This window comes from Labrus mixtus, chromosome 7 (genome assembly GCF_963584025.1).
Source record: "Labrus mixtus chromosome 7, fLabMix1.1, whole genome shotgun sequence".
Lineage (NCBI taxonomy): Eukaryota > Metazoa > Chordata > Actinopteri > Labriformes > Labridae > Labrus > Labrus mixtus.
The window spans coordinates 14,674,988-14,785,850 of NC_083618.1; the positions used below are offsets into that span (position 1 = coordinate 14,674,988).

General features: G+C 38.8%; 3 protein-coding genes and 1 long non-coding RNA gene across 4 annotated transcripts; 2 read left to right on the forward strand and 2 right to left on the reverse strand.

Moving 5' to 3' along the window:
- The first annotated feature begins 6,667 nt into the window (after positions 1–6,667).
- LOC132978133 (protein phosphatase 1 regulatory subunit 1A-like) lies at positions 6,668–37,206 on the forward strand. Its single transcript, XM_061043197.1, has 7 exons — positions 6,668–7,067; positions 18,429–18,489; positions 27,634–27,671; positions 27,831–27,894; positions 29,692–29,874; positions 33,242–33,367; positions 34,975–37,206. The coding sequence occupies exons 1-7, from the start codon at positions 6,987–6,989 to the stop codon at positions 35,055–35,057; spliced, it is 636 nt and encodes a 211-aa protein (XP_060899180.1). The 5' UTR covers positions 6,668–6,986; the 3' UTR covers positions 35,058–37,206.
- A 1,724-nt stretch (positions 37,207–38,930) lies between these two features.
- On the reverse strand, positions 38,931–57,497 carry LOC132978132 (dual specificity calcium/calmodulin-dependent 3',5'-cyclic nucleotide phosphodiesterase 1B-like). Its single transcript, XM_061043196.1, has 15 exons — positions 56,969–57,497; positions 53,875–53,946; positions 51,921–52,034; positions 50,794–50,976; positions 50,371–50,437; positions 50,127–50,243; positions 49,684–49,824; positions 48,553–48,653; positions 46,513–46,638; positions 44,520–44,621; positions 44,191–44,311; positions 40,699–40,780; positions 40,223–40,340; positions 39,758–39,894; positions 38,931–39,414 (listed from the first exon to the last, which is right to left on the reverse strand). Exons 1-15 carry the CDS (start codon positions 57,043–57,045, stop codon positions 39,305–39,307), a joined length of 1,668 nt encoding a protein of 555 aa, XP_060899179.1. The 5' UTR covers positions 57,046–57,497; the 3' UTR covers positions 38,931–39,304.
- LOC132978134 (uncharacterized) lies at positions 47,264–48,532 on the forward strand. Its single transcript, XR_009673872.1, has 2 exons — positions 47,264–47,570; positions 47,661–48,532. It is a non-coding gene; the product is annotated as an uncharacterized LOC132978134 (long non-coding RNA).
- Positions 57,498–58,195: 698 nt separating the features above from the next.
- nckap1l (NCK associated protein 1 like) lies at positions 58,196–86,893 on the reverse strand. Its single transcript, XM_061043198.1, has 32 exons — positions 86,714–86,893; positions 84,570–84,680; positions 84,205–84,297; positions 83,464–83,520; positions 81,478–81,620; positions 80,879–80,969; positions 79,767–79,904; positions 78,738–78,786; positions 78,097–78,253; positions 77,148–77,204; positions 76,919–77,015; positions 76,521–76,630; positions 76,268–76,400; positions 75,735–75,816; positions 75,557–75,615; positions 75,306–75,451; positions 74,832–74,964; positions 74,418–74,537; positions 73,915–74,054; positions 73,034–73,165; positions 71,167–71,385; positions 70,787–70,917; positions 69,345–69,442; positions 67,803–67,896; positions 66,491–66,573; positions 65,907–65,987; positions 63,914–64,007; positions 63,699–63,815; positions 62,979–63,088; positions 62,310–62,399; positions 58,769–59,922; positions 58,196–58,676 (listed from the first exon to the last, which is right to left on the reverse strand). Exons 1-31 carry the CDS (start codon positions 86,801–86,803, stop codon positions 59,806–59,808), a joined length of 3,372 nt encoding a protein of 1,123 aa, XP_060899181.1. The 5' UTR covers positions 86,804–86,893; the 3' UTR covers positions 58,196–58,676; positions 58,769–59,805.
- Positions 86,894–110,863: the final 23,970 nt, after the last annotated feature.

Here is a 110,863-nt window from a genome sequence, read left to right on the forward strand (position 1 = left end):
TTAGTTCATGGCACTGTGCTTAATTTATTAGAATAAGAATAAAACATAAAAACACGAAACCTCTAATTCCTGGAAATGTCTACCGTGTGGATATCTGCTGGACCACATATGCAGAAAGCACATAATTACTCTGGTCGTTTTTCCAATACATTAAATCTTAACTGGCTCACTCACATATCAGATGAATGTACATTTAGTGAAGATCACAGAACAGATCTAAAGTGCGCTACACGCATGAAAGATAACAAACTTTATTTTTTTTCTTTACATAATATGACCGGATATTTAGATAATTCAATACCTCAGAGGGTTACATTCTATTTGATGTTAATGTGAAATATTTACTAATCCAGCAATGATGCGTTTATGTAAAGTGATGCACTGCCTGTCTGCAGACCAGTGGAGGCTGTTTTCTGTTCTGTGTGTGGTGGATTTACAGGCCACCTGGGGAGGCAGTGTGCAATAAGCCACAGCACTAATTAAAACAAAGCAACATGCAATTACTCTACACTTTCACGGTTTCCGCAGCCAATTACTGGGAAGGAGGGCACGTCAATCTCTCTTAGGAAGAGCCTGACCTCACATTCCTCTGAATGAGCCCAGAAGAGAAAATGCTGAAGGATCTTTTGTGCTATTGGCAGATGACCCTTTGATTGTCCTGCTTAATGGAAGAATTTGTAAGATATCTAATGAACTAGATCATAAAATAACCTTACTCTATCATCAGACATTAAGGAAACATGCTATGTTGAAGTGCTGTCTCTTCTGACAACAATGCAGCAGCCAGTATTTCCTCCTTCTTAGTTGTCATTCTGGTCCTGAATGGTCTGTTTTTGTTTTGACCAGGGAAAGGTAGGCGGTTTTAAGGCACCCTTAGCTACACGGCCATTATTTACGCCCCCCGCTTTGCCAGGTAAATGGCAAACCAACAGGTGCTGCAGCGATCAAAGCAGTTAAGAGAACCTGTTCAGATAAAACCGATTCCACTCGACCTAAAAAGCCTCAGCATTTTTCTAATTAGCTCCACAACCACAAACATGGTAAAAGTAGGACAAATATTGTAGATGCTTTGAAAAATGGAGAGAGGTTAGAACGTAGAAAGAGCTGGCTAAACACCGAAGCTTTGGTGTCTGCGACATGGCAACCTGTGTGCGCATCGACTCTAGAGAGGAGGGGGCGGCGGGAGACAGTTCTCTCGAATGTTTTGAATTTGGACTGCAGTGCCCATTTTGAACGTTAAGTGTCAGAGTTACATATTGCTCCTTTAAGTATTTCTATTTAGTTATTTTCCCCTGCCCATTATTTTTCTTACATTAACAATTTCAAACACCTCATGTCTTAAGCAGTGTCATTTTCAGCCGTACATCTTCTAGATAGCTCTGTATATATATATATATATATATATATATATATTTCTGGTTTACTGCACATAGTTCTGTTTACATCTGTTTACATCTGTTAGTCCGATCACTGTCCACTTATATCTACTCTTTTTATATTTTGTATTTTAAGTTAAGTTTGAGCTTTAAGTTGTATTTAAATTGACACTTTATATTTAGGTTAAAATGTTTCGTCTACTTGCACTTTTGTTAATTTACTGCTCTGTGTGCCTTTGAATTGCCCCCCCCGGGGACAAATAAAGTTTTTTGAATTTGAATTTGAATGAGATACTTTAAAAATCCAACTAAAAGATTAAACACAATAGAAATGACACAATATATGAGGAATATATTTACAAAATCAGTCAAATGAGAACACAAACAGGAATGGTCATTTCTTCTGAGTGGAAATATACAAAAGTGCATTATATAGGTATAGTATAGTATATTATAGTAAGACAAGTATCCTCTGTTAATGTAATTAGGTTTTGTCATTGCTTAATATGTAGGCCTACCCGGATGTATGGAGAACACCTAGATAACTTTAAATTTAGTCTCAGAGGTTTAAAAATCAATACAAACTTTAAACAGACAATGCTGTCACTTTACTAGTCTTTAATATCATAGCCTATATACATATTATATTAATACTACTACTATCTAATATGTAAAGTCAACGTTACAAAACAAAATCAAATGACAAACATCAGTCTTTTAAAAGTTGATTTATTAAAGGAACAATATGTAGCTCTGACACCTAGTGTTTTAAATTCGTATTGCAGTCCAAATGAAAAGTCTCCACCCTCCTCCCTGAGGTCGATGGGTATTGAGGTTGCCATGGGAACAGTGGTCATCGCTGCCTTTCCCTCTTCAGATCCACAATTAGTTCAGAAGCTTCAGTGTTTAACCAGCTCTGTATTGGTGTTGAAACCTGTTCAGTGATAACTCGTTATTTTGTTTCTGAAATATAACGGCCACTTCCATATTTCACCAGGTGATTTTTTTTGACTAATGCTAATTTCCCATCCTGCTGTTACTCTGTCCTCAGGGAGCAGTAATGAGACCAGTAAAACTTGGCGAAAAAAGGTGGTATTTATGAGTAATCAAGAGACAAAACAGGTAAAGGTAAGATATGACTCGGTGTGGTATGGTATGTATTAATCATTAAAAAAAACCCTCAAATATTCTAACACATTAAAAAAGACAACTGAGCACAATAGACATACAGTATTGCAGAAAGTGCCATACCTCGCCAACCTCATGTGAACACAAGAAAGTCTCACTCATCACTTCAGAGGAAGAGAAAGAACCTGTCAGCTTAAATAATCAAAGAGGAATCCCCCACCAGGGTGTCTGAGTCTGCACTTAAAACAGCACGGTCAAATGTACAGCAACAAGGGCGACACGATGATATATGAGAATCAATAAGAGGTTAACGAGAAATGTGTTGAGACAAAAAGATAAGAGAGAGAGAGAGAGAGAGAGAAGGGCGTGGGGGCTGCTGCTCACACAGCTGCATCCTCTGATCCACACAGCTGAGTTTAAGAAATACTCAACTCATCTGAATTTCATGAGTCTGCAGGAGGGATGTGAGTGCAGCAATTATAACAGACACACAGAGGCAGAGAGGACTACTGCAGACGGATGTGAGGACAGACAAAAAAATAAAGACTAATCCTCCACTCAGATATACCTGCATCCGTTTATGTCTCGCTGACCCGTCCTTGACCCCCCCAGTTCCTGTCTACTCTCATGGTCATCATCTTGGAAGGCAGCCATCTTGAACAGCATAGAGGGAGGTCTCACCCATTAGCAGCCATGGTCATGACACAGCACAATTTGTCACACACATCAGGCTTTAATGGCATCAGGGGGAGAGAAGCAGCTCTCTCCCCCTGATGAAAAAAGAAAAAGCAATGCTACAGTGAAGGGTAAACTGCAGGAGTGTGCGACATATTAAGACATGTTGACCTTTTTCATAAACACTTCTATTTTCTCAGTAAGTTGTACAAAAATACACACTAGACTTCAACATTTGAGACATTTTGAGTAGTGAAGTCAAATGGTTCCATTGTGCTTTTTCCCATTCTCTTTCACTACAGTACTTGAGTGTTGTACTTTTTTATTTGAATCCTATCTCAGTGTTAGTGAAGAGGACAATAATCAAGAAGTTACCTGTTGGAATGTAGCTCAATTGGTGATGAAGCAAGAGTGGAGATTATCTTGAGGACAACTGCTCATCAATGCCAACCAAGAGAGGGATGGAGGGAGGGAGAGGTCGAACACTTGGTACTAGCAAAGTGTCCTTGCTAATCACAACTGTACATGACGAGCAAAGCTTTTTCCACCTGGCCGCATCACCACATTTTACACGTGTCTCCAATGACTACCTTGGAACAAACTTTTGTTTGCAAATAAACACAGAATCCAATTAAAGGAGCAATATGTAAATCTGACACCTAGAGGTTCAAATTGGTACTGCAGTCAAAATTCAAAACATTGGAGAGAGCCGTCTCTCCCACTCGTCTCCTCCCGCGAGCTGATGTGCACACAGGTTGCCACGTTGCGGACACTGAAGCTTCAGTGTATAGTTGGTTGACTTTATGAAACATTGTTAACTTATCCTAACTGCATACTCATAAATGTGGAGGTTTTGATCATGCATAATATAAGGGTGTGTGTGAAAATAAACGGGCAGATAATTATAAGAGACAGAACATGACAACAGACAGATGTGACTTTGACACATGACATGTGCAGAAGCATCTCCAGCTCAGCGTGACCAGAGGAGGGAAAGGCACTGGTTAGCCCTGTTTCCACCCAAGAGGTCAGTATGGAAGTTGTGAAGGAGCATAAGTACCCGGGACTGTACTTGGATTATAAACTTGTGAGGGCCGATGACACAAAGGACGTCTTCAAGAAAGGCTTGAGCTGCCTCTACCTACTGACTTGCATGTCACCTTGGACAATTTCTACCACCTATTCCATGATGTGCTGGATAAACAAAGTACACAGTTGGTACAAAATTACTTCCACCTAATTTCCCCCAGGGACAATTTACATATTTCTGATTCAGATTCTTATTATGGCAGAGGCATAAACTGGAGGGAGAAATGTAGATGTTTTATTTTAAGGAGATAAGTGTCCAGAACCTTCCATTATGCAGAGCATTGTCACCCATTGTGAGAGACAATTAACTGGGTAAATGAATGCAGGCATGTGGGCGGTTGGGTTTGATGATGCCAAGTAGCATTTAGATTTGTTGGTGGCTTTTTATTGTCTTGCCTACAATGGTAGAATAACAAGTACAAAAACAAAAATAAGACTCAACATGATGCATGATTAGACAAACTTAGCAAGGATGTAAAACATGAAAAAAATTAAAAGTATGAAATATTTTGTAAAAATTAACAAGACCTTTTCCAATCCTATATTCATTGCTGTGCCCTTTTTTTCCCCCAAGAAACTGCTTAACCTTAGAAACAAATAGCACACTTGCTCTAGAACAATGGTTCCCAAATCTTTTCTGTCGGGCCTCCCTGCAGAAGAGATGATGTTCAAGCCCCCCCACTCCTCACCATGCACATCAACATATATCGACATACACTAAACACACTGTCAGTCACGCACTTTGCCTATATACTCCTACATATACATATATACAGCCAAACATTGGCTGCAAAAAGTGAAGAATATCATCTTCAACTGAAAAAACAAACAAGCCACATCTAAGGAGAAAGCAATAAAAAGTAATAGGCTAGTAAAACATGAAACTTCTAAATTTGTGACGTCTGGTGGTGTAGATTCATTCTCAGGCTTACATTTACCTGAAAGGCTTCTGCCTGGTGTCCCACGCCCCACTTGAGGAATCATTGCTATCACTATTGTTTTTGACTTCAGACACTGTAAATATCAGAGGTCATCAAAGACAATACATAGCCAGCTGACACAGAGCACTTCTCCACTTTAACAAAATACATCATTTGTGCAAATAGCTAAAAAAAACTTTGGAGAAAATGTGTCTTCTGTGTGAGGAGGGTTTGTGTGTTACTGCAGCAAGGCAACTTGATGGCTGAGTTAAAAAAAGAAAATTCTGATGTTGTTTTTATTTATTCATACTTAAATGTGGAGCGAAGGAGCTCTTCAGGTCGGATGATTCTGCTGGTGGTGGGGGGGGGGGGGGGGGGGGATATTCTCTTTATAAAGATTACATTAGCACTTTCCTGCCCTGTCCTGATTCTTTGAAGAGTAATGGACAAAAACTGCAGCTGGTCCGGGGTGTGTGCCATATGGTCACAGTGTCTGTGGTTCAATTCCAGCTGGGGGCCCTTTTTGTTCCCTCTCCTCTTACTATTATCTCATATTTCACGTCTGTCTGGACTGTGAACCAGCATATGAAGGAAAAACACCTAAAACAATTTACAGAACACCGTTCATACAGTCATGGTGGAACAAGAGGTGGCTGTAGTCAGTTTTAAAGCCTCTGCTGCTCAGAGTCTGGAGGAAACTGTGCTGTGCTGCATACAAGTTGTTATGTTCTCTTACAAAATGATAACAATACTTGGAATGAGATTTCTAGATAAATATTTTTCTGCTTCTAAAAATGTGCTGCAAATCTGGACAACGCATCTGTCATCGGCCTCTTGACGGGGTGTCAGGTATCAGGGCCCAGCAGATGTGTGATGTAGGGACTTTCAGTCTAAGGGACGATCAATAAATGAATCTGCTGGCCAGGCGGGAGCAAGGAAAGCTGGGTGAACAGATCTAAGATGATTATTTTCCTGCTTTGTCCTAATTTGGGCCCACAGAGTGTCATAAGGTTGCTTTTAATATTGAATCCTAATCTGGGTGTAATAGTTGTTGTCTTAATTTATATATCGGTTTATATATAACTTTATTGAGTCAGTGTGTGTGCATGACTCATTCTGTGTGAGGTTATATTTAAGCACGTGTAGGCAAGTGAATTTAAAAATGCTTTTGCAAAAAGAAGAGGCAGGATTGTGCATCTTTCCTACGCATCCAATAAATGGAGAGAGAGAGAGAGAGAGAGAGCGAGAGAGAGACAGAGAGAGAGAGAGAGAGAGAGAGAGAGAGCGCGTCTCTATCATCCTCTCTCTCCCATCTGTGCAGAAGCTGCAGCAGAACACCCCTGATCGCAGACATCCAATACAGACAGAGAGGAATGTGAAGAGGGGGTGGGACTTACGTGAAAGGGAGTCGGGCACAGCCAATGAGAGAGAAGGAGAGGTGTTCCTTGCCTAGAATGCCCTTGTCTGAGCGCTGAGAGCCAAGAGAGACAGAGAGGAGAAGGAGTAAAGCCAGAGTGGAGACACCAGCAGGTGCTGAGGAGAGAAAAAAAAGGGTTGAATAGCAAAAGGGTCCAAAAAAGAAGGATAATTAGGGAAAAGTGTGTTGAAAGATAGAGTACTCAAACAGAAGCTATAATACAACCCATTGACTTTTTCCTAAACTGGAGCACACTTATCTTCTCTCTCAGCCACCTTTTCTTGTTCGGATTCTCTTTACTAGGATCATCCCTTCTCCCTCCTCCTCCTCCTCCTCCTCCTCCTCTTCGTTTTGTCCTCCTTTTTGACAGACAGAGTCACCATGGAAACCGGGAGCCCCAGGAAGATACAGTTCACGGTCCCCCTGCTGGACACCCACCTGGACCCTGAGGCAGCTGAACAGGTGAGGAGAAGGTGGAGGAAGAGGATGTAGTTTCTGTTTTTTGGGGGACTTTTAAAGGTTTGTTATGCATCATTTGGTAAAGGCTTTAGAGCATTATTCATTTATTACAAACTTTGAGGAAATTTGAAGAAAAATAAAAACATAAAAAATGTATTTTTCATCAGAACAATCAGGTGCACACATACAGTAGCTGAGGAACTAAACTGAACTGAAAAAGCGCAGTCACCCTCCTAAGTCCAACATTTCTGAATTCCTGTCTGTGTGACACATTTTCTGTGTCTTATTACTCGCCTGCACCAAATTAGCAAGCTGTGTCTCTTCGATCAAGCGATAAAGTGATCATGATTAATTTAAGATTGATTTTTCCACCTCGGCTCTGACTGAGCAGCTACACAGAGCCTCAGCAGTGTTAAAAGGGGGGTGTTGCAGTATGAGGATATGTCTGCAGTATGAGGTTTGCTGTTGTTTTGGTTTGAGTGACTGACTGCAGGCTCTGTACAGCAGAGAGATACTGACTAAAGTTGCACAGTGTGGAAAGAAAGAAAAATCATTAGGTTATAACAGGAAACAAATGATCAATGAAGGAGTTTTGTTAAGATAGAAGACTTTAAATCCCTGATTTAAGCATTTACGTATAAATTGTAGACTTAAAAGCAAAGAACTCACTAAAGTGATAGAAAGAAACCCAGTGGGTGCAATGTATGTGTCTCTAGTGGATGAAGTGAAAAGATGTGTCCCATTTTTATAAATATCACATTAACAGGACGGGTCATTTATAACTGATGAGCCTTGAGTAAAACAGGCAAAGATTTATGAGTCTGAGTACACCTCTCTCTCTCTCTCTCTCTCTCTCTCTCTCTCTCTCTTTCTCTCTCTCTCTTTGTGGACTGCACTGTGTGTATGTGTATGTCTGTGTGCTTGTCCTTGTGAGGACATTTTATTGGATGGTTTGGGGATTCAGTATGCTCACATTAAGGTTCAGGCGGATTTAGAAAACTATTATAACTTTTTATGCTCAGATGTGAATAACCTTATGTGAATCATCTGCAGTATGAAATATAGTAGTGAACTCAAGCACAACTTTAAAAATATATTTTATTTATAATGACGACAAGGGTTAGTGTCAGTCATATGCAGATTTTAAAAAAAAAGAAGTAAAACATAGATTTAACAGGAGAATTTGCAATTTTCTGATCCAGTAGATGTCCCCCTTGAGCACCAGCATGAAACCAAAACAAACTGTTTGGCGACACCTGAGCCTCCGCTCTCCTCCAGCCGCACACCTCCAACCCCCCTTTACCCACGTCTGCACAAAAGAGTTATCAATTAGAACGCACCATAATTAAGCACCATGAAGCGCAAGCGGAGGACAAAATTGTCCTTTACTCGAGCTGCAACTGCCTGTGGCCTGCATTGTTGTGTTAGCAGGCTAATCTTAACTCATGACTTCACATTGCAAATAAATTGACACAGAATGACCGTGATCTAAACACACTTATGTAACATCCAAATAAGCAGTGAGTATGGTATTCTTCTTCTTTCTAGTCCTTGACTAAAACTTTATGTGCTTTATAAGCAAGGCTGTCCCGTCCACATGATGTAAACACGGCTCCGACAACAATACAGCTGGTGGGAATGGAGCTTTTTTTACTCACTTTTGACAGTCATGACTCAGAGAGACATTTCCATAGGATATACTTGATTTCTGCTGTATTTATGTTTAACATGTTGCACATTCTTCCTTAGTTCCGTATTCCAACCTTTTTTCTTTCGTTTTCTTCAAACTATTATTTGCCTGTTTATACTCACACAGTTTTATGAAGTCACATTTTCAACCCAGGATCTTAACATGTCACAGAAGATATGACCATTTCTCAAGTTGTGGTATTGCTATATTTACAATAAGAATACTTTCAACACTGACAATCTTGTGCATTTTGTTGTTTTATACTTTTATTCAAATAGGAGCTTACCAAAAATCTGCAGACTCCATGTAACTGTAACACTCCATAATGTGCTTCTCTGCATAACAGCTCTGCAGCTGGGGAAATGTACCTCAATCAGAGCAGCCAGTGCTGCTTTTTCACAAACAAAAAATAATTAAACTGGAACAATATTCTCCTGGCATTATGGATTAAATATTTTCCATTAACTTAATAAAGCAATATGAGTTTTCTGCAGATACAAACAAACTTCTTAACAATCCTTTGCTGCCCTCAGATGTACAACCTGTACAAATTACACTGCTGTTACTACGGTTACCATGGGTCTCCCCAAACTGCAGGACTGAAATCTTCGAAAGATCACCAATTTAATGAAAGTGCCATCAGATGGACATAAAGGCAGCATGGTGTGATTATCTGGCCGTGGAACACATTAGTTTGTTGCTGCTGAGGAGCTCATTATGTTGCCGTTTGAGCAGAGAAACATTACACGTGTAATTGGTGAAGTGATATTTAGATGCACTGGGTTTGTAAATTGGTGCCTGAGGTATTTTCAAAGTCCTTTATTGGAAGGAAAGTTTGAGGAACAATGTTGCCATGTTGCATTTTGTAAAAGTGACTGTAGTTAGTGTTGGGTTAATATCAATAGCTTGTGTTCTTTTGTCTGTGCATCCTAGCAGGCAATTGGCCTTTTTTACTTTTTCGTCTTCTTGTGCATCTAAAGCTGCAAACGTATAAAAGAAAATAGTGACGTGCCAAGGAAGCTCACATTGGCAATATGAACCTATTAGATAGAAATGACGCAACGCAAGAATGTTGATGTTTCAATAAATGCAATGTTGCTTTTATCGTCATTATACATATCCACTTTGTTTAAACATCCAAGGTTAAATTATTTTTATAATGTCCGTATTTATACATGCAACAGATACCTGTAATAAACTTAATAGCCTCCAAAAGTGTAATCTTTTAATTTTGTAACTAAAAAGTGGACTGATGGTAAGCTATCAACAGCCTGAGAGGCAACGTTATCAATGTAGAAAATAATTTATGTATATTTTTAGAGATTTTGTTGTCCATTTGTTCCATGGACACTGTGCCTGGCCCTGTGCCTGGCCCTTTACATACTCTGCTTCAAAATTCATATTAGCTTTGTCCAAGTAGAATTCAGTTTACCTTTTCTTTAAAGACTCCAGAGAGCTCTGAGCTCGCAGCATCAATAAGTACGACGCTGACGTAAGGCTGATAACCACTGAGACTTCACGCTGTTGGGATACATTTTCCATTTGTTATAAGGTCAATGTGAGTGGCCACTAAGCCTGCATGTCATGCTTTATGTGGTGGGTTTCTATGTGTGTGTGTGTTTAAGAGAATTAAAAAAGAGAGATGAAAAGACAGGAAGCTCAACTGAGAAAAGGGTTCACAAGCTAACAACTGAAATTTCCTTTTTCAAGTTTTATATTGAACAGACAGACATAAATGTCTTGTTGATTCGAAATGATAGAAAGCATGCGCTTCAATAAATAGATAACTGTTTGAGTGACTGTATGTTGAGAGGTCGACAGAGACAGACAGCAAGGACAGACAGCCCAGCAGTGAAACAGTAATGTATAATCTATAATGTGACAAAAAGCAGAACAGTCAAAGGAAATGTGCGTGAGTGTTTTTTTCTGTGTTTGCAAGCACACTTATGAATATCCCGCCTGGGGGCTTCACCCACGGTTCAGTAATCCCTGCAACCTGACACCTCCCAGCATGGTGAATCAGCCTCGGTGGAGAACTGGCCGTCAGTCAGAACAGCCTCCCTGAGGTCTGACCCTCACAACAACAACAGCACACACTCCTTCTCTTATCCACACACAGACACAATGTGTGCCACCCTCATCGTAACCTCACATTAGAGCTCGCTGTGTTCTGATGAGCACAAACCGGCTAAGGTCGAGACCTCATGATGTCAGTGGATGACGTCTAAGATAGCAATTTCCACACTTACTTTCTGCCATTATTTACTCATTCTTACTAAAAGCATGTTGTTAGTTCCAAATAACAAATGAATATTGTGGTCGAAAGGTTTTTGGGACAAAATGTAAATTTGCTGACCTGCATGATTTTCTTAGATGAGAAGGTTGATAACACGTAAATGTCTGTCTGAAAATGTGGCCCTGGAGCTAGCAGAAAGTTAGCCTAGCTCAGTTTAGCACAGTTTAGTTGAATAACTATCCTGGCTATTTCCACAGGTAAAAATAGACATTTGCTGGAAAATAGTCAAAGAAGTAATCATGCTTGGCAGATAAATAACATTTACTTACCTCGCTGAGTAGGTTATGTTTTTAATGTTGTTAGTGTTTTTGTAGGTTTTTGAAAAACTGTTGATGCCTGATTTTAAAGCAAATTGGTGTAAAGGTTTGGCCCTGGAAAATATGCATCAAATCAAGATCGAACTCACCAACAAGAATAACATTGGCCATTTGAATCCCTAAAGCTTTGTAATCACATGTCATAGTAGCTGTACTTACATACGGGTACATAAATGCATATTATAGTGGAATAACCTATAGAAATGTAGTGGTGCTTACTTCTTTAGTTTAGGTATGCATTAAACAAACAAGACATAAGGTTTACATTTGTTTACTTTAGAGACTCTGGTTGGCAGATTTTGTAACCTTTAATCAGATAAATAGGCTTACTTCATTTTGAACAGACAGATTTGGCTTTTAGTGGTGGTGGTGAGTAAGAATATGTCTAAAAATGTCAAATGAATGTATAGTTCTTGTTGTCTTTGTGCTGAGCTAAGCTAACTGGCTGCTAGCTAAATTTTAAGGGACAGATATGGGGGTGACATCATCTGAATGAATAATAATTCAGAAATAACAATAATGAATAACAGAAATGGTTTACCTCAAAGTTAAACTTTCTCTTAATTGCTGACAGAACTGAACAGAAACTTTAAATCTTGTCCAAGAGCAACACAAGAGTAGGTTCAGTTTCTATAGATAAAGATATCTATAGATACTTAACTCAGCCTTTATCATTCAGATAAGCTGCATTTGTGTGAGACGGTTTCATTCAAAACCATTTTTTTCTTGTTGAGATAATGCATTTTGAGGTGATGTTGTTTTATAACAGATGTTTCAGTTCTGACTGTCCTCTCTGATACTTTCTTTTCTGGCATGTGGGACCATCTTTGTCCTTCACAGCAGAACAAAACAATTACTCTGAAGGCCATCCCCAGGAAAACTTTGAGTGCAGCAGATTATCCTCATTATCACACCATGCATATCTCACACATAAAAGCTATCCAGACCAATTAAACTAAAAATGCATGGTTAAATTGAGATGTAGTCATTCAGGCTTTGCTCTGTTCAATCATCACTAAGCAACCGTAGCTATGCAATTCTTTGACTTCACTTTTTTTTTCCTTATTCTGTTTATCATTTCAATTGGTATATCAAATATTCAGAAGCAAGAAATTCAAGGACAGTGATAAAAAAAGATTTGTTTTCCTATCTTCAGCTGCAAACATTAGCATGTCAATAACAGATTTTGCTTTCAGGGCCAAGGAGCATTAGCTATCTAGCAAATATTAGCGCTATTTACATGTAGCATTATTTTTCCTGGAAGTCGGGCTTGGATGTTATCGGAGTCTTGGGTATGGATGGCAGATTTTTGCTGCTCTTTTGTGTGTTTCTAAAAGTTGAAACAAAAGCAAAGTCAGTTGGTTAAACCCAAGGTCGGTCAATAATTGTATCCTCATCCTAGAAGCATATATTCTAACTTAGACAATGAAAACACATGGGAACATACATTAAAGCTTTGAAGCTTTGTTCCGGGCCCTTTCACATGAGTGAGGGCCCTGTGTACCCCTTCAGTCAGATGCCCCCGTAGATAGCTAGCTGCAACTAATAAAGCTTCTCAGCAACAGTACTGTAGAAGTCCATAGTTATTGGCAAGAAATAAGAAGCCTACTTTTGTTTACTTCTGTCTGAGATCAATGACCCATTGACTCCAAAAGGACTAGCAGTAGTAGAAAATCTGAGTCGATTTTAATTAAAAACTACAAGAAACTGTGCAAGAATAAAGGAACATGGCAGAGGGAGCTTTCATTTTACAATTCCTCTAACATTTGGCCTTGTTTTGCACAAGTACATGCACTTCTAGTATAGGTGTGTGCCATAACAGGACCTAGCAGATAAGATTGAGTTCCAAGACTGATGCTTTTTAAACCATTATAATGTATTTCAATGTTTCAACCCTAATTGCTCCTGAGTTTTTATTTTAGCATTAACTTTGCTATAGACCTGTCTTATTTGTAGTGAAATCAAAACATTTGTGGAAGTCTTACATCGATTACTCAACAGCAGGGTGTAACTACAGCAGCTAACCTCTGTGGCCCCAGTGCAATGATTGTTTGACATTCATTGAGAAGGAAAATTAAGGGCTGCTGCAAAGACATGTACAAAGGAGTGAAAGAAAATGAGAAGAAGGCAGAGGACTGACAAAGTCAGATAAAAGAAAGCATTGATAATGATTTGGGTTTTTCATTGTCCTGTGAACACAGTATTTCCCTCTACTCAAAGCCAAATGAGATATGAGAGACTGAGAGGATTTATAATGGCTGAGCACTGATTTTGGACTGAACAATACCAAGATCATATTTCAAATGACAGAGGAAAGGATGAGGAATCACACATATCCCTACCAGTGCATTGTTCTGGATCTCTGCAAGTTCAATAACAAGGTGTTTGGAAAGCCTTCTTTAACCTTTATTTCTGCAGCAATTTACTGGGTGTGAATGTCCTTTTCTGATTCAGGGCCCTGACTAGTGCAAACACGTTGTTTTTTTTGTGAAGGTCAAATGACATCTTAGACAGCATGTGATGAAAACAACTGATTTCTCAAAGACAAATAGGAAAAGGTTTCACCTCATTAGCTATCAAAGAAAAGTCTACCCAAGGTCACATTTGTAGCAAGCTTAGCCAACTCTATGTTAGTCATTTTAACTGAAAAATGATCCAATAATGACACAGTTTTAACTTTTTTGGATTCAAGCTTTTAACAAACACAACTTCTACCCGTCATGAATTAATAGTCAGACTGAAAGATAACAGAAAATCTGGATATGAAATGTGTTACAGAAGCAAATGGAACAGAGCTTGGCTTGGATGTAATATCCATCTTTGTCTCAGTTTTTTCATGAAGATAAAAAGCTAAACCTTAAGGCCAACTAAGTTACTATTAATATTTTTCTACATACTTTTAAAATGACACTTCACAAATAAATAACACTTAAATCTATTTTGTTTTCAGGCCACTGTTATTTAGGAGTTTTGATACATTCTTTGAGTGTTTACGAGGACATTGTTGATCTTAATATGCTTCCTTCAGTGAATAAGGATAAAGAATAAAATCAAAATGATTCTACATTAACTTCCTTTTTACTATTAATATGGGCTGTAATTAGAAGGTTATTGAGAGAAAATGTTGAATTAATGTACTAGAAGATGCATATTGTAAAAATGTGGAAATGATATATGCTGAATAAGGAATTATCAGATACTTTATAATGACCTGTTATTGGCAAATATGTGTAGCCTCATGTGAAAAATTGCAACATTTCCACAATTATTATCTTTATGAGCACTCTGAGCTTGTGGTACACTGTCCTATGTCTTGGGTTTAAATAAGGTCTGGGATTTGATGTTATCAATATGTATGGAGACTGTGGAACCCCTAACATTACAAAGTGAACCCAATGTCAAAGAGCACAAGGGTTAAATATTAAACAGAACTAAGTCTGATGTCTCTTGGCCTGACCTATTTCCAGCCAAGGGTATTTCACCCACTCCCCCCACACAACATGAATATCAGGCATGCATGGCTTTCCCTGCCCACCCATCACTTTGGAAGGCCGGTATTGTCCGTTGTTGTGAGAAGTGACAGAAGTGCATTTTAAATGGACCGAGAGCTGAAATGCAGACGTGGTGGTGTGAGGGGTGAGCCTGTCTGGTAAGCGGTTGGTATTTGTGTGAGCGAAGGATCTGGGAGTTTGCTTCGCTGCCGACTGAGGAGAATAACAATGACTCTGGGCATAATCAGTTCTGCCCAGCCACGGTTCGTTTTGGGCTTTAATGTGGACTGAGAGCTGGATTTTTTGAAATAGCAATAATACACAAACACACACAAACAGCTAAAGATTACTGGATGCACATGATAACTAAATAAAATGTGATCCCGATGCAGGATTTTTATAGAGCTGAGCCTCAAAGTGCCTTAGATAAAATACAGAATAAATACAGAACCTGACGGTGACAAAAGTGCAGCGGAAAAGAAATCAATTTAGTACCTTAAACTGGCTTACAGTTTGATGTGATTTATGAACCTCTGTGGAAGAAAATGACTGGAAAAGCATAAATATCTGTAGTCTAAGGTTTTGGTTATGATACACCTGCATAGGAGGATTTACTCAGGATGTCAGTCTGTAACAGACTTACAAAGTTGCACAAAACCTTTTGGATTATCAGTTGATTTGGCCCGGGATAAGAAAGTGTCCTCTTTATTTTTTTTTATTTTAAACCCTCGATTTACAGCTACAAAGAGTGGGTCGATTTTTTAAATGAAGTCTGACCTTGGCCACTAAAGATTTTAGCAAGGTGTTTATGTTGAAAACTATTCTTTAAGATTTTTTTAGTTTTCATTTTTATAGTTAATTTGTTAAAAGTACTGATTGCATGGTTCGAATTTGGATGTTGCATTCAGGGACTGTTTCTTCAACTCAGACACCACATCACTCAGCAATGTGCCTCAAGGTCACCTTGAGTGATTATGTGTGTTTGGATTCTGTTTCCCTTATCAGATTTAAATTAATCCATGAAAGAAGTTTGACTTTAGCTGAACAGAAAATGAGCATTAAACTCAAAGCAGGCAGATAAGAAGAAGATGGCGGGAGTTTTTTTTAACCTGATGATCTTGGGTTTTTGCCCTGGGGTTGTGAAAAGTGGATCAGCTGTAAGTAGGAGAGTTGTTCTTTTAAGCACAAGGTGTTTAAGGGAGACTATTGTACAATATACTGTAATCAGTGTCAAAAGATGCAGACACATATGGAGCAGTTATATCTGAATGTGTCCATAAAATGTTTTGAGAACAAATAATTGGATCTCTATGGAAACACTGCAACTTGGCCTGTTTGTGGTTATACATGAATGAATTATGTTGAATGGAACAAGACATTAGCCTTTAGTCATTAGCCAAAGTAAAAAATGTGAATTAGTCTGAAACCTCTCGGGCAACCTCTGATTTTCAAGGGGCATTATCAAATGCAAAAGGCCAATATTTCTGTGGACTCTATACACCAATCTGCTTATATTCTACCAATACAGGTTCCCTTCCAACACTTGTTGCAGTCTTAAAAAACTCTGATTGGAAGAAAAGTGTTTTTTATTCAGTGTTGTTTCCCTGTATCTTTAACAGGTTTATACACTAGACAGCAAAGAAAAAAAGAGCTAAATCACAGTCTTGTCATACAGTGCCACAGGGAGGTAATAGTGAATTGCTGAAATGCATCTCAGAATATGAGTTCAGCAGTTTTCTAAGAAGAGAGTTAAGCAGTAAAACATTTCTGCCTGCTCGCTAAAGAAAAGAAAAGTCCTTCAGTTCCTCTTCTCATTCACACAGCCTTTATCTTCTACATGGTTCTGATCTGAAAGGTAATGGAAATGAAGCCTCTTCAAACCTGAATTCTTAATGAGACTGTGCGCCTGAGAACTACGGCCTGCTCACTTCTCATTACTGCACATTATTCCGCTGCTACATCTGTATATCCTATCATCGTGTGTCATGTAAAGCTAATCAATTCAGGTCTTACATCTTGTAGAGCTCCGGGAATAAAATGTAGTAACATGTTCTGAGTAGGAAGGAAGCAGCAGAGAGAGCAACAAGCTGGAGTGAGAAAGTCTGGAGTTATGTTTTGTGCTTCTAACTATTGAGTGGTATAAAAGGATTTCATTGATTGTTTAGTTCAGCACCGCAAAGTCTCAAAGTCAAACTTGCAGCCTGAAATTGAAATCTGAGGGCAGCAATTCAAATTTCGCTTCTCCTTTATCTTCATTTTTAAACTTGAACTTTACATACACCTGCAAAAAAAGAGTGAACCTGAGAAAAGCTGAAAAAAACTAGGGGGCATGATCTTCCATCTTTGATGTTTAGTTTCTCAAGAGGCTTCTTCCACTTATTCAAAATGCCAAGTGATGGTGCACCAGGCCAAGGTGATGGCTGATCGGAGTTGACTACACTACACAAGTGCTTGAGCAGCATTTAAAAAGGATGCATGGACGACCGGAGCTCACATGACTTTGAGTTTAGTCAGCAACTCTATCAGCAGTGTGTGTGAGGATAGGTTAAAGAAACATTTACAAGCTTTTTTACAGCGTTTGTGCAGAGTCGTGTTGGACTCAGCCAGTCCTTTCTCCAGTACTTTTACAGTGCATAGAAATATGTCTTGCTATGGAAGACTAGATTATGGTTGTATGGATTGGACTGAAGTCCAGCAATAAAAGCAGTTAAAAGAGAGTCCTATGGGGTGCTGTTTTTTCTTGTTCAGTAGTGCACGTGACCTACAGAGGCTACAGTCCTCAATGCATGAACTGAATCTCATATTTACTCCATCAGGCTAGATGGCAAACTTGACAACCTGCTTAAACAACTCTCCATCCATATATTATCTATACCGCTTTTCCTATTCAGGGTTGCGGGGGGCTGTAGCCAATCCAAGCTGCCATTGGGCGACAGGCGGGGTACACCCTGGACAGTTCACCATGTCCATCACAGGCCTATCCTTATATCCAGCTTTAAAAAAAGAAGCTCATGCATTTTAACTGTAGTCTTTTATATCTACTTGCAGCTTTTTGACAGCTATACTACTGCATAGGTTTATGACTGCTCAGATCAGTGAAATGTGTACACTCCTTATGTGTTATCCCAGAATGGTCCATAGCAGCTTCTCACTCCACTAGTCATGAGCCAAGAAGCGAGTCTGCAGTGGCAGGCTGCCCAGCTGATCTCATTGCAGTGTGAGACCCAGCTTCTCTGTGAACAAGCTCGGATATCTTCAAAGTGTTAGACAAACTAACCCCAAAAATGCATCACACACTGGCAGCTTCATCAGCAGAAGAGGAGGCACAGTCAGTACTGAGGGAGCAGAGCCAGACCCTCCTCAGAAGGACCACTAATAAGAAAATGCAAATAACAGACAGTGCTCAGCACTCTGACTATAGTTGGGGAAATATAACACATTATATATCAAAGCCTGAGTGCCTTAAAATCCTTTTGGCTTTATAGAGGGCTCATCTTTTCATACCAGATAACCGAAGGATGATGTTTTGTTTTTTTCTTACTTTTGATGGAAGGTGTTCTTGTTTTTCAGATCAGAAGACGTAGACCCACACCGGCAACTCTGGTTGCATCCAGTGATCAATCATCACCTGGTAAGGCACCTAAAGGCAACAACCCACACTCACACACACATATATACAGACTATATTTGATCACTTATGAGGGGACTGTATATTGATATACTACATCATCTTGAGGCTCAGCTTAAGTTCATAGACAATTGAGAAGGTGAAAGGGGGGGGGGGGGGGGGGGGGGGGGGGGGGGGGGGGGGGGGACCTGGAATAGTCCCCTGTCAATCACATGACATATAGAGACAACAACCAGTCACAATTAGACAATTTAGAGTCACAACCTAAGCTGAGGAGTGTGTCTTTGGACTGTGGGAGGAGTAAACCAAGCTTAATTGCGAGGGTGATAACATGGAAACTGCACACAGAAGGGCCCCGTCAGACCAGGAAGTCCAACAGTGAACCTTACATCACAAAACCAGTGCCCAGCCAACATGAAATCACAATTCACTGCTAGAAAAAGAAAAGATAAAGAGCATAAAGCATAGAATAAGACCTAAAGACGTATTACACAGCGACATATGGCGAAGAAATCTTCAACAAGTCAATAATATAATAAAGTAAAATGATCCATAAACCATTAAAGTTACCTGTATAACCTCAGCTTACATAACCTGCTAAACCAGGGGCTGTTTTTTTTAACCAGAAATGCAGCAACACAGGCGACAGAGATGGCTTCTTAGTTTGATTGCTGTGATGTAGAAGCTCAGCAGTATCATGCACCGAATGACTCTTCCTGCTGCAGTATTGCATGAAAAACACGAGTGTGTATTTGTGTGTGTCCTCTCATGGGATCTTGATGATCACACACAACAGCGATCCTCTAGAGTTGATCTTTTTCGATGAGTCATCCAGTGGCTTCCTGCTTCCCGTTTGTGTGTTTTTGTGCGCGTGTGTGTTTGGATGTAATGTTACCCACTGCCGAATTAAAAGATGATCAGCAGGGAATGTAGGGCGGAAAGACTAATACTCTGCAGGTGAGAAACAGAGGGTGGTGTTCAGTGTTTACTATGACTAAATAAGAGCTGATGCGTCAGTGAGGAAACCAGCAGAGACTGACACTGTTACATTGTTTAAATGACAGCGTTTTATCACTCAGAGCTGATGTAATTAGGGGGTTTTATCTTGAAAACAACAGTGGTCTAATTGTGCCTGATTAAAAGTTGGAGTATTTGCCTGTGATCTGTGTAAGTGTGTGTTTTTGTGTGTGTGTGTGTGTGTGTGTGTGTGTGTGTGTGTGTGTGTGTGTGTGTGTGTGTGTGTGTGTGTGCATTTGTCTCAGTAATTGGATGCTGAGTGTGTGGAGTGTCTTAAAGTCATCCTTGATCTGTGAATGACCGTGCAGAGAGAACCTTCCAGAATCCTCCTGCTCAGCAGATCAGAGACGAGCGGAGAGAAGAGAGAAAAGGGAAACTTCAGAGGCCATGAAGTGGAGGCTGTTGTTCACTAGGGACTGAGAATGTAAAAAGAACAAACAGGAGGAAACTAAGATAAGGCATAAAGCATTAGTTGGAGAGAGGATACATTTGATTTATCAGATATGACAATTCATTCTTAAAATAAGTACTCTTATCAAATATCCAATACTCTGAGTTAAGGTATCCTTTGGAAACCAATTATCTTTTTTGTCTTATTTTGAGATCTTATTTTTAAGATTGGCATTTTATTTGGTTACTCAGTGTTATCTTTATTTTGAGCTACCCCATTGACTCTCAGAGCCCTACATTCAAGCACAACAGAGTCTGCAATTTTCTGCCAGACCCCGACCTATCGCCTGCAACCAACACAAAGCTCCCTTGATGAATCTAGTTGTTGTGTCATGCATACATATTTTAACGATGAGACATACTTACAATACTACATTATACACAGTGGTTATTGTGGCTCTGCATGTACATGGGCTCAACAGAAGAAGATAATTGAAATGAGCCTGACCTTGACCAGAGTCTCAACAAGAAAGCAGACTGCTAATTTCAGCATCTTTACTTTCTCCTGCTGGATACTATCATTGTTTTTGTTTTTTATATCTGGGAGTATGTTAACAGGTTCTGTATGTTTACAGCCATGATGGTGACACAAATTCATTGCTGCCAATGTTTATTAAAGTGTCTGTTGGTCCAGACTAAAATATTTCAACAACTATTCTATGGATTGCCTTGAAATTTGTTTCCTGACTTGACCTCCCGGTCATCCTCAAGGTTGACATCCATTTATGTTTAGTTTTTTTTAGTGAAAATATCTTAACCACAATCGGTTGAATAGCCATGAACATGTGCCAAGAGATCCAGGTTCCCCTTCAGGATAAATTACATGCAAACATAGAGAGAACCTCAGCTTGTGAACCTGGTGAACTTCCACACTGTTAGCCTGGTAGCATGCTGACATTTGGCCTGATGAACAGCTGTGCCCATGTGTAGGCTACCAGAGAAAATGGCACTGTTGTAGACTGTCTGAGCCTTTTTATTTCAGCTACTCTTGTGTCTCATAATTTATGTTTGTTTGTTTTAGTTTATGACTTAATTGGCAATTTATCTTTTGAAAATATGTGATTAGTGCTGATTAAACTATTTTCTCCTTTTGGGTTTATCAAATGCAATCTACTCCATTGCTTTTTTAGCTGTCTCGTCCTCACTGAGGTGCTGACTATGTTTTGGGAAATTGATCTTTTTTTATAAGTGAAGAACTGTTTGGCTGTCTGAAAATTTAAATTTGATGGATTTGTCTTTTATTACACATTGGGCTGAATCCAACTGTTTGTGTGTCATCAAAATACAAAATAATTAGAGAGACAACCAGAGATGGGAGACATGAAAAGATACAGTTTGACAGAGAGATTGACAGATTGGCATTGACGGAGACAGACGTCAAATCAGACACAGTCAGAGACAGTTAGATGTGTGTGTAAGAGAGTGAAGCTGTGCCAGAGAGGAAGAGGAGGAGGAGAGGGACAGATATGATGATGAGGGAGAGGAGCGGTGCTGGTGCAGTAATGGTGTGCCCCACATCAGACAGAACCCTGCATTATTTAATGCTCTGCAGATTGCTCTGCCCTGTGCACTGTGAACCCCAATAGCACATCAGAGGAGCAGCCGCATGCATGCAGCCGACAGAGAAGCGGAGCGGGATGAATAATGAGGAAGAGGAGCTGCAGAGTGAGAATCGTTTCAATCTTCCCCCTGAAGAGGAGGGTGGCTTTTTGGGAAGATTCATGTCTCTATTGTTTCCTGGGGGGAGAGACAAAGAGACAACTGGAGAGATAAACTCAAAAACGAATATGTAGATTTAATACTGCACATGAAACTTGAAGAATGTCAGCTGTCCAAGTATTTGAGGTTTCCTGAGCAGCTGCTAACATTTGGTTGCTGAAAATTTAAACAGCAGTTCTCTGTAATAGGTCCTCTATGAGTGGAAATATCCTCCTGCCCACGTATAACAATCACGTAATGTAGAGCCTTTTAAGTGGGATACTTCATCTCTACAAGCAAACGTGGCAGCAGCTGCTCTGTGGGATGGAGTGTGCTGCCACCTGAAACACTTTGGCAGATATATGAATCCCTTAGCATATGAAGAGATATACAATATTGACTGGAATTTTTTAATCAAGACCTTGTTGAAAACACAAGAGCGGACACTAAAAAGGACTTTAAAGGCTCTGTGTTATGACTACAACTACACACTGTACACTAATCTTTCCATTTAAATTCAGGTTGAAGGTTATAATAAAAGCAACAGGATGATCTTTTAGTATTTCCTTAATAAACACAGATAGATTATGTAAATGATTATTTGACACTGAAATTACACTAAACTTAATCAAAGTTAGTCATGCTGTAACTGGAAATAAGGGGAAAGAGAGAGAAAGAGAGATTAAGCAGACTGAAACTAAGGTCATCTTCATCACATGGTCATCATCAGGACACTTCATGTATAACATTTGAACTATTGGAAGTGATCTGTTTATAGAATGTGATTTTTGCTTCCTTACCTTAAAGAAATAGTTCCCAATATAAGGAAATCTCTACTAACTAAATGTATTGATGAGACTAACACAAGAAGATTGATACTGTACAAATGTAATTTCAGTAAAATGTCTTTTTGGTAAAATGTCTTTTTGGTACTATATTTATGAAGCTCAAGCTAGCAGCTGCAAACACAGAGAGAATCCGCCTGATTCATGATAAAAGAAACAGATCATACATCTCACTAATTAACATGCTACTAATACCTTTGAAAAAAGCAAAGCTAGATGTGTCTGCCTATGTCGTCTTTCTGTTCAGATTAGATAAACAAAGTCTATAAGAAAAGTGAATAATCGCCCCAGATCTTTGAACTATTATTCAATATTTTAAGAGGTTTGTTCATGCTTGTGTGTGGTGGTTAAAATGTTCTTTTTACTTTCAGATTTCTAGTTTATAGTGAATAATGATAAAACTGCTTCTCTATTCCTGTGTCACCTTTCCCTTTCATCAATTTAAAGATTCAAAGTTGTGTTCATTGTTTAGCCAAAAGTGTCTCAGCCCTGCTCACACTTCATTAAAGGTGCACTATTTAGATTTGGTAGAGAAATTTGAAAGTTGGAGAAGTGAAACAGTTCTATGCTATATTTCCTGAACTGTATACACAAACTTTATTCAAAGAAAAAATTGATCCCTGGAACACTGTTTGGAGCTAAAAAGCTACCAATGAGAGTTACTGTTTCACTGCTGCGGGCCCCCCTCCATAACTTCTTGCGTAGCATTTTATCTTCGAACAGTGATCCAGGGAGCAGATTTTCCTCAGAGGACAGTTTATGTAGAGTTATCAACATATACCACAGAATCTGTACATTTCTCCAACTTTCACATTTCTCTACCAAAACTCCATAGTGAACCATAAAGAAACCTTACAGCTTCTGGCTTACTTTTGTTTCAAACTGCCCTCAAGAAACTACATACTCTGCTCTTCACTTAGCATGATTTATTTTTGAATGTTGATAGTTAAATAATTGAAAAAAAAGAAGAGATTAAAGATTAGAGCATGAATTTAAAGGTGGAGTACCGTGCAGCATTCAGTCACTATCTCACAAGATGTCGTCAGAATATTTCACTCCTTTCTATTAAGACAATTTAAATCCTTTTTCTTTGATTCAACTTTTTCAAAATCAAAATTGATCTTGAAAAAGTGTGTCCTGTTGGTTCCATGTTATCTTATTGCTAATCGCTATTTTAGAAAGTTCTAGGTTATAATTCAGCTGTGTCAAAAAATGTTTTGTGTGGGTTTAATTTTGAATACCTACAGTTTAAAATGCAATATTTACCATTCCAGGATTACATCCAATTCACCATTTCCTCTTTAACCCCTCCCTGCCATTGTCATCATTTGCCTATTAGCCTCAACCCAGGTTACAGAGCAAGAAAAGGCTTGTAGATATGAAGAGGTAGTTTATTAAAGGAAAAATACTGAAGTTGCAAACTGTTTTTTTTCCATGTACATTATCTACGATGAACATGATCACCATTGCTAGTTTTTAGGAGGTAATGTTGTGTTTGAATAAAGTAAGTGGTTGCGTTATTTAAACTCAATAGGAGGGAGTAGAGGAGGAAGAACAATGTTTTCTTTGATGTTAAAATAAGGGAGTCATTTTGTTACAAGTGCACAAATATAGAAAGAGACCACCACCACTTTCGCTGCTCTTCAGTAAACAAATGTAAACAGAGCAAAGATAACACAGCCCTTATAAACCTGCTGTGTGTTAACATATTCCCCTTTGTAATTTAACACACAGTCTAATATACTTCTAGATTTGCTTTCTTTTCTTCATCTGACGCTGCACAGAAACTGGAATTCACATGGACTGGAGCAGGCAGCAGCTAAATCAGAGCGGCTCGGCTAAATAAAGTGGAGGCAGAAGACTGGTCCCTGTTTTATTCTGGCTCTGTGTCAGACTGACAGTCAGCAGGGAGTTACAGTGATAGACTCATCAGTGCCAGAGCGGATTTTTATTATTGGCCTTTTCTCTCATTCTGCAGCACAGATGGGCTCCAGACAGAGAAAACAATCTGAATATAGCAGCTGCAGAGAATCAGATTGAGGTTTCTTGACACACATTGCATTTCAACCGTGTCGACTTCTATTACAACTACAACTATTACCTTTACTACGACTACTATTACAACTATTCAAATCAAAGCATAGGGGCTCACTGTAGTAATATTTTACATCTAAATGCTATATTTCTTCTTCCATTAAACATTTCAATTTAAGCCTCAAATTCTCGATACTATTAAGTAATTTTCTTGTAATAACAGTATTTTCATTGACTCTTATCTGATGTCAATGCAGATCATGAAATACGATGCCAATCCTGCAATAAAAACGACACACATGAAAGGGAAGGAGATACAATTTGATAGTATAGTATAGTATAGTATAGTATAGTATACATTACGATACAATATGATTAAAAAAAGATGCAAAAGCAGAATATTTTACCATAAACCACAAGATACCAAACCATCCAATTCCATACCATATGGTAAGACGGTATGAGAAGGTAGAAAATGACACAATCAAAGTCCCTTAGTACTTTATATTTGATTTTTATAATTTATTTTGAAAGTCTGAATAGAGCTACACATTTTGTTCAGTGTTGTGATTGTTCCAAATCTTCAGCCCTTTAAATTCACAGATCACATTCTGATTGATGGTTTAATAATTTTCTTCCAGACATAGTTTGACAGCTGTCTGTCAAATAGCAGTCTATAAATCATAAGCTCTCCTTCTGACTTGAGGAACATCCCAAGGCTGGCCCATTTCCTGTCATTGATTTCAAACATAATCTATAATGGCTGTATGATTCTTCTCAAACTTCTGCAAGAGGCTAAAAATAAGATGCACTTTGAAACATTTCCCTAAGCATACACACGCAGGGATGTTTCAGACTTGAAATTCAATTTAAGGTTTTTTTGTGTGCCATTGAGAACGTGTTTGAATGCAAAGAGAGAGAGAGAGAGAGAGAGAGAGAGAGAGAGAGAGAGAGAGAGATGAATAGAGAAACATCAGTGGCATTTTGAACAGCCTAGTGAATACTTTTAAGTAGGAATAACATATGCATACACTCAATCACATACATACACACACACACAACAGCACACACAGACACACACAGGCACAGTGCCTCCTAATGCCTAGGGATGCACAGGTTGCCAGGCAACAAGGTGGTGTCCTAGAAAAAAGTTCCACACTGAAATGCAGAGTTGGAAGCTGGTTTAACACACTCACCATTGTTCCATGTTTCTCTGCACTCCAATAGTGATTTTTTTTTTCTATTTCTGTCCTTTCATGTAATGACCACAGAGTTGAGTTACACATATTGACAACAGATGATGAAGAAACATGACCTGAGTGTAGTATCATAGTGGAGTTTCCTTCTTCTCCTGAGCAAATATGATCCCTACAGCTATTTATGTGCACATTGCACCTGTTTTTACTGGTGCACACACTAAATACCCCTACTGTGTCCTGACTTGTAATCTGGATGACTAACAATCCCATCTTTAAATATAGCCTCCATCTATATTTTTATATTGCCCTAGTTATCATAATCTCTTTCAAAAAATGTATTTATAAAATTGCAGGTGCAGGACTGTATTTTTTTAAATAAGTGTCCTTGATTCTTTAGCACAAGAAATATCTTTCCACCTCAGCTAGCTTTGGCTGTTTGAAAGAAAATAGTCTGTGTGGAAATGAAAAGGGAAGGAACACAAACTCAACCCATCAGCACTCATCTAGCATTGATTTAGCTTAAATTGCTGTCTGTAAAAACAACATATGCATGCAACTACAGCCAAAAATCAGCTTATAGACCTTGTCTTTTCACTCCCACTCCATACCGCTTCTCAAGTTTCTTGTCTGACTCTTATTGTGACTGTAAAAATGCAGAATCTGTAGGAAGAGGGATTTTGGGAATCAAAGCATCCTGGTCTCCATTTCTGAGCATACTTGCGTTTCCTCTGGCTTTGATTGTATTCAGAGAAACAGTTTGTGTAGTAGTGGCAAAAAAAGCCAGAGACCTCTGGCCTTGAAGCCATTCTGGGTCTCATCAGCGTTCAAGGCCATCCTGGCTTTGCAAGTTGCTAGTTGGACTGTAGACAAATGCAATGCGTGAGATAAAAAGTCTTAGCTGGATGTCCCCTATCGCTAACCTCTGGCTACACCAGAATCCCTGAAAAGTTGGCAGACACTTGGAGGAGCATGTATTCCTCAGAAGATAGCTGATTGGTTCTACATACGATTCAAACAGTATGTTAGCTCTACTTCCTTTAGTTGTGGTCAGGCAGTTCTGATCGCCTTCAATCATGACTTATTTACTTACATCTTGTATTATCTGTCATTTTTCATTATCAGGTTAATGTATCCAGATACAGAACACACATTTAACCCCAGGAGTAAATGGGGTCTTAGTGACACATAGCTGATATTAAAGACAGCTAAACAAACAGTCTTGAAATCATGTGAAAGCTGATTCAAATCTTCTTTTAAACAACGAGAAGAGAATTACCTTAATGAAGTTGCATCTATTGCAAGATTGCTGTGTTAGACTGAATTAGTTGAAGCTTGTTGTACCTTTTCACTTTGCAACTAAGTGTATATCAACTCCGTACTAAATGTCAGCATGCAACACACTCACTTTTGGATAAACAGTGTTTTACCATTTCCCATCAGCAGCTGCAGGAATCTACCTCCTCACAGACCCCAATGAGGAGAGTGGATAAGCATTCCCTTATTCAGCAAAAAAATATCCAGAGAAAATGTTTTTTAATTTGAAAATGAGAGTGGAGAATAAATCACAGAATATTTCACCCACAGCAATTGAAAAAGAAAACAGGCTTGGCTGGTAGTGAGTCAGATAAGCATCTGGCTGGAGGTCACCTTACATCCTCTCTGCTGTGTACTGTGAGGAGACACAGCAGCTCTTCAGTTCAGGACACTGAGACAGTAACAGATTAACTGTACTGTAGTGAACAGTACCAACACTGCACAATGTGTTTTACCAAAGAATTCATTATTTCCTATGTTGTCCCCTTTCTTCAGTTTTGCTTTTTTCCCCTTATTTTAATTATTTTACTGCTGTTCTTAACTGTAGTTAAGAAGTTCCATTCATGATTATTTGCTTTTGTTTGTTGCAGAAATTGATGAAGATCGTCTCCCAACCCAGTTGTACAAGGTATATAACTCATTGTGTATGATCAATCATGTTATTGAGATATGATAGCATGAATAGAACTAAGTGAATTATAGATTCCTTTTTTTAAATTACCGTAATCTCTTCTGAAGCATCTGAGTGCCCTTTGCCCAGCTCATCTGCAGTTTTGATGTTTCACAGGCAGCGTTATTGAACTCACCCCGGCAGCGGAGAAAAGGGCAGAAGGGAACACCTACGATGAAAGGTAGAGTGTGTTATTATTATAGTGGCTTGTTATCAGTCTCTGTGTGATGTTGACATTTGGTATAGCGAAAAGAAACGATTGTAAATGATATTGCTGCAGAGTAAGAAAGAAAATGTTGTAGAAACGAAAGAAAAGTACAGTGCATGAGAAAAATACATGAAAAGAAACAGATAAACTAATCACAGGAAATTACAAAGAAGATATGACACCAAAAACTGTGACATCAGAAGTAGCCTGCGTCATTTGGCTAACTCAAGCGAGTTTATCAAGTAACCCAAATTTTAGTCAACTTTTCTGAGGATTGAGAATTAGCTACTTATCTAAACACATTTCTATACAACACTATTATGTTGTCATGATTGTGTTTTTTTTTTAAAGTTGAACCGTTGTAGAGAAAGAAGGTGTTATGAGATGATATAGTTTTAAAAGTTCCAGTCAAACCTCAGATAGTGAAAATCAATATCAAAACCATTTTGGGAATTTGTAATTAAAATAATTTGATGTATTAAAGCGAGAACAATTACAGTGTTCTGTTAAAATCACCAATCTGATGTATATTTTTCATCTACTCAAAGAAGTTTAAGTAAACAATTCAGTCAGACTCTTTACATAGAGCAATATTTATACACCAAATGTGTTTCAGTAGAACTTAATCGGACCACATTTTCCATCTTCCCAAATGTTAAAAAACATTTGAATAGAGAGTTCAATTGGACTTTAAAACACACCTTGAGTGAGCATCCAGAAAATGCACCTGCATTTATCATACCATATGGCATGTAACCCTGTTTAGAGTTAAACCTTAAAAAAGGTCAACCTACCCTCTAATGGGACACTATGCCAAATGTCAGGAAAATTCAACTAAAATAGTTACAGTAAGCTATGGAAGTGTTTTTTTTTTGGGGGGGGGGGGTATATTTTAACATAGAGGTAATTATAGCAGCCCCTGGCACAGCAAGGTTCCATTATCTTTGGTTTTCGTACCATAATTTCCCATTTTTTTGTTTGTAATTGGGTCTTTGTGAGATCAGGGCACTTGTGGTCCTGCTCCATTTAAATGCAGACTGAAAAAAAACAAAAAAACACAGAACCTGAAAAGTGTTCAATGGATATTTCTGTTTTTGTCACAGCAATGTGAAGCGAAGCAAACTTGGTGCACACATTTCCAATTAAATACAAACACTGAAGGTAATTGTAGGTGTGTTTATGCGGAGAAAACAGAATAAATTACAATAAACTCACCGAAGCAAGGGAACAATAATAAGGAGATAAGTGAAACTTGCTGCTCGAGGATGTTTATTCTTCAATTAGTTTCACTGTTAAAGAGCTCTTAGTGTGATGAGTCACTTGGTAGCATAAACCCATGAAGTTAATCTGCAAGCTTTAGTTTCCCACTGCAAAGAGATTAAGAGTAATAAAACCATGAAGGAGGATTTGAGAGGAGATTAAACATCTCCCAGCTCGGATGCATCCTTACCTGCCTCCCCACACAACTGCTGGCTGTTAATTACATTTTGAGAATTTATTGAAAATGTTTGACCTACAATATTCTGTAGTGCTGGATCCCAACCATTCCTTCCATCTCTTTTTTTCTGTGTACTCTTTATGCCCTGTTTTTTTTCTACCATTTGCTAAATGTAATTCCTGGTATTTCCCCGGTGATTTCTTCCTTCTTCCATTCCACTCTTTCCTCCAATCCATGCCTCTCCCCTCTTATCTTCCCTCTTCTCCTCCTGTTAACTGTAAACCTTTCTCCATCGTTTATTTTCGTTCTCTCTGATCTCCGTCTCCTCCCAGAGCTGCAGTTCATGGTGGAGCACCACCTGTACCGGCAGCAGCAAGGCGCTGGGGACGAGTGCTCCTCAGAGAGCTGCCTGTCAGACCGGCCCAGCCCTGACTCTTTTCCCCCTGGGGAGGAGCTCCCACACGACGACGAGGCCACAGTGGAGGCCTTTGAGAAACTGCGCTGCCAAATGGAGGGTATGCAGCTGTCTAATCAGCAACATAAAACGTCCTTGAAAACCTGAGTATTTAAACTCTTGGATGAGATCCTTATAAGGAGTTGGATGAAGTAACAATGTTTATGTATGTGGATAAGTGAGAGAGAATTTGGCTTCCCAGTCCTGAGTAGTAACACATCTGTAGCTGCATCTCCGCAGTAACTTGGGGATCAGGGACTTAGAGGCAATCAGTGCATTTCCCTCACATGGACCAGGGTCTAAATAAAGTCCTCGTGACTTTATTCACCCCACCAAAATGATCGTTCTCTGGGGGCAAGAACTATCAAACTATAGTAGTATACTTATTTGCCTAATCTTTTTTTTTTTTTTTTTTTTAAAGATTTATTTTTGGGCTTTTAATGGAGAGACAGGACAGTGGATAGAGCCGGAAATCAGGGAGAGAGAGCGTCGAATGACATGTGGGAAAGGAGCCACAGGCTGGATTTGAACTTGGGCCGGCCGCTTGGAGGACTATAGCCTCCATACATGGGGCGCGCGCACTAACCACTGCGCCACCAGTGCCCCTTATTTGCCTAATCTTAATGGGTTTTTTAGACCTCCATGGGAACTTAGATGACATTGTGATGGGGGAGTCCTTTTTGGCTCTTTTAAAGGGCTCCTGGAACTTGAAGTCATGTGTACACTTTTGGCAGAAATGGCTCTCAAATGATAAAGTGAAGAAGCTGCAGTGTCTCTAGAACAGCGGGGTCACAAGCTGAATCTGAGCGCTCGTTGGATAATGAATCAGGACAGCGAAATAGAGTCCGTGCTATATTCATTTTATGTTAATTGATGAAGAAGTTGATACGCTGATTCAAACTGTAACCAGTGATCCAAACTGTTGGATTGACCCAACTCAAGTAAAGAACAATTATGTCAAAATATCTGATTACCTTCCATTACTGCAATTTCAGACATTGCACACTGGAGTTGTTTTAAAGACTATGAATGACTGTGCCAACAAAGGGGTGTCTGTCAGACATAATGGGTGGAAAGAAGATGGTGGGAAGACACTAAATGAAAGGAAGGACACGTCAAGAGATAAGGAGGTCTCTGCTTTAACAGGGTGCTGCAGTGAAGAGATGAAGAATATAGAGCTTATTAACATGAGGGAAGGGAGTAGAATTGGAAGGAAAGGGGGATGAAAAGTAAAGCATAAAATTATGTAGGCAGCATAATACTTGCTGGAAGGGATGTATGTAAATGTATGAGAGGGTTCTGAAGGAGAGGATTCAACAGAGGTGTAATATAGACACGGGGGGAAAGTGGGAATATGGAAAGAAACCCTTTAAAGAATAGGTTGGCATTTTGTGTAAATACTCTTTACCATTTTCTTGCAGAAAGTTTGATACAACTGTTGTGTAACTAAATACTGTGTATAGTTTATTTTTCCACATCATTATTTCCAGTGCTTTAAGTGGATTAAAACTAGTACTCCCCTTATACACCTCTTGTGAGTGTGTCACAAAAACAAAGAACTTCTGCATCTCTGTATCACCGAATCACAATGCTCAATGTCCAGTTTTTGCAAGGAATAGTTGTTTAGCCATGTCAGCACCAAATGATGGTAACAGATTATACACCCGTTCCACTCACTTGACATCCCAAGTTCCTGCTGTGTTTGAGCAGCTGTGAGCTGACTTTGCTACGTGTCTAGCACCCTAGAATTGCGTCTTTGCAAATGAACCATTTCATTCACGTTCAGTCACGTTCAGCTGCTGTACCATCAACAGATGTTGGTGCTGCATCTGACTCATCGCTGCTGCCGGAGGCGCTAACGTAAAGCTTGCGGCTATAGACCATTGTTTTCTGGCGGTCTGGTAATGGACTGTCTGAGAGCTGTGTCATAATCTAACTCTGCTCTGGTTCGTGTCGTCTTTTTGCCCTTTTGGAGCCACGCAATATTGCCATTGTGTACGTTTTACTCCCCTTTCCCTATTTTATCCGACAATGCAGTGACTGATGAGTTCACATGTATCGGTATATAATGTTACACTCATGGATTAAATAAACTAGTGAGCGTTACGTGATTAGAACTGCAATGACGCGCGCCTTTTTGTTCTCATGGCCCATGTGTGATTTATTTTAGTTGCTATTATGAATAGCCAAGACAAGCTGTAATATGCAGAGAACAGGAAAGAGTATTGGCACCTGGAGAAGTCCCAGTACCGGAAAAAGTCCTGGTACACCAAGGGGTAAGATTTAGAAGTGGCAGTATGCGTACTAGAGCGGACCAACCCACTACTAACATCTAGGGATTTTTTCCGGCACTGATTTTATCTAGTTATAAATAAGTTCTGGCAGATATACAGTACTTTGTTACAATGAGATTCAGCAGCTTAGCTCAGCTAACCAGCCAGATATTAGAGTGATATCGACCTTTTCATCTAACACTCTGCAAAAAAGTTATTCCCCAAATAAAGACACTTAGTGCAATTGAATCACATTGGCAGGCAGTGTGTCTGTCCAGTGCCAAAAACGGAGGGTCAGCTCCTGCTGAGGCCAGATAATTTACTTTAATGGCTGCTGAGTAGATTAGAGTACAGCTCACACTGTACACACACACATTCAGTGATTGTCCAGAACTAATGCATCACAAGGGCTGCTTTTGAGAAGTGCCAAATTTGTTAATTTTTTATTTAACTTAAATTCACCAGGGCACACAGAGATGTTTTTTAAAGCCTTAAATTAAAACATGGCCTATTGAAATTAGAAAACAGCATATTTTTATGGATTTCTCACATATTAAAAAGGAACAGCAAATTCACCTCTCAGTCTAGATGAAAGGAGCACAATGCATCCTGGGAAAACAAATCAATGATCATTAACACCAGCCCATTGAGAGCAGGTTAACTTCACCAGATCAGCCTTTTAAATCCACACAGTATGACTAAATAACACCGGCTGAAAATGTCAGGTGGAATGGATTTGCTTTGGTGGGATGACACGTTATTCAGCCCCTCAAGGATTTGTTTTTAGCTTCTCTTGTGATTGTTGAGGCCTCAAATGCTGTTTTTGCAGCTGCCTCTTTTAGCATTGTAAGTTACAATTTATTAAGGCTTTATGTGTAACATCCATAGTACTAGAGGACACACTTATAAAACCTCCCACCTGGTGGGCTGAACACTACAGAAATGTTGCCTGACTCAGTTGCCACCTAAAGACATTTTATTTTTTAAATAAAAGACAATTATTTTTCAATTTGATACACTAAATGAAAAGGAATGAGATCGATTAAGCTCAATTAAATTAATATTACCAATATATTAAAGATACTGCCAACCTCTGTGTCTGCTTTGATATATGTCATTTTCCAAACCCTCATCTCATCTCTTTGTTTCCTGCAGAGTTCTCCAGAGAGAGCCTAGAAGCTGCAGGTGGGCTCGAGTGCCCCCTCTCCAACGAGAAAGCAGGATGTTCCAGTGCTGCCAGTGTAGCAGATCCCTCAACGCAACAAAACAATGCACAAGCAGGTACAAGAGAGTCAAAAGAGCCTCAGTTTTAAACAGGAATGCTCTCCTCTCAGGGGACTCCTCACCATCTGCTCACTGTGCAGAGTTTATTTAGATATGATGAACAGTTCAGCAGGCATGGCTTGGTTTCATGTAATCATGGCTTGTCAACAAACATCTCTGAAGGGGCCTTGATCCACACTTCACACAGTAATGCCTAAGAGCTAGCGCCTGTGCAAGAGCGAAAACAATTGAATACGGGTTGAACTGAGAGTGTGCACATTTGAATTCTTTGTTTCTTATTTGTTTCTTTCTTTCTTTCTGTTACAGGCATTTGAAGATTGATTATTTTAAAACAAACAAACAAAACAAATTACTGTTTATTACTTTCTGGAGTGAATTTAAGATGTTGTATGTAACACACATTATGTCTCATTTAACTTCAGATAGTCCAGATAGTGGACTGTAAGTTAATTTAGTTGGATTTAGCGATTCAGTTTTGAAACCTTGAGTTTTGATTTTGGCCTGGGTTTTTTTTGGATCCGACACTCTTTGCTATAGTTTCTGAGAACTGGATGTAGTCTCTGCTTTCAAAAGTGAAGCCAATATAGAAGTGCAGTTAACCTGCATTATCTGTTATAACCAGCTGGGGGAGATCCCTGCAGTTGCAATTTTGAGTTTGATTGTATCAAACAAGAGAACTTCTAAGTCTCTTTATGACCTCAGTTAACAATTTTCTAATGACCTAATGGTTGCAATCACCAGTGTTAAGTCTTGTTATTACAGTCAGATATAGAGTAGTGCATATGCTTTTAGGTCGGGCTACTTGTGATTAGCAAGCTCTGTAGCAGGTTGGTCAATCAAGATAGGGATGTTACAATTGGTATCCAATATGGAATTTGAATAAATGGTCATTTTTGGATCCAAAAACCTAAGATTGAAACAATGGGTGTCGTAACTTGTCACAACATCCTCTTTGCGCACTGTCAAATCAAACTTTTTGCAACATATGGACTTGCCCCCTGCTGGCCTTCAGAAAGAGTGCAAGTTAAAGGCAAATGGCAAAGCCCATTGCTTTTATTCAAGGTAGTCGGGCTGGATACAAAGTCAATGGAAATACATAATGGGCGGCAGTAGCTCAGTCTGTAGGGACTTGGGTGGGAATTGGAGGGTCGCCGGTTCAAGTCCCGGCACGGACCAAGTCCGGAAATTGGCCTGGTAGCTGGAGAGGTGCCAGTCCACTTCCTGAGCACTGCCGAGGTGCCCTTGAGCAAGGCACCTAACCCCCCCACCAGCTCAGAAATGCCCACTGTGGGCAGCCCCCTCACTCTGAGACCTCTCCATTAGTGCATGTCCATAGGATCCTGTTTGTGCATGTGTATGTATTTCAGCCTATGTTTGTGTAGCATGTTCACTAGACAGAGTGTAAAATGAATTTCCCCTCGCGGGATCAATAAAGCATAAATTATGATTGTTATTAATAATTTGGGTTATTTTAAGAGTCAACAAGTATTAATTTGGAGATTTATTCTATTCTTACTGTTCAGCTACAAGAGTCCATTAAGAAACCCAGAAGTCGGCCCCTTCTCTCTCTCACAGTCTTTTTTTTCTCTGTCTATATCTTACAGACACAAAAGCAGCAGCAGCATCCACTGCGAGTCAGCCGGCAGAGGAGAAGGCAAAGAAAAGCAGTCAGGAGAAGGATAAATAGAGCAGTCTTCTGTTCAACTCAATGCTGCTCAGTCTGCTCAGCCAGCCCAACACAATGACAGAAGATTGTGTCTGCAGATCTACTTTTTACAGACATCAGGGCATCTACGTTCCTCTACAGTCAGGCCTTAGTTTCCACCAGAGAACAAAGGTTTCTACTTTTATTTTATTAAAAAACTGTGTAAATTATAAGTATTCCATAATGCTATACTTGTTTTCTATCTCTTCCCCCTGCAATTAACAAAATCTAGCTTACTATTTGTACGAACTGAACTGGGAGTTACTAGATAGATAGATAGATAGATAGATAGATAGATAGATACTTTATTGATCCCGAGGGAAATTCAAAATTTAATTGAATTTAATTGAATTCAAAATTCAATTAGGAAGGAGCGTCTGTCTCGTTCACACAATCATTGTCATAAACAGACATGCATAGCATCACCAAAATTTGCAAAAACATTGGATGTCTAATCTTTTTTTTTTTCATGAACTATGTGCCATGACTTCTACAACTCGCAATACAAATGTTTTCCCCTCATAAATAATGGGATAAAAAAACATCACTTATTGATTCAGATATTTTTCTCCGAATGAGTTTGATGCTGAGAGTGAAACATAGACTACAACATCTGGGAGAATTTAAATATTTACTAAGACATTACTGATATCTACTATAAGACATTGTTTTTTTTATTCAGTTGAAATTAAATTGCATGTTTTTTTGGTGCAGCGTTAGAGCCCTGATACATATCTGCTTTGAAGTGAAATTCACTTGGCACTTACTGCCCATGGGAAAAATTCTAAAAGACAGAAATGTACACTCTAACATTTACTACATTTCATGATGGTGCCCCCTATTAGCAGAAATACCAGGATGTAAAGATGTAGCCTACACTAATGGAGACCTTCTCTCCAACCAGTTAAAAACCAAACCAAATAGTTTTTTCTTTTTTTGAACCAAATCAACATAAAGTGCCACCATCCTGGTTGTATCAGGTGAAACGTTTTAGAATTAGAATTAGAATCAGTTTTGTGGGTCAAGACATCAACAACCAATCTGCATTTGGTTCAATTTGTATTTACTGAGGTTCTCGTGTGTTAAGCTTTGAGTGACATACAACGCACTCTAGTAGTTTTAGGGCCATTGTATTTTAAACCAGCTATGATTTATATCTGATTTGCAAAACATAATACTAATAATTTCATGATGGTAAATTGTTGCTGTCTAAATTCCCTTGAATCAATCTGTAAAAATGATGGCTTAGAAAAATCAGAAATGGACTGTTAGTCTGAACAGAACCTGAGACTGACAGTCAAACAGCAGCCTGCTACACAACACATGTCAACCTTCTTTTTTCACTTGCATCTTTTTCGTCTTCATTCTTATCTCACTCACAAAAAAAGAACAAATGCCTTGTCGTGCACCTTAGCTTGTCCAATGAGCTACCTACCTAACGAACATTCAAAGGGAAAACGTTCACTGCTAACTTCAGTTTGTAGGTTAGCTAGCTTAGGACATGAGACATGTAAACATACCTTCAGATTTTTTTGGGCTCTAGATACAATGTGGTCCTTATTCTTTAACATCCGGTCCATTCATAACATGCAGGCTGAAATCTTCATTTGTTAACTGCTGTCAATCAAACACAGACATAGACCCGCCCCCAGCTGCAGAATAGAAACATTTAAATTTCTACAATTTCCAAAGACACACACACTCAAGCCCATTTGATAAGAAAAAATATGAATGATAATTGTTTGAAGTTTAAATGAGCTGATTTCATGTTTTGACTGAAAATATTGATAAATTAATTTGGATTTTGTAATAAGAGTAAAAAGAAATGATTCGGATACTAGGATAATAATTCCTCCGATAATCTGCCAATGATATCATGATTTCTTACAGTAGTACAATCATATACCAGATAACTGTGTTATATTTGAAGCAGGGTTCAGTAGGGTTTAATCTGCAGATATGTTTTTTTTGTTGTAAACAATACATTTAATTGGGAAAAGCCCCCACGGTGAATAAATTGCACCCTCATATTTGACACTTGAATGGTTTTTGGGAAGCTCATTTCCTGTTATGAACAAAACTTCATGCATGGCACAGAATGTAATATCATTTCAGTCTTAACTTAAGGTCTTCACTGGTCGCTAACTGCAATGGCATCTCTAGTTTGTATGCAAAGGATATAATATAAAGGCTTCACCACACACTGACATGTTGCTTATTCTGTCTGTTAATTGTATCAATGAAGCAGCTTATTTTGTAGATTATGTGACAATCTTTCCATAACCTGTGACAGGTCGGAGAAAAGTAAAACAAGCAAATGTTTTACTTTTCTTGTTTTAAGCAGATTAAGCTGTTTACATTTGTTCCCCCTGAGCTGCCAACAACAACCCTTATGTCCACAATGAACAAAGAAAGATGGTAAAACATTCCTGTGTACGTTCTTTTTCTTCTTCTGCAGTGTATTTATGGACCATGTAACATTTGTTCTGTTTTGACGGGTAATATTGTTCTTTAAATGTATTACACCTTTGGAGTTTTGTTCCAATTTTACTTGAATTGATTGATGATTACGTCTGTAATCTAAATTTGTTTGATACAATAAAACATTTAAATTGGTGATTGCTGTTTTTCTTTGTTAATCATACACAGTCTTTGAATTTTCAACTAATTTTAGAGATCAAGAGCGTCCAATGTGTAAACAAAGATCTGCATTCCCATTAAAATGTGACGAGAAAGGGCATTTATGGGTTAGAGTCTCCCAAAACTTCAATGTAAACTTATTATATCTGGCATCATTGCACCACTGGTCATGTGTTTAGTAGAGACTGAATTTGACTTTATTCTAAAAATAGACTCTCTGCCAATAAATAATTCAATGTCAGAGCTGCGAGCATAAAAACACATACATTTTTCATACCGAGGACTAGTTTCCACAAATGTATTTTTATAATGCTGCAGCATATTATTCTAAATGTAATATCCACTCAGCCACATGCAGCTGTAGTTTACAGTAAGACGTGCCTGGAGAGATGGATCTATGTGAAATGGAAGAATTTCTGCTGTGAAAGCAAGTTGCAGTCATGTCCCAAGTTGAATCTGTAGAATCTCTTTAGAGTAAAACCTTAAATTTGATTTCTAAATCTGTAGGGAGAGACTCTTTGATCATAACTTTTACATTCGCTTGAGGATGGAATCACATCCAGCCTACCAAACAGTAAGTATTGCTTTTGTACTGCAAAATCTCATACATGTTGTGTTCATGTGTGAAATGAGAAGATTGTGTGTTTGTGTGTTGGTTGGGGTGAAGGTGTGTGCACTGCATACTTCACTTAGATCCACGCAATAACAACAGAATTTAAAGCATGTTTTTAATCCGTTCTTCTGTTCACTGATTTACAGCCACCATGTCGACAAGAATATGAAGATTGCTGTACATGAGGAAGATGCCCTTTTAAACTGCTAAACTGACAAATGTTAGAATAATAAAAACTGGGTTTGAAGCCGAACCCTCAGGGCAACCCCAGAGCCAATTCTCTCCCTTTGCTCTACAGCTCCCCCTGCTGGAGAAGCAGAAACCATGAGGGTACAAGTAATGACAGTGTTTTGAGAGGCACTTGATCTTTAACATTTACAAAAGCATCAAAAGAAGAGTGAGTGGCATTGTGGGAGGTATGAGAAGAATATTTTAGGGTATATTTTGAATTAGACCAATGTGAAGGACTGAAGTATCCTGCAGTATGGTTGCAACTTATTCTTTCCATTATCGATTAACACTGTTATTTAAAACATGATTTAATGATCTCATGTAATGTCTTAATCTGTTAAAATAAAGAAAATAGGCACATTATTCCATCATTATATTGACATATTTCATTTTTTATTTCATATTACAATTGTTTGTGTGTACAGCTCAAACTTTTAAAGGTAAAATGTTCCCTACAAGTGCTTAAGTGGCAAATTAAATTAATAACAACATGCCTTATGCTGTATACCATGGCCAGCATGTACACTTTGCATTGAGATTATGGTACTATACTATATTGAAAATAAGACATGAGGACATTTTAGTTCATATTGTGCATCTTACCATGGGAAGATGATGTTAACCATAAACCACTCTCCCTCCTCTTTCATCACTTCTGACTCAGTCATTCAGGGTAAAGAAGGCAATGTGGTTTTGTTGCAAACAGTGACCTTGTATATATTCTATGAAAAAGCACTTCTCATACTTAAAGTCCAGTTTTCTGTTTTGTATCTGTAGCGAAGTCCTGTGGTGATTTATCTGACAGCTCCTCTTGTCTGGATCTCTGCTCTTTTGTCACACTTTGCTCTGAAAATCCTTGAGGATACACAGAGAGAGAGAGAGAGAGAGAGAAAGAGAGAGAGAGAGAGAGAGAGAGAGAGAGAGAGAGAGATTGGAAACTGTGTTTAAATTTAGTTAAACTAAAAAGAAAGAAAAAACAATCTGTGCCTGTTAATGTCTTCATGAGAACACATAATAAACATGAATTAAGTGAACAAATCAAATCAGTGAGACCAGGCATATTTAGGGAGTTGTCTTTGCAAAATGGAACATCTACAAAGAGGATATTTTAAAAGAGGTAAAGTAAGTACATTGATATGACAATGCATATAGTACAGTAAATAACATGAGTAGAAACCTAAATGTATGTAGTGCCTACCATTAGAGCCGCTTTCTTTCCATTTGAGCTTGTTGTCTTCAGTGTGTCTCGTCCAGGTGGAGCGGAAACTGACCAGCTCAGCGGTGAGATGAGCAAGACTCCACTGCAGACCTCGGGAGCTCTCCTTCCACAGATTACTGATGAGACATAACAGAACGGTCATAAAAATAATGTTTTCCATAGTTTAACTCTTATTCAACAATTTTCCTTCTGTCTTCCTCCTTTCTTGCAAATGTCTTTCGGTCGATACATCACTTTATAAAATGTCTCTCTAATAAATAGCTAGACACGTTTGGAAGTGATCCATACTTGCTGTCTTGATGACAGATTAAAAAATTGATAACCTTTGTGTCTTATCTGTACAAAACATACAGACGGCAGCATGTGAGCTAAGCTTGGTTTAGCTAAATGTGTAGCACAGACAGAATACTATTTTAACAGTTAGAGTTCCTGTTCTAAAGTTACCTGTGTCTGTTGCAGGGATCAGGTGGACCTGGGTTCTCCTCCACCAAAGGAATCACAATCTTTTCAGCCATGTCAGTCAACAAAGAGAATGTGGGATACAGAATAAAATCAATGAAGCCTGAAAAGAAAAAAACTTTCATTTAAGTGTCATCAAATATGGGACAACTTTCAGCTGCAATGTTGTTAGACTCAAATGTTAAATGTAGTTCAGAGATTCAAAAAATAAGGTGTAAGATGATGTTTATTGAAGTTCTTAGAGGTAACACAAACAGAAAAAAAACTTGCTGTGATGGAGAATTAGTTGTTGGTGTACATACAAACTTATTTAAGAACTTAGTACAGAACACCTGTACATCTATTGCTTTAGATTCATGACTTGTCCAAACAAAGGTGTGTATGGAAATAAGATCAAATTTACAGAATAACAGCAAGAAGAGGAGTAAGAAACGTGTTTAAAAGTGTTCTGTGAGACGTACCTATTTGGGACTCGGCTACCAGCGTGCTGTTTCGATCACACAGAGGAGAGAAGGGCAGGCCGAGCTCCGCCTCTCTATCGCCCTCACAAAGATAGAAAGACAGAGAGAACATATCATAAAAGGCATCCCATGTATAAGCTGAATATAACTTCTTAAAGGTTATTGGACTGCAACACTTGCCACCTGAGGCTGTCAGATTGTTCAAAGGAAACTGTATACTGTAGGTGCTTTTTTTTTTTTTAAAGACGCAGAAAACTCTAAAGAGCCTTTCAGAAAGAGAGGCTTCTCACATCTTATTTTCAAAGACTGTAGGTCTAAGTCAAGACCTGCTCCCTTTTATTTCTCATTGAAGTGAAAATAAAGACAGCTTACTGTAAGATGTGACTATCTTCAATGGTCCTTCAATAGTTATTTTAGGATCCACTGACAACCCACCTGCTGTTCAGAGCAAATGCTGTTATATTAAAAAAAAAGCTCCATAATCCATAATTCATTAATAGTCAATTCCATCTATTAGCTTAGCTTTTGTTTTTTCATGGCTTCTGTGAAGCAGAAAGCAGGACATATTGTAACAGAATGTTTTGTGTTATGTGCAGACCAGAACAAATCTGCGCCTATTTCAAGGAATAAAATGTGTTGTTCCAATGTACCTCTTTTGGTACCTCTCTTCATCATTGTTCCCTATCTGTTCAGCATCAGAGGGTTTTTGGGCTTTGAGGAAGATGTGGCATCAGCTTGATAACCTATGTAAGAACTTAGTCCTTCAGAACGGGGCTCCATCCTCTCTGTAAGTATGAGGATTTGCTATCAGGATGGCTTGAAGGACTTGGTTCTTTTGGCAACAAATCTGGATGATGACTGGTTTCACTTTTTATCCAAAAAAGGAAACCCAATGTTTCCCATATCTGGGTACGCCTTCCCAACAGGATGAGGACTTGAAGAATCCTCCAGCAGTATTAGCTTAAGAAACTTCAGAGGAGTTCCATGATCAGGAGATGAAAACACTCTTTTTTCAAACAAGAGCACTTTGTCTTGTGAATTTTAACCGTTAGAAGCACATCACCAAAGCTTGGAGGAAAGGGTCTGGGCGCTCCTTTCAGCAGGGTCATCCATAGGAGGAAACACAGTGTTTCTAATATGTGGGTATTTCCTCTGATTTGACCTCATGTCTAGCACGATGTTGGGAAGTGACTCGTAGGAATGACTTCCATCATTGTAACACTATAGGTGAGTTTTAAAATGGGGATCAGAAATAGGTCCCAATAGGTTCAAAATAGGTCAACTTTAAGTTTAATACGTGACCTAATGTTCTTGAAAGGTGCATGTCATTTTTATTATCACATCTGTACAGGGTTCACTATGTAAATGAAAAATATGATGCACAATGTTTGTATACAATCTTTGCCATTCAAGGCAATGATGAGGTGAAATGAGATCTTTGATCATAAAAACAAGTACATTTTTATTTTCTCTAACGAGACGAAAAAGGACTTAGATCTTGACATTCAAAATCCATCATATTTTCCCCCTCTGTTCTTCTGTTCTGTCTGTCAAAACACGTGCTCATATGGAGTGAGGACAAGTGTGTTTGTGCTGCTTATTGTTATTATTATTATTATTATGTGAGATTGATTTGTCAGATTTTGTTTCCAAGGTTAAGAATGAATTTTTGAGCCCCAGTGAAACAAAATAATACACTTTTAAACTGTATCACCCTTAATCTCCACTTGTTTTGTTGTCAATTGTTTCAAAATGTTAAGAATGAAAAAAAATAGGATACATTTTTATGAGGTTTGGTGGTTCTAAAAGGCAACAGCACATATTGAACAAGGACTAATGTTTTGGCTGTATCTGGTTGGATGAATTGGTTCTCTGTGTCTTCTAGACTTAAAGCTTTTATTAAATCTGAGTTTGTAAGATCTAGTGGTCCTTCATCTTTCAAAGTAAATGTTCAGGGCAATTTTCAAAGCAACTTTCCTCTTATTAACAGTCTCTGCCTCATACCTGAAGTGCTATTTATGTCTTGTTCCCTTTCTCTGACGTAATAAAACTCTTTGAAGGTTTCCTGCTTTCAGACTCAATGAGTCATTTACAAATTGTAGAGCTGGTATAAGACATCCAAACCTTTTTTTTTTCAGACATCATTCAAAGATAAGAACAGATCAAAACCCATCAGCTGAAGTAGATATGGCATGAAAGAACAGCAGGAACAGAGAAGAAATAATTAACAGGCTAGTTCTCTTTACATTTACTTCAGTACACTTATAATACTCATGATCATACGTGAGAAAAAGAACACTGACACAATAAGACAAAGTTTCTGTTGTGAAAAATTATCCTCTTTTTCTTTAAAGGGGTCATATTATGCTTTTTATGGTTTTAGTGTGTTTTCCATGTGTCCTGTGCATGTTTAGGCACATCTATGTGCAAAAATTCTCCTACGTCCTCCTGTTAGCTGTAGCATTAGCTGCATGTAACACTCGGTTCTAGCCCCCCTCGAAAAAAATTTGCCAGTGTGACGTCTTGTCAGTGTGATATCACTGATCTAAGCCCATTGGCTCGTTGTGGCAAGCTCTGCAGCTCATGTTGCACGCCCATTAACTTCTGTAGCACGCCCATGATATGCCGTAGCCTGCGGTAGCACAGTAGTGCTAAGGTGCTAATATTTTTGCTCCCCTCGGAGCCAAAGTGGCTGCATTCCCAATATGGAAAAAGGGGCGTGACATTTCCAAGAACCGTGCTGAGCGACTGACCAATTACGGCAGAGCCGACAGGCCGACCAATCAGATCAGACTTGGCACACGTGGGGACTCTGAACGTGGGCACTTCAGCGCCTTAGAGAGAGAGTCAGAAGCGAGCCGGTGCATGGAGCGGCAGTACATGAAAACAGACACTTTTTTCGAACTTTAGCTATTGTGTACATACTTTAGTAGGTACATAGATTAAATATACGAACCCCAAAAAGGGCATAATATGGGCTCTTTAAATGAATCTGCATAACTGCCAAGACTACATGGTCAAAATTGTGTTTACTTCCCAGACGAGCTGAAAATATTAATTTAATTTGAAAAAAAAGTGGTGATAGTACATCCATTGTTTGAATTATGTTCAAGTCAACATGGTTTGGTTCTGTCTTCTGATATTACAGTATTTGGTAATAAACATAACCAAATAGTCAAGAGCAAAGAAAGTCTTATTTTGCTACTCCTTTTATTGTGTTACATCTGCCCTTAAAAAAAACCTCATTATGAATTTTTGGCACCACTAATTTACTCTTCCTTGTGCACCTTGCTTAGATGTCTTGAAAACACATGTACATTGGAAAATACTTAGTCGGCAAGTCCGTTTGGGGTGGCCCTATCGAGGCCTTAACACATAAACGAAGCTACCATCAGCTGTCTTTAAGTTAGCTCGGTGTAAAGACTAGAAATGGAGATAAAAACAAAAAGAAAACAGTCCACATTGTCAGTGCAGGTCTTTTAGAGGTCCTACCTGCCTGAAGAACTCCTCCATCAGGGCTTTGGTCCAACGAGAGTGCAGAGCCCAGGGTTTGGATGGATGACTGATGTCGGCCGTGTGAAGCAGCAGAGACAGAGCTTTGGGCTTGTCAATCCTGTGGGATAAAGCACCGCTGACTTCCAGATTTTGTTGTATGATGCATCTCAGACATTTTCAGACTTTAGATCCGCCTGAGTGACACTCGTTTATTTTCTATTATACAGGACATTTTTAATCTGCTGTTTCTGCTCTGAACATGATTTTTATAACCTCTTCATAATGCAGCACAGCTTGAAAACATCATCACAGCCCATTAGTTTTACCGTTCTTGTTGCTGTAGGCAGGATTTCATGGCTTTGACTTGCAGGAGGTGGGAGGACATGTCTGTGGACAACACCATGTCTATGACCAGAGATCTCAGCTCCCTGTAAACCAACACACACTTCTTATGAATCATCCCCTGATGATAGGAATAAAGTCTATCACTTAAAAATGACATTGAGGAAGAGTCAAAGGGGTTGTAACCTCTTTAGCTTTCTTTGTGGTTTTTTTCTTGTTCCCATGGTAACACTGACTGCATAAAAAAAAGCCCATTACAGTATGCTGCTGTTTATCTTTGACGATATCTGCAGAGCTCGCCCATGAATAACACAGTGACGTTCTGTATCTGTGATATATGAAGTGTCAGCCTCCATGAATATATTACTGCTTGAATATTTTCTTATCAAAAATTGTTTTCTAGAGAGGACACGTATGTTTGTACTCACAAGAATTTAAAAAAGAGATAAAAAGAGAGCAGATAATAATGGCCATTCAGTTCAACAGTCAACATGAATCCCAGTTGATAATTCATTTCTAATTGTTTGAATTGTAAGTTTAGCTCTCCGACTACATCTCTGAGTGTTTGTCACTGCAGTCAGAGGAAGTACACATGACCAATCACTATTCTACTGCTGCTAAGTGAATGAGTCACTTAGCAGTGATAGTAACATGATCCTTTATGGATTCCTGAAGGAGAAATGTTATCTGAGGGGGTCAAAAGTCAGGGTCAGATAGAGGAGGAGCCATGCAGGCGGTCAGGATTCAATATGGTGGATTCAAGCTGGACAGATAATTGTCCTCATGGGGTCTTCATGACTTCATCATTCATTTTTTATAAACTGCGGAGCACATGAGAAGTCACTTTTTATTTCCACCAATGATGCTGTAGCAATATGTTTTATATTTGTATACTAGTCATATAACTGCATCTAATGGCCAGTAATTCCTTTCAGTTTCCCTACCCTTATTTTTTTAAACATCAATCTATTATTTATTTAATGTGTGTGTGTGTGTGTGTGTGTGTGTGTGTGTGTGTGTGTGTGTGTGTGTGTGTGTGTGTGTGTGTGTGTGTGTGGGTGGGTGGGTGGGGGTAGGGGTTCTGCTGAAGTTGCTCAAACAGCAGTAAAAAGCCTTTACGTTTGGAACTATTTTACTTGGGGCATTGGGCACTGTAGTTTTTTGAAAAAGGAAACCCCCGAACTCAAAGGTTTGTTCATTCGGGGCTTTTTAAATAGGTACTTTTGTGTCTTCTTTATTTTCTTTATTTAAGAACCCTGTGTTAAAGTGTTGATGCAATCTGTAAATGACATTAGAGCTCATAAACATAAACAATTCATGTAAGTGGAAGTGGAATAAAGTCATTTTGTACTTTGTCTTTTCACAGGATATGTTGACACATATTGAATATTGTTTGCTTTATTAAGTCACATATATCTAGCTAAATTCATAAAGTATAATAAACAAATGAATGGATTTGTTGTTGAACAAACTTTGAAAGGTTCTTGTAAAGAAAAATCTAAATCAATGAGCAAATTCTCTGAATCAGAAAGTGAATGTAAAAAACGTCTTGTATTCCGTTGTGTAGTTATGTAGGCGGAGAGCACTTTGGTCTTTCTCTGAAAATGAGCTTGGTGAGTCATGTGTTCAAATTTCATTCTCGGCTTTTGGGTTCATTTGAAGATTCCTGCTAATTCTTTCATGGATTTCTATCTGTAATAATTTCATCATTGTTGCAAATTTATATCTACCCTTTGATATGATGGATATTTGTATTTGACATGGCAATAACTCCTTTATCTTGGGAATTATCTTTTTTTCTTTTTTTTTTTAGATAAACAGGCCTATTGTTTTCTCTCAACTCTGTTAAAACAAGCAAAACCTTTATTTTAAGCACACTGTCCCTTGTTTCCTTGACAGACTTAAATGATCAATGAAAACAAAACATTCACTGAACCAGAACAAAACAGCATCTCTTTAGAAAGGTTGTCCACTCACATCATTTCCTCTCTGGTGAGGTTGACGAAGATGTTCATTTGATCGTCCTGAAGGAGGCGAAACGCTGCACTCAGGTGATGACTCTCCTGCACCGAGCGATCATTGTAGATCAGAGCAAAATCCGACCTGATAGACAGACGGCCAGAGACACGGGGAGAGGGTGGAAATACATGAATGAATTTAGTTGTATATTTCTGTAGCAGACACATTTAAAATGACATTAAAAGAGAGTGCCCAGGGAATCATTTAAAGACTATGACTGTGGGTCTGTAGTAATGAATTTAAAGTTCTGAACATTTATTTTTTGAGGTAATAAAGTGAGGCAAAGAGGTAGTTCTCATTAACTTCTTTACAATAATTTCAGCAACCACTGCAGTCGCCCCCTACTGGCAATTACATATAAAGCAGGTTTAATCAACGTCTGCTTTTTAAAAGGCTACATCCACTTGTTGTTTACAGTCCAAAGCATTAACTTAAACACTAATACTTGCTGTTAAATGATAATAGTGAGTTTACTTCAGATGACTTAAGTACACTTTTTTCCTTTCAAATCACCCGGACAGTCATATGAAGAGTGTAGAGTCACTCAATACTGAACTGTTTATGAAATACGGGAAACCAAATTCTATCCAAAAATCAAGTACACATCATCAAAACCTACATAAGAGCCCTAAAATAAATAATTTAATACTTCAGTGAAACAAACCATTATTGACACACCAAAAATACAACCAATCGAGGAGCTGTCACAGCTCTGGCTGTGATCCTGTTTCTCTGTGTATCCCTGGTTCTTTTGTGTCTCCTCCCCCTCTGTCTGTGTGTGTGTGTGTGTGTGTGTGTGTGTGTGTGTGTGTGTGTGTGTGTGTGTGTGTGTGTGTGTGTGTGTGTGTGTGTGTGTGTGTGTGTGTGTGTGTCTGTGTGTGTGTGTCTCTGGAGGGTGTGGCTTCAATCAAACACCTGGTGACTACTCACACCTGCAACTCATCTTCTCATCTGCCTCAGGCCAAGACCCTGGTTTCAACTCGGCTCATGGCCAGATTATTGAGTCTACTGAAGCGGTAGCTATGATCGGCTGCTCTTAACATTTGTTGGAGTTTATTTTTAGTGTTTTTCCAGTGAGTCCTAACAGATTTTTTTCTCTTGTCCAGATTTTCACCGGTGTCATCTCCTCCAGCCTGCTTCATCGTCAGACAACTCAACCAATTACCTGCCTGCCTACGGAACCAGATAAACTCCATAAGTCTCCTCCATGCAGTCACTACCAGCCAGCCATCCACCTATACCAAGCCCTGTAATAAAACCTCAAACCCTTCAATTTCGCTGCTGTGTCTGCTTTTGGGTCTAAATACAAACCATAACAGGAGCCCCAACATTGTTCAACATGAAGCTGTATGTTTTGTTGTAATTTTAGGAAAGATTGGGTTTTAAAGTAAAAGGTGGCCGGCAGTGGAGACGTGATTCACTTGCAAGGGTGGGTTGAGAGGTTTGGATTTTTAAAATACGTTTCTAACATGAAAACCTGTCATCATCACGGGGATCAGTTACAACCAGCATTCATTTCAGAGGACAAGGCTCACTGCTCTTTAAAAGGACAGAACGTTTTTCAGACGGTATGTCAAGATTGATGAGTTTTGACACTCAGAGATATATTTTGGGTGGAGTATGCCTTTAAACAAATGGTGTTTATTTTCTGTAACCAAGACATGTTCTTTTATTGTGGACAAGTATTCTTCCCAAAATAAAAGCATGGCCAGGATGATGGGTGCCAGGAGACTGCGTTCTTCGGCCCTCCTGTGTGGAAAATCATCGTCTAAAAATACTGTGTTCCCTCCATGAAGACTTGTTTTCTTTAGAGTGCTCTGTCTCTCTCCCACTGTCTCCTAAAAACTGCACAAAGGCCTTTAAGAGACACTGCCTTTCTATTTCTATATGCCCTGATCTCTCCTGCTATTTCACGATTTCACAACAGGATGCTGTGTAATTTTAGATGATGCTATACAAGTGTGGGTTTCTAAAATGTGTTTCAGAAAAGGAGCTTACTTTGTGTGAATGTGAAAGTTGTTTGTGGTTCCTGTATGCTCATAGTCATGGATGGCTGCAGCGAATAATGATGCCATCACCTCCAGCTCAGTCAGCCAGTGCTTGATGGACACAAGAGATAAAGAAACCCATGTAAAACATACAGTCAGTGCAGCATATTGAGTAGCAGCTTTAGGGTGAGACACAAATATAAAATAGCATCATCTTAAAATGTATGTTAAAAACTATTAACAGAAAGTTTCTGCTGCCATCTGCTCTGTGTGGTTAGCAATGTAAATGCTAATGTTGCTTACAATGACAATTTAACATGAAAACATTTAACAAGCAGGTGAAATGTTGCATGCAATGTCTGTTTCAGTCAGTATTATAGATGTAAATAAGTGTGTCAGTAGTTTGTTCTACAGTGTGTATAAATCTGGGGATGAAAATAGACTTTAAAAGAGGGAGTTTGAGTAATCTTAAAGTCACAGTGGGCAGCTGTTTTTTAGAAATGTCTTAGCTTCTCTTTTTTAAATGGACTCAACATTTGCTTCCTGGTTTTAAAAATAGATATGTATTGAACAGGAACACATGCCACAAACAGTGTCAGGAAGTCAGACGTGTGGTTGGGTTGTGCTTGAACAGAAAGAGCCACAAACTGATCTTGTCATTTAAAAGAGTTCATGGTTATTTGAAATGGCCTCAAGAGGAACAGGGTAAAAGTTCCTCTATCAGAGAGAAGGAGAGACACAATACCAGATAAATATGGGAATAACAGCGTCCTGCTATGAACAGTCTCTCCAAGAAGACATTCAAATAGTTGCCCTTGTTGCTCAAATGAAAAGTGACAGAAATAATCAAGTTCACACATTCAATAATAAGGAAAGGGCTGGGGAAAGAAGTCCAGACAGTGTTCATGTTCTCGACTCTTCAAAGCAGGCAGAATTTCAGAAAAGTTTGGAAATCTGTGGATGAAACATCACCAATCAGCGATTGATATGTGTAGTGGAGGCAGGTTTTTTTTTTGTTCTGTTTTCTCTTGGCATTTGTTTGAGAAAGACATAATACATAAAAACAGCCGCCTTTTCGTTTTAAAAACCAGGATGGAGTTCTTGACCCAAAATAATATGAGTATAAGTGATTCCACTGTACCACAAGTCCTGAGCGCAGCAGCAGGCAGTGCAGTGTCTGAGTCACGTCAGCAGCATGAACGTGGCTGTGGTACGGGTTGTTGTGTTTGCAGTATCCTCTCTCCAGAGCACACAGGAACTCTGTCAAGCATGAGATGGGGATCTGAAAAGTGCAGCATATAATCAACGAAGGTTTATTTGAAAAGCCAAGGTGCACAACCTATTTGAATAATGGAAGTACAAACAGCCAGAGTGTTGTTATAAATGTGGTTAAGATTGGAAACATTAATCATCGTATCTGCAATTACAATACATAGTCCAACAAACATGAACTCTAAAAAGGCAGAAATCATAATTTTACTGTAACAATTTTACACACAGCCCTGAACCTCTTTCATCTCTACATCCACATAACATATGGAAAGTGCTTATTGTATATTATGTAATAATTTCAGAGACAAAGACCTTGAAACGGCTGTTGAGCCCGTATCTGGTGATCAGCTCGAAGAACAGAGTTTGTAGTGCGTGATCCGAGCTGGCTGCGTTCAAAGCAAAAACATCAAAACTCCAACGATCAACATCCTGAGGAGAAGGGAGAGCAACAGTGTGATCCATGCATACTTTAGGTGTGTGCCGCCCCTACTCTGATGTGCGATTTATAGCCCAAACATACGACGCACAGTAAAATTTAAGAGTTGTGTGGTCTTACCCTGAGGCAGTTTACGACCAGTGCAGGTTGGTCTGGCATGGTGGCTGTGTAGGCCCTCTTGAACATCCTGGAATAATGCATTGTTTATGTTGAGTTCAGTTAAAGTTCAGATGTTGACACTGTGCAGCCAACTGGTCTCAGGAGCTGTTTATATAAATCCTCCAAAGTCCCTGTCCCCTTTGGAAGGATGTTTTAAAGAGAGAAGGAGGCTAATGTTTCATGGTTCAGTCCAGCTGTCTCTGTTTTCTGCGTCTTAGATTGTAATAACACTGTATGATCTTATGTTGGAGTTATAGTACAGAGATGTTAATCAGTTGTTAACAATGGGAAATTTACATTATGAAATGTTTTTTTCCATATTTTTATTGATTTAAAGCCTCATAACTCCTGAAATAAAGATTCAATAAATATTAGATAATTTACCTCTCCACAAATATCCCAGCCTGCACAGCGTGCACAATGCTGCGAAACTTTGGTTTCTCGTCTGAACGCCGCACAGGTCGTCTCACCCTCTGTGTAAAGGTGGAAGCCAGCCAATCAGTGACCTCTGAAGGCACCCCATCCGACTGCAGCTGCTGAAGGTCATCCTCAGTCTCCAAACACTGCCTGAGAGTGACAACACACACAAAGATTGTTTGACAGGCAATATAAAAACCCACAGTGTCCCGGCCAGGGGCCTGGTGATGTTGGTTTGCAGGGTTTGAGTCCGGCCCATAGCTCCTTTGTCACATGTTTTTATCCAATGTCCTCTCCCTGTGTTAAAGGCAACATTGACGCTGGATGTGAAAATGATCACTGCATTAGTTGGGTGTGAACTTCCAAGGTCATATCTTTAAAAAAAGCTCACATCAAAGGCACGTTACTCGACCACCAACAAAAGATCTGAACTCCTGACGACATCTGCACTGCCAGAATATAAAGTCTGACAGTGTCAAGCAAAAGTATTTTTATACTGAGAGAGTTCTAAGATTCTCTATGGTCCCTCAAATAACAAAGATGGAAACTAAGACCAAGATTAAAAGAAAATTGTCAACAATATTGACAATGTCCTTATTTTATGGCAAAAATCCTGTCAGGTTACAATAATTACAGATATAACCTCGTTATCAGCACATTAGTAAAATAACACAACAAGCAAAGTGTTTTCTTAAAATTCCTTAAATAAATTCATTTTAGCACAAAGACCCAATGACTGGGTTAATTAATGGCTCTTAACTGTTTGGTTGAACCTTTTTCTGGATGTGGTTGCCCTGTGTGCTGTTACCAGTAATAGCTGTACCCCACTGTCAGCCCAAAGTGAACCGAGTAAAGTTCCAGCATAACATGCCCTGCAAAGAACTAACATGGATTGAATTGAAATGTAACCCCGCCTTTCTGCGAAACAAAACAAAATATATTCAGGAGTTATTTTTTTGTTTAATTTTTCTTAATTTTAAAGAGTTACACAATTGACTGTTTTTAAAAATGGTATACGAGTCAGTATTAAGCAGAAAATGTCAAAAAAAAATTGGAGCTTTGGTCGTCTTCTTATTCTGTTTTTTTTCTCCTACCTTGTTCCATCAAGGTATATTCCCTCCAGTAACGACGCAGTGAAATCCAGATTCTTTTTGATTTCTTCAAAGTCGACATCGCTCTCCTCCAGCAGCTTCAGCATGCTCCTCAGTCTGGAAAGAAACACAACCGTTTGTTTGGATGTGATCACAACACAATAAAATGGCCTTTTTGAAAGTACTAAAACTGCTGTTTCACATCTCAAAAAGAGAGGAAAGAACAGCTGGGTGAGAATGGTTGGAGGTAACATGAAGGATTGCACTTGATAATGTTGGGGGTGAGTGTAAAGAGGTCATAGGGCGGCTTCAAAAACAGGTTTAGAAATCCTCGGGAAAGGAAAGAGTTCATTTGGAAGTGATTTACGCTGCCCAAAGAAAGCCAGTGGCAAAAAGGGCATCATTAGTGCCAAATTTTCCACAAGAGGAAAACTTCCCATGCTTTAGCTCTTATGTAACCTGCATTTTGTCAAAGTGAGCTCCATGATGTTTTTCAGTGTTGGCTGCTTTCTGATCTTGTCTCATGTTTTATTATGAAACTTTTAATCATATTACTATAGGGAACAGGCAGGAATGTATTCATCTCCTGCAGAGTAATAAAAAGCACATGTCACCTCCCGTGTAACCACCTGCTGTGTGTTAATGTAATCTCATCTCTGTAATAAATCCAACAGCTTTCATAGCATCATAAAACAACACACAACTGGAATCTATCTGCTCTGGTGTGATTTGATTTTCTCTGAGGAAATTTGCAAAGAGATTTATTTGATTTGTACGTGCCACGGATTATTTCTCTAAAGCATTTCGCTGGAACTGAACGTATGTTGACTGATTGTGTTCAATCACAGGCTGCTCTGCGGAGCCAGTTCCTGGGGAGGAGTTGCTCACAGCTTTTCAAGTGTTTATCACACAGGCAGGGCCTTTCAAAAGCTGTCGAGTCATAAAAATAGCATCTGAATGCCATCGCTCACTTTTAATCTCAGCTAATCTTCCATGATAACACTGTCTTTTTTGTTTCAACTGTTTGCAGTAGCTTCTGACACAATGTTTTATAGGTAATTTGTCATCAAGTGCACTCTGTGTATGAGAGAAATGGCAGAAGACTTTTTGAGTCAACCTACAGCATGGCGTCAGCCTTCAGAGATGCATGTCATTCCAAAGAAGTTTGAACGATATCAGCTCTGTCAGCTTGTTATTTTTTTACAAAATGTTTAAACTTCTTTGTACATTTCATTGCAAAACTGAGAAATGTAAATCAGATCATACTTCATATTTCTATTAAAGTGTTGATAATTGTAGTTTGATATTGATATCAGGGGTTCAAGAAATGTTGAAACTTTTGAGAAAAATAACCTTGTAATAAAACTCAAAAGTTAAGTACTCTGAAACCTAGAGACACGTATACATGAATGTGTTCACGAAAAGAACCACCAACCACATGACCCATCACCTCTGCAGCTTTTCCTCTCACAGGAAAGGCTCACATGAGATGGGTGTTCAGAGGGGAAAGAGTTTGCTCTTATGATGCCAAGTTTAGTCAGAATAAATCTAGATTAAAAGTGAAGTCTTGAAAAACTGCTGACAATCAAAATAAAAGGAAACAATCTTTTTTAAAAACACTTTCTAAGGTTCTTCTGATTGTTTACATTGCAGGGATCCGGGTCTGCAGATATAAAAAGAGTCACAAAGCCACTTCAGGCTACTCTATAATCCCTCATCACTGTACTTCAAGCTGCATTTTTGACTTTTCAGTGCTGCAAAAGAAGGAAACACCTACTGTAGAACAAAATATGAACCAGACTACTTTCCTGCTCTAAACAGTGATAAATCATGTTACAATGTAGGCTCTCACATGTATAAATAAGTTATCCAGCCTTGTGTATGCAGACACAGAAAGGCCAAACATGTATATAACTAGCTCTGATATAATCTGTACTCATCATTACCCCTGTCTTACCTAGAGATGGGGATCTGCAGTCGTTTCTTACGGATTCTCACAAGTTCAGCCATTCCACACTCAAGCCGTGCCCTGATGGACCCCAGAGTTCAATAAAACAAACAATAACAGGATGAAAAAAAATATAACAGGGAAGTTGTTAGCAGAAAAGTCTCCAAACCACCAACGCAAACTTTGTGTGTGCCCTGAGACAGACTTGTGTTTCAGCAGCTCTCCCACCCACTTCTGGGGGGACCTACTCCACTTCACTGTGATTGGCTGGGCAGGCCCAAACTGTGTCAGTGTGTGTGTTTGAGTGAGTAAGTGTTTGTGTATATGTGTACAGACTTTGTGTGACGTGTGAGAGAGTTGACCTCACTCGCTGATGAAGTGTTGACTGCGAGGCTTTCAGGTTGTGTGTGTGTGTGTGTGTGTGTGTGTGTGTGTGTGTGTGTGTGTGTGTGTGTGTGTGTGTGTGTGTGTGTGTGTGTTAGTATACTCTAAATCCCAAATGAGAATTTCCACCACAGCCGCAAATTAGGGAACTACACAGAGGGTCTCTGACTGAAACCCACCAATGTCACCCCCAACTAAAACACATAAACAAAGCCTGTCCTCGAATAGCCAAAATCATGATAGGTTCACTGCTGCTCTGAATAAAGAAAATAAGTTACAAATCCAAGAATGGACACTGTTCCCTTCTATATATATTTTCATTTTTTATTTATTATATTTTAACTTTTCTGCTTAATCTTAAGAAGACTGCCATGCAATACATCTACTATGCTTTTGTCATGACATTTAAAACATTTTTTATGACAATATGTACGGGGCTTTTTTGATGAATTTACTTGAATTTTAAATCTTTTACTCGCTTTATAATTGTAAATCTGTGCCTTTACTATGTTGCATTACTCTGTAGAACACTTAGTGTATGAAATGTGCTATATAAATAAAGCTGCCTTGCCTTACCTATGCAAAACTAACAAAAAAAAAACGTGTCAAAGCCTTCTGTTGGCATTTTTCGAGACAAAAGAACTAGACAGAGCTTCAATTATCAGTGTGTAGGTTTAAATTAAAAAAATAGAAATATCAGTAAATGTCAGCTGAATTTTTTGAGAGTGAAATTCATTAACTTTAAGAACCAGATAAGACATGCAAGGCATCCCTCAACACTTTTACAATTGTAGATCCTGATTACTTTTCTGATTTTACTTGTACAGTTTTGTGAGAGCATGGCAATAGTGTGGCTTGGGAAAACCCCTGCCATGTCCGCCTCCCTCCTCGCCTGTCCTGCTCTGCCTGCCGGGTCAGACTGACTCTCTCGCTCCCATGCTCTTTGACATGGCACCACGTATTGCAGAAATGAAGAGAAGTAACTTTTACGACTGATGACCCTCTGTCTCCCACTGTCTCTTCGAGCTGTGTTTATAATGTAGAGAAATAGAAGCCAATGCCTAGAAATGCCACACTCTCACTCATTTTCATACATTTGATTCAAAAGGCTAATTAATCACTAAAGACGGTATGAATCCAGTGTCAAACATGGTTTCCCTTTATGAAGTTTCCCTCTGTCATCCTCACATTTTGTTTTTGAGGATGACGGACAAAGCTACACCCTCTGATATCTCTGTCCACTTAGAGGCCTGAACTAATTGTTACCCACAATCCCCACACTTAGATAAAAAGAGATAAAACCGCCTGCGGGCCATAAATCACTTGTTAATGTTATGTGTCTCTGCATGGGAACTAGATGTCCAAGAGCCTTAGGGTGCTGAGGGGCATGGAGAGTGGTCTTTTTTTTCTTCTTTTTTTTTACAACAGGGCCGTCCAGTTTTACTCCAATCTAAGAATTTGTGACTGTGAACAATGGTGAAAGGTTCAAATGTTTATTGTTTCAAGTTTCTTTGGGATGAAACACACCCTCAATAAACCAACAGAAAAAAATCCTGAAAACTGGAGACAGCGTGTCGTGTGGATCATACAGAACAACTAGGAAATTGTTGAACCTCTTGAGACAGTCAGTCCGCTGGTTTGTTGGCAGAGACTGAAAGGTCTTAACGGCTACATGATGAACTTCCATGAAATTCTGTACAGACGTTAAAGTTAAAATAATCTGACCGACTTTGATGATCTACTGACTTTTATTTTTCTGTTAACTGACTTTTAAAGTTCTACTCAACCATTAGATGGAATTTCCTTGACGTGTGTAAATAATCCTTTATCCTGCTATGGCAGCGGGGAATTTCCTAATTTAGTTTATAATGAATAAACTTCAAATCTAATGTCCTACAGCCTCAGTTGTACTTTGTGTTTTGGTAAGCTAATGTCAGCAAGAAAACGTTTTCCACATTTTACCTGCTAGCTTCCTATTTTAAGCAAATTAAAATGCTTGCAGTAACAGTTTTACAGAGCAGACTTTTGTTTTTGTTCTTTGTTTAAAGGATAAAAAACAGAAAAAGCTACACCCACACACTTTGACTGTATCAGCAGGTACAAATAGTAATGTATCCAGTATTTTGAGGGGAAACAAAAATCCTTCAGGATAAGAACGAGATGCTAAGGCAAACAATTCTTGTAAGATGTTAGCATCAACATGGTCATGCTAACATGCTAATATTGTGCAAGATGTTTTTATTAGCATGTAAGAATGGTCTTTTGAATAAAGCTAGTATGTTAGCCTATAGCTAAGAAAGACTATGCACAAACAGTCTAACAGAGCTGGTAGCAGGAATGCAATTTCTCTTAATCTTATTTAAATGTAACATTGCAACAATGTGAGCAGTAAGCCTATATAAAACTTGGTATTTGGATAAGGACATACATTTTAAGGGGCTATTGACACAAAAGACATCATCATTATAACTGAATATGTCCAAATATTACTTATAACCCCACAAATGTCTGCATAAAGTACACCTCAGTGAACAACACACCATTCACAGCCCAATCAAATGTAACATTTCTGCAACTTCACGACACAAAACCAGAGTGTTACTGAAAACTGTCCGAGCAGCAGATTCACAGACATTGTGATTGTTTTTATGTTTTAAGTAATTTACTGCAAGGAGTGTAGTGCAAGAAAAACAAACAGAGATAGGCAGTTTTGTCTTACCTCTTAAGTGTGGTCCTCCTTGCCATAGGGCTGAGATGTCTATCAGCTGCTCTGTGAATCCTGCAGGTTGGTGTCATGACCTCTGAACACTGCTGAACACCATGTGTGTGACTTTGAACTGATAGAGCATCTGTGGGTTACTATAAATCCAGCATGTGTGAATTGTCCTCTGTTTGAATTGGTTGTATATAGACTTCTATGTAAATCTGCGCTGTATGTACACTCTATGATACATGTACTCCTTTCCTCAGTGTGTGTATACTGTAATTTTCAGTTTGTTTGTGTGTATGGTGGTGTGTGTGTAATCCCCAGTGTCAGCAGGGGAGGTTGTGTCACCAACACAATCAGCAGAGAGTCTTTATATCAGCACCAGAGTTTCCACCATTAACTGTCCTCAGTGTCTCGGGACAGGAAAATCTGTGGAGCTGCAGGGGGAAACTTCATCTGCATGTAAAGCCTTAAAATACACAATGATCTCAAACTCTATTGTAACAACACTACAGACAGAAGTACAACTTATAAAACTATTTAGTACAGTAACAATGTATAAACATTACAATATGTTCAGGGTTGTTTTTAAAGTGAATATATTTGTAAGTAGCTGAAAGCACCTTACATTAAAAAGTAATATTATTGAAAATAAAATGTATTTTAAACACTGAGAAGCACAACAGTATGTTAACAAGTGATTAACAATTAATAAGACATTGTTACTGTGTTGTTTTAGACAAGGCTTTCCCAACCTTGGGCTCCCAAACCCATGTGGGGTTGCATGGAATTCAAATGGGGTCGCCTGAAACTTCTATTTATTGATCAATTAAAATCTATATTGTATATTAAAAGATATTGAACACAGGCTACTGAGGGCCATTGCCAATGACAAAACAAGAAACTTGCATCCATTGTGCAGAAATGTCATCTCAGCCTTTCTTCATCTGTCCACAATAATATACAAAAAAGCCTTAAGTGTGGTCTAAAATGTCTACTTGCAACACAGTAGAAAAACTATCTATGATTGAAAACAAATTAATTCAAGTAAAAAAGCTCTATGTGTTTTGGATATCTGGGGGGTCCAGAGTATCGTGAGGTCATCGTGGGGTCACAGGCTCAAAAAGGTCAGAAAAGACTGTTTTAGACGGTTAAATATTTGCAAACACATAATTGGAAAATGTTAATAAAACATTGATATGAATTTTTTTTTAAGCATTGATAAGCAGCACAATGTCATCATGTGATACTGTATGTGTTTATTATAATGCGTTGTCACATTGTTGTAGTCACAGTATTTGACCCTCTGCTATCACATATTTATCATATAACAACATTATTTATCTACGTATCTGTTTATACAGCAGCCTTCACTTGATGTTGGAGTCAAGGAGGAGTATAAACACTTACAGTATCTCTGCTTACAACTACAATTATAGTACATTATAAACAGTTTATTAATTGTTTATATACTGTTTTAAATTAGATATAGTGATGAGGACAGCACTGTCCTCCACAGCATAGACAAAAAAAAAAAAAAAGCTTTAACAGCTGGAAGAAAAGATAGAAGCATTAAAGATGTCACAAGAAAAGGGGGCAAGTCAGGTCGGGTCTTAATGGGAGGCATAATGAAAGTAAAAGCTAGATAGCTGTTCTCTTTGCACACGACAGGAATGATACATGAGAGAAAAAACATGTTTTACTTTTTAAACTGGAGCTTCTTTTGCAGATTTGCCCATTATTGCCCTTAATTTGATTACCTCCCCCCCCCCACACACACACACACACACACACACACACACACACACACACACACACACACACACACACACACACACACACACACAAAGGACCCATTATGTACAGTACTTAAATATCTCTCTTAGGCTCACAGTGTTCGGATGAGATTTGACCCTTTTGCAACAATTTGCATGAAGTGGTTGTTTATTGTGCTGTTTGAAGGGAACCGTCATTTGTTTATTCATGAATGTTCATTCACGTAAGCGTCGCTTGTATTGGGAATTCAACCTCCTGTGCTCTTCTGAGAGGGCTGGCTCCCTTGGCCTCAGACACTAGAGCCCTAAATACAATTTGCACACACACGTACACACAAACACACACTCCACATCCCTTATGTGACAACCAAACGGATGTAGCTGCAGAAAACAGGGCTGAGGGAAGAAGGAGGAAGCAAAAGAAAAGAGGGACCGTCTGTGTTGCAAAGTAAAATCACTGAAAAGGATGAGTCTAAAATTAGAAACAAGCACTTTTGGTTCTGCAAAGCTGGAGTGAATCATTTAAATTGTAGGCCTACATGAAAAATGATGAGGACAAGAGTCTAATAGAGGGAGGAGGAGGAGGAGGAGGAGGAACGGGAGGGGAGCTGGGGGGGAAGATGGACTTCAAATACAAGAGGAACACAAAAAGAAAGCAAAAACGACAAAATGATCATCTTTATTTGAATAAGCTTGTAGAAGAAATATGTATACATGAACTTTTCAGTCTACAATTATTCATATAAAAGCTTTATAAATTCAGTTTGATTCCAAAAAGTACTTTAAATGTATCTTTTATGTCATGAAACAGATGTGTTTTATCTAAAATAGACAATGAAATATAAGTAAAACAAAGGCAGATGTAAATCTACAAACCAACAGATAAGCACAAGTGTTTGTACGGTGCAAACATAAAGGGTGCTGAATCATAGGAAACATTATCAGAGATATTCTAGGTCATGGTTAACCCAGTGTGGCTGAGATGAGCTGTTTAATTAAGAGACTGAAAACCAATGAAAATGAAACATTCACTCACTTTAAAATGGACAAATAGAGATAAAAGAGTTCAAGTCCTCAGCCCAGAGTGACGATGAAGGCTCTGTACACCTCTCTGTAGGCGTTTCTGAGCAGAACATACGGGAAGCAGCTCTCCAGCATGTCTTGGCTCAAGAACGGAGACTCCTCCACAATCTGAGTGAATCAGTGATAAAAAAAAAAAAAGAGAAAGATAATGGGGAAAACTGGAGGTACTCTATCATTTTTTTATGGTTAGTACAAAAAATGCAGCTTTCTCTCTTATACTGAGGACATATCAGGGTTAGGGTTAGGGTTAGGGTTAGCATTCCCAGCATCCACATATGCTCCTTCTGGGGGGGGGGTTTAAGATGTCATCCACTCACACCTCAAATTTCTGACGCCAATCACAAACTATGTTATGCTGCAATACATATTTTAAACAATGCAATTGCCCTATGGCAAGGAGGACCACACTTAAGAGGTAAGAAAAGCTGCCTATCTCTGTTTGTTTTTCTTGCACTACACTCCTTGCAGTAAATTACTTAAAACATAAAAACAATCACAATGTCTGTGAATCTGCTGCTCGGACAGTTTTCAGTAACACTCTGGTTTTGTGTCGTGAAGTTGCACAAGTGACGAGGTGAACGAAAGGGTTCCAACTCCTCTTTACTAATAAAGATCTATTTCACTAAAAAGGCCTATAAATGGTCACACTGGCAGGAGGTAACATACAGGTAGGTACTACAAAACCTTTTTGGCATCAGGATTGATATTTCTTTCTCAACATGAAAACGGTAACAGTCCAAACCTCCAACAAAGTCTGACTGAATAGACATTGTGACTAATAATCAAAGTATAGAGAGAAAGACTTTCTCACCAAATCTGAGGGCAGGAAAGTATCAACAATTCTCTGAAAAATAGATTATGTTTGTAACCTTGAGAGGTGATTACATATGAACTGACACTTGTTTCCATCAGTAAAACAAAATAATGTTTGGAGGAACAATTGTTTGTTCTGTCTTGTTTTTCTGTGTTTGTTTACAAAAATAAAGTTAAAAAAAAAGTGTAAGTAAAGGCTTTGACTACGGCACGTTACATTTTAAAGATCACCGGCCCCACTATTGTGACCACTTGCCCAGGAACATTACTTTTGTCTTTACCTTGTCTTTTCAATACTCAATTCACTTGTCCGCAGATGTCTGAATTAATCAGCAGATTTGGCAAAAGATTGAATTCTCAGCTGCTTCGTGTTCCTGTCAACTCCGGCAGTCTCACCAGTGTGGCGAAAACTTTCTCTCATTACTGTTTTCATACTATCTGTCACTCTCCTTCAACCTCTCCGTGATGTTTCTCTTGGCTAAATGTTGATTTTGCGCAGCTTTTGGCATGCAACCTGTGATTCTTAAAAACATTTTACCATACAAGTTCATGAGAGAAAACCTGCACTGCAGTCTGTGGTTGGGTGTACAATCTGAATGTAGTGAGCATGCCCGTGGGAGTGACAGCAGTGAAGCTGTCACAGCGACTGCCTTCAATTATGACACACACACACACACACACACACACACACACACACACACACACACACACACACACACACACACACACACACACACACACACACACAGGCGCTTATGAAATGTTGATGCTGTAGCAGTAATTAACGAGATGATGTCACAAGAATCACTGACAAAGCACCCTATAGCACAGGAAAATGAATTGTTTGGCAAGTGGGCCGGTTATAATGTTGAGCCCTGCAATATGATGTATGGAAGAGGACGATGACTTGAGGCTTTTGAATAAGACCATACATGCATTAAGAAAGGGAATAACTGGAGTGACGTGGGTTAATTTTCTCATAGACTTCAATAACCTACAATCAAGCTCCTTTTTGTAAAACCTTTTGGCTATAAAAAGAGTTGAGATGTGCTTCATTATTAATACATGAAGGCTACATCTGTTTATTAATCCATGTATTCAAATTACAGTATCTATGTTCAGCTCATTCATGTATTCATTCTTGTATTCATTCTTGTATTCATTCTTGAATACATGTACCGGTAATTGCTGGTGGGATCACTTTATTGCTTGTTTTGGTATTTTTGTGGTCTCTGTGGACATACAAATTGAATAAATCCTGTCCTTTCTTTAATATGATACATTTGCACCTTCATAATTTTCCCATCGTAGAAGGCAACTCTAATATGCGTGCAGGATTTTTAAAGGTTTTTAATATACGTCAATTTTACTGCACATACTGTTCTTTATGAGATTAATTTTTTCTTGAAATGATACAAGTTGTCTCCTTACATTTGAAATAGAAGTTCCTCTTTACCATAAAGGGTTAATAGGGTGCCCTTAATGACTTTAATCATTAATTTACGAGTGCTTCGATGATAAGGAATAATCCTTTATAGAAAACACTGCAGGTGTAAGGGCTTATAATCAAGAGAAAAAACTCAATTAATGATGGGTCAGAGGTTTTTCCATCAGTCAGCTTATAAAGCTAGAAATTCCTTATTGTTAAATTAAAAATACACAATCAGAAATGGCCAACCTACCATGTGTAGGAGCAGATAAACCGACTCTCGGTTTTTGCTCTCTATTCGCTCCACATTTTGTCCCAGCTGAAGCAGAGTGGAGGAGGCCATCTGAGAAATAAAACAGAGGTTAAAAAAAAAAGAGGCAGAACATTTTTACACTGTGGTGGATTTCACCTCAAACACAAAGTCAAGGCGAGCAGTGAACTTGACAAAACATATTAACGGAAATATTGTCGGAGTAGTTTGCCCAAGAAATCATTCATCTGTTGCAGTATAAGACCTCTTTCTGCTAATGCCTTTCTGAGATTCTCTGCATGATGCCACCACCGTCTGTCCCTTCTTTGAAGCTAATTAATCATTCTGTGATAGAAAACTTTAATCTTGCATGTAATACAAAGCAAGGTCTCCTTTAGACATCTTCTTTAAGGGTGCAGGTCAATCAGATAGTCAGAGCTCATTTGAAGAGGGACTATTCAATCTATGTTTAATCTTTAAAGCCTTGAAAAGATAAAACTATCCAGTATTTGACACTTAGTAAAAAAAACCCTGAACTGTAAAATCATTTATGTGTGTAAACCTGCATTTAACCCAGAGTAATTCATGTATCAAACTACAATTTGTGAAGCCCAAAACTGTTACATAATCCACTTAATATGTGAGAAATGTAATAAAATGATTGCAACTCACCAGGAGAAACTCCTTGAGGTGCTGCTCTATGTTCTTGTTCTGAAATGTGAACATGGCAGCAGCCAGCTGGTTGATAGCTTTAGCTAAACAGTGGATGTTGTTGTTGTGGCCTGAGAAAATATAAAACACACATATTTAACCTTAAAAACTAGAAAGAAAAGATTAGCATGTCCTGTAATTTTAGCCAGGGAACGGGATGTTTTTCATGGCCCAACAATTGGAGACATTTCTTTAATGATGCATGGCACTAAAGAGGACACATACTGGGCATACTTCCTCAGGCTCACAGGATCCATTTATTTTAAACATACCAATGGAAAATACAGACAAAGAAAATAATCAGAGACAAAAGCCGCCCTGTGCCAACCGCTCTCTGGATGTTGTAGTCCTGGCTCGGGGCCAAACGTTTGGGGCCACATGCCAAGAGTAACTGTATCGATGCACGTCAGTAGAAGTTATCTGTAAACAGCGTCTCTCAGACGAAATGTGTTTCTCATTAACCACCATACTTTGCTTCCGACCATGTCAGTCACACTGGAAACACACTGATGATGCTAATAGGCTTAGCGTTTGAGGGTGGAGTACTGTTTTGATACACTATCAGCAGCGGGTAAGTAATCAGTGGAGGAAGCAAAGATTAGCATTTGTGTTAGGGCAGTCTGGAGAGCTATTAATGTCAAGCAGTTAGTAAGAGCTGAAAATGGATGAATGAATATGCACCTCCATGCTCCCGGCTGTAGAAGGAGTTGGGGTCCAGGGTCAGGGTAGGCAGGGACACGGCGATGTAGACGAGCAGCAAACAGGACAGCTTGTACTCCTCGTCAATTGACGTGTTATCTACAAAGAAAGCGTAAGGAGATGGAAGAACTCTATTTTTTTAGACTGACTTTAGATGTCTCTGTCTGCAGAAGCGGCACTAATAACTTAAGTGTTACCTGTCTGCATACTGCCAATAGCTGTGACGAGGGCAGGATCGATATCACATCTTAGCCCTGCAGCAGAAGCCAGCTCGAAAATGCTCAGAGTCACCTGTATGGACAGAAAGTAGTTCAAGTCTCCGGAAATGCACATTATATATCCACTAACATTAGGGTGAAAGCAAATGCTTGTCACCATTAGAGAAACTTATTCCAAAGCTTCTCTCTGACTATGTGGGCATTGTCATCACATTTTGATCAACATTGCCGCATGTGACCATGACTGAAGAAGTAATGTTGAGTTCTCTGAGTAATATTCAGAGGCGGGAGCAGAAGCCCTGCCATCTGAGCAAATTCAGTTCAACTTGTCCCTGAATGTTGTTCAAAGATGCTTCACTATTGATTTCATAGTTAGTAGTAAGCAGACACATGAAACATAAGCTGAGATTCCTCTGTTTGTTTTCAAGGCTATGAATGCATTGCCAAACGACGGCTCCATAGTGTTAGGTAGTGCCGTATTGTTAAAGAAATGAATAATATGATTTCTGCAGTTAGTTTTTAGTTAACAATCCTCACTAAACTCCCACATTGCAAACAGACAACCATGTTGGACAATGAGCACTGACCACTGTTAATACCATAGTCTGTAAATATGAATGGACGAAGCCTGAAGTTACAGCACCCATCTGTAACTACCGGGGGCTTTGGAGTCCAATCGATGGCTGAAAATGCTGTCTCAACCTAACTTTCAGTCGACCTAACAACACGTCAGCCTGTCAATCAGGTCAGCTACGCGTCTAGTTATGCATAACTCTTATCCTACATTAAATCAACTTCTGCATCGCCTTCAATTTTCAACACTGGCGGTTGACGCCTGGTTAATATCGGGCCGACAGAGCTAATGCTAAGTGTAAACACTGAGTTTTTTTCCATGACTGGATTGCAGAACAAATTACATTATACATTCCTGGTCCTATGATAAATTCAATGAACCATATTCACACCGAATCAGAAAAGTTTACAAAGAGTGACATTACAATATCTTAAATATTAAATACATTTTCTTACATTTTTAGATACTCACTATCATGCATGAAGACCCTGCTGTATATCACATGGTCAGAAAACTATGATGTATTTGTGTTTCCGATAGCTTTGAAGGATATCCAACTTTAAAAAAATGTAGTTTGAAGCAGGCAGTGCATTCTGAACTTCATGCTATTTATTTTAGTCATACAGTAATTTATTCATTTTTCTTGCTAACAAACTCCTTAAAAACAGCCTAGTGCTAATCTCTGCTGTTCATTGCATGTACCTGCCCCACACATATTCTCCTCTGTGTCACATTAAATCACTGGAGAGTGTCGTTGTGTTGACACACAGGTTTTGATCTCGCCCTATTTCTGGTTGTGTGCATGGTTGACCTGTCTGGGTAGAAAGTTTCCACTGATGTGGTCGAGAGTAGAGAGCTGCAGCAGGCCGCAGAGTCTCTCTCTCACGGAGGCATGAGGGGGCTGCTGACGTCTTTGGGGTTATCCGGCCTCTGCTGTGGCACGGCTGTCATGCTGCACTCAGAGGCCAGACGTAAGTGAAGGAGGGGGAGTTCATGAGTCACAGTCACACTGATGGCTCCACAGGGAGATAAGGAATTTAATTTGGATGGGACTACAGGAAAAAAAAAATTAAACTGTTTCTCTGCCACTCTCCCACTCACATCTAGAGCTGAGTTGTCTCATATCTGTATCAATGATATTGTGCCACACGCTGTGCTGCAGTTTGCAAAACCTCTGATGGCAAACAGTCAATTCTCAAAAGTCCTTAATGTTAATGTATTTGTACAAATGAAAATATGATATAAACCATCAACCTGAATTCTCCCACAGTAAGTTTGCCTTTTGAAAATAAACCCTTGATCTAATGCTGTTAAACTGTGGATGACTTGTACACAGAGAAACCTTGATACAGCACTCCCATTCCTCAACACATGGATTGATCTTTTATGGCGTTTTACCTTGATGTCGACTTCAGGGGTGATGAAGTCCCTCAGGTACTCGATGGGCCCAATCATGTATGGACAATGCTTATGCAGGATCTAGATAAAAGGATTATAGGAACTAGTATTATTAAGATCATGCATAATAAAGAAATTACCTTCTAGTAGTCTAGGGCGGTTTTCTCCTAGCTCTATATGACAGGTGATTGACAGTGCAAGTTAATATTATGAACCTGTATTGTCTGAAAAGCACTTTGAGATTAACTGTGCTGTTCTTTTTACAAGATGTTTGAAATAGGTTAATAACAAAGCTGATATTGGCAATTAATATTGCTTCTAACTTCATTGGTACATAACCCACTTACTTCAGTTGCATGACATGCAGGTCTCTAAGCATGTGAGTGAACCCTGAGATACAACTAAATAATCACTCCACTCTCCATGAGCTCAAGAATGAAGTATCACTCTGAATTTACCTCTCCTAGTTCAAAAAGTATACTATCACTCTGAATTGAATTTAAAAAGTATACTTCGCACTGGTTGGTTGTTTATGCCTGGTGGGAGTATGTAATGAATGATGACAACATGTTGTTGGGTATTACATCTTTGAGAGCGTCCTGAGCCATTGCTCTGAAGGACAGGATAACCCCGACGATTGTCATCCTCTTCAGCACGTTCTCTCCTCCTACAAGTGCAGATGAAACAGATCAGCATTTGAAGCAGTAAACCTCTGTCTTATATGGTACAACACGTGGCTGAATGTGTGACTATTTCTGTTTTAAAGTATGAGAACATGTCATGGCTGGGCAGATGAGATTATTACTGTGAAGTGTCTGACAGCTTTGCTGGTTATTTCTACCTTGATTAACCTCTGATGCTATGAAAAAATCAACTGTCATTCTAACACCAGGTGGTGTTACATTGCTGGCTTAGTTATATTTTTGAGTTCAATAAAAATTATCATTTGGGTACTGCTGTATTTTGTGACTATATGGGCTCCACAGGAGGCGATAAGGTACATGTATGGCTTTAAACCAGGAAGAAACTTCCAGTGTTGTAAAATGAGGCCAATGCACAAGTGCAAAAAGAAAAAAGAACATTTCCTTGAGTGTCGACTTGAGGCTGGCTGCAAACGCCAAGAAACCCCCCGTTAGAGCCAATTGTAAAAAGTTTATTTTTACAGCCCAGTTAAGCATGTTTACAGCCTGGCACAATAAACAGTTTGGGTCTCTAAAGCTCATTTCTATATTGGTAAAAATCTTTACCGGCCATGATTTTTTCTAATCATCCTTTTCATTATAAAATTGTAAAGAACTTGTCATAAATAGGGGCAAGGCTGATTTCACAGATAGGTGTGCATGTTGTAGTTGTTGCCAGGAGACTTCTTCTATTTTATCTTTCTTTGAACACTTTTTTCCTGTGTTGTTTCTATCTGCTTCCTTTCCTTTTATATTTCTGTATAATTAGTGAAGCACTTTTGATCTTTGTTAAGAAAAGTGCTACATAAGTAAAGTTTATTCTCATAATGATCATTACCATAGATTAACATCAATCCTCATTTATATTCTGAAAATGCATCTTTCTATTAGACTAATATGATAGCTTGCAATAAATGACTACTCTATGTAATAGAACATGGACAAGCTGTTCTGCTAAATAGATAAAGAAATATACATGTGTATGGCTGTGTGTAAGTAATTATGGTCTGAGTGATTCATCCATCGTACTCCTCTTTAGATTCCTGCCACGTTTCTCGTCCCCCTGACATCATCTTCTCTCACTTTATACATCTTCACTACCTGATCTCATCCTGTCTCCATTTCTCTACACCTACTCCTTTTATCTATTACTTTGCTTTCCACCCCCTACCTCTCATTCTTTCATCTCTTCCCCCTTCCCCTCTCCACTTCTCACCTGTCAGCCTCTTCTTCAGGTTGGCCATTTCTTCGGGCTTATCAAAGTTGTTCTTCATCTGTACCAGAACGTCCATATTCTCGATCACCATTTTCTGACAGGAGAGAGGGAAGTAAAAAAAAAAAAAAAAAGGTGATACAACCACCTTCGTGTGGGAGTCCTAATGGAGAGAGGTCATAACTGTGACAGATCTGCTGGCAGTACATGAAGAGTAGCTACAGTCAAATGTGTTAAAGCTTGGAGCATGACACAGTGCAGCGGAACTAACTGGCTTCTTGTGGATCAGATGTTATGAAAGACAAGATCACTTTGAAGCACAACATCTCAAGTTACAGAAAATCACTTCTAAATGAGTAAATCTATGTTGTCTATTTATTTATCTTTAATGAAAGACTTACAGTTCATTTGTTACTGCTATGTTAACGCACAGACTATACTTTTTTTAAACAACAAATATTTGTTCCAAACTTTGTTAAGACCTAGACCTGAAACCATCTAGCTACAGCTAACAACAAAAGAGCTAACCACACGAAGTGGTAGGAAGCTTGTTTGAAATAAAATGGCTAACCTTTGCTACAAAATAAATCACCTCTTGCTGTTACCTGTCAATGAAAACTATCCATGTTTAGGATATGTCATCATAACAAAGTTTGTCATTCCACATTAAAGCAAGCTCCAATCTTGACGGAGAAAACAACCTTGTTAAACTCAAAGCTAATAGCAAACTAGCTTTGTGGCTACATCAGGCTACTGGCACACATCCAATATTGTGTGGTTAAGCTGTTTTAACTGTTAAATGTATGTGCATTGAATTACAATTCAAATAATGAAATGAAATTACATTTTAATATTTTATTTTTTGTTATGACAATATTACATTGTAGCCACAGCTCATAATGCCTTGTTTCCTGTCATCCTTTGTGTTTGACTGAACGACTGGTTTGTTAAGGTTTTTTTAAATTCAATTTCTACCTCTTGTTCAAGTTGTTAATGACAGTTTTTATATTAATATAATTTTGTGTAGCTTATCTTGTAGTTTTTCTTCAGTTGAATCATAACTGAGGAGACTGACGCATTTCACGATACCAATTATATTTTGACAGTTTAAGGAGGTGCTGTGTTCCTTGTGTATTGAATGTCAGTTCAAAGTTGTCACACTACCCCCTCGACCTGGACACTTTTCTTTGTGTGAAAGTGAACAATAAAAATGTATATGCTGCCAGTTGTGATTGATTATTCAATTATCCCTTGCACATCTTTCACATAGAGGGCCTTACAGTTTTTAAAGGCATATTGAAGCTGCCAATTTTTATATCTGATGTTCATGTGGGTTACATGGCCGTTATTTCTTAAGGGGTTAAAGAAAATCATTGCATAACATGAAGGCATTACAACTTTTTATTTTCTTTATTCAGGGTCAGAAAGTCTTCCTGCTGCACACAAGTAGGCTAAACTCCATTGTTTTATACATTTAACTTGGTGATTCAGCCGACCACTGATCAAACCTAATCCTTAAAATACATAGATTTGCTCTTACTGTACCTTTAGTTCGCTGACTTGAGAGGTGATGTGCCAAATCAGGTTATCACTCAGAAACTTCAGTCCATATGCACCAATCAGCTCTGCCAGGGCTTTTAACTCTGCTCAGAAGATGACATGAATGATGACCATGAAGCCAAAACAGATTTTGATCTCAAGCAGCTGAACATGTTTACAAAAATGCACACAAGGACCAGGTAAAAATGAAGATGTTTTTCTTGCTTGTAGTGAGGATTTTTGACGTGACTCAAGTAAGAGGTCTGGTTCTCTGCCAGTGACAAAAACAACAAAGGACACAGATCCGATCTGATTCCTGAGAGTAGCTGAATCAGTGGGAGAGAGACAACTGCAGCTATTAGACCTTTCACTCAGCTCAACATCTCTGCCTGAATGATGATGGATAAGGATGTGTGTGGTTAAAATTGGAGGTGGTTAATGGATGGGCGAGTGAGTCACTGTGAGGCAGGCAGATACCTCACTGCAGAGTAAATATAGGCAAAGATGATGACATTGTGAGGGGGGCGTCTATTGAAGTGCAGTGGACTCTTGGGTACCATGTGTGTGTGGAGTGAAGTAAATATAGCCGTAATACAGTCATAGGGAGGTCCACTGCTCCTATAGTGTGGAGGCTGCACGGAGGAGAGACATGTGATGCTGGAATTATAATGAGGTATGGAGGGAAACGCTGGGGAGCTGATAAGCAATACTGAGCTTTACATTAGCCAGGCAGAGTCAGAGTAAATTGCATGACAGGCAGTGTGAATGAGAGCATCACACACACACCGCAACAATAACAGGTTTCACATCCTCATGAGCAACAGTTCTCCCTCTGCGTGTGTGGTGTCACAGTGAGAGGTATCTGCAAGTAGTGCCTTCAGGGAGCCGTCTCGTAAATCTTTCAGCCCTTCATCATAAAACCTTTAAGTGCTTCAGAGATACATTTTGATTCTGTCAAGTATGATAACTTTTGTCTGCAAAAAAGTCAAAATGGAGGAACACATACAGTAGCTCTCTCTTTAAGGCCTTCTTCCACCTGTCATGCAGACTTTCTCATAGAAGAAGACTAACATCAAATTTTTCCTAACTTGACAAACATTCTTCATACTTTTTGGGAGTTTAAATACATAAATTTAGTGTGCATTTAGTGTAAATCCCTTTAAAAGTGAGAGTTGTTGCTATGGCTGTTGTTGCTATGGCTAGGATATATTTGAGTTTACATAAGATGCAACATGCAATGAAAGCTTTGTTTTATTAGTCTTGCAATTCTTTTTTTTTGTATTACACTAAGTCAATTACATCAAGATGTGCAAAAAAGCAGCACGTCTAACTTTGTTATTAAAGATGTGATCATTCATCCAGATGTAATCAAAAAATCTACCTCGAGGTTCATATTGACTAATGAAACATTTCAAATCAAATTTCTGTGATTAAGCACTGGGGCCAACCTGATATATCAGAAAACTCCTCCGCTCTAAAAAGCGGGTCGCTGTCAGTCGTCTGGTTGACGAAGCAGTGCATCGTGGGACAGTGAACGATGAGGCAGTTACTGGCCTGGCGCAGGAGGCTCTCCAGGAACCTGAGAGTGAGAAAAGCAAAATCTTCAGACTTCAAACAACTTACTTCGAGGAGAAATAAAGACAGGAAATGAGGCAGACGGAGAGAAACCACAAAGACGTAATTATGGTTGCTACCTACATGTTGCTTCCAGTGCTTTTCTTTGCATGATTGCAACATTACAAATGTCAAAGATTCACTATCCAGTTGGATAAATTTGTTCTACATGGACACCTTTATACAGTTAATACTCTGTATAACACGCACACACCAGTTTGTGTAGAGGGTGGTGATGGTCTGTCCTCCTCTAGGGTCCAGTGGCTGCGTCTGCTGCAGAAGCACGTTCTTCACCAGCCGGGTGACGTCCACGCTGATGTAGCAGGAGAGGCTTTGCAGGCTGGCCGTGTAGGCTCTTAGCCCCGCCAGGAGGTCTGAGGGACGGGCTATCTCCTGGGTGGCCTGGTTGTAATTTGCCATTCTCACGATGATCCTGGAGAAACATGTTTAACCAACGTCACTTATCACCAAGTCAGAGTATAATTAAGAGCGGACAGATGGGACCTTAAAACAGATTAAACGAGCCATGGAGGCATGGAACAGTACGCTCATTATAGGTCAGCACAATCACTCCTGCAAGGTTCACTGCCATCTTATTTATGTTTTCAATTAAAACTTTCTCTTTCCGTCTCAGAGTGAACTGAATTTACAGTTTTTCACCTTGCTTGGACCTATCCCTGTTAGCATGCTGCAACTCAAGGGTGACAGGGGAGATAATCATCAGCTAAGACAGGGAGATGAAGCAGAGCACACAGAAACACTGGGTTGCCCTGGTACCAATCCCCTAATCTAAATAACCATAAGCACTAAAACAGAACTAGAGAGTGATGGATGTATTTTCAGATTTTTAAGGGGGTGCAACACAGTCTGACCTACAGGATAGAAAAGCAGGTTTCATAATAGTGATGGAGGAGACATTTTATAAAGAGAAAAGCTCCAAATGATTGACCACTGTGCGCCAAAGTGGGAATGAGGGAGAAAATGAAGTTTGAAGTGTTTCCCATTCCTCTATACCATCCTGGTCAGAGTGTTTAACATTTTTATAGCCTCTCTTCAGTGTGGACGTCAGCCACAAGTATTAAGTCAATGAGTTTGGATGTAGACTTCACCATTTAAAAACAGGGACATGATGCCATTACATTACTAAAATGAGAGACAATTATACAGCTCATTTACACACTGGCAGAGGGAAACATTTTGAATGAACAGCATGCCCCTAAAATATGAAAGTGGGTGTTTATGTCTTTCTCCATGACTGTAAATTTGAATACAAAACGCTGAAGTAAGGTGTAGAGCAATCCAAACACTTTATCTTTATTTATGTCTCCTGTGGGGAGTTTTTATCTGGTAATGAAAAAGACTACAATTAATGCTGATGTCTCTTTAAGACCGACAAAACAAATGAGACCATTAAAGAAAAGATGATGTTATTAAAAACGTCTATAAATGCTGCCATGTGGTAAGTGTCAGATGAGGACGTTAAGAACACCCTGAAACACTCAAAGGGTGTGATACATTTGGCTGTTTAAAGAGGGAAGGATGAGATTATTTGTCAGAAAACACTACTTATACATGCACAAGACAAAATGAGGCAATTTTGTCCACAGGGGGCGCCAAAATTGAGACAAACCAAAAGTTCCTCACAGAACATTAACTATTGTTTTTTTGCTTTTATATACTTTAATATTCATTCATTCTATATATTTTTCAAATATTCTATTTAATTCTGACTGCCTCCTTTACATTCCTCAACTTTTGTATCTTCCTTCTGCCTTCTCTCTGCTGTGTTTCTACTTGCCCTTTACATTGAACATAATGTCTTGCATCATCTGCATTCTGTATTTGTGTTTCTTTCTTAATATCCTGTTTTCATTTTTTTTGTAAAAGCACTTCATAAACTAGCCTTTACATATGCTATATGAAAAATATTAATATGAATTGCACAGATTCTAGTGTTTAAAGATATCTTGGAATAAAACTTCAAGATATCATCTTAGGGAATTCTTTGAAACTTTTAGAACCACTACATCACCAACATTTCTTTAAACAACTATGACACTCCCGTCCCACATTCAGCGTACTCAGAGAGGCGTGTCTCCAGATAAGAAATGAGGAACTCTGCGGGAACGACGATGTGGTCAAAGACGACAAAGTCAGTGCAGAGGCTGTAGGAGGAGCACAGCTCGGTCAGCATCATGTGCATCTTGTCCATACTAAGAGAAAGAGAGGAAGGGAGAGAGAAGGGAGGATGCAAGTTAAGACACATTTTATTGACAATGACTGTAGTATGTGAGTGCTTTTCTCCCACAGATAAGGTAATGAATGTGTTTGAGGATTATATAAATAGGCAGTAGGGAGGTAAACTGAGCGGAGGATAGAGGCAGAATTACAAGTCTTTAGATTTAATTAGAGAAATGTAGCTCTCCAAATAATAAGGTAAAAACAATCAAAATGCCAATATTTAATGTGCTGCCAGTAGAAGAGTTTATTTTTAATACACTGAGGCGTTTTGTTTCTTATTTTTAATAGCTTGATTCAGTACCTGTCAGCCCTGACTGACTCAACTTGAAGGGTAATAAAGTTCAGAACAAATAATGGCCTGTAGGCGAGAGGATTTAATCCTGTCTTCCTGGTGTCTTAAGGACAGAAATGTGTCACGAGTTGAAGGAAGTCATTTCGAAGTGCCAGTAGACGCAAAAGTACTTCCACCCACATGACCTGCATTGACCTCACTCCCTCCTTTGCAAATCAGACCTATAAACTGTGCAATGTTTATTTATTTGCCCTTTGATCTGAAGAAGTGCTAGTTGTTAACTCTGCACGTCTCCGGAGTCAGGGATGTATTTATCACACTTACTTTTCTAAACTTCTGCCAGGTTTGTGTACTTAGTGAAGGATCAAACACAGTGAGATAAGTTGATAAAAGATCGCTATAATCAGGGCAACAAAAAGAAAATCTGACTTGGTGGCGATGGTCCGATCTTTCCTCAGGCTCTCAGCGCCTGGCTTCTCTTTTTGGACTTCTCCTTTCTTTGGCATCGGCTTCTTCTGCTTCCTGTGGCGAGCTGCGCTGATGCTCTCAGCACAGTGTTTGGGCATCAACTAAAGGCATGGAGTGGAAAGAGAGATGGATGCAGAGAAGGAGAGAGGAAAGTATAAGGAAAAAAGAGAGAGGGAGAAAGAATGCAGCCAAGTAGATATTGATTAACATGCCCAACGTAAACAGCTTCATCATATTTTCCTCAGGGGGATTAGAGAAAGAACACCATGGTAATCAAGTCCAGAGTTTTATCTTTGTCTTATCTTTTTATTCAAAGTCTCAAATATGTCCCCCGCCTGAAGCTAAATCCCCCGCTGCCAAATTGTGACGACTGAGATTATATTTAGATGTGTAGTTTGGCAGAATCAATCCTGGCTAGATAATGAAGGTTTTTTTTCAGTACTGAAAATAGTTTCAGACTTCACCTGGTCATTGAGGTTGCGCTGCTCAGCACAAATCTCCAACACAACACTGCTGGTCAGCTTGGCTATCTGCTCCAAGAAGGTCACACACAGACGCAGACTCCTCTTCTCCATTGCTCCTGTCTGCACACACACACACACACGTGAGTGAACTTTAAAACACTTCAAAAAGCAGATATAACTTTACTTATTCTTACTTTCCTGTTATTAAACAGCAAATACAGCAAAATTGCAGTATCTCAGAGTAAAAAAATAAGAAAAGTGATCAATCAGTCATCAATTGAAAAAAAATCCAGTATCTTTCCTATCATAATGCAGAAGTGTTACAATTAAAACTTGGCACTGAGTGTAACCGGTGTATTCACTGATTTTGATGATGACAGTAAAAGCCTGGTCAGCAAATAACTGAACACTGACCTCTTCTGGGCACAGAGGGTGTCCACAAAGGCTAAAGTGAGAACAGGCGATAGGGAACGCCATGAGGTAACGCTTCATGGACACCAACTCGCTGCTCTGGATGAACATCTTCTCAAAGACTCGAGGGTAGAAGCTAATAAAGGAAGCATAAAAAGAAACACGCTTATATAAGGAGAGGAGATGAGAGGAGAGGAGATGAGAGGGGAGGAGAGGAGAGGAGAGGAGAGGAGAGGAGAGGAGAGGAGAGGAGAGGAGAGGAGAAGAGAAGAGAAGAGAAGAGAGGAGAGGAGAGGAGAGGAGAAGAGAAGAGAGGAGAGGAGAGGAGAAGAGAGGTGAGGAGAGGAGAGGAGAGGAGAGGAGAGGAGGAGGAGAGGAGAGGAGAAGAGAAGAGAGGAGAGGAGAGGAGAGGAGAGGAGAGGAGAGGAGAGGAGAGGAGAGGAGAGGAGAGGAGAGGAGAGGAGAGGAGAATCTGACCAGAATATGGACATCTCAGATGTCTCTTGCAGAAGTTCCTCCACACTGTCCACCATCCTGGTATGAAACTGGATCACGTTCATCACCTTTGCTAAGTCAGGGTAGTCCTTTAATGGCAGAGGAGCCTTGTTCACACTTGCGTATGCCTTAAACAGAAGACAGAGAAACTTTCAAGGTTACATCCATTCAACGTCTAAAATTATAAATGAAAACACTGCAGTTTTCTGTTTGGAGCATGAAACTCTACTCACCTGCAATCTCAACCAGTCCAGTCTAAGTCCTCTGAAGTCAAACTCTTCTTTGTTTTCCACTGCAGAGGAAAATTCAGAGCATTATAATTCAAACTGCATATTTCATGGGGCATTTGAAGTAGAGGTTATTTGGAGTGTGTTCAGTCTTAGATAATCTGCCATATCTTGTTGAGATTACCCTGTTTGACTGACAGAGCGGACAGCGTGGAGACAAATGAAGTCATCAGGACTGATTCTTCTTCTGGACAAACATACATGTTCTGGAGAGGAGAAAAAAAGGTTCCATGATTTATTTTACACATACAGTACTGCATGTATTAATAATTGTACATAAATGTTATTATTCACCTTCATTTCTGCACATAATTGAGTGCTGCATTGTGAGTGTGCATTTGTGTATGGGCCTGTGTGTTCTCTAGCAGCAGCAGGACAGGGACCATAAGACCTGCATTGGTGCAATGTCATTTTCTAAATTTCTTTCAATTTTATGTAGGATATCTGCATGTGATATGATGCATGAAGACTCCCAAAGATATACTAATTTGCACCTGAGGAAGAGCCTTTATATATAGCAAATAAATAAGGATATCTTTGGGAGTCCATAGTGTTGCGAGTCTTTGTGCATCATATCTAGTGGGGATTTTTACGACTCAGCACCTGAATTAGTGATGTGCGAGTGTGAGCTGACTTTTTCTAGATATCTGCACGTACCTGAATGGTGTCGTTGAGAACCAGGGCATCAAACTGTGACAGGTACTGGACGTGGTAGCGTTGAACTACAAGGTAATACTTTTTCATCAGACCTCTGAGCTTCTCCATGTAGAACAGCAGCTCTGCCATTTGACTGGAAGAACAGACAGAACAAACCAACACCAATGTCTGAAAAAAGCCAGTTATATATCATAGATGCTTCTGGAGTTGCAGTGATGGAGAACTTTTTAGCTGCCGGATTTGTGCAACCTACTTGTCAATGTAATCCTCTGGCGTTTTTATCTTTGGCATATTCTCAGAGTGTCTGACGAGCCACAGGACCTCGTCACGGGAAAACGACAGAGCCATAAAGACAAACAGGGCCTGTGGGATTCGATTGGCACACAGAACAGAGAAGAAAGAGGAATGTTAGGAAAGAGTCGGAGCTAAGATTGGTAAAAGTCATGATGAAATGAGAGGTCATTCAATGGAATTCTCCCCTGCTGTCCAAATACAATCAAGAGTCCAATATGTGGGCAGGACGAAGCCACATCAGAAACACAGTTTTTTTTTATAAATCACATGACCACAAATTCATTATGCACCTAGAACTTGCAGTTATAGAATGATTTAAATTCCTCAAATGCTGGTAGCTCATTCCTGTGCTTATACCTTTGGTCCCAGAAGTCCAGGTTCATCCTCCAGAACTTTGAATAATTCCTTCAGCGCTCCTCTCAGAAACTGCCTCCGCTCTCGGTGCAGAGCTCCTCTGGTAATAATGCAGGAAAAGGTCAGGGGGTTTGTGAGATTCACAGCTCATTTCAATAATAAAGAATAGAATAAAGTGAATATTGAGAATACTGAAGTGATGGAAAAACGTGTCAGTTTTGGCCAGTCTCACCCGTTGACTATAACGTGCTCACGGCATTCCTTGATGTCTGCAACTCTCTTGCTATATCTGTTAAAAATGAAGGAAAACATTGATAACCAGATCTGATTTTTTAAATTGAATCCAATTATTTATCATTTTTGTCTTTGCTTTACTTTTACTGGCTTTTTGCATCAACTTCAGCTACTTTCTTTCCTTCTCCTCTAATTTTAGGATACACATGTCACAAACTCATGCTCCCATGATTATGATTATTTTTTTTGTAATTTAGAAATTAATCAGGGATAGTCTAACGTTATTTTATTTCAACAGTCCTTTAAAGTGGGTCAGGCTTAAAGCTACTTATCTAGCAGTAGAAGCTACCTTAAATAAATCTGTTAAAGTTTTGATCTGGACTGTAGAAGTATTAAAAATGTTCAACATTATAAATAAAACAGGTCAGAATTTGACATCACATGATGCTTGATGATTTACAGCACTAAGGCCCCTGCTGCTGTTTTTTTTTTTTGTATTAATTGTTTGAAAGAAATGTTCTTTATTACAAAAATCCAAAGATATGATTACTTTTCTGTTCAGTTGGATGGATGGATATTTTTTACTTCAAGTATTTGTGTAGTAATCTGATATAATAATCCCAGCTAAAACTCATTCCTATATGTAATGTATCGGGCAGTTAAGAATGCAGATAAATGCCCAGCACAGCGATTCCTTTCCAGAATTAATGAGCAATCACAGAGACCAGACGAGAGGTCCTCAACAGTTCACGACACTTTAATTAAAGAGAAATGAGGATGGCATTTTAAACTCAGTTCTCCTTTACTACCCGTCTGAAACAAGAGGGCGCTTTATCTTGCACTCTTGGTCTGTTATCTGGCTCTTTACATTTTTATTCATCACCTAAAACTATTTCTAACACTCGACGGTGCATTAAGAGAACACTGTAGCAGCGCGGCTTACATACCCTTTGAAGCTGTCGAAGAGCTCCTCAGAGACTTTGTGTATGTTTAGTACTTCATCTCTGGTAAGGGTGAGGAAGAGGCCGCTCCGCAGAGCCATCTTCCAAAGCTCCTGGGATGCCTGGTTTGTATTCAGGCTGGTGTGACACAACAAGAAGCCAACTAAAGGGAACACAGGCAACTGCATTTAGGGCTTACAGTGTTTGGGTGTGGTTTCTCGTAGCTGCATGTGTTTAAAAAGTGACTGAAAGAAGCTTTCATTTTCATTTTCTCAAAAGTCAAAGTTTTTAAATAAATGACATGGGCAAAACCACAAATGTAACTATAAGTATATTTAAATGTTAGATTAACTGATATTCAATGTAAACATCTAAGTGAAGTTAGACAGCACAGTGCTCCTTTAAGTCCAATATACATTTATAAACATCTTTTACTGAAATACCTCTTAAGAAAGATCGTTCAACGTAGAACTATCCTTTTTATATTGTTATAGTCTGTTCTTTTGCACTTCCTTACATGTGAGACATTTCAAATAGTCAGAAACTTAAACTGATGCCAAACCGATTTTAAATATTTTAGTATAAGTGCTTAGTTTTATGATCATTTATTGGGTGAATTTATGGACTAAGTTAAGTGTGTAACTTACTAATGATCCAGCGCTCCATCACCTCCATCGACAGGTATTCACAAGCCATCTGTGGTAACAATAAAGCAAATTAATTGACCAAAAAAAACATCTACAGTACAGCTCTATATTTGCATGTATGGAGCTATGATTAAGTGAAATATTGAGGCAAATAAAATGCTATATTCTTCTTGTTGTTGGTCATAAACAATTTTGAGAGCTAGACCTCCAACTGAAGCCTTCTAAATGAGATTTTATCTGTTCAGATGTTTACTTTTCCACCTAAAAATGAGATTGTATCTGTTAAACAATTACTTAGATATAATAGCTAAAGCTATGTATTCCCTTTTAAATTAATTAACCTTTTGGCTTAATTCATACTGTGTCTTTTTTTGAAAAACATAGTTGTCTGGGGCGCTGGTGGTTAGTGCGCGCGCCTCATGTATGGAGGCTGTCGTCTCGAGCGGGCGGCTGGGGTTCACCTCCCACCTGTGGCCTCTTTCCCGCATGTCATTCCCCACTCTCTCTCCCTGATTTCCGACTCCATCCACTGTCCTATCTATCCATTAAAGGCACAAAAAGCCCAAAAATAAATCTTTAAAAAAATATATATATATAGTTGTCTGTAATCCCTGTCTTGACTGAGTTAGTGGTTTTATATGAAGAAATCTTAGGAAACAGGGTGGTAACATAATTTCATGAGTAACAGTCATTTTTATAGACAGCAGCGAGGATAGCAGAGGACTGAACTGTGCAAAATGGGAGAATGATAGAGAAAAATACTCAAGGAGGAGTATTAGGTCACAGTAAACCGTTGTCTTACTGTAATGATAGCTCTATGATGGGAGGAGAGGAAACGTGTTACTAAAGTGGACTATCTGTGACCTCCAAGACAACACATTTACTGCTACTGCCTCTTTTAACTGTGACAACTTGTCATTTCATGTGCCTGACATCACTAGAAAACCATGTACACCCCCTTCCTCTCTCTCTTTCTCCCCCTGTCAGAGATAAATACAGGAGGAGAGGTGATGGAGGTTGGACTCTCACAGTGTCGCAGCAGGTCGGGTCCAGCATGGCAGCTGGAGCACTGAGCAAGCTGAGGAGCTGGGCGCTCCGCCACTGCTCTGCTGGCAGGTTCCTGCGTGGGTACACCATCCTCAGAGACAGCAACGCCGCCGTCACAGACTGGGAGAGGGAGGGAGGAGGGAAAATGTGGGTGAGGAAGATGGAGACGGGCAGAGATAGAGAAGAGGCAAAATAAAATTAATGGACAAAGAAGGAATATTGTCGTACATTATTGAAAAACATTCCAAAGCTCAAAAGCTGTGGTTTAATCATTATCATTTGCTTTTGGGTGTGTCATTGTTTATTAAATCTTCCACACAATGGGGGAACTCAGATGCACATCCTCTTACATTTGTGTACTTGTGTCTGAGCTTTGTTTCATGGTTAGACCGCACACATTAAGGGAAGTCTACACTAATCCTGTAGTTCGACAGATCATTATTTAATTTTAGACAATCATGTGCTAATGGTTTAATGGCTAAATGGAGAACACCCTGCAGCCAGGTTCTAAAAAGAATGCAGAAAGCTGCTATTGAAGAATAGAGTACAAATTAATGATGTTTTTCAGCAACCGCTAATGGATTTTATATTTACATTTGCATACAGTAAATGATGTTGAATGAATTCCAAGATGTTATGACCAAAAGTATAGCCTATTGTATTTATTCAGTGTAAGACAGACGACATTCAGACTCACAGCACAGAAAACATCTTATTACTAACAATCTAACTTCGATGGTAAACTAGGGTTGTAAAAATGTATTCCCTTAATGATTTTTAGTTGTAGTATTTTTCAACCAAAATGTTGAAGCGTATTTGCGCATCGCAGACAGTGTGCAGGAGTACGTCTGAATTGAAAAAAAAATTAAAAACAAGACTATAGCCAAGATTTGGTGCCTAGGACTTTTTTTGTTTGTTGCCGTGGTATCTAAACAGGTATCAACATCATTTGATTTTGAACTACAATCATATCAATGTTTAAAATTCTCGTAACATCACGTCTCTATTGGGACATCGTCCACATTATAAATTAAGTAACATCTTGACTGGTAATGTGATTTTGTCCTTAGTGCATAAAAACACACAGAGCTTACCCGTGTGTGAGGACCAAACTCCTCAGTGAGCTTCTTCAATGGATGCTCGTACTCCACAAACATCTGGCCGAGCCGTGGGTAGGAGGGGTCGCTGCAGGAATCATTACAGCACACAATTAATCAATCCATGTTGTTATGTCTTGGATTATTTGCAGGTTTTTTTAAGACTGTAATGGTTATGGTTTCCATAAATAAATACTGTGCGATTCAAATGTGACATTAAAATGCATGCGTTTGTTCTCCTGGCTCAATTCTCAATGGATATAAGTATACTGCATTACTTGTATTGTATAAATAGATATCATGCAAAGCAGGAGGACTCAATATGCCACAATGCCACTTGGGACTCTGAAAAGGTTAGTGCTGAGCAGCTGATGTCTGTGTTAATTAAAATACTAATCAGTTATTAGGCTAATAAGATGGAATGTGTCAGACTTGATTTGATTACAGGACCTACATGAAGTTGTTGTATCTGCACTAAGCAAATACAGACGTTTATACAACCCTGTTATTGATTAGCACATCCAACTATTAAATACAATTGTCCTCCATCTATGACATCACCTCAGCATCCATACAACAGTTTCATGTTTTCTAACCTGCTCCCATTGGTCATTTCATGGGCACAGTTAAACATGCCCACCAGCGCCTTCTTATCATCGATGCGAGAGAGCGTGATGATGACAGATGTGTAGGTGGTGATCAGATCCAAGTAGCTCTTGGTGAAGTCAAAGTTGATCAACTGAAAAGAAAATTGAAGTGTAGTGAGTGTCTCTAGATTTACTGTAATGGCACTCTGAAATTAGCTCAGTCTGACACAGATACTGAAGATATTTGAGCATTTATGGATATAAAAGACACGATTATTGAAGGAATGGATCTATTTGTTCTCTATCTGTTTTAGTTTGAAATAATCCATTTTTTCAAGAAGGGTATTTGGGTTGGAAAAAAACCCACACATTTGTATGGTCTATACTGTAGCATGTGCCAGCATACACATCTATAATGGTCTGCTTAGCTGTGTTTATATGAAGCACACACACCCTGCAGGCTTGTTAAGTTGCTGATTGAAAGTTGTAGGTTCCTTTTTAAAAGGGAAATATCGTTTAACGTGCATGTTTGAAGTGCATTGATACTCATTTTCTGGAGAAAAAAAATTAAGAGAGTGATTGTAACAGTTTCATTTTTCCATCTTTCCCCGCACCTGTAAACCTGTCTCCACTGGAATCCATTAACTTGTTTAACTCTGTCTTAGTTGAAATTCTTCACAGCTGTTATTTTCCCTCAACGAGCATGCTAGCCTTTAAGCACACAGGCGTACACAGAAAATGGTAGATTTAAGGTAAAATAACACTTTAATATTATTTGTATGAGAATAAATTAGAGTGTAAATCATTTAAAGGCTCTCAAAGGATGCAACATGTATGTAATAATGACTGCAATAATAATCATCCAAAGACTCTAAAGACTCTCTTTATGGCCTCAAAAGGATCTACAGTTATATTTGTGAGATGCTAAAAACGACCAAAATATCTGCACATATCAGATCACAGGAGGCAGAGATCACTGAAATATACAGTATGATATACATAATTTATTAGGCAAGGGCTGCTACTTTAATTATGACAATAAAAAAAAATCTGTCAAACCAAACAGGAGGAGTCTGGGGGTGGAGGGGGGGGGGGGGGGGGGGGGGGGACGACGACGACGATGACAATCTGCTCGTATGTAGCAAGAAGGAGTAAACAGCAGGAAGATTAAAAAGAAGAGAGATGAATCCGACTAAGGGCCCGGTTGTTCAAAAGGTTTAAACTGGATGAGAATGATCTAGATTTGGGAATCCACTTATTTGTAATGCAGCTCACTTTTGCTCTTCTCCTCTTTTTTTTTTTAAAGGTAAAACTGGATAGGATCAACCTGATCCAGATTCAGACTTTTAAGTATTACCAAATCCAAGTTATTATTTGTTTATTTAACAGGGACACATGCAGTTAACATTGCTTTATATGTTAAGTACAAAGTAGATGCCATGCATAAAGGTTTCTAGCCTTGGCTAATTTGCAACCCCCGTCCCTGGTTAGGCTTTTAGGATTAAAACTGAATTATTAGACTAAAAGAAAATACAAAAAGTGCTCTGCCAAAATACACACAAACAATCTCTTTGATATAACAGTATTTTGTGTAATAATTTATGGGGGGGAATCCTTTATTTTTCCCCCAAAACCTTATGTCCAGCATGTATACTATATCACCGTAGTAATACAGCAATTCAATGTAATATATGATAAAAATGTCTAAAGCATCAACACACCTTCTCAAGAGCTTATACATGTAATCCAGCCTGAAGACGAACCTCTGATATGATCAAGAAAATCCTGATTTTTGATCCCAATCCTTCTCTAAAGTCATGAACAACACAAACTAAAGTTGTTTTTTTTTTTTACCTTTTTACCATTTTTTCAAAAAACCTGATTCAAGACTGGATACTATCCAATAGCTGTAGCTCTATTCCAATCAGTTTAGTTTTGAACAAACAGGCACAGGTGTTGTGCATGTTTGACTACTACATCACAGTTAATACTCACAATATCAAAGAAACACTGGCAGGCGTCTATAGTGTTCAGCAACTCATAAACGTGATCCTGAATGAAGAAGAAACAAAGAACTAGATAAGAAAACAGACAAATACACAAAATACATGAAATGATGTTTATCCCTAAATGTCGTTCATCACCAACATCATCATCATCATCATCATCATAATTTTCCTAATTTTCATCTCTTCCTGTAGCTTTAGAATCTTTGTGCATTTGCATATTTATATCCCATCAGGATTGAGGTCTTTTCAATTTTACAAATACAGACGAATCCCCGGCCTTGTTAAGAACGCCATCACAGAAAATATGCAAAAGTGAAGGGAGAGGCAACAAACTGCATCAAACCACAGTGAAAAAAATCCAGAAGAAGTAAAGTAGATTATTTCTCTCTATATCAGGATAAACCACTCTATATGTAAATGGCCTCAGTAAATGAAAACGCCTAAAATAATACCAGTGCAGAAGGAAACAGAAAGACAGACAGTGAGGGACAATCGCAAACATCATTACAGTCCGCTAATATCAGATTTGTTGTTTAATGTTGGAAGAAAATTGTTCTTTTCATTCTTTTGTATTCTTCTTTAATCGTAAATGTGTATTTGTTATTTATTGCTTCTGCATCTTCCTCTATGGCATTGATTTTGAACCTTTTGTAATGCAGTGTCAAAATGTGAATCTTGAATATTCAACTTGAGGAGAAATAAATAAAGAGCTGAGAGAAACAATCACCCTGAACTCGATGACATCCAGGAAAGAGTCGTAGTAGCTCGTTGTGGCGGCCAACACTTCCGATTTCTGTCGCTGTATGCTGGTCAGATTTTGCTGCAAGAAAACAATCAAGAAGACTTTTCATTTCTACTCAAGTTATGTGTCACACTGTGTGAAAGGTCGAATATCCCCTGAATTATTGTCCCTGTCTGGAAGTTTATTAGCTTCACCTGCTACTTGATAAAACCGTCAGTCATAGGCAAATATCAAAATCAAAGAATAAAAGATCATTTTAGGCCCATATCCTTCATCATACAGCAAATATCCTGCAATATAACAGTTTTTGTTTTGTATAAAGGACCTTTTTTGATTGCTGTTATACTCACGATGTTTCCTCTGAAGTCAATGTTGGGGAATTTCTTGTTGATGTATTTAATGGCCGGCTCTGTGGCTTTATCTGTGAGGAGGGGGGGACGCGTCTTGGGGTCTGCACAGGTCTGTAACACAAGGTAGGAAATTATAAAGCTGTGAAGATGAGATTTTGTCAGTTTAGGCAGCTTAATCCATGATATTTAATACAGTTTAAGCTGACAGCATGCTCTGTGGGTTGTCTTGATGGGATTTAATTGTAATTTTTTTTTTCTTTGAGATTCTGAGTGGCATCCAGCCCATGGTGAGAAAACAAGCCCGTCTGAAGAAAGTCACTCTATCCTCAGAGTAGCTGGGGAAATTATGGGCAGAGTGAGTATTAATGCTTTCTCCAGCTCCCTCAACACCCACCCTCAGGGTGACCTTGAGCAGGATAGTTAACACGGAGAAGCTCCTGCGGGGCAGTTTACAAGGCTGACAGCAGAAAACTGTGCTGCAGCTCCTAACTGTCAAATCTGACTGCATAAATAAAAAAATGTAGCCATGCACAGCAAATCTTCACTGGGCAGGGTTTTCATAAAGGATATTTACTACTCCTACATAAAATAAGTTCATAAACATGTCCACATATGAACAAAGCATATGTATTAAACATGTGTATCTCAAAAGTAGATTTTGCACCATCGCTTTAGATTCAGCATGAGAGTTGTGTGGTCTCCATCTTTCTCTATCTCTTTATTTTCTTCATTAATGTATTTGTGATGTTCAGCTTTTTATTGTCATTTATCTTCATTCAAGGTATACGAGTGATCAAAATGACATTTTTCACAGATCAGGTGCTAAGACAGTAGTGTAAATAAAGAATAGACAAACAAAACAACAACACAAGAAAAAAAAAACATGACTGGAAGGTGCAGTGCATGGTGATGATTTTATAACGGTTGTGGAATAAAGATATTATTTCAGTCTGAATACAGTATGTGATGTAAATATGCATTGTCTCTAAAATACTGCACAGTGTGAGTAAACTGGAAACTGAAGAAGTGAGACAAAGTTAGGATGATAGACTGTTAGAAGTATCAGTGAAGGGAGATCCTTTGAAATGTCCACTGAAACAATAAGTAGGTAAATAATGAACAGGTGGTTAAATACAAAGACACAAATAAACATAGAGGCTTGAATGTGCTCTGTGAATGTATTTCACAGTGTTGCTTTGTGCTTTGTATTGGTTTAATGTATTTTACTGTGCTTTACATCCCTGCTCTTTTTATTCACTCTGCAGCACTTTGGTTAACACTGTTGTTCTTTTGAATGTGATGAGGATTGGAATGAAAATGTTAAACTTTTTTATGAAGAATGTGTCACGTCCTGCATGTCACATCCAAAAATGTGTGAGTTGTTAAATCAAACATAAATCATACCCCCCCCCCCCCCCCCCCCCCCACCTGTCAGTTCATTACAGTGCCCATCTCTGTTTGTTTCGGTTCTTCGTGCATGAGTCTAAAAACATTCAGTTTAGAATAACGGAAATTTGAGTTGACTGACAGCTCAGACTTACTTCCTGTTTGCACTTCCTCTTTGGTAAAAGAAGCTTTGTTACCGCTGGAGGACAGTGCTGCAGACTGTGCTAAGGCCTGTGCACACTAACACAAACTTTGTAAACAAAACACAGTTTTATCTATCATTATTCAATCTCTGCAGTTTGTAATAGCTCCTGGAGAGCCTCTTGATTTAATAGCCAGTATTACTAGTTTATTATTGGTCCTTTGTATTCTGCAGTATAAGACTCGATAGTGTACGTTATACTGTATTGCATTAAAGATCAAGTATTTTGACACGTTTGGCTAATTAAATTAATTATTTATTGAATTAGACATTCAATAATAATAATGATAAGACATTCGATCTCTTCTTTCCTTTAAAAGGAGCTTTCGGAATCTTAAAATAGAAATGATTGCCGAACATTTTAAACATAGTTCAGTGTTACTTTACTTTGGAGAACGTAATAATCCAGTATACATTTTTAAAATGCTTAAATGTCTCTTTATAAAGTGGAATAAGTGTATTTAGGTTCAAGACATTTTGAGACAATTTCCCAGCGTATGAGATGACAGCCAAGTTCCTTATTTATAGTTTCTGTTGCCACAATTTTCTCTCTCACCTTCTTAATGTAGTTCATGCGTATGAGCACCCCGTTCCCCCTCTCATTGAGGATGGAGAGTTTTTCAGCGAGCTTCTGTTGGTAGTCCATGACTTTGTGGCACCTGTACCTCCACTCGAGCCTTGGCCTCCTGGTCTTGTGTAGCTGTTGAACCCTCAGAAACAAGTGCACACAGAGCCTCACCCTGACACCAAGTCACATGGGGCCCATGGTGGAGGTGGAGCTATGACTTCAATCGGGCTGAGTTGTTAAAATACCACAATTTCTATTTACTTTTTAGTTATGGCACAAATTCATTGATGAAAAAATAAAATGTAAAAAAAACTGTGTGTGTGTGGGGGAAAGGGGGTGTTGATGTCCAAAATTGAAGGGAAAAAATCTGAAAAAATACATTTAATAGTTTTCCTTTTTTTAAAAACTATATCTTGAAATACTTTTGTATTTCAGTCCCATTGTACACATTTTAAGTGAAATTATTTTATCATGTCACACTGTGACCTGATTCTACAGAGTAAATAATCAATATGTAATTTTTTCATACTTCCTGTCTGTTCAATATAATATATCAAATCCATTGCTTTGGGAAGCTTTAGCTTCTTTCTTTAGCTCTGAAAGTAAATTATGTTTTTGTTTTTCAAAAGTGAAATGTAACACTTCGACAGAATAGAATAACAAACCAGTAAAGACAAACAGTTGCAGGGAACATTTTTTACCCAAGTAAAAGGTGAAAGTCTCTCAATTTCCACAAGATGGCACCATTTACTAACTGAAACAGATTTTATGTCAAGGACTCTCCACTTGATGTTTTCTTATTGGACAGTAGTTAAAGTGTGGGCTATGATCACACATGTTCAGTTATAAAGTTTCAAACAGATCTAGCATCTTTACCATTATTTCAAGGAATAAAAAAGACTGTAGTGTAAGATTATTTTTTCAATCTGTAATCTGTAGTTTAAATTGTGGCTGCTTATTAGGCATCTAAATGGATTTTATGGAGTTGTCTATTTTACAAGAGTCCAGACTTTTTCTCTGAAATGTGGCTCTTAAGAAAAAGCATAATTAGAGTGAGTTCTATAAAAATCTGTTAATTTTAAAGTCTTGTTGTTTCGGTTTGAGAACAGCTATTGAAGCTTTTTTGACCTTGAACGAAGCCTGACAGTCACATTACTTTCAGATTAAGGCATTCTCACATGTATATGAATGACTGAGGCTAACTTTGTTATGCAAACTAGAAAGGCCCAAAGGTTATTTAGCAACCAAGTGATATTTACTGTTTTCCTGAAGAGCCCCATAACTCCTCCTGGAATTCAGTTACAGGTTTTAGGAAAGTGTAAATAAAAAAAGGGGCAGAGTAGGGTACTCTAGAGCTAAGAGAAAGTAATTTTCTTAATGAGAGACACTAAAGCGAACCACACGAGCACACTGCAAAGCACAGACATGAGTGATGTTAAGTAGTCTCGAAGAAATAATCTGTTTAGTATTTCCTCACTGGCAGAAGCTCAGAGAGCGGTAGACTTGTTAACAAGCTGTCTGGGAAAGCAGGCTGGAGGATGTGGATACAGGGGGAGGAGGAGGGCTGAATGGGGGGTAGCAGGGGATGGGGCTTGGTGAACAGGGGGGTGGTAGATCTCTTTACACTCTGTGAACCAAGAGAAAAAAGGAGATCGCTCATTGGGAAACAGAGAGGTGCATGAAACAGTTTGGCCTCCCAACTCATAATTTCAGAAAACCATGACCTTTAGAAGAAGAAGTTGTGTTTGGACTGGGGAATGCATATGAAACAGATTCAACAAGGAACTCTGACATCACATTTATAGATTGCTGTGAAATATAAAGTGCAAGACAAAACAAGATTATAAGTTATGTAAGTCTGTGGTTTGTGTTTGAAGTTTATGCTTTGGTAAATTGATAATGGTATGGGCCTGAAGGAATGATATTAATAAAAGACAACTGTTGGTTCCTGAATTGCTTCAGTTGTTGGTATTGGTGACAGCAACTGAAGCTAGTTGAGTCATGCAATAAGGCTGAAGATGTAACCAACATTTTAAAAGTTTCCTCCACTGAATTAAGATTAATATTTCAACTATTAAGGGCTGGATATTCCACAAAGACTTTACATAAATGAAATAAACAAGAAAAGACTGATAAATGTGGACACTTTCCTTAGACATATAGACAAAAGCAGTCTGTGGGCAGGGCTGTATAGGAGGAGGTTGTGAAGAGAAAGAGTTTGAGGAAGTGCTCACAGCTCCGGCTGCAGCCCAGATGTTGAAAGAGAGTTGGCAAAACACATGCGCCTGTCCAATACATACAATAAGTATAATATAGCTTGTGGTATAGAAGTGTATAAAAGCAGAACTTTTTGTTAATCTGTGAGTATTTTTAGATATGTGACTGAAGATGAACTTGAATGATTGTGTTATACTGTATATGTTTATAGCTAAAATCCAGTTCATCTTTTTAAATTGGAGTTCCTTTCAGTGTCTTGCATCTTTTGGAAAATTATTATTGTGTCGCTCACTGGTAACACTCTTCATTTGATATTTTTGTGCAGCTGTTTTAATTTTCAAGTCTAAAAATGAACTGCAGACAACCTGCCCAGCACTTATTAGCAGACATTGGGTCAAATTATCCAGAAGCACAACCTCTCATACCACTTCTACGCAGATGACACTCAGCTTTATCTACCGGTCAAACCAAACAATCTCGCAGAACTCACCTCTCTTACACAATGCCTTGAAGACATAAAACACTGGATGGCCCATAACTTCCTACAAATAAATGAGTCAAAAACTGAAGCTGTTCTTTTTGTCTCAAGACATACTTTTATATTTTAGCATTTGAGTCCTCTGGTCCTGAATAGACCATTTCTTTCAGGTTCCTTTGTTGCTTTCTTTATATTGTTGCTTTCTTTATATATTCTTTATTTTCTTGTATATATGTGTACATATATATATTTCTCTCTTGTGGACGTTGTGATCTGAAGTTGTTTTTTCTTTTTTAATGTATGGTACAGCACTTTGGTCAGCTGTAACTGTTTTTAAATGTGCTTTATAAATAAATATGACTTGACTTGACTTGACTTGACATACAGAGTAAACTACTAGCTGGCTAGCTAAACTAGCCAGTTAGTAGATAGTTCACTAAGCAGTTTAAGAGCTCAATATCTTTCTCAGGAATTGGTGGAGACTAAAAATTGATCTAAAGGGCTAAATAATTAATTTGAACTTACATTTGCCAGGTGGCCTGGCGGTACAGAAGCTCAACAAGACCATAATGCTGCTCCATATCTCCTGTTTGCTTTCTCTTTAGAAGCTCACAAAAATATGGCTGCGATGTGACTGTACAAAGCTGCCCTCAAAAATGCAGATATGGCGGGTTTTCCATACCTGTAAAATAGAGCATGTTATATGCTTGTGCTCTGTCATATTTTAGTCAAATAAAACTATTCAAATACTGTCAGAATATGTTCCACTCTTACTTCAATTTTTATCCTGACTGAGAGTTTAAAAAAACCTAGTTAGATAAACATTTTGCTGTGCTACTCGCAAAACCTTAGCCTCAGTTAGCTAGTTTATTAGTAGGCTAATGCTAGAGCTAATGGTAAACTAGCTAGAGCAAAGTAACACAAATAGATTATTCATATATCAACAATAAATTAATAAAAGCTAAAATAGAGACAGTACTTACAGCTTGATACCATACGAGTATTTTGGGGAATACGCTTATAGATGAATGGTCACATAAACAAAACGGTTAAACTAGAATGGCAATGTTGTAATTTTTGCTGATAGAAACAGATTATTCAACTAAATTAAGTGGTGGTCGTTAATATAAATTTTGATATTTGAACACATTTTCTCTGAATCCTGTAGCTAGGCTGTTTAAGACTTTTTAATCCTTTGATGCTTTTGCTTGTTAGAGGATGTGGCTTACTCTCTTTTAAGAAAATAGGAGTAAATTTAACCCGCGGCTATAACGCAGGCCTACTGCATAGCGTGTAATTACACATCTAAATGGTTAAACATATAGTGGAGGTAAAAGAGACAGCATTCTTGGTTGGCACGTTGGGACATGGTACAGAAACAGAAAGGAAAACAAGACACAGCAGATAATATACAGCCTGATGAAAGAATTTAACACTATTGGCAGGCAGCAACAACATAAAACACTTTAACAGGTAAGAGGCATCATGCTATGTATGTGATGAGTGAGGATACATGCAGCATGTTCAAATAAACATGACTGATGATAATCTCCTTAGAGTCAGACTCACTTTATTTGCTTGACATTTAAATTACAAGGAAAACAGGATTTGTAAGTGATTTCTTTTTCTGCACGCTGGCTGGATTTACTGTAATTACACTCCATCCCCTCGAGAACTGAAGTCTGTTAGCTGCCCTTTTCAGCTGGTAGGAGTTAAAGGGTTTAGTCTACTTTGTTTTAATACAATAGCTTTTTAGAAGAGTTCTAATTTTACACAAAGTGACCTAAGACCATGTACAATGTATGATTATCTGGATAGTTATGTTTTTTGTTTTTCTTTGCAAGTTAGACAGTATGCAGAAATTTGCTTGTAGATATCCCATGAATCAAAATCTACTTAATTAAAAGCAAAATAAAACTGTGCCCAGAAATTTTGACTTCATACAAATTGGCACAAAGGTTTGTGTATGGGTTAAGTACAAGTACTCATATCTCAGAAGGGCTTCTTTGTTTCCCAGTTTTCAATTCAAGTTGATTAAAGTGGAACTAATTTTAATAACTTAATATTCAAATGGAAAGACATGACGTAAAAAAAGTTTTTAAAAAATGGCGGCGAAGCAGTCTGAAACTGTAATGACATTATTTTTCCCTTTATATCAATGCTAGTAATCGGACATCTTAACAGTATCAACGAACGAGTATGCTGCAGATTTAAAATATGCAAAAATGGCACTGGTAACCCACCAATCGCACACATTGTGATACAAATGTGATCGTGTGCTCTCTTGTTAGGAATTTTCCTGAACATTTCCTGCTGCATTTACACATCAGGTCACCACGATTTGCCCAAAGACTTTTACTGTGGGGGCTGGCAGAAAAAATCAATCTTGGTAAACATCTTTAAAAATTGTCTGCATTGACACAAAAATGTCTATAAATTTCAGGAGTTCTTTGCATTTGTGGAAAAACCAATAGTGATAGAGAGTGGGATGAAGTGAGGTGATGCAGACCCAATTTAAGAAACAAAGATGTGAAAAAACATGGCACAGCATGAGAGCTTAAAGGTGGAAGAAAACCAAAAACCAAATGACCTGAGGCTGGTTGCCTCAAACTCAAGAGGAGATTAACTACAGGACACTGGAACCGCCCACAGTGTTAGTCCAATCATTTACACAGTGAACTGAGGGCGGGTGCAGAGACCTGATAAAATATGGCAAGAAGTGTGGCATTTATGCATGCAAATAAACACTAACTAAATAGAACAGGGTGTAACAGAGAGCAGCTCCAGTTATTGCACATCAGAGTGACATTCATAGACTTGTAAATCCAATAACCTGGCAAGACTTCACACAGTTACCAGAAAGAGAGAGAGAGAAGCAGCACACAGTGAGAGACATTAGAGGTAGAAATACAGGTCAGAGGACAGAAATTAATAGATGGGGGAGGTGTTAGTGCTTTTTGAAGGATGCAGTTGGACAGTAATCCCCTCACCTTGCTGGGGGTTTAAGCTACCAACTGTTTGATTCAGATTCATGTCTTGGAAAGTGACCTGTAAAGTCTGGTCAAACATTATATAGAAAGAAAGTGATTCGAGAAGACAGTGGAAAAGATGTTCATTTATACAGCTGAAGAAAGAAAAAGAAAAACTTTACAGAGCTGATAGCTGGAGTGTATTCATGGCAGAAGCTCTGAAATGAATGGAATTGCTGAAATGTTCCCACAGATGGAAGATGTATCAAGTATTTGCAAGATTCCCCCAAATAGTCATGTGATAGCTACATAAGCTGCAAAAAAAGAGACATTGTTTTTGCCCTATTTTTGATAAAAAAAATGTTAAACAAAGCATTTCACTTGCCCCCAAAAATGTGCAATTCATGTTAACACTTGACTAAAAAAAGCAAACACACGTGTGTAATTATGTTTAAATCTCAGGAAAAAAAGGTCTGAAGGTTTTGTTTTCCATTTCCCCTTGTACTGGCACTTTGCACCGGCTTCTCTGAGAGCCTGTCAGGGCTCATTAAGCCAGGGTGTGTCCCTTCACCGCACACTGCACATTTTAAACACAAATTGGAGCAGTATTAATGGAGCAGCTTTTCGCACTCAACAATCCCCACCTCACTAAATTTTCCACCTATGTCCCAGTTTGGTGACCAAGAGACAGTTAAAAATTGTACTAAAATTTAGGAAAAAAGGTTCAAAGTGAAAGTGGGTTCGACAACTCTATTATCGCCTGGTGTCTTTGAGGCTGATGTATTTTCTTTTATCATATTAACAAGCAGGCTGACAGTTGTCAAACCCTCAGAGAAAAGAATGTAAATTGCTCACAGACGTCTTGGCCTCACATTGGAAACAGGTCAGCTGTCTGCGGGTCGCTCAGCTGGTAGCTCAGATGAAATAACAGCTGTTTCATTACACACATTTGCACATTTTAATTTTGACTTTAGACCACTGCAGTGAGCACCACTGTGACTCAGCCGAGGTTCGGGTGTAAAAGAAAAGTCTTTGTGACAGGTACTTGGAGCAGAAAGTGCATAGGGGTTGTAAGTTGGGATGTGTGTGTTAAAGAAGTTGATGTGGAGATGTGTAGTGTTTGTTTGATGTGGTTTCACTGTGAAGACATGCCTGGAGTGTTAGTATCAGTCAAAAAACATAATAAACACTGTCTCCACTGAACATAAGTTCACCTTGGGAGGCATAACAGCATGTCTTTTTAGTGACGCACATATATTCTGAATATACTTTATGAATCAATCAATTTGTATTTATCTATATAGTGCTAGGCCATAACGTTATCTCAGTACACCTCAGAAAAAGAGCGGGTTTGGACCGTACTTTTTGTCATATTATTTACCAAAGACTACATAAATCCACCAATGAGCAAACACTTTGTTACATTTGCCAACAGCTGCAAAGAAAACGTCTTTTTAACAGGCAGAACCCTCGAACAGAACCAGACTCATTGGTGAACATAAATGTGCTGCGACTGAATGTGTATTTTTCTGACAACTTTTTTTTCCTCAACTCCCCACCTGTTATCATATCATTATTGTTTTTCTGTCATTGTTTTGCCTCTCTTTTTGCCAACTTTTCATCCTCAAGACTGAATCCAGTAACCTTAAAATAACAATCAGATAAGGCGGCTCCTTGGAAGATCTTTTAATGCGTATAAGACACACAAACCTTATCAAAATGAGCTAAGTGGAAAAAGATGTGAAAGGATCAAATGGACAAGACGGGGAATGTCAACAGTAAGAAAAAGAAGTGTGTGATGAATTTTATGTCTGCAACTGACAGGAAAAACTTGTAACATCATGGATCACAATGAACAAGCCAACATCAGAGCAGATGCAGAACAGAACTTACATTCACCATCCAGCTGGTTTGTACATTGGAGAAAGATCATGAAAAAAACTTGTAGTTTATTGTTTCTTCTAATTTTATTGTATTTAAGGTGAGGTTGATTAGTTTTATGGTCTCCAAAATGTGAGGTGAGGATTAGTCAGCTGCTTTTATTTTTCTACTTTAAGTACATTTCAGGGCATGTTACTTCTTACTTTTACTACATCAGTAAAGAACTTCAATGAGTTATTCTACTTGTATCGAAATCTTTGACTTCTTCCAGATTAAAGAAAATTTATATTTCTTTACCACCTGCGGGTAGACTGCACCTCTCAAAAACAATTAAAAACTCACTTATCAGCTGATTTCTGGATCAGTAAAGAAAGAAAAAATACATTATCACAGTGGGAGGAGTTTATGAGAAAAAAACAAAGAGAGAGTGAGAGAGTTGAGTGTGCACTGAGTGTGAGAGGAAGCAGAAAAGAGGAATGTAAAGAGAGAGAGGGAGGGTGGGAAGAAGGGAAAAATGTAGGTGACAGGGAGGAGGCAAAAGTGTAAAAGAGGAGGAGAAGAGAAATTCCTACACTGATGTGGAGTTTTCTTCCTGAAAAACTCTTCCAAACATGGAATCTAGCGAGTGACTGAGAGAGATCCTGCAGTCTATTATGGATGTGGGTGACCTCCTACTGTATGTGTAAAAAGACACAGGGCATCTGTACATTAAGGGGGGGAAGCAGCATTTTCCATTCTTCCACCATTTCTATTCACATCCTGCACAACGTCTTGTGATGAGAGGATATTGAAGGTGTGCCAAAAGGAAATAACTCCAACAGTCCAGCATCCAAACCTGCATAGAGCTGCAGCAGTGAGGATCCCTCCTTTCTAAAAAGAAAAGAGATAACTGTGACAGAGAAGAAGATGGTGTTAAGTTTAATGGTAGTCAAATGGGCTATAAAAAGTGGCAGTATACGTTCTTTATAGGCCTTCTCTTTGTTGCATTTGAGATTTTTTACAGAATTGTGAGTTTTACTCACCCCTGCAGCCACAACTCGGTAAGTGAATTCTGTGGGCTTTTTTATTGCCATGTTATTACCATCTCCCCTCCTATATTCCTGTCAAATATTCCACCAATGACAGTTGGCAATATCTTGTGTGTAGTATACGGTTATAATCTATCTGACCTGTGAACCATTAAAGAATGAGTCTGGTTCTAGTCTAAAGTTTTATTAGAATTTATTCAAATTCCCTGAAAAGATCAAAAACAACAATTATTTGATCCCACTGACACATTTCCATTCATCTAACAATCCATTGCATCTGTTTACATCTGTCAGTCCGATCACTGTCCACTTATATCTACTCTTTTTATATTTTGTATTTTAAGTTAAGTTTAAGCTTTAAGTTGTATTTAAATTGACACTTTATATTTTAGGTTTAAAATGTTTTGTCTACCTGCAGTGTTGTTAATTTACTGCTCTGTGTGCCTTTGAATTGCCCCCCGGGGACAAATAAAGTTTTTTGAATTGAATTGAAATGAATTGAATCTAAAGCCTGGTATATTTCACTTGTCTTTTCCACAGAGGTCTATTGTTGTCCACAAAAATAAACATATGAATAAGTCATGTGTTTCCCTGTAAGACAAGGCATTAACATGGGAACTGTAGTTTTTTTGAAGGGATCCTACTGCTGAGAAGAAAATTTGTAATACTGTGCAGCTACAAATACTCAAAATGCATTTTTTTGCTTCAATAGAGAGACATTTGTTACAAACTACAAAGACCAGCTGTTAAACTTTATTAATGTGACCAATTTTGACAGATTTAGAGTTAAAGATTTACATTTTTATTCTTGATTGAAATAATAAAAAAGAGGTATGACGGGGAGCCTAGTGGTTAGTGTACGCTCCCCATGAGAGGCCACAGTCCTCCATCAGGAGATGTTTGATACCAACATGCGGCTCATTTCCCTCATTTCATTTCCCACTCTCTCGCCCCATGTTCTGACTCTGTCCACTGTCTAAAAAAAGACATAAAAAGCCCTAAAATAAAACTTTAGAAAAAGACTATTAATGAATTCTCCAAAAGAGCTAATATTACCAGCCCCAGAGGCAACTTTAGTATACCAACAACTGATCATAAGGACTGCTCTTTACCTCCACTCTTATTCTCGTCTCCACCTGTAGGTGGTGCACTCTTCCTGGCTGAGTGCTGTGACTTAGCGTGGAGACTTGTGGCTCTGACCCACTGTCTGCTGTCTATGAGGCCTTTGTATCAGAGAGGTAAAGATAGCATCTCTCAGCAGACATCACCTCAACACACAGAGAGCCAGTGTTCACGTCCAGCCGGCCATGAATGAGAGCTCAAAACTCTGCTCTGGTCTATATTTCAGTTTATTTTCTTCCTCCAGTCCCCCCTCATCCCCTCCTCTCTGTGAGGTTTAAGGCCTCTGTCCTAATTACACTAAACACTCAGCCTCATCATAACTTAACTCAACCTGTGATTTTCTGCTTACCAAAATGGATATGCCCCAAAAATTACTCCCAAAAAAAGTGTCTGTAAACCATTTCTCTTATTAATCCACGCAGAATGACCTCTGAATAATTACCTCAGGTGTTTTACATCCTTCTGTTTCCATGGCAACACCCTCCCCTGAAATCTGTTGAGCTGAAGGTCAGACCAGGTGTGTATTAAGCTGTCATCAGACGAGGACGGCAGCTGATGGCTGCAGTAGGAGGGAGGTGACGACAGACAAGCTGATCATGTCTGTCAGACAGAGATGAACTCCTCAGCCTCTCAGGCCTCTGCAGTGAGAAACACATCAAGCATGACAGGCAACATGTAATTAGCTGGAAATGTAAGCGGCCACATTTAAATCACATTTTCATGAGATCACTGTATACTTTCTGCAGTTCTTAATGAGCTTGAAGAGACAAACCATGCCACATCCATCATCATCACAGTAAGTCATTTAGTATGTATATATACAGGCCTTTTTAAAGAGAATATCTACTACTCAGACTAATTTAAATGATTTTCTTTTTAGATATCAAAGAGCAAGGCTTTATAACATAATCTGAGCTTTAATAACTCTCTGATCCAGGTCTACACTCCCTCCCGCCGACTACGCTCTGCCAATGAAAGGCGTCTGATCCAACCTTTACAACAGGGTCCTAAGTCTCTGACTAGACTCTTCTCCTCTGTCGTCCCCCGGTGGTGGAATGAACTTCCAAACTCCATTCGATCTGCAGAGTCGCTCTGCACCTTTAAGAAAAAGCTAAAGACCCAGCTCTTTCATGAATACCTACTAACTTAATGATGATGGTCTCGATATCATTGATGATGATGATGGTAGTGACGATGGTTTTTGTTTGATAAGGACGACTTATAAGATGGTTTCTATACTGATTAGAGCTCTCAAGAACTGCCGTCAATGTTGTGCTTTGCCTCTGTGCAATGCCTGTCAGCACCTGTGTGTCCAATCGGACTCAAAGCTGATCGTTTGCTCTTACTGACATTGTTCCCTTTTTTCTAGATCCTTGCTTGTGTTGTACTTACTCTCTGATGTACGTCGCTTTGGATAAAAGCGTCTGCTAAGTGAATTGTAGAATTGTAGAATTGTAATACATTTACGCAGTTGTTCTGCCTGCTACTGCTTCTTACTGTTCTTAGTACTAACAAAGAGTACAGTGAAAATTTAAAGCCCTTGTGAGGACTCTAAGTTGGATATGAAAAAGACAAAAATTCATACTGATGCCTCTTTATGACCTACAAAAGCAAATGAGACCAACAGAATAAAGATGAATAATTTCTATAGGGTTATTTTTAATGTCTAAAACCAATGTCATGGAGTAAGAGTCAGATAGTTACTGGTATGCTACTGTATGATTAAAAAATAGCTTGTTATCTAAGTAAAATATGGTTATACATCATAAACATATTGTCTTTATCAGTTTGATATGAAATACAGCTTCAATCAGGTTTATTTCCATCTGTAAAGAAATGCACTACCTTGCGTTGGACACTAGCAGTCATCATCAGCATATTCATTTTAAACCCCGAGACAGGCTGTGATTATAACCTCACTAAAGTGCAAAGGCTGATGTCTGGTGCCAGACATCTCATCTCCCTGTGACTTTGTCGAGGTACAACAACATATGGATAAAGAAAACATATTGTAGGCAGGGATTTCTCTCAAAGCCCTACAACCTGGGCTGTTGCTCGTGTATACTGTAACAGTCTGTAGAATGAACTCTGTCAGTGGCGAAGAGAACAGCCCTGTTCTGTCATTCCTCAGGTAATTCCTGAGACCCTGCCCAGCCACACTTTCCCCCTCCATCTCCACCGCCACCAACTCAAATTACCACATTCCTGCCTCCCTAACCTGCTCTTTAGAGAGTGAGGGTGAGAGGATGCCTGAGGAGACGTCTTTTAGAGCAGTGCACATACCTGCACAGAAGAGAGGGACACAGCTCTGAGGAGGATCAAAACAGTTCAGATGTGCAGCCTACTGTTGAGAACTTCTGGTAAATGGTTCAGGAGGATACTGTGAACCCACTCTAGTGTTCTTATCTATAACCTACTGAGTTATACACAGAGCTCAGGAGCGCACTTGGATTTTCAAGTCCATGATAACTTGGCAAATATGAAGCAAAATGAAAACTCAGTTTTTTGTTTTTTTTTACTAGTTTAAGATCTGATGTTTTCATTCAAGATGATACAAACAGGTTGACTTTAGTGTTGGTCAGCCTACTTCAGCAAACAAATGTTTTAATCCGTTTTAAAGAACTAAATATAGGAATATTTAAGTTTTTAGTTTTCATAATATATGTATTATCAGGTTGTGTCTTATTCCGAAAGTTTTACAGTTTAGTGTATCTTCACTGCTGATGACATTTGACTCACCAACAGTAACCTGCAATGTCTTTTTAGGCCACTTGGGGACACTGCAACAAGCTGGCATATTGCTACTAATTAGACTGGTAAGCACAATGGTTTATGTATAAACCAAATAGAAATAAAATAATGTGATTTTTTTATGAATCATGCTTGTGTCCATTTGATTACCATTAGTCAGGTATTCACTCACTCTTGTCATCTCTTCCGGTCTCTACTCGGGGATAGATCTGTTTCTCCTGTTGCTAAATGCTATGTTTAGCAGTCAGATGCCACTTTGTTTGTCAGGTAATGTTAAGTTGTACATGCAGAGCCTTTTGATTATACACAGCTGCCTGCTGCAGCTGGAAATTACTTTGATCAGAACAATGAGATGGAAAAGCTACCCAGCTCCCCATTTCACATTGTACATAAACATTTTTATGAAACCATATATACAGTTGTAGATGATTGCATCTGTCATTGCTCAATTTTGAAATATAGCCATTAACAAGAACGAGCGGTACAAGTCAAACATGTAGTGTATAGGGTTACCCCTGCTGGTATGGCGCCTCCATACAGGTGTGTACTTTTCACTCTGAATTCAGGCAATGCGTGACACTGACACAGATTCACTAGTGGACTGGCGGGCCTATTACACACTTTGGCATGATACTGGGTTGGATCATAAAGACATATAATTCAAGTTAATGTCAGAAAAAAAAGACACAAGTAACAGAATCATTATGGAAAAGTTTGTATGTAAAATTCCGTCGAAAGGTAAAGAAACTGTGGTACACAGCACAATGTGTGGTGAAATAAGTTAAATTGATGTATGACGTGGTCTTTATATTGCTGTATAGGATTTCACACACACTAAGCACAGCTTCAGATATTGTATGTTGACCTGATTAGCTTCTCTGTGGTGGCCTCTTTGATTTCACGTCCAATTACAACACAGGCATTTTTATCAAATAAAAACATCAACAGTCGTGGCCTTCAAGCTTTTCCAGCGCTGTAGGCAGCACCCCGACACAGATAATCAAAGAGAGAAACATCTTCCCATCAGGAAACAGGAAGTCCAGACTCACACCATCGCCCTCCGCAGACTCAGACCCCAAGCTAAATAAAGTGTTTCAAAAACACAATATGCTGCAATAGGAAGCTTGGGGGGCCACCCAAAGCTGTTTCAACCTTTTGATCATCGCTTCATCTACGCCTGAGTGTCCTTACAGAAGCAGTACGGCTTCCAAGTTCAACAGGCTTCTGAAAACACACTCAGAAGACTAGGAGGCGGATTCTTCGGTAAAAAAAAAAAAAAAAAAGGATAAGTAAAAAAATGTAAGTTTAAACATCCTGTGATCAGTTTGAAGATCATTCTGCCTAGACAGACTTCTTGCTGTCGTCTTTGTAAGACCTGATAAGACAGACGAGTGAAATGTATCTTGAATATTTCATTTGTTCTGAACATAAACCTCTAAAGCATAAATCTAAAGCATTTTGCACAAGTACATGCCAAGTAACATATGTCTGCATAATTTGATAGAGAGGTACATTATGCAGCTCATGTGGGATTTAATACTGTTTTATATATTTTCTGAAATATCTCAATCAATATATGTTTGGAAATCATTACAAAATAGTTAAAGTATAAACTCACCGAAATTAAGCTGGAAGCAGGCTGCATCCTGAATCTGTGGCAGCAGACCTCAGAGTCTAAATAATTTAATTCAGGTGGTAAGGCAGTACGCTTTTAGTTTTTTACATGCAAGCAATGCAAGTCAGTAAAAGAGGTGTAGAGCAGACCTCAAGAGTCTCAAGAGATCAGCTGGGGTGATGGTTTAGCTCAGATGGCAGAGCAGGCACCCAATGGACAGTTCTGCTATAGTCCTCAACACACTGGTCACAGGTTGGACTCCTGATCCTGACACAATTTGCATGTCAGCCCCCACTCTCTCATCACACATTTTCAATCTTCAGCTGTTCAAAAATCTTTTAAAAAAGGGTCTTGATCAGATGTCATCCTGATCCTGTAAGTCCAATCAGACAAATGATATGCAACTCGGATATTTGACTTTGTTTGAGTCATTCCTTTTGGAATTGTATTTCTGATTCACACACAAATATTTATAGTTTTGTATACATGTAATAGAAATCCACAAATATATAAACTGTTCAGTCTGCATTTACAAACTGTTTGTCATTTGTGAACCTCACTGCATTTGTGTGTGGGATTTTTGAGGCTCCCCTGCCGTGGTTAAATTCACAAATGCACTTTTTTCAGCAGGGAAATGTCTGTAGCCAATCAGATGTCGCCTTCCTATTCAGCCATTCACAGTAGCGTAGATTCAAGGGTATGATTTAATGTGATCACTTTAGCGTTGCATCTGCGCATACAGCGATTAGCCTAGCTATCAGACAATCTGATTAAGTCATCTTTAATCTGACCAGCACAAATAGTCTCTGTGATTGTCGTACTATATATGGAAAGTTGTTTAGTGGACCTTTCACTTGTTTTTCCGCAATGTCTCATGCTCACTTCTAGGTGGACAGTGACCACTTGCACCATTTGCCCATGACTATATACTTGTGATAAACCATTCATGAAATGATTATAAAGTGCTTGCACATGCAATAGCAGATAGTCTGCTAGAACTACCGATGAGCTATTATTTGATCAATATGCAGAGATCTTTTCAACAGTTTCTTTCTTGTTTCTTTCTCATTGGTACCAAGAACTACATGCATTTACAGTATGTCTGTTAAAATAAAAAGATAAAGTTGTTTATTATTTTAGGGAGATAGCTGTGCAGCAGTTAGCGGCCCAAAGAAGGAAGCAGATATATAAAGGGTAATTAAAAAAAATGTAAGGTATTAACTAAAATGAAGGATTGATATGGTTCAAAGACAACATTAACAAAGCTAAACAGACATTTTTGTTTTCCTCAGCAGCAGACTGAGCATGTCTGAGATCCAGAGCAGGTCCCCCTGGCCGCCAAGGCCACAAGATCCCCCCTGCCCACAGAAGGAATAAGATCAGGTCTTTCATTTCCTCCCTGCGTCGCCCTCTGTGGTGCACACGCCTGCTTTCTCTCGCCCGTGTGGACATCTGAGTGCGTCTCACAGCGAGCAGGGACCTCTCCCTGTGTGTTTTCTTTGCAGATTTGCCTCTTTCTCGGTTTTCAACGTCAGGGGGGGACACGTTTTCCATTACTGGGGAAGGAACATGAATGGTTGCTTTGTTGGATGGTCTTTATATTGGGTTGGTCAGGCCTTTGAGTTCCCCAATGACCAATAGCACTATCCCTTTTTGTACCTGTCATCTTTATTTGTACAATTTCTTAACCAAAATTGAAAGATTTGAATGGTTTGCCCCTTTTTCTAACCAGTTTTCTCCATCTTCTCTGTGTTTTTTTTTTTTTTTTTAATCACAGGAAGTCAGAAGTACCGGGCAGGTCCTGTGGAGCTTTGATCCAGATGGGGCCCTTTGAGAGTTCGAGTAAGACCCCAGAGCTGGGGCTCAACAAAGGATGCTCAGTGCTGCAGGCGGGGCCATCTTTATTTGATGTTAAAAAAGGAAAGAGTCTGTTTTCAACCCTCATTTTTCAACTTCAGCACATTCTTCACAGAGAAGCTCCTTCTTGATTTCTCACAGTTCGTACTGAAAGAGCAGAAAAAGAAACAAAAGTCCAACAAATCACTCAGCACCAGTAACAACTAAGTGGCTTTGTAGCGACATCAGCGGTCAGAGAGGTCACAAAGGTTGACCTCTGTTTGTGGGGGGGCCACTGGTATCCCGGGATATTGCTTTGGAGAAGCCTGACGGATGCAGAGAGAGGCAAGAGCGAGACAAACAGAGCCGAGGGTCAGTTTGTTTGGGATTCTTGAGGGGAGATAGCAGTTCACAAAGCTGTTCTAATGGGAACCATCTGACCGCTAATAAAGCTACAGCCAGGCTGAGGCTGTTTGCTTTTGTTGTGGACCTTCAGAGGGGGGCTGCTGTTTATTGTGCTTTATTCTCCCAAGCCCCTCAAAAGGAGGCGAGAGAAATTTATACAGGGTCGAGTTTACTTTGAGTCCGGCAGACTTTATCGAGGGCCTCGATGAGTTTTCCCAGAGCAAGAGATCTGCTGATACACAGTAATGTGAGGGAGACAAATCCTCCTGATTTGCTGACCTTGTTCTACATTTTGAGTTCTAATTGTTGATAGAGAAGGTCCTCAAAGAAGGTATTTTAAAGCATAACTTGTGCACATTTTTGACCAATTTTACAATATAGCCTCTAAGAGCATCAGCCGATGTTTCTGGGTTTTAAATTGTAGCCAGCTGTCATCTTCCTTTTCCATGATTTGTAATTGCTAACAACATCAGATGTAAACAGAGTTGGAGTTGAAGGACAAAGGCTTTGACCAGATTCTTAGCTGCTCTTTCATGCAGATGTCTTTTTATAGAAATTAATGAAACACTAAAGCTTCTCACATCACAGCTGATGAGATACTGATCACATCATAGCCAGTGTGATTTGTTTTTTTCTCTACACACAAACACACCCACTTTCTCTGGTATACAGCAGCTAATGGAGTCCCCATGGAGCCCATTTCACACATGAACTCCTGACATTTTCTAGATAATTTTAGGATATTCAGGACCTGACATTTTTTCAGAAGCAACCTTTGACACATGTCGCTCACAGCGGGAGGTTATCTATGTTGTACGTGCTCTCACAACTCAAAACTCTCAGGTTGCATTCTGCAAAATAATAGAAAACATAATAAAGGCAACTGAAGCGAGCACCAAATAGGACAAAGCGGCCATACTCTGCTGTAAGTGGACAACATCAGCACCCTGCCCATTCACTTGCATTGAATGTTAAGACTAAATATAACACTGTCAAAGTACTTAAGGATTCCTAAACTGTGGTGATTGCCTCGTGAAAAGAAAGAACAGGAGTTTGCTTGCTACTGATATTCATATGTTGGTAGGAGAATATGTGATAATATTTGTTCCCTGTTGTGTCACCCTCTCTTATGGGCTAAATGTCTGGTTTCCTGTATGAAAACTTCTTTTGCAGCTAAAACAAACTCAACACAGAGATTTCACTCAGTTTATGTGCAAAGGCAACGGATAAAAGGGAATCTTTTTTCCCTCTCTCTCGAGCTCCATGTCTCTTGTTTTTGACCGGGGGGGAGAAACAAAAGTGTTTTGTTTTGAGTTTCACTGGGCTTCAGAGCGTGTCGGTTTTTCTTTCAGAAGATGCCTGATTAATTTTTGGAAATGATCCAGGGGCTGTACAGTAGGTGTTGTGCTGGAATGGGGCGAGTTTTCTATAAATAAAACAAATCAAATGTAGACTTTGTAAAGACTTCTAATCACTGCCCAGACAGCACCACACAAACACAAACAGACCTGATTATTGTACTAAATTCCTGCGTTTTGGGGAAGAACAATAGAGCTGTAGTCCCAAATACACTACAAGTCAGGCACAGTTCTGGGTCAGTAAAACCTGATGACCAACATTTCTGATTTAGATCTTGTTTCTTCTCTTTATATTATCAAGTGGAAGCTGTTGATGTTATAGTTGATGATGATTAAAGAAAGGAAAAAAAGAATCCATGTATGTACATTTCCTCTGTCAGCACCATGTTGATGCTGTTTATCGGCATGTTGTTTCCTCCTGTCCAGATCCTTTTTGGGTTGTACTTACTCTCATGTGTCGTTTTGGAGAAAAGAATCTGCCTAATGAATTGTAGAATTGTGAAATATAGCTCCACTGCTCACAGAACATATTGACGGTACAAATAGTAATTTATTGTACAAAACAAATTATGCAAATCACTTTTGGAAAATACAATTTCTGAGCACTGTATTGCTTTGAGCTCCCACCTTTTTTTAAAATAGATGTTAAAGACACTTAATTAAGACTTTATATGACGTAAGTGCTTTTAAACAGGGCAATTTGTTCACTTTACTATAAGAACAATGGGCAGAGCCAGCACTGTTATTTTTGTATAAACCTATAAACATTAGGAGCACTCTTAAGAGTTGTTACTTCCCACAAAAAAAGAGGAATCTTCAGTGACCTTATTTAGACTGATTGATCCAGAAGTAGGGGTATAGGATTGGTTAAACACATGAGCCTTTGCAGCATTCCTGACTTTGAAAACTGTGTGACAGTTGGAAATGGTAGCACTGAAGTGCAGTTTAAATTTGCATATCCTGCCTTGTGATTTATTAGATTATAATCATAAAGTCAAGACACACAAAAAACAACTGCAAGAGCATCCCTATGCCTTTAAGTTGGTGTTGTTTTATTTCACATTACTAAACCAATTCTCAACAGAACATTTTTGAGAGAATCTGATTAGAAAAAAATAGGTGCTAATGTTGTGAATGTTCATGTGATGTAATTTGAATGATGCTATGGTTGCATGCTGTTCCTTCAAGATCTTTTGCACGTTAGGGGAGAAGTTTGTTTTTTCCTTCACATTCAACAGTTTGAATACCTAAACATTTACATCTGCTGATTTCAACTTCTGTCAGTAATGCAACGCTTAATAACTCCCCCAGCCTTGCTGCAAAGAAACCTCTGGATACAATAAGCTCTTTACTTTATAGAAGGACTTTCTCGTTATTTGTCTGTGGTGGAAAATATCACAGTCAGCATTATTCTGTTTGACTTTCATATTATGAAGATTTTACAGCATTACTTGATAGTTCTCCATGTATATCAAACTGGAGTGAAAAAATGTGAAAGTTCACTGAATGAAAGCCAAAGCATATTATTGTACCTTCATGCCATATACACTCCATTATGTTCATTACTGTATAGTGTCTATCTCATTATAAATCTTCTTTTTTTAAAACAGCATACAGTAGAAGTATTCATTTGCAATTAAAACACTAGTTGCAAAAATTAATGTGCTTTCACATAATTTGATATAAAATGATTAAAGCAATTAATGCTACAGATTCATGCAAACTTTACTGGGATTTTTAGGACAATAACTCTGTAGTTAAAGCTCTGTGAAAACTAATAATCGGCACACTGAAAGAAAAAATGGGCCAGCTGTACTCAAGCAGCAACATCCAGTGTTGAAAAATGGAGCCAATGCGGAAGTGCAAAAAAAATGCAGTTCCTATAAAAGTCCTCTTGAGGCTGGCTGCAAAAGCCAAGGAATCCTGGTCCCCATATTAAAACGTCCATTTTTAACAGAACCTGCATGGTTAAAAAAATAGGTATGGTATTTAAAACTTATTTCTATATTTATAAGAAAAAAATGTACTGTGAATTCTTTTAAAACGCTTCTGTTTTAATTATAAGGCAAAGAGTACACACAGGCATCAAAAGGAGTACTGCTGAAAGGTAGGTGCATTGTAGTCGTTTACAGGAGGCTTATACAGCCCGCCTCAGCTCAATAGCTCTTTGCCTGTTTCTGGAATTAACAAAAGTTGGGTGGGGATAGCATTCCCAACATGACATCCGCCGTCTTTTGGCTTCTCCACCGTATTTAGTCTATGGCTGTAGCATTCTGTTGTATATCAAATCTATTTCGCAAAGACATTCCAAACTGAAATATGTAAATCTTTTCTGATTTAAGAAATGATGGCGCAGGTCCTGAAAGTATATAAATCCCACAAAGAGAGAAGAAGAAATCAATGAATTTGAGGCGAAGAAAGGTTTTTTTTAATCTAGGATATTTTTTGCTCTGCTTGGGCAATCATACCTGCAATGAAAAGTCAACCTTTAAAACAAATTAAAAAACTACACTGGTCATACATTATGGGAGAAATGCACCAGTAGCTACTGTGCTGGACGAAGTCTGTGAGAGTGTGCACATGTTGAAAACTTGCTGTGTGCCAAGATACTTGATCTTCCCCACACTACTCTCAAACAACCTACAGATGGGCCACATAACTTTGGCCTCCAATCACACAATATGTTTGGATCACTAAAGGGTAAACTGAATATACTTCTAATTGAGTTTTTCATAAATCTTTCTGCTCTTCAAACTACAGCCACGAGGTTATTCTTTGGCAGACGTATGATTGAATTGGTGTGCTAAGAACATGGGGGATATAAAAAAAGAAAACAACGTTTGGATTAAACTAGCACATTCATTTAATCGTTCCAACAAATGTGCGGAGAGATTTGTGGATGAATGTTGTATTGTTGTGCTGTGGTGGCAGCACAAAGAGTCACTCATTACAGCATATTGCACAAGCATGGATCTCTACTTCTCCGTTTCCTTTGGGAGCCCTTCAAAGCAACTCTCTTCAGTGCTGGAAAATAAAACAGAGTCATTTCTGCACATACTTTGGGCTGATTGATGCTGCAGTTATCATAAGGAGAGCCCGAGAGGAACATGGACTCTTACTATTTATTATAACTGTAGCTCTTAGCTGCAACCCTCCCTTCTCTCTTCCTATATAATACCTAAGGAAATCTGTGCAGCAGTTGCCTTCGATTCACTGTAAGTCACTGTAGGTGAAAAAATAGGGTTTTAGACTAAACCTACTGCGTCAGAGCTGTGGATAAATCAGGACCTTGTCTTGCTCTGTATTGACACAAGCCTGTTCTCTGCTTCTTGAAAAGCCTTCACTGTCTATAAGAGGTGAACACCTCACAATCCAGACTTTTACCTACCCGGGCACTGCGTACTTCCACCAAAGGATTCCTCAAGCAGGAGCATATAGAGGGTTCTCTGTGGACATCTCCGAGAAATGTGTACAAGGTCGGAAAAGTTGTTTTTATAAGGAAGGGTTTATGTTAACATTGAAAAAGCCAAACCCTTTTGGTGGAGCCATTGGAAAGTCTATAAGTTGGGAACAAAGATAAAATATAAAACAAGTCAAAAATTAACTGTGAATTAAGTTTAAGGCCTTAGCCAAAAAAAATTAAAGTCTTGATTGGAGGCCTGATTACTGACCTTTACAAGATGGGACCCTTTTTTGTCTTTTTTACTTTTTTCACTCAGGATTTTGATTTGAGTTATTTTACACAACGTACATGCACTTCCTTTGTTTAAATTGTGCACCTTCACTTTTTACAATACAATACTTTTTTATCATTATCTTCTTTAGTATAGGATCTAGATTCTTCTTTAGAATCTCTCCAAGGTTCTATTTTTACACTTTTTTTCAGACAGTCACCCCTTTTATTGTATGAAACCTTGCACAATCTAGATCTTTCTAGCAGAACGTAATTGTCCAGGCAACGTCAGTATATGCCGACACAGAGAGCCAGACTCTAATTGGCATAACAACCATCTGCCAGTCTGATGTTCAGTGAAAGAAGTAATGCTGTTTCACTTTGAGCAAGATACGAAACTAATTGATGTACTTCTGAGATTGACTGGAGGTACTGGTATGATAAAGACCTCACTGATAGAACTAAGAAGCTTTGTATAGCTGCATTCCTTTATACATCTGATAATGATACAGAAAGTATGGGATACAAATATGTTAGTCGAGTAGGATAGGTCCCCACAGTAACACATCATTCTAACATACAAACATAACATTACAGATTTAACTGTCTTAAAAGTGTTGAAGCAATGTATCCAAACAGGCTGAGTTATACGAGTTTAGCAGTACGATTTATATTTTTTCCTCATTATAGTGATACCAAGGCAAAAAAAATCTACAATAGAATAAAAAATTGGAGAGTTGTTTTACTAACTTGTCTTTAGCTTGAACAATCAAAAGGTCTGGATGCCAAAGTTGTAACTCTAACCACAGTGGTTTAGCACAATATCATTATCACACATAAATTGAGAATGATGCGTGATAAAAAGTTGAAAATAGCACTGGCGTTGTCAGCCCTTGGTCTTTAAATGGAAAAATGAAAGAAGAGGCAGAGGTGACAAATTAAGAGAAACCTCACTAATGGTGAAAGCATGGAAACTACAGCAGAATGCTCAAGTGGCTTTCCTGAACCTGAGCTGGAGATAAATGAAATCTCAGAGCAGCCAATCAGAGAGAATCCTCTCACCAACCGCACCGATCCCGACCGTCACGGACCAATGCCGAATCAGCCGAAATAATGCCAACGAGGGCCGACGGGTAGCAGCGGAGCCAGACACAGCGCAAAAATCAGGGCGACAATCGTTCACCGACGGTCGAACTAGGACTGACGGTCGACAATCTCCTTGGTGTGTCCTGGCCTTAAGACCCAATTAGCAAGAACTTATGGTGCTAGTCTGATACACCATCTGGCCCACAGAAAAATATGCTAGCAACACTTTTTAAGGTTGACAAAATAGATTTCACACTAGAAAAGTGAACTTTACTTTTATATACTTTAAGAATTTTGAGAGGTACATCCATGTATTAAAACCTGCATGTGTGATTTTAGCAATCTGTCCAGGCACAAGATACAATCTATAATCTTTGCATTGCAAATGCATTAACTGTTATATTTGCCTTTAAATTATTGTCTTTCCAGTGCTGCCTGTTGATTAAAAGACTAGCCAACAACAAGGTGCAATGGACCTGCTAATGGAGTGAATCTCATAAAAATGTACTACATTTATGCGAGTGAAAGCAGATTATGACTGAAGCCAAGGATGATTTATTTCCCTGGCAGGAACTGAAGCTCTCATCAAACATTTGTTGTACTGAACCCATCTGTTTGGTGGAGCAAACAGAGCATCCAGGGCAAGCCACATTTTCTCAGAGTTTGTGCAGTGTCAGAAAATACCTCTGCTCCAAAGCTGAGTTTACCTTTGGAAACATCATAAACAGAGGGACTTTTTAAACCCTCAAATTCTTGCCCAGTCAAAGAAAATAGAGCTACCAGAGGGGGAATTTGACTTTCTACTCACACAATGAAGCTGCAGTTGGATCAAGTTTCCAGAGTGTGGGGGGTGGAATCATCACAACTGGCACCCTAACAAACTTACAAGCTTCTTCACCTTCCCTCACTGTTGGACACCTCGACATTGGGAGGATACGTATCATTACTCTACTCAAACAATCCCAGCCCCACCTTTTCCTATAATCATTAGACACTCAAACAAAAATACCAAGATAGTCTGCTAAGAAGCCACTCACATGGCAACATCAGTTACAGATGCTCCATACATCTATACAAGGGAAGTTGCCCAAGGGGAATCCTAATCAGATATCTTCCCTCAATTAAAAATTGCAGAGCCTCTACTTCAAGTTCCATCCTAATGTCTGAGCTCCAAAATCTATCTCTAAGGCTGACAGCATTGCTCCTAAATTAAAAAGCTTTGCCTTCCAGGTAGGCTTCCACTTCTCCAAAAGGCTACGCAGCACCGTCTGCCATTGTCCCAATCCATTTTACCCCAACTTGTGAGCAAAACCCTGATATTTATTAGTTCTTTTGATAGATTGAGATGGTAAAGCAGTCCCCAACTGCAGGGAGTAATCCATGGCTTCAAGCTAAAAGGTGCAAAAAACAACCCAACAGCTAAACATTTGGATGCAGACCAGTCCTGAGCCTACCAGCAGTAACAGATTGATGAAGCAAATAAAACCACATCACCAAAAAGACAGAGGTGCAATTCTGAGGTCCCTAATCCGGACATTCTCCTCCCCTTGCTCTATCCAGAGGTCCTGCAGATGGAAATAAAAACAGATTCTGCTTCGAGGTATAACCCTGACTGAGACCAATTTCCACCGAGGAGCTTCTCAACAACCTCAGTGACCTCTGCCAGGGAGAGAGGTGAGGTTTCTCCTGGATATTTGTACTCTGCCTCCCCATCAGAGT

Excerpts from the sequence above, each read along its gene's own strand:
- LOC132978133 (XM_061043197.1), top strand. The coding sequence starts at position 6,987 with ATGGAAACCGGGAGCCCCAGGAAGATACAGTTCACGGTCCCCCTGCTG. Across the intron at positions 29,875-33,241 it reads ACTGCGCTGCCAAATGGAGG|AGTTCTCCAGAGAGAGCCTA; the intron begins GTATGCAGCTGT and ends TGTTTCCTGCAG. Across the intron at positions 33,368-34,974 it reads ACAAAACAATGCACAAGCAG|ACACAAAAGCAGCAGCAGCA; the intron begins GTACAAGAGAGT and ends TATATCTTACAG.
- nckap1l (XM_061043198.1), bottom strand. The coding sequence starts at position 86,803 with ATGGACTACCAACAGAAGCTCGCTGAAAAACTCTCCATCCTCAATGAG. Across the intron at positions 83,521-84,204 it reads TGGATGTCATCGAGTTCAGG|GATCACGTTTATGAGTTGCT; the intron begins GTGATTGTTTCT and ends TTCTTCATTCAG. Across the intron at positions 77,016-77,147 it reads GAGCACGTTATAGTCAACGG|AGGAGCTCTGCACCGAGAGC; the intron begins GTGAGACTGGCC and ends CATTATTACCAG.
- LOC132978132 (XM_061043196.1), bottom strand. The coding sequence starts at position 57,045 with ATGACACCAACCTGCAGGATTCACAGAGCAGCTGATAGACATCTCAGC. Across the intron at positions 52,035-53,874 it reads CTGCAGATCCCCATCTCTAG|ACTGAGGAGCATGCTGAAGC; the intron begins GTAAGACAGGGG and ends GTTTCTTTCCAG. Across the intron at positions 50,244-50,370 it reads TGGTCGTAAACTGCCTCAGG|GATGTTGATCGTTGGAGTTT; the intron begins GTAAGACCACAC and ends CCTTCTCCTCAG.